This window comes from Euprymna scolopes, chromosome 37 (genome assembly GCF_053919585.1).
Source record: "Euprymna scolopes isolate OS-2025 chromosome 37, ASM5391958v1, whole genome shotgun sequence".
Classification (NCBI taxonomy): Eukaryota; Metazoa; Mollusca; class Cephalopoda; order Sepiida; family Sepiolidae; genus Euprymna; species Euprymna scolopes.
The window spans coordinates 34,819,572-34,963,750 of NC_136518.1; the positions used below are offsets into that span (position 1 = coordinate 34,819,572).

The 144,179-nt window shown below is 34.6% G+C and overlaps 4 protein-coding genes across 11 annotated transcripts in view; 1 reads left to right on the forward strand and 3 right to left on the reverse strand.

The window, feature by feature from the left end:
- Positions 1–881: 881 nt before the first annotated feature.
- Positions 882–4,475, reverse strand: LOC145261166 (uncharacterized). Its single transcript, XM_080119488.1, has one exon. It carries the CDS (start codon positions 4,473–4,475, stop codon positions 882–884), a length of 3,594 nt encoding a protein of 1,197 aa, XP_079975614.1.
- Positions 4,476–6,458: 1,983 nt separating this feature from the next.
- On the reverse strand, positions 6,459–8,375 carry LOC145261167 (uncharacterized). Its single transcript, XM_080119489.1, has one exon. The coding sequence runs from the start codon at positions 8,373–8,375 to the stop codon at positions 6,459–6,461; it is 1,917 nt and encodes a 638-aa protein (XP_079975615.1).
- Positions 8,376–28,801: 20,426 nt separating this feature from the next.
- LOC145261132 (transmembrane emp24 domain-containing protein 5-like) lies at positions 28,802–114,929 on the forward strand. Its single transcript, XM_080119398.1, has 4 exons — positions 28,802–29,788; positions 95,541–95,658; positions 98,493–98,638; positions 114,580–114,929. Exons 1-4 carry the CDS (start codon positions 29,531–29,533, stop codon positions 114,811–114,813), a joined length of 756 nt encoding a protein of 251 aa, XP_079975524.1. The 5' UTR covers positions 28,802–29,530; the 3' UTR covers positions 114,814–114,929.
- Positions 114,930–123,342: 8,413 nt separating this feature from the next.
- The window catches only part of LOC145261133 (microtubule-associated serine/threonine-protein kinase 3-like), a 571,734-nt gene continuing 550,897 nt past the window's right edge, over positions 123,343–144,179 (reverse strand). For all 8 annotated transcript variants that reach the window (XM_080119401.1, XM_080119402.1, XM_080119400.1 and 5 more), the window contains 2 exons: positions 142,023–142,951; positions 123,343–123,675 (listed from right to left, as the gene is read on the reverse strand). In XM_080119401.1, the coding sequence (XP_079975527.1) occupies positions 123,477–123,675; positions 142,023–142,951 (1,128 nt within the window). In that variant the 3' untranslated portion in view covers positions 123,343–123,476. The remainder of the gene's footprint in view (positions 123,676–142,022; positions 142,952–144,179) is intronic.

Below are 144,179 nucleotides of genomic sequence, written 5' to 3' on the forward strand. Positions count from 1 at the left end.
GTTTCCACACGCCGACATTTAATCGCATCTCGTGCGTCAAGTTTATAGATCAATTCTTCTTAGAATTGATTCTTTCTTTTCTTTTCGAGTCAACCAACTTGATTCGACTCTTACTGAAACTCATTATTCATTCCTATGAACAATGAAATAACTTTTACTATTTTTAAGACTTGAATGTCTGAGTAGGACCAGAGCTCGTAACTTGCGTGTTACCCTCGTGGAATCTCTGTCCAAAACTGACTTTCGCTTGTTGAATTTTCGCGGGAAAAGTATCTCTTAGTAGAACCAATTGTGGCGTGATTTTTTCAGCAGCAGCAGCAGCTCGTTAAAAAGACGTAAAGTTAAAGAAGGAAAGAAGGGAGGAAAGATAAAAGACAACGACGAAAAGAAGGAAGAAATTAAATTTCTGACACTCTCCCGAACAAAAAAAGAAAAAGAGAAAAGAAAAAAGGTGGACATATTCCAACTAATACCAGAGATAATCAGGATTTCTCTCTTTAACTGATCTCTGATGTCTAACAGGTCTAGACTGATCCTCACGAACTGATTCCACAATATTTTCACCTTCAGGCAAATCATCACCTTGATCTGCAGCAGGGGCTTGGAAAGAATGAGTTATAGAAAGTTCCAACGGGAATAAATGTTTTATTGAATGCTCTTGCAACGTATCACCTCTTTTAATCAAGGCAGATCTCACCAATCCGTCGGAACCTTGGGTCAGTTTCATCACTCTGCCCAAACTCCAGTGAGGTCTAGACTTAAAACCTTTTATCAACACTACATCATTCACATTTATCTTGTTATCAAAACTAGACTGGTACAAATCACTAGATAACTCTCTCAAACTCATCAAGTACTGTTCATACCACATAGACCTGAACTTATTCAAAATGGATTCTCGATATTTTCACATATCTAAACTTGATCGTATAACCCTTATCTGTCAGTTTGTTAACCATAGACTTGATATCTTTCAATCGGTTTCTCGTAAACTTACACTTGGTGTTGATGGTTTCCGACAATAACCACGACAACACTACTTGTGCGTCGACAGCCACTATGATTTCCTTGAACAAATTCGGGAACATCTTAACCAAAATAATTGCATGTTTAATGCCCAAAAATACAGCCAACAATTCCAACGTAGGAAGGGTTCTCTTGACAGAGGGAGCCACTTTAGCTTTTGCAAAAAATAAGTTAGCCCTTCCTCGTTGGTACATATATTCGACAATTCCGTAAGCACGGTTCGAAGCATCACAGAACATGATCAAGATTACCGGCAAATCAGTTTGAACCGAACATCTATCAAAACCAATGTTTTGAATGTCCTTAAGACTCTTTTGAAAACTATTCCAAAGAGATAATATATCATTAGGAATTGCTTGGTTCCAGCCTATACCTAACTTCCATACTTGGCTCAACATGATTTTTCCCTTTATAGTAATAGGCAACACAAGACCCAACGGATCAAAGATCGAAGAATTCACAGACAACATGTCTCTTTTAGTTGAGACTACTCTCTCAACACCTCCGCTACTTAATTTTATTTCATCCAACATCGGATCATACGTATAGCCCAAGACTTTCTCACACACCATTCCGTGAGAGGAACCATCGTTGTCCAACTGTATACGTTGCGAAACTATTTCGCAGTTACTGCTACAAGTTTTCAATTCGAAGCCACCCTTTTCCATGGTAGTTACTGCTTCCACATATAACTTCAGCAATTCAGACTGCGACTGGTGTGTTTTAATCAGATTATCGACATAGAAGTTATTCAACAGCATGTCACGGCAGGGTCCTGCGGCATGTTTTTCTACATGATATTTCACTATATAACACAAAATGAACGGGCTGGACACAAATCCAAAGATCAAAGTGCTGTACCTGAAACAGACCAGCTCGTCCTCTAACTTCAAAAAGAAGCAGAAACGATTCTTGTCAAATTCGTTCTTCAATTTGACCATCAAAAACGCTTTTCTAATGTCCGCTAATAGAACCAACGTATCGGTTCGGAATTTGAACAAAAGCTCCAGCATATCAGTGTCCAGGTTCACACCCGTATAGGCGCAATCATTGAGGGACGGCTTACCACCCGTTCTCAACAAACAATTGAACACAGGCCTTATTTTTGTTGTGCACTGTGATTCAGTTTTGTAGACAGGACGATGGGGTATCCAGGTGTACTTGGCAAATTCTGAAGGAGGCACATAAATTCTCTCAATTATGCCTTCGTTTTCCTGATCAAGAAATACTTTGCAATAATCAGAGTACAGATTTTTGTCAGACAATTTATTTACTACTTTGTCTAAGACAGCTAATGCCACATTATAACTAGACGGAACTTCGTTCAACTTATCTAGGTTCCAAGGTAAACTTACATAGTAGCTTCCGTCACGATATTCAATAGACGAACGAAAGTCGGCTATTTTTATTTTATCGTAGCTACTGCATACCTCATCTGTAACACCCAATGTTTCTAGATTGAACATATTCTCTATGGACCAATCCACTGCCGCTTCATCAAAACAACTCCAAGGATCCAAATGATTCGATTTAGGCTCCAAAACAAAGTATACATGAGTAACATTACACGACGAAAATTTCCCTACGACTCGATTGTAATTCAAGCCAGCCTGCTCCCGTACAGAACAACAGGATTTGAAGTCCGAAACGTCTCCAAACAAAATCATTCCCTGAGACGAACTAAATGCAAATCCGTCTTTAAATTGGGTTAGCTGCAAGAGGCCCAAAAACTTGATTACATCAATACCAATCAGACCATGGACTGGCAGCATGTCGTTTTTCATACACGAGAAATCAGCAGCCAATTTCACCTCGTCCTTTCTCAAGTCAGATATCACACCGCCTAATCCTTCAATTTTAAAGGACAGGTCTAAGTGTTCATCCAACAAGAATGAAACTTGCCTTGATTCATCCTGAAATTTCACACGGAGATCTATCTCCTGCAGGTCTCTTACTTTATTACCCAAAAAGGTCTTTATAAGAAATCTGTGACTTTTCATGGGTGAGGACATGGAAATCTTTCTTATAAGTCCTTTGCAGAGGTAAGATCTCTCACTGCCGGTATCTACCAAACAGTTAAAGGACACATCCTTGCCCCCCACATTAACCGAAATGTTAACTACAGGTAATAAGGACGAGCTACTGGTCATCCAACAAGCGTTAGAAGAAACAGTAGGCTTGACCGCCATGGGACACATAACGCTACGGTGCCCAGGTCTATTGCAAGACCAACACAGCTCAGACTCCCTTTTGAGTGACGTCATAGTGACGTCATTGCAAGGACAGTCTTTTTCCCCATGGAGATGGCTGATGCATCTAGAACAAATCACTAACTCGTTACACCTTCTCAACTTGTCCTTAAACGTTGGATAGGATTTACACATATGAGCCTTGTGATCATTACTTTTACAAAAACAACATCTATATTTGACTTTAGATGTCTTGACGTGGAAATTCTCCAATGTGGAGGGTCTTTTATCTGGTAAGGAAGGTTTAAACTTGTTATTAGACCTTTTTACAGAGAAGTCTGGTCTACGACTCCCAGGATCATATTTACAGAGCTCAAGAGTTCTAATAATATCAGTATAGTTATCCAAAATCTGCTTCAGAGAAGGGTAATTATTGTTCACTTTGTGCACTAATTCTGTTCTAAAGGTAACGGATAATTTACCGAATACGATATGACCCAACAATCGATTTCCTGGGGTACTGCATTCCAGAAAATCAATACTGAAGGAATTCTTCAATTCGTATGCCTGCGTCTTCACGTCAGTCAAGAATTTTTTCACGTCCAAATTACTGTACAAACGATCAGTATTCAACAAGGACGAGAAAATTGAGTCCACAACACAACTCTCATCTAGGAACTCGTTGGAAAGCAACTCTAATGCAATCTCGTAATTTTCGTCCGATACCGATAAGTGTTTAACAATCTGAAAGGCGTAACCCGTGAGATGGTTTTTCAACACGACAAATCTCAACGAGTCACTATCCAAACTGGATACACAGTTCAGGAACTCCTGGTGAAAATTTAAAAAGGCTAGCTTATCTGTCTCTAAGTCCCTATCATTGAATTTAGGACAGACGATAGAAGGGGTAATATTTACACCCTTGACTTTATCACTCTTCTTCAAACAGGTCTCTGATTCTTCAACTTTGGCAGGTCTCAATCCAGCCAATTTCTCCAGAGCTTGTAATCTAAACAAGGCACAATCCTTGGAGAAAGTTTCCACAATGTCTTCTTCGACATTATCATTTAAATAAATATCGACTAACTGTTCTTCCAACAATGCCGCGTTCGACAAGTATTCTTCAACCTGATTTTTACATAAAGAATATTTGTCCTCTCCCACTTCACGAGATGATTCTATCGCTTCTAGCACTACAAGTATTTTATTCTTATTAATTTTCAACTTCTTCAACAGAACATCCTTTGGCGTCGCAGCCATTTTATTTTCAACTAATTCTCACTTAACTTATCAATACTTGAGATAAAGAGAGAGAGAGAGAGCTACCACATAATCTATGACGTCACTCAAAATGGCGCCAAACGTTACCAATCAAGCCAACAAGACAAGATGGCGCGCACAGAAAGCCCGCCAAAAAAGAATGATGCAACAACCAAAAGAACTAAGACTATCCCAAAATGGGAAATAATATCTAGAAAAAAAGGACAGGCAGATACAGTCTGGTGAACATAATACGAAGAATAAGTTAACAGCTTGAGCAGAACCAACCCTAAATTATTTCCAATAAAGGGATAATCCTATATAACGTTTCTCAAGCTTTTGACAGAAGAAATGGTATCTCCCCAAATCTTGTCCGATAGAAGGAAAATAACCATTTCAGGTAAGAACACTGCCAATAACTAAAGCACATAGCAACATCCGTAATCTCGGCTTAGGTGCAATTATTTCTTAACAGGGTTCGTAATTTTTTGGCAGAATGCGGGAAATTTATTCACTGAGTCCCGTGAAGGTTATCCGACGTGGTTCATGTTAATAAGCCTAGAAAAATCAGGACATGAAAAAATAAAGACAAGGAAATACTTTTAAGAATAAAAAAATATTGACATTTTATTGAGGGAAAAAGAAAGCATAAGGGTTGGGGAAAGAAGGCAGCAAAGCTGCAAAGTTCAATTATTGAGAAAAAAGTTTATATATTCACCAATTCGACTGCCAAAAAATGTCCTTATGGCAAGCACTAAAGGCTTAATTAACACTGGAGAGAGAGTACAGAAATAAGAGAAAATTAGAATAAGAGAACTTACTGCGTAAAACAATGATTTCGTTTTTTTTAACCTTTCTTTTTTTTATCTTTATATATATGTGTGTGAGTCCTTTTTTTCACATATATATTTTCTTCACGCCACTCCAAATCGATCTGTCCTCACTTCAGTGACAGAATCCTTGAAAGTTCTTTTGAAAATAATCCTTGAATTTGAAAACTCAATGTTGTTTGGTAAAACCTTCGTTCGTCCTTCTTGTCAGATGAAATTCTCACTGGTTACAACATGGAAAGACAATTCGGTTTCCACACGCCGACATTTAATCGCATCTCGTGCGTCAAGTTTATAGATCAATTCTTCTTAGAATTGATTCTTTCTTTTCTTTTCGAGTCAACCAACTTGATTCGACTCTTACTGAAACTCATTATTCATTCCTATGAACAATGAAATAACTTTTACTATTTTTAAGACTTGAATGTCTGAGTAGGACCAGAGCTCGTAACTTGCGTGTTACCCTCGTGGAATCTCTGTCCAAAACTGACTTTCGCTTGTTGAATTTTCGCGGGAAAAGTATCTCTTAGTAGAACCAATTGTGGCGTGATTTTTTCAGCAGCAGCAGCAGCAGCAGCTCGTTAAAAAACAAAGTATACATGAGTAACATTCCTTAAAGAAGGAAAGAAGGGAGGAAAGATAAAAGACAACGACGAAAAGAAGGAAGAAATTAAATTTCTGACACTCTCCCGAACAAAAAAAGAAAAAGAGAAAAGAAAAAAGGTGGACATATTCCAACTAATACCAGAGATAATCAGGATTTCTCTCTTTAACTGATCTCTGATGTCTAACAGGTCTAGACTGATCCTCACGAACTGATTCCACAACATTTTCACCTTCAGGCAAATCATCACCTTGATCTGCAGCAGGGGCTTGGAAAGAATGAGTTATAGAAAGTTCCAACGGGAATAAATGTTTTATTGAATGCTCTTGCAACGTATCACCTCTTTTAATCAAGGCAGATCTCATCAATCCGTCGGAACCTTGGGTCAGTTTCATCACTCTGCCCAAACTCCAGTGAGGTCTAGACTTAAAACCTTTTATCAACACTACATCATTCACATTTATCTTGTTATCAAAACTAGACTGGTACAAATCACTAGATAACTCTCTCAAACTCATCAAGTACTGTTCATACCACATAGACCTGAACTTATTCAAAATGGATTCTCGATATTTTCACATATCTAAACTTGATCGTATAACCCTTATCTGTCAGTTCGTTAACCATAGACTTGATATCTTTCAATCGGTTTCTCGTAAACTTACACTTGGTGTTGATGGTTTCCGACAATAACCACGACAACACTACTTGTGCGTCGACAGCCACTATGATTTCCTTGAACAAATTCGGGAACATCTTAACCAAAATAATTGCATGTTTAATGCCCAAAAATACAGCCAACAATTCCAACGTAGGAAGGGTTCTCTTGACAGAGGGAGCCACTTTAGCTTTTGCAAAAAATAAGTTAGCCCTTCCTCGTTGGTACATATATTCGACAATTCCGTAAGCATGGTTCGAAGCATCACAGAACATGATCAAGATTACCGGCAAATCAGTTTGAACCGAACATCTATCAAAACCAATGTTTTGAATGTCCTTAAGACTCTTTTGAAAACTATTCCAAAGAGATAATATATCATTAGGAATTGCTTGGTTCCAGCCTATACCTAACTTCCATACTTGGCTCAACATGATTTTTCCCTTTATAGTAATAGGCAATACAAGACCCAACGGATCAAAGATCGAAGAATTCACAGACAACATGTCTCTTTTAGTTGAGACTACTCTCTCAACACCTCCGCTACTTAATTTCATTTCATCCAACATCGGATCATACGTATAGCCCAAGACTTTCTCACACACCATTCCGTGAGAGGAACCATCGTTGTCCAACTGTATACGTTGCGAAACTATTTCGCAGTTACTGCTACAAGTTTTCAATTCGAAGCCACCCTTTTCCATGGTAGTTACTGCTTCCACATATAACTTCAGCAATTCAGACTGCAACTGGTGTGTTTTAATCAGATTATCGACATAGAAGTTATTCAACAGCATGTCACGGCAGGGTCCTGCGGCATGTTTTTCTACATGATATTTCACTATATAACACAAAATGAACGGGCTGGACACAAATCCAAAGATCAAAGTGCTGTACCTGAAACAGACCAGCTCGTCCTCTAACTTCAAAAAGAAGCAGAAACGATTCTTGTCAAATTCGTTCTTCAATTTGACCATCAAAAACGCTTTTCTAATGTCCGCTAATAGAACCAACGTATCGGTTCGGAATTTGAACAAAAGCTCCAGCATATCAGTGTACAGGTTCACACCCGTATAGGCGCAATCATTGAGGGACAGCTTACCACCCGTTCTCAACAAACAATTGAACACAGGCCTTATTTTTGTTGTGCACTGTGATTCAGTTTTGTAGACAGGACGATGGGGTATCCAGGTGTACTTGGCAAATTCTGAAGGAGGCACATAAATTCTCTCAATTATGCCTTCGTTTTCCTGATCAAGAAATACTTTGCAATAATCAGAGTACAGATTTTTGTCAGACAATTTATTTACTACTTTGTCTAAGACAGCTAATGCCACATTATAACTAGACGGAACTTCGTTCAACTTATCTAGGTTCCAAGGTAAACTTACATAGTAGCTTCCGTCACGATATTCAATAGACGAACGAAAATCGGCTATTTTTATTTTATCGTAGCTACTGCATACCTCATCTGTAACACCCAATGTTTCTAGATTGAACATATTCTCTATGGACCTATCCACTGCCGCTTCATCAAAACAACTCCAAGGATCCAAATGATTCGATTTAGGCTCCAAAACAAAGTATACATGAGTAACATTACACGACGAAAATTTCCCTACGACTCGATTGTAATTCAAGCCAGCCTGCTCCCGCACAGAACAACAGGATTTGAAGTCCGAAACGTCTCCAAACAAAATCATTCCCTGAGACGAACTAAATGCAAATCCGTCTTTAAATTGGGTTAGCTGCAAGAGGCCCAAAAACTTGATTACATCAATACCAATCAGACCATGGACTGGCAGCATGTCGTTTTTCATACACGAGAAATCAGCAGCCAATTTCACCTCGTCCTTTCTCAAGTCAGATATCACACCGCCTAATCCTTCAATTTTAAAGGACAGGTCTAATGAGAGACGCTCAAGGGTACAAAAATAAGAATTGTCCCAGTCGTGAAGGATTTCTCCTCCACCGAAAGAGAACAAGAAATGGAAGTGCGGCATCCGAAGAACAGATGCTGCACTTTGATCCTGACCAAGAGGCCAAGAGTAGCGGTGAACCCGTGGAAAAAGAAAGGGAAAACAGGCAGCTGTAAACGACGAAAAGAAGAGAAAAAAAAGATAAGATCGTAGCTTATGGTGGAAGAACGTGATGACGTTAAATTGGCCATGACAACCCGTGGGTGGCGAGGATACCAATGAAATTCCGATCTACAGGGGCAAACAGTCGCCGAACAGCGGGGCGACACGTGACCCTATTGAACAGGCGCGTGGCCTTTGTGGAATCGGATTCAGCGGTTTTTATGTCCTCTCAAAAATAATTAAGTTAGGCATTTCTGTTTTTATGTCCTGTCAAATTCCATTAGGGAACAACCGAATGCCAACAGAGAAAGAAAGGCAGCTCCTTTTTTAGGTATATACCGCCTGGCGAAGATTTGACGGACAGTGATTCCTTAATTCTGATTGGCCAACGACCTGAAACGGGAAGAGACCCAGTCCACGCCCCCACAATATAAGCAGCGAGCCTTGAGAGATTGACAGTCAGAGAGTAAGAGAGTAAGAGAGTAAGAGAGAGAGCCTTGCTTCCTTGGGTCCGACGAACGTAGATTCCCCCATCGACTGTCCCTGTCAGGTAGATAATTGAGTTGTCTGTCGGAGAGAGAGAAGAGAAAACCTCGCAGTTAACAAGTGGCCAGTCCCTAACTAAACAGCTAACTGCGATTGTACCCTGATTGAATACAAAGAAGTTTAAACAAAAAGAAACGCTTATTGACTTGGTCTCTTCCATGGTTTTTGCATGACAAGTCTGTTTTAGGAAACCGGCCGTGACATCATCGCTGAGGAAACATCAAAACCGACAACCGGGGTCATTCCACCACTGGACGACGCGCGGGTGACGTAAGTGTCACACTAAGTGTTCATCCAACAAGAATGAAACTTGCCTTGATTCATCCTGAAATTTCACACGGAGATCTATCTCCTGCAGGTCTCTTACTTTATTACCCAAAAAGGTCTTTATAAGAAATCTGTGACTTTTCATGGGTGAGGACATGGAAATCTTTCTTATAAGTCCTTTGCAGAGGTAAGATCTCTCACTGCCGGTATCTACCAAACAGTTAAAGGACACATCCTTGCCCCCCACATTAACCGAAATGTTAACTACAGGTAATAAGGACGAGCTACTGGTCATCCAACAAGCGTTAGAAGAAACAGTAGGCTTGACCGCCATGGGACACATAACGCTACGGTGCCCAGGTCTATTGCAAGACCAACACAGCTCAGACTCCCTTTTGAGTGACGTCATAGTGACGTCATTGCAAGGACAGTCTTTTTCCCCATGGAGATGGCTGATGCATCTAGAACAAATCACTAACTCGTTACACCTTCTCAACTTGTCCTTAAACGTTGGATAGGATTTACACATATGAGCCTTGTGATCATTACTTTTACAAAAACAACATCTATATTTGACTTTAGATGTCTTGACGTGGAAATTCTCCAATGTGGAGGGTCTTTTATCTGGTAAGGAAGGTTTAAACTTGTTATTAGACCTTTTTACAGAGAAGTCTGATCTACGACTCCCAGGATCATATTTACAGAGCTCAAGAGTTCTAATAATATCAGTACAGTTATCCAAAATCTGCTTCAGAGAAGGGTAATTATTGTTCACTTTGTGCACTAATTCTGTTCTAAAGGTAACGGATAATTTACCGAATACGATATTACCCAACAATCGATTTCCTGGGGTACTGCATTCCAGAAAATCAATACTGAAGGAATTCTTCAATTCGTATGCCTGCGTCTTCACGTCAGTCAAGAATTTTTTCACGTCCAAATTACTGTACAAACGATCAGTATTCAACAAGGACGAGAAAATTGAGTCCACAACACAACTCTCATCTAGGAACTCGTTGGAAAGCAACTCTAATGCAATCTCGTAATTTTCGTCCGATACCGATAAGTGTTTAACAATCTGAAAGGCGTAACCCGTGAGATGGTTTTTCAACACAACCAATCTCAACGAGTCACTATCCAAACTGGATACACAGTTCAGGAACTCCTGGTGAAAATTTAAAAAGGCTAGCTTATCTGTCTCTAAGTCCCTATCATTGAATTTAGGACAGACGATAGAAGGGGTAATATTTACACCCTTGACTTTATCACTCTTCTTCAAACAGGTCTCCGATTCTTCAACTTTGGCAGGTCTCAATCCAGCCAATTTCTCCAGAGCTTGTAATCTAAACAAGGCACAATCCTTGGAGAAAGTTTCCACAATGTCTTCTTCGACATTATCATTTAAATAAATATCGACTAACTGTTCTTCCAACAATGCCGCGTTCGACAAGTATTCTTCAACCTGATTTTTACATAAAGAATATTTGTCCTCTCCCACTTCACGAGATGATTCTATCGCTTCTAGCACTACAAGTATTTTATTCTTATTAATTTTCAACTTCTTCAACAGAACATCCTTTGGCGTCGCAGCCATTTTATTTTCAACTAATTCTCACTTAACTTATCAATACTTGAGATAAAGAGAGAGAGAGAGCTACCACATAATCTATGACGTCACTCAAAATGGCGCCAAACGTTACCAATCAAGCCAACAAGACAAGATGGCGCGCACAGAAAGCCCGCCAAAAAAGAATGATGCAACAACCAAAAGAACTAAGACTATCCCAAAATGGGAAATAATATCTAGAAAAAAAGGACAGGCAGATACAGTCTGGTGAACATAATACGAAGAATAAGTTAACAGCTTGAGCAGAACCAACCCTAAATTATTTCCAATAAAGGGATAATCCTATATAACGTTTCTCAAGCTTTTGACAGAAGAAATGGTATCTCCCCAAATCTTGTCCGATAGAAGGAAAATAACCATTTCAGGTAAGAACACTGCCAATAACTAAAGCACATAGCAACATCCGTAATCTCGGCTTAGGTGCAATTATTTCTTAACAGGGTTCGTAATTTTTTGGCAGAATGCGGGAAATTTATTCACTGAGTCCCGTGAAGGTTATCCGACGTGGTTCATGTTAATAAGCCTAGAAAAATCAGGACATGAAAAAATAAAGACAAGGAAATACTTTTAAGAATAAAAAAATATTGACATTTTATTGAGGGAAAAAGAAAGCATAAGGGTTGGGGAAAGAAGGCAGCAAAGCTGCAAAGTTCAATTATTGAGAAAAAAGTTTATATATTCACCAATTCGACTGCCAAAAAATGTCCTTATGGCAAGCACTAAAGGCTTAATTAACACTAGAGAGAGAGTACAGAAATAAGAGAAAATTAGAATAAGAGAACTTACTGCGTAAAACAATGATTTCGTTTTTTTTAACCTTTCTTTTTTTTATCTTTATATATATGTGTGTGAGTCCTTTTTTTCACATATATATTTTCTTCACGCCACTCCAAATCGATCTGTCCTCACTTCAGTGACAGAATCCTTGAAAGTTCTTTTGAAAATAATCCTTGAATTTGAAAACTCAATGTTGTTTGGTAAAACCTTCGTTCGTCCTTCTTGTCAGATGAAATTCTCACTGGTTACAACATGGAAAGACAATTCGGTTTCCACACGCCGACATTTAATCGCATCTCGTGCGTCAAGTTTATAGATCAATTCTTCTTAGAATTGATTCTTTCTTTTCTTTTCGAGTCAACCAACTTGATTCGACTCTTACTGAAACTCATTATTCATTCCTATGAACAATGAAATAACTTTTACTATTTTTAAGACTTGAATGTCGGAGTAGGACCAGAGCTCGTAACTTGCGTGTTACCCTCGTGGAATCTCTGTCCAAAACTGACTTTCGCTTGTTGAATTTTCGCGGGAAAAGTATCTCTTAGTAGAACCAATTGTGGCGTGATTTTTTCAGCAGCAGCAGCAGCTCGTTAAAAAGACGTAAAGTTAAAGAAGGAAAGAAGGGAGGAAAGATAAAAGACAACGACGAAAAGAAGGAAGAAATTAAATTTCTGACAATTACGCTACTCTATGAATTTTTATTTTGGGAATAATAATTAGAATTCTAGAAATAAAATTTACATCTCAACTTTTTCTTATTGTTCCTAAAAATATTATTTTACTTTTTTTTTTTTTAACAGAACTTATTATTATGTATGTGCGTGTACATATATTTTTTCGGAGTCACCAATTTGTTAGTTTTAACTAAACAAAAAATATATGAATAAACACAATTGCTCAATTACGTTTACACATTTATTATACACTGGCGAACATTTGAACAACAATAAAACACAATACAATAGCGTCGGTTCGATAAGACTCACTGACTGATGGAAAAAGTTCTCAGAGCTCACCTTGTGGTGGAATGAAGGTTCTCCTCTTCTTGAAAGGGAAAACCCAACCAGCGTTAGAGCAGGGGCAGATTACTCCTCCCCGGTGTCCTCTAATTTTTAGTCCCCTACACCATGTTTAGTTTCAGATTGTTCGTTGTTCTAAACAAGTCTTGAGAGGTGACTGGTTTGCAGTAGACAGAACAGTTTCCGATGGTTCGTTGTTACACACAAGTCCTGCGAGGTGACTTGTTTGCAGTAGACAGTTCCACAGAGCAAAATATTTTTACCGTGTCGAGACGGAAAAAAAAAAAAACATGTGAAATTGGTACAGAAAAGGTTTAATATTTATGCAGCAATTCTGATTTCTGATTGGTTGGTAACAGAACGTGAATTAATTCGATTCATCAGTTCATAGCAGCATCGTTTATAAATAGAATCGTCCAACTGTGTAGCATCATACCCCATTATACGTCCAGTGTGATGGGATGTGTCTCCTAGCGGCTTCGGCTGCAGGGAGACAGGGTAGTACACGTCAAGGATTTGTCACTTGACACTCAGCCCAACAGGTGAGGGGCCGGGAACCGGCCCAGCACCTGTTGGACTGAGGTACGCCGCATGGGTAATACCTCGGAGGTCCACCCTCCCAGGCCTTGCCACCGAGCTTTCCGGTGGGGCAAGTTTATTGCTTGCTGCCTGAGGCGCCCCGACGGGGGAATGCCGACGGGGTTACTCAGGCAATTTTTAAAATTGCAGGAGTGCCCCTTCTTTAGGGGAGCCTGCGGGGTTCCCACTTTCCGGCCTTGTGCCACATTTTGCTGATGTGGGCAGCAATTAAATATATACCCCATTATACATCCAGTGTGATGGGATGTGTCTCCTAGCGGCTTCGGCTGCAGGGAGACAGGGTAGGATATTTTTCAGGTAGAGTGCTTCCTGGGTCGTGTGTGTGATCGCGATAAATTCTGCTTCACACTTATTAGAGAGAGATACAATCTGTTGCTTTTTAGATTTCCATGAAATAATAGGCCCATTTTCTGAGAGTCTGAAACAATATCCAGATATACTCTTGCGATCTTCATCGTTTCCCCAGTCTGAATCCGAAAAACCTTCTAATTTTAGGGGATTTTTTGATTTTCTAAATACTAACTTCTGTTCTTTAGTTCCTTTTAAATAATGCAGAACTTATTTAGCTCTGTTTAAATCCTTCATTGTCGGTCGTGATAATTTTTGTGACAGTTTTGTTACTGTTTAGCATATGTCGGGCCTGGTTGCAGTCATTAAATATATAAGACTACTTATAATTTCGTGGTATTCTTTGTCATTTATTATTTCAGATTCTGTGTGTATATTTTTATTAATATAATTTTCGACCGGTGTAGAGCGTTTCTTGAACTCTTCCTTTCCAAATTTTAATAGAATTTTGTCGATGTATCTCGATTGAGTCATCGTAACAAGTCCTTTGCTTTGAGTAAATTCTATCCCCAGATATTTTGCGAAGATCGGTCATTTTGAATCTTTTACTTAATTTGTTCTTAACATTGGTTAACATTATGTCACAATTTGATGCGATTAAAATATCATCGACCCACAAAACCAAAATCAGTAGTTTATCGTCTTTGTGTTGGGTATATAAACAGGGGTCTACAGCGCATTGTCTAAATTGTTGTTTAATAATATAATCATGAAATACTGTATTCCAACACTGAGCACTTTGCTTTAGACCATATAATGACTTGATTTCTCTTTGATAGGTTCATAAGAGTAGTAATTGATGGGCAAAAATCAGAAGCTCTCAGTATTAATGCTGGAGTCCCTCAGGGTTCCATCCTGGGCCCAACTCTTTTCCTGATCTACATTAATGATCTTCCAAATCACATCCTTACATCATTCGCAGACATTTTTGCTGACGACACTACCATCTATGGTAGCACATCTAAGACAGTAAACGATCAAGTTCTCTCCGATTCTCTCTCCTCTGATCTTGATCACGTTGTACAATGGGGAAAGGAGTGGCTGGTTACTTTTAATGCATCTAAAACCAAGCTTCTATCTTTACATCATCAACGTTCTGATCCCCATCTGGCATAAATTAAAATGAATGGCTTTCGTCTTGGGGAGGCCTCAAGTTTTGACAGGCTTCTGGGCTTGACCTTTACTCCTGATCTTAAATGGAATACGTACATCAAATCTGTTGCCAAGGCCGCTGGAAAAATGGTCGGATCCTTCTATCGATCCAGTAGATATCTCACTGCTGATGCAATTCTCTATTTATATAAGAGCCAGATACGTCCAAGTATGGAATACTGTTGCCACATATGGGCAGGAGCTGCTAGAAAAGACTTGTCCTGCCTTGATAGGTTCAAAATAGACTTCGTGGCCTGGTGGGAGATGTCCTTTTCTCTTCGCTGAAACCTCTATCTCACAGAAGAGATGTTGCGAGTTTGTCTCTGCTTTATTATTATTTTCATGGAAAGTGTTTGACTGAGCTTCAATCTATGGTCCCCCCTCGCCAAACTTTCACAAGAAACACTCGTCTAGCTGAAACCACTATCAATAATTCCCCCCACTCTTTATCTGTGCCTAAACCTAAACATAGATTCCATGATCAAAGCTTCTTTCTTAGAACTGCACGCCTGTGGAATTGTCTTCCGTTTTCCTGCTTTCCAGCTGTCTATAATATGGTTGTCTTCAAGTCCAACGTGAACAAGTTTCTGATGAGCCGTTCCACTTAAGTTAACAAACTTACCGAACTTCCATTACTATCGATTACTATATTGTCCTTTTGACTGCTGTACATTCTTTAACCCTTATCCTTGAGTGGCCTATCGGCCTTGATATGTAAAAAAAAAAGAAGAAGAAAATCTCTGATTTAAAAACCCATAAACTGGGAGACCAGTACCCGCATTAAGCTGGTCTGCAGTTTAATTTGTTGCTGGCTATCTTGCTCTTGCTTGTTGCTGGATCTCAACATTTTGAACCGAGAGAGAGACTTAGGTGTCGTAACATAATCTTTGTATAGATACTCCCCAAGGCATTTGGGCTCATGGACTTTAAGTGTCTGAGGGAGTGGCACTCGTCTGACAAGACGTTGCAATCATCATCGTATGTATGTATGTATGTATGTATGTATGTATATGAATATGTATGTTATATTAGGAATAAGCATATGGTGGCGAGAAGGAACCAGACAATATAGGTTTAAATTTTAAATGATTGATTTCTAATCGTTTATTTAAAACAAAAAACAAACTTAACGAAAGCAAAAAACGAACTAAAGTGTTCAAAGTTCGTAAGGATGTGAGAATCTTCAGGAAAGAAGTTTTTTGGCATAAAATTAATGTTTGTAACTTCTTAGGAGAGAAAAGCCGGGTGCTAATAGGAAACATAATGAAATAAGAAATGTAAATGTTAATTCTAGCTGTTGGTGCTTCCATGTGGAGAAGTTGATGAATGATGCGCGTGAAAGTGATATTTTTAACTTCGGAAAAAGAAATCCGACAGAGCCGATAATTACCCCATGTTGGTGGACTAACTGTGTCTCTGGGCTTGACTGACTGGTTTTGGCGCGTTTTCCCCCTTTTTATAGTGGGTAGACTGGCTCCAGCAAGGACTGCTAAGGAAAATATTTTCATATTCTCTTTCCTCGCAATGTGATTGGCTGAAAACACAACATCCCTGTGCTTTCAACTACGTCAGCGAAAACAAGACGAGTTCTAGCTTTCACGATCGCAAAAAATTGCGTAGGTGTATACAGCACTGAAACGTTCAATGATGTATTCGCTGCTCCTGTTAATTTTGTTGCTTTCTTGCAAAGAAAGCTTCACAAATCGAAATGTGATCTCACATGCAGTTCGTAACATGTATGTATGTATAAGAAATAATAGCAAAGTGTATGCCAAAATGTGCTACAAATTAAACATCGCCTGGTGGAATGTCAGAACTCTCTTGGATTTTGACAAATCAAAACGTCCAGAATGAAGAACGGCTCTAGTGACTAGAGAACTTGAGAGACTAAATATTGATATAGCTGATCTATCAGAGATTCGCCTTCCTGAGGAAGACCATTTGATTGAGGTAGGCTCAGGATATTCTATATTCTGGGTTGAAAAGCCAAAAGGCAAACGTCGTGATGATGGGATGGGGTTCACAATTAGATCAGCTCTAGTGGACAAGATTGAAAAACCCTCTGCTGTGACTGATCGAATCATGAAACTTAGAATTCCACTTTCATGCATTCGATTCCTCTCGATTTTTCCATCTATGCTCCAACCATGCAAGTGAATGAAGAAGTCATCCCGGCATTCTACAGAGCACTCCTCAGTGAGGCAACTTCATTGGCACCTAACAATGAAAATGTCATAATTCAAGTTGGCTTCAATGCTCGTGTTGGGAAGGACTGGGAGACATGGGATGCTCTGGGCGTCATGGGACTGGCAAAATTAACAGCGGTGGGTTGTGGTTGCTGAAATTTTATTCTGAGCAGTCATTGGTACTCTGCAATACTTTTTTCCATTAGAAAGTTAAGCACAAAACTATAAAAACTACAGATCCAAACAAGGTCATCTAATTGATTTTATTATCACTTGCAAACACGATCTTGCAGATATCTCCAATGTTTGAGCTATGCATAGTGCTGAGTGTGACTTGGATCATAGGTTGGTTTGAAGAAGGAGTTCGGGTTTCTAAATGCATTGATGCTGACAAGCTAAAAAATCTGGAGTTACTGACTTGTGTGAAGGAGAGATTCGACGGTATCGTTTTTGATGAATCGTGGGAAAATTACAAGAACAAGTATATTCAGTGTGTTCAGATGTGTTAGGATTCAAAAAAGGACAAAATAAAGATTGGTTTGATGAAAATTATCAGGAAATCAGTAACTTACTTCAAGAAAAACATCGTTTTTATAAGAAGGTTCTTCATCAAGGAATGAATACATCTGTTATAAACGACTACAAGAGACACAAGAATATTCTGCAAAGAGAACTGAGGCAGATGAAAAACATATGGTGGTCTAACATATCATCGGAAATACAGTCTGCCTCTGACACAAAAGATTCAAAAATAATGTTTGGACTTTTTCATTGGGTATTTGGCCTCTCCGTCCTCGTTAGTTCCTTTGAAGTTAAAAGACAATATGTCACTCATCAAGGATCCTTCCAAAATTTTGGAGCACTGGCAGGAACACCTCCGTGACCTTTTCTATAATCTATCTGTTGTTGATGAGGTTGTGATTGAGGTTGTTGATGAGGTTGCCATTGAATTTGAGACAAAGCACTCAATGGATAACATTCCAGCAATGGAGGCAGTGGATAAAGCTATGACACAAATCAAAACTGGAAAAGCACCAGTGCATATAGCATGGAGCTCATAAAAACTGGTAGTAAGCATGTGCAGAATTGGGGTGAAACCATTCCACAAGACTGGATCAATGGAATGCTGATGCCTCTATACAAGAATAAAAGAGAAAAATCGTTCTGTGACAATCACTGTGGAATTACTTTTCTTGAGTCTGTTGGTAAAGTTCTTGCACGAGTTTTATTAAACTGATTGCAGGAGTAAGTCTACCCATTGATGGTGTCTGAAAGTCAGTGCAGCTTTAGATCAGGAAGCAGCTCTGTGGATATGATATTTTCCACTCGCCAGATACAAAAGAAATGTATTAAGCAACGAATGCCTTTGTATCAGGTCTTTGTGGACCTGACAACAGTGTTCGACATAGTTAATAGAGATGCTTTGTGAAGGGTGCTTGATAAGCTTGGTTGTTCGCCGACATCTGCATATGTTATGGGAATTGTATCGGGATGTGAAAGCTAGAGTTACATTCAGCTCTCAGATGAAATATCTATTGACAATGGTGTAAAGCAAAGAGATAATCTTGCCCCGACTCTTTTTTCTATTTATTTTGTGGTTCTGTTGAGATATGCATTCTCAAGTTGTGATGTAGGTGTCCTATTGCACTTCAGGACATATGGAAAGGTTTTTAACCTTAGGAGATTGAATGCAAAATCAAAAGTGATCCAAGATCTGATCACGGAACTTTTTATGCAGATGATGCAGACTTTCTCTCTTGCACTGATTATGACATGCAGGTGATTATGGACGATTTTTCACGAGCCTGTGATGCATTTGGGCTCAAAATCAGCCTGAAGAAAACTAAGGTGATGTTCACGCTTCCCCTTGAAGAAGAGTACATTGAGCAATATCTTGGTTAATAGTACTAGGCTTAAAATGGTGGATGTCTTTGAAGCATATTATCCAGGGATGGCTCCCTGGATGGCGAGATATATGTCCATATTCAAAAGGCTTCTGTTGCATTTGGGAAATTGGAGAAGAGAGTGTGGAGTGATTGTGGACTCACCATTAAGACAAAGGTAGATGTGTATATGGCGTGTGTTGTCACAGTGTTTCTATATGCTGCAGAAACATGGACGACCCACCGGACACATTAACGTTCTAGAACATTTCCATCTTAAGTGTCTGAGAAGAATTTTGAATATTAAGTGGCAAATGCACATACCGGACACAGAGGTACTAGAAAAAGCCCGAGCTTTGAAATCATGGTTACCACTACACAGTTGCGCTGGACAGGGCACATTGTATGTATGGGTGATGATTGTCTCCTGAAGAGACTATTCTATAGAGAACTTGCGAGTGGTAAGTGTCCATAACATAAGCCCAGAAAGCACTACACTGATGACCTCAAAAGCATTCTAGAGATACAGATATTTATATCGACTCCTGGGAAAAAACTGCGGTTGATCATGGTGTTTGGCTGAAATTGGTAAAAAATGTCTATGGTTCCCTACAGGTTAAGAGGATGGAGTGTGCAAAGCTGAAAAATCCACTTCAGAGGGGAGATCTGGAATTTTTGCTAGGCAGCCATGCAAATTGCATCTGTGGAATATGTGGTCGCATTCTCCTTTCAAAGGCAGTGCATGTGAGCCACCTGAAGTCTCATAATAACCAACGTCATTCAATGTTCCACACCAACCTCATAGCACTGTGTGTGTAATATGCAGTAACGTATGTATACGCAGTAACGTATGTGTAATATGCAGTAACGTATGTATATGCAGAAAAGTATGTGTAATATGCAGTAATGTATGCAGCTCTATATCTGGACTGAGAAGGCACATGGTTGTGCTCAAAGACAATTTCCTCATTCGGACCCAATCGACTTCGTTAAGACATTGAACTTGGTGTGTCGTGTATGTCATCGTCACTGTAAGTCAGCTGAAGGTCTTAAAAGTCACCTGAGGACACATGAAAGAATACTTAATACAGTACATGAATCTTGAGAAGGCAATCATCTGTGAAGATCAGCATATGTATGTATGTAAGTTTTGTATTCACTGTTTAAGTATAAGCAGTGGCAGTTTTGTTTACGCATCAAATCTAATTTCGCTTTTTGTACAATTTGATTAAAAAATTTCTACTCATGCTTTTTTATAATTGTTCTTCCACTTCACCCATTTTGCTGCCACAAAATTATTCTGCAATGAATAAGTTTACTTTGTCTATGAGATTGATAACTTTAGTCATTCTGAGACAAGCAACATTGCCAATATTTCTTTCTTTTCTTTTTTTACTCACATTCACCCCCTTACAAGGCATATCGCCACTTGGACATAAGGAGCTACTATTTGGGACCATGTCTAGGGAAGATTAACAAGATGTTGGTTTATGTTACATTCAAACTTCTGCATGTCAGTTCAGTCAGAGAAGCAGGAACCAAGAAGGGAATTCCAAAGTCTGGCTGTTTGAGGGAACATCATAAAATCAATGTGGGTTAACGTTTCATGAACTAGAGCTCAAATCCGATTTTATGAAATTGGTTAAATCCAGTTTTCATTTGAAGATCACTAAAACTAAAACCAATTTGTTAAAACCGATTTTGCTGTTTGTAGTTTTCATATTCAGTGAAAAATTGTTCTGTTAAAGAAATATCATTAAAACTGCAATCAACATTTAGCTAGAGGAGTGCTGTCTACGTTATTCAAACAGATCGCAACACATCAATTTTCTATCTTGGTTAAACTGCTGTCATCAATGTAAGTTTGGCGGGTGTATGCAAATACCAAGACGTGTGTGAAGTGATGTCACCATAAGGAAAAAGAAAAAAACTATAGAAAGAATGTGTACACAGACTAATGAGAATGTTCAAGAGGGCAGAAGTTAGAGAAAAGGAGTACGGTCATGTTTTATTCGAGAAAATATCTGGAAATGAATGTTGCTGTTACAAAAAATAAAGTAGTTGAATTATTAGTTATGTTAAGTTGTGATGTACTCTGCTACAACGTGTTGGGTCCTAAGTGTCTACATGTTAACGCATGTGTAAACATGTATAACTTGTGTAAACGTGTGAACTATGTTACAATAAAACATTTTTTTAAAACAAGTAAAATATTTGTTTATTTTCCTAATATTACGTTGTGATTTGGTTTCAAGCGCACTTGACGTGTATTTTATTTTATTCAAATTAAAACAACGTTTCTATTGAACTCTCATTCTTAACATTATTAGCAATAAACTAACTCTTTCTCAAAAAGCAAAAGCAAAGCCTGAGAGGATGGACTTCCTAGAACTGCACAGAACCAGCATTACACTCCAATCAACAAGGACATTATAGGAATGATTTAATCGCTGTCGATTTTGGGCCCAAGGATAAAAATCCCTAGCCGGCTAGGCTAACAAACTGATACTTAAACCATGCATTGCTATGAACCTCTTGGAACAATACTTCTATGGTATCTAGAGGTCAAGTGAAGGACTGAAAGGTCTTATATTACGATTTAAGGCGCTTCTAATGAAGGAGATTGGCCTCTTAGGTATTGGGGCATTATGTGAAACTTTTCAACATTGATTGATGGTTAGAAGAAGAAGAAGAAGAAGAAGAAGAAGAAGAAGAATTACTTCTATTATTATTAATAATAATAATAATAATAATAATAATAATAATAAATTTCTCTTTGTTTGTCTGTTTCACTTTTTCTTAGAAACTACTGCATCGATCTGCCTGAAATTTTGTATGATGGTATAAGGTGCAGCGAAATAAGTATTATCCATTTGATGCACCGTTAGGTATTAATAGTGATTAATAGTTATTAGTCACCACATTTACTCTAGAAGTTTGGCATAAAGCACTGATTCAAAGTCGACGAGCTCTAACATTTTCCTGTTTTTAACAGATTAATAATAATACTTAAACTCGAATCTGAGAATTATTTATTTTGTGAAACAAAGTTCTGAACTAACATGTTAAAATTCATCTTGCTAAGTGAAACCTTGTAGCTAATTTGCATACTAAAACCAACACTGTAAACGTTTAATTAATTTTGTAATTTCTTGGAGGTTATGTGATTTGTGCCCTACAAAGTAGAGGTTTATTGATAAAAAACTGACCACAAATCTTTAGGTGGTTTTTGTGACAGCAACAAAGTTTCTATAATGGAAGAAAACGGATTTAATCTTTTTTTTTTTTTTTTTTTTCAAAAGAAAATGTCTTACAATTGACATTTGTCTTACAAATGTCTTACAATTGTCTTACAATTACAAATGTCTTACAATTGACATTTGACTCTAAAATTGTCAGCTGTTTTTGCTGCTATTATTAAATATTTATGATTTATTAATATGAAGGATATGAATAATTGTATTAAGTCGCCATCAAAATGATAAATGCATATGTCTCCAGAAAAAATTAAGTGTATTGTTTGTAGATGACAAAGTATAACATTTGATATATATTGGCAACGGCTATGAGATTACACTTGATTCTCCCATCGACAGGGAGTGTTTTATGGACAGGCCAATGTGTTTATATACGGAACTCGAAAAATACCCATCCGAGGAAAGGTATAAGCAATATTAATAGCATTAGATTTTCATTTTTTTCTTTTCTTTTTTTGGAAGCTGTAAAGTTTACAAAAGAAAAAAATGATAATAATGTGCTCATGTTATTTACCGTGTTATTTAAAGTATGTATCCCATAATTTATAATGATAAGTTGGATAAATTTAAAATTGTTTCATTTATAAAGGGATTATTGATGACATTTAAATATTCATTCAAATATCTTAGACTCCTTTATATTAAAAAATAAATAAATAAAAGATGTAACACTCAAGAACAACACCAACAAATAGCAATCAACTCAAAATACCTTGTTCATATGTATGAAAAAATGATTTTTATTTACGACAGTAATTATTCGATATAGAGATGGAGTATAGACTCTCTTTTTGGTCACGCAGACCATTATGAAGTTAAAAAGAATTGTGTTCATCAATGTGTAATTAAAGTCCATATTTTTTAGAGAATGTTCAAAAATATTTAGTAAATATTTAGTGAAGACAGTTCGAAATAAATCCTGAGAAATAAATCCAAGAGAAAAACTTGGAAGAAAATTGTTCATGATTACTTGGTAAGGCAGCAAATTTCTAGTAAGGTAATCATCCAGGTGTTAAATCCATGGTGAAACTTTTTTACATCTTACAATGGAGCTAAGAGCAAAGAAAGAAAGTCGCAAACTGATTTGTTTTTTTTTTTTAGTGAAACGGTATTTATAGTCGAGATTACATGTGTAAATACAACAATTAGTCCACATAGTATTTACACGAGCTTGAGATGGAGAATGCATTGAACACTACATTATTTGTTTTACGTTGGTGAAACAGTGTTCTTCTTAAAACTGATGCTTTGAAAATAATTTTAATTAAGCTATCTCCCTTTGACTGTTCAGAAATAATGGATTCGTCTATATGATAACAATTTACCACACATTTTACTTCAGTCGAAGTTCTCAGAAATAAAGGGACTCCCTTTCCTGGGGCCAAGACATCTCTATGAGACACGCATAAATATCCGAATATTCCATTAAAGTTCTCCTTTGCCTCTCAAACACTGATGTGAACCTGTGTGAGTGAACAATCATTTGCTTTGTGTCACTGCGTATATGTGCTCCTGTCTGTTAGTGTGTGAGTTTATGTTCAGTATGAGTATCTGGCCTTTGTCTGTGTATGAATATATGTGTTTGTTAGTAAGTGTGTGTATATAATGTAGGTGTTTGATACCCCCTTGACACCTTGAAGGATCGGAAGGGAGGGGATGATGTTGTGCTTGCTGTATGTCTTGTCTCTGCTTACTGAACTTTATCTTCTCTTTTTTTCATCTAGATTTTTATTGTTGCATTGCTGTTATTAAAAGAAATTGGTATTTGACAATGGCTCATTAACTTTATCATTTCCAACGAGTGGAAATTATTTTCATTGGTTGGAAGATGTTGCGCTAACACACTTATGTGAAATTCTGTTTATTAGTATATTTAGTATTATTCACACAGTAGGAGTTCTCACACAAGCTATCACCGGCAAACACTCACTGGCAATAACCTGCAGTGTTCCCTGGAGTCTGAGAGACAGCAAGTCTTCCCAGATTTCCTGTGCTCTCCACCACTTTCAAGAACCAACGTGGATAATTTCACATTATCACAACAGCTGCTTACCATTGATTTATTACTGGCAACGACCATTGGTATTCCCTGGGGTTTGAGTAGCAAAATGTCTTCTCAAAGTCCCAGTGTTCTCCACATTCTTCCAGTGAAGGTGCTACTTTTTATCTGTTTCATTACACTTCAAATTTCTTAGACCCACACACTGTCTGTCACCGTCACAAAGGAGCAAACAAATAAAACATAAATAGGAAAGAAATAAAACTCCAACTCAACATTTTTAAAATGTAAATGAAATGCATTTATTTGTGGTTCTTCGAACACAACGCACTTCTTTATATTTCCAAAGTCTTTTTCGCAAACATGTGCTTTTTAAAAGTTTCCGTCTTCACACAGCTCCAGCCAGGGCTTTCTTCACTCTTGACTCACACGCCCATCTTGTTAAACATACAACTTGCTTCTACTTGATCACGTGGAGTATTTTTCTCTTTTTTCTTGTGACGCAAGCTCATGCACATTCACTAATTTGCATATGTGCTTTAATGGCTGCTGCTGCTAATATTTTCACTAGTTAGCTATCCTTCAGCTCTTGCTGATATTTTCACATGTGCCCATACATACTCTGTTGCCGAGGTTTGGTTAGTGCTCTCCCTCCTCAGTACTCTGACTCTCCACGACACTTTGCTTGGCACCAGCCAATGCAGATGCCACCAAATTTTTAAAGGGAGGGGTTATAGTTAACTTACAATTTTTCAGTTTCAGTTTTCTGTGTTTCCTGTCATGTTCTTTTTGTTTTTTGTTTTATTTCTATTGCAGAATCCAAATTACTGGTTAATGGTTGCAGTTTGTGTGGATTGGTTTCTGCTTTCTAGGATGTTCCTTACAATTTCAGCTGTTTTCATCATTGCCGTGTGTTGTATCTTCTCGGCCTTTCCTCTAATTCCAATTTCTTCTTTTTCTTCTTTCTCTTATTGTTATTATTATTGTCATTAGGCGAAAAGGAAAGAGTAAGCTAAATGGACGGAAACAGAAAGAGAGTAGCTTATACAAATTAGTAACTTTTGCATTCATTTGCATCGCACTGTGGGAGCCCTTTCTAGTCTCACACAAAAACATGCGTACACATCTCAAGCCATATTTCTTGTCATATACATACGCGCACACAAACATACACGTGCATGTACACACACATACATATATTCACATTTGCGTACATACACTCACATTCATGTGCATACACACACATGCTAACGTACACACATGTACGCACACACATACGCACACATGGGCAACGTCACTTCCCCTTTAAAAGAAATCCACACATGCACAAAAGACCACCGGAAACAACTATAAAAGCAAGAGCAATAAGCTGCTTCTCCCTTTTTCGATGTAGCTCCCAAGCTGAGTGGTCAACGGACCATTCGCCTCTTTCGGGGGGCGCGCGCCTCACACCACCTGCTACTATGCGTGGGGCAAGAGCTAACAGACAGTACGTACACTTTACACGTTTTCTCTCTCCATGAACTGGATTGACTTTCTCACTCTTTTTTTCCTTTTGCTTTGGTCCATCAACCAGACAAGTTCGCGTCAACAGCTAGTGGCCTGTAGACATTTCCACGTGGACAAGTACCAACATGTGCGCGCAGCTTTACTGATGCAACCCTCTATCTTTTTCTTTGTCTACACGCTGGACTGGCATTTCTCGTTCCACTACATTACTCACTCCTCTTTCCACGCGCGGACATTAACACGAGTTGCACCTAAAACATTCATTTTTCAACATAAAATAAACGACATGTTTATTTTATCCAGCAATTGAGTTTTGTTTCCTTCTTTCCATTCGTTTCATTATTTTCTTTTGTAGCGAGTTAGGGTATTTATATCCTGGCCTGCAATAAACGATGGTGACCCGAACGTGAGATGAACACGCATTTTTTTCTATACCACCAGTCCCGCAACAAATGATTGTAACCCTGTTATTTTAAAATGAAATGGATGTGTTTGAGCGAAACACACACACACACATGCTCTCTCTCTCTCTCTACCACAATAGACTTTCCTTCTCACCAGTTAACAGCGAGAGATGCACACTAAACTAAACACGTGCTGTACCCTTTTCTTTCATTTGTTTCTTCACAAAATAAATCCTACTTCGTTTAATTCAATAAACGCATTGTTCGTTCCTTCCTCAAAGCAATCCATTTTCCTATTTTGCACCATCTCTACAAATTGGTGACACCTGAACGTGAGAGGAACACGCATTTCCTTCTATAACCACAAGTCCACAACAAACCGACGACCACAACGAGACGTGAAATGAATAAGCACTGTGACCCTACCTTTTTGAAAGAAATTGCTTTGAGCGAGACGTGCGTTTTATTTGATAAAGAAAAAAAACGAACATTTCAACAAAGAAAAACAACTGAACTACTACTGACAAGAACCTCAACGTACTACAATGACGAAACCCCTCGTCAGACTAGGCAGAAAAATAAACACGGAGCTGTCGACTTCATATCGAATTTTAAAAAAAATTTCGAGCTCGACAAACAGTTTACATGGTTTCCTGACATTATGCTGCAACAAATGCGAGGAGCAAAATCACATAGGCCTATACACATTCTCTCCCGCACAGCAGACACAACAACAAAGAAACAATTACAGGACATCCCCATCAACACATAGGAAGAAGTTGAATCAACAATACGAGTTGAGATGCACCACGCACACTGATAAACTCACAACTGGAAGTTTCGTTGACAGGCGGCAACCGGACACTACCGTTCAACATGAACGAATGTGCAACTAGCGCTCGTCCAAACAATGTACACACACTACCGCAGACTCACTTGCAAAGACACCGTCAACTTGACACACGACATCACCACAAAACAAAAATTTTCCTTCCAAATGAACAATTCACTTCACTGTCCAAGCAACTCGTTGCACATGTCAGCAGACAAAAAAAACCCAAACAAATAAATGTCAGCATAAAAAAAGAGTAAACGCCTTTTCCACATGTAAGTAAATACTTTTTTGTACGAACACACTCCGTTTTTGACGTTTTTTTTTTAAACAACCACATCAACAGCAAAAAAACAGGACGAACAGTCAATTGCCCAAAACATTACATAAAAAAAAATATATATATATATATATATACACTGCATATTTTTTTTTTTCCTGGGAAGGGGAGTATTGTGCGAGCCCTTTCTAGTCTCACACAAAAACATGCGTACACATCTCAAGCCATATTTCTTGTCACATACATACGCACACACAAACATACACGTGCATGTACACACACGTACATATATTGACGTTCGCGTCCATGCACTCACATTCACGTGCATACACACACATGCTAACGTACACACATGTACGCACACACGTACGCACACATGGGCAACGTCACTCCCCCTTTAAAAGAAATCCACACATGCGCAAAAGACCACCGGAAACAACTATAAAAGCAAGAGCAATAAGCTGCTTCTCCCTTTTTCGATGTAGCTCCCAAGCTGAGTGGTCAACGGACCATTCGCCTCTTTCGGGGGGCGCGCGCCTCACACCACCTGCTACTATGCGTGGGGCAAGAGTCAACAGACAGTACGTACACTTTATACGTTTTCTCTCTCCATGGACTGGATTGACTTTCTCACTCTTTTTTTCCTTTTGCTTTGGTCCATCAACCAGACAAGTTCGCGTCAACAGCTAGTGGCCTGTAGACATTTCCACGTGGACAAGTACCAACACGTGCGTGCACCTTTACTGATGTCAACCCTCTATCTTTTTCTTTGTCTACACGCTGGACTGCCATTTCTCGTTCCACTACATTACTCACTCCTCTTTCCACGCGCAGACATGAACACGAGTTGCACCTAAAACATTCATTTTTCAACATAAAATAAACGACATGTTTATTTTATCCAGCAATTGAGTTCGATAATTGCTCAAAAATTGAAAATAAAATAAAATAAAATAAAATGGTAGAAACCCATCTAATAAATGTCAGCAATCATGCGAAAGTGTAATGTTCTGCCTATATTTTAATTTTCGATTTTTGAGCGATCATCAAGGGTTTAAAAGTTGTAATAAGATCAACATTTTTTGTTCTAACAGACTTGACACTACTTTTATTTCAAAGTAAATAAACGCTTTAAAATAAGTTAAAACATGCAAAAAAAAAAAAAAGTCCAGGAAGATAGAATAGTAACTTATATTGCCTTTGGTAACATTTATTTGTTGTATATTCATTTTTTCACCATTTTTTTTTTGTTTTGTTTTTGTTTTGCTGGTTATTGTAAACATGTCCAACCGACCTTGTGTCTAATTTTTCTCTCATGGGAAGCGGATAAAATAGAGACAAACAAACTTTCTTAATATGAGGTTCAGCTTTTTTTTAAAAAATGTGATTAAGATTGCGATCAGTAAAGCTATTTTGTTCCAGTTTGATGTAAACTAAGATAGATAGATAGATAGATAGATAGATAGATAGATAGACAGAGAGAGAGAGAGAGAGAGAGAGAGAGAGAGGGAAATAGAGGATCTCTTTTCAGTGTAACTTTTACGCGATTTATTTAATTTCTATTTTTATTTTTCATTCTTATTTACGAGTGCTCGCCATAAAAAGACAGCCCGGTGGTTATTTCTTACTGTCTGCTGTAAAAAAAAAAAAAAAAAAAAAAAAAATGTGAGTTGATTTCGATTATTTTATGATTTGGATCACTGACCCTGAGGGAGGGGGTTGCTCATCCAGCAGTTGTTTTGCTGTCTCTTTACTTCCGTAGCGCAAAATAACTTACAACATGTTTTCTTTAAACAAATAATTCAGGTTAAAAAAATCAGTTTTGTTTAAAATAAAAGAAAACATCTATTCTCTTTCAATCAATGTTAAATTTGATTTTTTCATGTTTACCTTTTTTTTGACGTCGTCATTGTTTTGAAAATCCACGTGTTATTAAAAGCAGTTAACACAAACTACAGCTTAACAGCTGTTAAAAAATACAAACGGATAATCCGAACGGCGCTTAATCTCTTTAAGAAAAACTAGCCAAGCAAAACTATTTCTGTGGTATTAACATTCTTTATTTGGAGTTTAAATACATTACAAACTGCTGACTATTCGACCCTTGTTGTATTGAAGTGAACTGACGACGTATTTTGGATCGATCATCAGTAAGACCAGGCTGTGTCCATCAGCTTAAGGGAAATCGTAAAAATGGCCTCCTCCACCTCCTTCTCTGAGTCGGTCGCACAATTTGCGGCCACCCTGTTTTTTGTGATTACTTTTAGTTGTTTCGGCAATTGTTATTCTGTGAGCAATAGTTGGAATAATGATGACAAACGGGACAACTGGTACAACGTTCCCATTCACGGATCTTTCAACGTGGAGTTTAAATTTGAAATCGGACCTGGAAAAGTCGAATGTTTCTATCAACCGATGTTAAACGGAACACAGTTGTTTATTTCCTATGAGGTAAGTTGTTTTATTTTAAATTTGATTTTTTTTAAATCTAGATAAACAATAAAATATTTCAATAGTAATCATTAAAAAATGAATGGTGTTTTTACACACCAGCCTCCATCGCTGCTGACATCAGCGCAGCAAACCCAATAACGTGTTACTGTTACGATAACAGCTGAAACGCAACAGCGCAAAATATTATTGAGATTCCCTAAACTCGCAAAAACAAACAAACAAACAAACAAATCAATATATCAGCACCCGAAAATAGCCACCTGTCTTGCCTTGTTTTCATTTGAGAATTCCGTCTGCGGCAAAAATATGCGCGCTTGCGTGTACAACAATGGCCACCACATAAAATATTGCTTTGCTTAATATCCGGAAAACTACTTATTTGCGGAAAATTTAAACGCAATATTCGTTTTGGGCATACTCGAAAATCTACGTTGTCGTTATTTTAAAGAAAAATGTTAAGGTGGAAACCAATAAAATTGTACAAATATGGACAAATATAGCCACTGTGCACTGAGTGCTGGGTACTGCTGGGAACATGCGGAAAAGTATCTTCTCAGTATTGTAAAAACTAGTTGTCGGACCCAATTTTAAATGTGATATTCGTTTTCAACACACCCGAAACCACTAGAAAACAAGTTTTTAAAGGTAAATTTTGTGTTGGTCTACCAGACCACAATTACTATGGAATATTTAACATAGTCCGTCCCCCATCTCTATGTTAAGAATGGCTTTCAAAGTTTGTTGAGGGTGTTAAAATGTACAAGGGAAGGGCACTCATTTTTTGTGTGTGGGGGAGGTATATATGTTTGACGGCGTTAATTTTATAAAATACCAAAAAAAGATTAGCCAGGTGTGATTGTCTTTCTCAATCCAAATTTGAAACGTAAAACGTAAAAATTATATATTTAAGAAATCTATGAACAACGAAATTGAAATGAGAGACTAAAACAACACAGATTGTAATGAACTATTATGACTACCTTTAAGAAACCTGTTTTACCTAAACTCAAATTCTCCAGTATTTTTACCGGTGCAGCAGTTGCGTCATAATCTTAGTTTGATTGTGATATCGAGTTGTAATTCTTTTATCAACAATTAAACATACATTCGAAACAAGTTTCCAAATAATATTAATAATAGTAACTAGCGTAGAACACTTTATGGTTAAATTTTACCTTTAGCCCCATACCGGGCCACGGAAAAATAAAAATGAAACTTTATTACACGTCAACATCATGAAAATATTAAAAAAAAAAAAATGAAAACAGAAATAATTTACGTTTCTGAATTTTTGAGATGAGGATTCGTAGAATTTTGATTATTACGACTACTATTCTCATCGTGGGTGTTTTTTAACATCGACATCGTTGTGAAGAATCCAAATAATGCGAAAAATAAGTTAGACTTTTAGAATAGATGCTCATTAATGACCACCCAATTTTTAAACACATAGGACAAACGGGTAACCATTTTTTTTATCATTTCCAAAATGGTTGCCATTAAAAAAATGTATATTTAAAATTTTCTTTCTTATATTGTCACCCCTTTTTTTTACTTTTCTTTTTTATTCGCATTGTCACCTAGAACTCCGAGTTAATAAGGGAAATGTTTAGTTTTTAAGGGTCCTACTTTTTTTCTGCTGATCTTCTTCGTTTTTATCAGCATAAACTAAACAGATCAAAACAGATATTAGACTCCGTATATTAAGATGGAATAATAATAATAATAATAATAATAATAATAATAATAGAAAAGACGGCGGGAGAGGACTGGTTTGTATAGAAGACTGTGAAGTGTGAATGACACAAAAAAGAACTAGAAAAATACATAATGCAAAATACTGAAACACGGAAAGGATAATTATGGCATCAAGAGACACTGAAAAAAAATCAACAAAACAGAAAACTGAGAGACAAAGGATAAAACGAGGAAAGAAAAATGGGAAAAGAAACAACTACATGGAAGATTTATAAGGATGACGATAGGAATAACGAAAACACTTGGGCATGGATGCAGAAAAAGACACGTAAGGCGAGAAACGGAATCCTTAATAACTGCAGCATAAGATAAGAACCAACTACATCAAAACAAAGAGCGACAAAACACAAGAAAACAACAAATGCAGACTCTGTGGACAAAGAGACGAAACGATAGACCATATAGTAAGCGAATGCAGCAAACTGGCCCAAAAGGAATACAAGAACAGACACGACGAAGTGGAGAGGGCAGTACACTGGGAATTATGCAAACAACTGCATCTCGAACGCACAGACAAATGGTACAAGCATAAGCCAGTAACAGTACTTGAATATGAGAATCACAAAATTCTATGGGACATGAACATACAAACAGATAAACCCATCCAAGCAAGAAGATCGGATGTCTTAGTCCTGCCACATCGTAAACTTTGCTGTCCCAACTGACCACAGGATGAATATCAAAGAAAAGGAGAAACGAAGCAAATACACAGAGCTAGCCAGAGAGCTGAAAGGGATTTGGATGATGAAGAAAATTAAAATAATACTTATAATAGTAGGAGCACTAGGAACAATTTCGAAAAACTTTGAAAAAAGAATGGGAGAAATTGGAATCAGAGGAATGGCTGCAAAGATACAACGAATAACGATAATGAAAACAGCTGAAATATTAAGAAAAACCCTTAAATGCGAAGATTAATAAAAATGAGCCACATGTGCAGGCCAGACAAACTACTGCAGAGGCAAAACATGACGAAGCGTTACATGGAACCAAGAACATTAAGACTACATATCTACAAGTTCGCTATCCCCTCCCCTAACCTTTCAATTGCTCCATCACCGATCCCCAAGAATGATGCCAAATAGCTAAGAAGGGACAAGGAGGATGAAAGACCGAGGAGAGAGCACAGACCAGACCTCTACTGAACAAGTGCGACGAGAACTGAGACTTTGGGAAGGCTTATTGCCACTCAAATTCCAGTGGAGACCAATAACCGCTACCAGCAAGAAATCAATAGTAAGCGGCTGTTGCGATAATGCAAATTCATTTGCAAATGTTACTGAAAAAGGTGGAGAATACTGGAACCCTGCGGAGACTTGTCACTCAGTTTCTAGGGAATGCTACAGGTTGTTTTCAAGGAGAGATATTTGATGATCTGTGTGAAAGCTCCTTGTGAGCCAATAATAATAATAATTGCAGTATATGTGACATTTTTCCGTCATTGTATGTGTATCATCATCGTCGTCATTATCGTCAGTTTAAGGTCTGTTTTAGAGACTGGCATGCATCAGGTGGCTTTAAGAAATTGACTTCTAAAGTAACCTATCACCTTTTCCCCAAGTCAGTTTATTTATGCCCTTTTCCCAAGTCTTTATTTATCCCTTTTCCCAAGTCTTTATTTATCCCCTTTTCCCCAAGTCTTTATTTATGCCCTTCTCCCAAGTCTTTATTTATCCCCTTTTCCCCAAGTCTTTATTTATCCCCTTTTCCCCAAGTCTTTATTTATCCCCTTTTCCCCAAGTCAGTTTATTTATGCCCTTTTCCCAAGTCTTTATTTATCCCTTTTCCCAAGTCTTTATTTATCCCCTTTTCCCCAAGTCTTTATTTATGCCCTTCTCCCAAGTCTTTATTTATCCCCTTTTCCCCAAGTCTTTATTTATCCCCTTTTCCCCAAGTAAGTCGTTATTTATGCAATTTTCCCAAGTCTTAATTTATCCCCTTTTCCCAAGTCTTTATTTATCCCCTTCTCCCAAGTCTTTATTTATCCCCTTCTCCCAAGTCTTTATTTATGCCCTTTTCCCAAGTCTTTATTTATCCCCTTTTCCCCAAGTCTTTATTTATGCCCTTTGCTCAAGTCTTTATTTATGCCCTTTTCCCAAGTCAGTTTATTTATCCCATTTTCCCAAGTCTTTATTTATGCCTTTTCCCAAGTCTTTATTTATCCCTTTTCCCAAGTCTTTATTTATCTCCTTTCCCCCAGTCTTTATTTATCCCCTTTTCCCAAGTCTTTATTTATGCCCTTTTCCCAAGTTTTTATTTATGCCCTTTTCCCAAGTCTTTATTTATCCCCTTTTCCCAAGTCTTTATTTATCCCCTTTTGCCAAGTCTTTATTTATGCCCTTTTCCCAAGTCTTTATTTATGCCCTTTTCCCAAGTCTTTATTTATGCCCTTTTCCCAAGTCTTTATTTATGCCCTTTTCCCAAGGCTTTATTTATGCCCTTTTCCCAAGTCTTTATTTATCCTCTTTTCCCAAGTCTTTATTTATGCCCTTTTCCCAAGTCAGTTTATTTATCCCCTTTTCCCAAGTCTTTATTTATCCCTTTTCCCAAGTCTTTATTTATCCCTTTTCCCAAGTCTTTATTTATGCCCTTTTCCCAAATCTTTATTTATCCCCTTTTGCCAAGTCTTTATTTATCCCCTTTTGCCAAGTCTTTATTTATCCCCTTTTCCCAAGTCTTTATTGATCCCCTTTTCCCAAGTCTTTATTTATCCCCTTTTCCCAAGTCTTTATTTATCCCCTTTTCCCAAGTCTTTATTTATCCCCTTTTCCTAAGTCCTTATTTATGCCTTTTTCCCAAGTCTTTATTTATGCCTTTTTCCCAAGTCTTTATTTATGCCCTTTTCCCAAGTCTTTATTTATACCCTTTTCCCAAGTCTTTATTTATGCCCTTTTCCCAAGTCTTTATTTATCCCCTTTTCCCAAGTCTTTATTTATCCCCTTTTCCCAAGTCTTTATTTATACCCTGTTCCCGAGTCTTTATTTATCCCCTTTTCCCAAGTCTTTATTTATGCCCTTTTCCCAAGGCTTTATTTATGCCCTTTTCCCAATTCTTTATTTATCCCCTTTTCCCAAGTCTTTATTTATACCCTGTTCCCGAGTCTTTATTTATCCCCTTTTCCCAAGTCTTTATTTATACCCTTTTCCCAAGTCTTTATTTATACCCTTTTCCCAAGTCTTTATTTATCCCCTTTTCCCAAGTCTTTATTTATATCCTGTTCCCGAGTCTTTAATTATCCCCTTTTCCCAAGTCTTTATTTATGCCCTTTTCCCAAGGCTTTATTTATGCCCTTTTCCCAATTCTTTATTTATCCCCTTTTCCCAAGTCTTTATTTATGCCCTTTTCCCAAGTCTTTATTTATCCCCTTTTCCCAAGTCTTTATTTATCCCCTTTTCCCAACTCTATATTCATCCCCTTTTCCCAACTCTATATTCATCCCCTTTTCCCAAGTCTTTATTTATGCCCTTTTCCCAAGTCTTTATTTATACCCTTATCCCAAGTCTTTATTGATGCCCTTTTCCCAAGTCTTTATTGATGCCCTTTTCCCAAGTCCTTATTTATCCCCTTTTCCCAAGTCTTTATTTATGCCCTTTTCCCAAGTCTTTATTTATGCCCTTTTCCCAAGTCTTTATTTATGCCCTTTCCCCAAGTCTTTATTTATCCCCTTTTCCACAGTCTTTATTTATCCCCTTTTCCCAAGTCTTTATTTATCCCCTTTTCCCAAGTCTTTATTTATCCCCTTTTCCCAAGTCTTTATTTATGGCCTATTCCACAGTCTTTATTTATCCCCTTTTCCCCATGTGTTTATTTATCCCCTTTTCCCAAGTCTTTATTTATCACTATTTCCCAAGTCTTTATTTATCCCCTTTTCCCAAGTCTTTATTTATGCCCTTTTCCCAAGTCTTTATTTATCCCCCTTTTCCAAGTCTTTTTTTATCCCTTTTTCCCAAGTCTTTATTGATGCCCTTTTCCCAAGTCTTTATTTATCCCCTTTTGCCAAGTCTTTATTTATGCCCTTTTCCCAAGTTTTTATTTATGCCCTTTTCCCAAGTCTTTATTTATCCCCTTTTCCCAAGTCTTTATTTATCCCCTTTTGCCAAGTCTTTATTTATGCCCTTTTCCCAAGTCTTTATTTATGCCCTTTTCCCAAGGCTTTATTTATGCCCTTTTCCCAAGTCTTTATTTATCCTCTTTTCCCAAGTCTTTATTTATGCCCTTTTCCCAAGTCAGTTTATTTATCCCCTTTTCCCAAGTCTTTATTTATCCCTTTTCCCAAGTCTTTATTTATCCCTTTTCCCAAGTCTTTATTTATCCCCTTTTCCCAAGTCTTTATTTATGCCCTTTTCCCAAATCTTTATTTATCCCCTTTTGCCAAGTCTTTATTTATCCCCTTTTGCCAAGTCTTTATTTATCCCCTTTTCCCAAGTCTTTATTGATCCCCTTTTCCCAAGTCTTTATTTATCCCCTTTTCCCAAGTCTTTATTTATCCCCTTTTCCCAAGTCTTTATTTATCCCCTTTTCCTAAGTCCTTATTTATGCCTTTTTCCCAAGTCTTTATTTATCCCCTTTTCCCAAGTCTTTATTTATGCCCTTTTCCACAGTCTTTATTTATCCCCTTTTCCCCATGTGTTTATTTATCCCCTTTTCCCAAGTCTTTATTTATCACTATTTCCCAAGTCTTTATTTATCCCCTTTTCCCAAGTCTTTATTTATGCCCTTTTCCCAAGTCTTTATTTATCCCCCTTTTCCAAGTCTTTTTTTATCCCTTTTTCCCAAGTCTTTATTTATCCCCTTTTCCCAAGTCTTTATTTATCCCCTTTTGCCAAGTCTTTATTTATGCCCTTTTCCCAAGTTTTTATTTATGCCCTTTTCCCAAGTCTTTATTTATCCCCTTTTCCCAAGTCTTTATTTATCCCCTTTTGCCAAGTCTTTCTTTATGCCCTTTTCCCAAGTCTTTATTTATGCCCTTTTCCCAAGGCTTTATTTATGCCCTTTTCCCAAGTCTTTATTTATCCTCTTTTCCCAAGTCTTTATTTATGCCCTTTTCCCAAGTCAGTTTATTTATCCCCTTTTCCCAAGTCTTTATTTATCCCTTTTCCCAAGTCTTTATTTATCCCTTTTCCCAAGTCTTTATTTATCCCCTTTTCCCAAGTCTTTATTTATGCCCTTTTCCCAAATCTTTATTTATCCCCTTTTGCCAAGTCTTTATTTATCCCCTTTTGCCAAGTCTTTATTTATCCCCTTTTCCCAAGTCTTTATTGATCCCCTTTTCCCAAGTCTTTATTTATCCCCTTTTCCCAAGTCTTTATTTATCCCCTTTTCCCAAGTCTTTATTTATCCCCTTTTCCTAAGTCCTTATTTATGCCTTTTTCCCAAGTCTTTATTTATCCCCTTTTCCCAAGTCTTTATTTATGCCCTTTTCCCAAGTCTTTATTTATACCCTTTTCCCAAGTCTTTATTTATGCCCTTTTCCCAAGTCTTTATTTATCCCCTTTTCCCAAGTCTTTATTTATCCCCTTTTCCCAAGTCTTTATTTATACCCTGTTCCCGAGTCTTTATTTATCCCCTTTTCCCAAGTCTTTATTTATGCCCTTTTCCCAAGGCTTTATTTATGCCCTTTTCCCAATTCTTTATTTATCCCCTTTTCCCAAGTCTTTATTTATACCCTGTTCCCGAGTCTTTATTTATCCCCTTTTCCCAAGTCTTTATTTATACCCTTTTCCCAAGTCTTTATTTATCCCCTTTTCCCAAGTCTTTATTTATCCCCTTTTCCCAAGTCTTTATTTATATCCTGTTCCCGAGTCTTTAATTATCCCCTTTTCCCAAGTCTTTATTTATGCCCTTTTCCCAAGGCTTTATTTATGCCCTTTTCCCAATTCTTTATTTATCCCCTTTTCCCAAGTCTTTATTTATGCCCTTTTCCCAAGTCTTTATTTATCCCCTTTTCCCAAGTCTTTATTTATCCCCTTTTCCCAACTCTATATTCATCCCCTTTTCCCAACTCTATATTCATCCCCTTTTCCCAAGTCTTTATTTATGCCCTTTTCCCAAGTCTTTATTTATACCCTTTTCCCAAGTCTTTATTGATGCCCTTTTCCCAAGTCTTTATTGATGCCCTTTTCCCAAGTCCTTATTTATCCCCTTTTCCCAAGTCTTTATTTATGCCCTTTTCCCAAGTCTTTATTTATGCCCTTTCCCCAAGTCTTTATTTATCCCCTTTTCCACAGTCTTTATTTATCCCCTTTTCCCAAGTCTTTATTTATCCCCTTTTCCCAAGTCTTTATTTATCCCCTTTTCCCAAGTCTTTATTTATGGCCTATTCCACAGTCTTTATTTATCCCCTTTTCCCCACGTGTTTATTTATCCCCTTTTCCCAAGTCTTTATTTATCACTATTTCCCAAGTCTTTATTTATCCCCTTTTCCCAAGTCTTTATTTATGCCCTTTTCCCAAGTCTTTATTTATCCCCCTTTTCCAAGTCTTTTTTTATCCCTTTTTCCCAAGTCTTTATTTATCCCCATTTCCCAAGTCTTTATTTATACCCTTTTCCCAAGTCTTTGTTTATCCCATTTTTCCCAAGTCTGTATTTATCCCCTTTTCCCAAGTCTTTATTTATGCCCTTTTCTCAAGTCTTTAGATGCCCTTTTCCCAAGTCTTTATTTATCCCCTTTTCCCAAGTCTTTATGTATCCCCTTTTCCCCAATTCTTTATGTATCCCTTTTACCAAGTCTTTATTCATCCCCTTTTCCCAAGTCTTTATTTATGCCCTTTTCCCAAGTCTTTATTTATGCCATTTTCCCAAGTCTTTATTCATCCCCTTTTCCCAAGTCTTTATTCATCCCCTTTTCCCAAGTCTTTATTCATCCCCTTTTCCATAAGTCTTTATTCATCCCCTTTTCCCAAGTCTTTATTTATGCCCTTTTCCATAGTCTTTATTTATGCCATTTTCCCAAGTCTTAATTTATCCCCTTTTCCCAAGTCTTTATTGATGCCCTTTTCCCAAGTCTTTATTTATCCCCTTTTCCCAAGTCTTTATTTATCCCCTTTTCCCAAGTCTTTATTTATCCCCTTTTCCCAAGTCTTTATTTATGGCCTATTCCATAGTCTTTATTTATCCCCTTTTCCCCATGTGTTTATTTATCCCCTTTTCCCAAGTCTTTATTTATGCCCTTTTCCCAAGTCTTTATTTATCCCCTTTTCCCAAGTGTTTATTTATACCCTTTTCCCAAGTGTTTATTTATACCCTTTTCCCAAGTCTTTGTTTATCCCATTTTTCCCAAGTCTGTATTTATCCCCTTTTCCCAAGTCTTTATTTATCCCCTTTTCCCAAGTCTTTATGTATCCCCTTTTCCCCAATTCTTTATGTATCCCTTTTACCAAGTCTTTATTCATCCCCTTTTCCCAAGTCTTTATTTATGCCATTTTCCCAAGTCTTTATTCATCCCCTTTTCCCAAGTCTTTATTGATCCCCTTTTCCCAAGTCTTTATTCATCCCCTTTTCCATAAGTCTTTATTCATCCCCTTTTCCATAAGTCTTTATTTATCCCCTTTTCCCAAGTCTTTATTTATCCCCTTTTCCCAAGTCTTTATTTATGCCCTTTTCCCAAGTCTTTATTTATCCCCTTTTCCCAAGTCTTTATTTATCCCCTTTTCCCAAGTCTTTATTCATCCCCTTTTCCCAAGTCTTTATTCATCCCCTTTTCCCAAGTCTTTATTTATCCCCTTTTCCATAAGTCTTTATTTATCCCCTTTTTCCCAAGTCTTTATTTATCCCCTTTTCCCAAGTCTTTATTCATGCCCTTTTCCCAAGTCTTAATTTATCCCCTTTTCCCAAGTCTTTATTCATCCCCTTTTCCCAAGTCTTTATTTATGCCCTTTTCCCAATTCTTTATTTATCCCCTTTTCCCAAGTCTTTATTTATGCCCTTTTCCCAAGTCTTTATTTATCCCCTTTTCTCAAGTCTTTATTTATCCCCTTTTCCCAACTCTATATTCATCCCCTTTTCCCAACTCTATATTCATCCCCTTTTCCCAAGTCTTTATTTATGCCCTTTTCCCAAGTCTTTATTTATACCCTTTTCCCAAGTCTTTATTGATGCCCTTTTCCCAAGTCTTTATTGATGCCCTTTTCCCAAGTCCTTATTTATCCTCTTTTCCCAAGTCTTTATTTATGCCCTTTTCCCAAGTCTTTATTTATGCCCTTTCCCCAAGTCTTTATTTATCCCCTTTTCCACAGTCTTTATTTATCCCCTTTTCCCAAGTCTTTATTTATCCCCTTTTCCCAAGTCTTTATTTATCCCCTTTTCCCAAGTCTTTATTTATGGCCTATTCCACAGTCTTTATTTATCCCCTTTTCCCCATGTGTTTATTTATCCCCTTTTCCCAAGTCTTTATTTATCACTATTTCCCAAGTCTTTATTTATCCCCTTTTCCCAAGTCTTTATTTATGCCCTTTTCCCAAGTCTTTATTTATCCCCCTTTTCCAAGTCTTTTTTTATCCCTTTTTCCCAAGTCTTTATTTATCCCCTTTTCCCAAGTCTTTATTTATCCCCTTTTGCCAAGTCTTTATTTATGCCCTTTTCCCAAGTTTTTATTTATGCCCTTTTCCCAAGTCTTTATTTATCCCCTTTTCCCAAGTCTTTATTTATCCCCTTTTGCCAAGTCTTTATTTATGCCCTTTTCCCAAGTCTTTATTTATGCCCTTTTCCCAAGGCTTTATTTATGCCCTTTTCCCAAGTCTTTATTTATCCTCTTTTCCCAAGTCTTTATTTATGCCCTTTTCCCAAGTCAGTTTATTTATCCCCTTTTCCCAAGTCTTTATTTATCCCTTTTCCCAAGTCTTTATTTATCCCTTTTCCCAAGTCTTTATTTATCCCCTTTTCCCAAGTCTTTATTTATGCCCTTTTCCCAAATCTTTATTTATCCCCTTTTGCCAAGTCTTTATTTATCCCCTTTTGCCAAGTCTTTATTTATCCCCTTTTCCCAAGTCTTTATTGATCCCCTTTTCCCAAGTCTTTATTTATCCCCTTTTCCCAAGTATTTATTTATCCCCTTTTCCCAAGTCTTTATTTATCCCCTTTTCCTAAGTCCTTATTTATGCCTTTTTCCCAAGTCTTTATTTATCCCCTTTTCCCAAGTCTTTATTTATGCCCTTTTCCCAAGTCTTTATTTATACCCTTTTCCCAAGTCTTTATTTATGCCCTTTTCCCAAGTCTTTATTTATCCCCTTTTCCCAAGTCTTTATTTATCCCCTTTTCCCAAGTCTTTATTTATACCCTGTTCCCGAGTCTTTATTTATCCCCTTTTCCCAAGTCTTTATTTATGCCCTTTTCCCAAGGCTTTATTTATGCCCTTTTCCCAATTCTTTATTTATCCCCTTTTCCCAAGTCTTTATTTATACCCTGTTCCCGAGTCTTTATTTATCCCCTTTTCCCAAGTCTTTATTTATACCCTTTTCCCAAGTCTTTATTTATCCCCTTTTCCCAAGTCTTTATTTATCCCCTTTTCCCAAGTCTTTATTTATATCCTGTTCCCGAGTCTTTAATTATCCCCTTTTCCCAAGTCTTTATTTATGCCCTTTTCCCAAGGCTTTATTTATGCCCTTTTCCCAATTCTTTATTTATCCCCTTTTCCCAAGTCTTTATTTATGCCCTTTTCCCAAGTCTTTATTTATCCCCTTTTCCCAAGTCTTTATTTATCCCTTTTTCCCAACTCTATATTCATCCCCTTTTCCCAACTCTATATTCATCCCCTTTTCCCAAGTCTTTATTTATGCCCTTTTCCCAAGTCTTTATTTATCCCCTTTTCCCAAGTCTTTATTTATGCCCTTTTCCCAAGTCTTTATTTATGCCCTTTCCCCAAGTCTTTATTTATCCCCTTTTCCACAGTCTTTATTTATCCCCTTTTCCCAAGTCTTTATTTATCCCCTTTTCCCAAGTCTTTATTTATCCCCTTTTCCCAAGTCTTTATTTATGGCCTATTCCACAGTCTTTATTTATCCCCTTTTCCCCATGTGTTTATTTATCCCCTTTTCCCAAGTCTTTATTTATCACTATTTCCCAAGTCTTTATTTATCCCCCTTTTCCAAGTCTTTTTTTATCCCTTTTTCCCAAGTCTTTATTTATCCCCTTTTCCCAAGTCTTTATTTATACCCTTTTCCCAAGTCTTTGTTTATCCCATTTTTCCCAAGTCTGTATTTATCCCCTTTTCCCAAGTCTTTATTTATGCCCTTTTCTCAAGTCTTTAGATGCCCTTTTCCCAAGTCTTTATTTATCCCCTTTTCCCAAGTCTTTATGTATCCCCTTTTCCCCAATTCTTTATGTATCCCTTTTACCAAGTCTTTATTCATCCCCTTTTCCCAAGTCTTTATTTATGCCCTTTTCCCAAGTCTTTATTTATGCCATTTTCCCAAGTCTTTATTCATCCCCTTTTCCCAAGTCTTTATTCATCCCCTTTTCCCAAGTCTTTATTCATCCCCTTTTCCATAAGTCTTTATTCATCCCCTTTTCCCAAGTCTTTATTTATGCCCTTTTCCATAGTCTTTATTTATGCCATTTTCCCAAGTCTTAATTTATCCCCTTTTCCCAAGTCTTAATTTATCCCCTTTTCCCAAGTCTTTATTTATCCCCTTTTCCCAAGTCTTTATTTATCCCCTTTTCCCAAGTCTTTATTTATCCCCTTTTCCCAAGTCTTTATTTATCCCCTTTTCCCAAGTCTTTATTTATGGCCTATTCCATAGTCTTTATTTATCCCCTTTTCCCCATGTGTTTATTTATCCCCTTTTCCCAAGTCTTTATTTATCCCTATTTCCCAAGTCTTTATTTATCCCTATTTCCCAAGTCTTTATTTATCCCCTTTTCCCAAGTCTTTATTTATGCCCTGTTCCCAAGTCTTTATTTATCCCCCTTTTCCAAGTCTTTTTTTATCCCTTTTTCCCAAGTCTTTATTTATCCCCTTTTCCCAAGTGTTTATTTATACCCTTTTCCCAAGTCTTTGTTTATCCCATTTTTCCCAAGTCTGTATTTATCCCCTTTTCCCAAGTCTTTATTTATGCCCTTTTCCCAAGTCTTTAGATGCCCTTTTCCCAAGTCTTTATTTATCCCCTTTTCCCAAGTCTTTATGTATCCCCTTTTCCCCAATTCTTTATGTATCCCTTTTACCAAGTCTTTATTCATCCCCTTTTCCCAAGTCTTTATTTATGCCATTTTCCCAAGTCTTTATTCATCCCCTTTTCCCAAGTCTTTATTGATCCCCTTTTCCCAAGTCTTTATTCATCCCCTTTTCCATAAGTCTTTATTCATCCCCTTTTCCATAAGTCTTTATTTATCCCCTTTTCCCAAGTCTTTATTTATCCCCTTTTCCCAAGTCTTTATTTATGCCCTTTTCCCAAGTCTTTATTTATCCCCTTTTCCCAAGTCTTTATTCATCCCCTTTTCCCAAGTCTTTATTCATCCCCTTTTCCATAAGTCTTTATTTATCCCCTTTTTCCCAAGTCTTTATTTATCCCCTTTTCCCAAGTCTTTATTCATGCCCTTTTCCCAAGTCTTAATTTATCCCCTTTTCCCAAGTCTTTATTCATCCCCTTTTCCCAAGTCTTTATTTATGCCCTTTTCCCAATTCTTTATTTATCCCCTTTTCCCAAGTCTTTATTTATACCCTGTTCCCGAGTCTTTATTTATCCCCTTTTCCCAAGTCTTTATTTATACCCTTTTCCCAAGTCTTTATTTATCCCCTTTTCCCAAGTCTTTATTTATCCCTATTTCCCAAGTCTTTATTTATCCCCTTTTCCCAAGTCTTTATTTATGCCCTTTTCCCAAGTCTTTATTTATCTCCCTTTTCCAAGTCTTTTTTTATCCCTTTTTCCCAAGTCTTTATTTATCCCCTTTTCCCAAGTGTTTATTTATACCCTTTTCCCAAGTCTTTGTTTATCCCATTTTTCCCAAGTCTGTATTTATCCCCTTTTCCCAAGTTTTTATTTATGCCCTTTTCCCAAGTCTTTAGATGCCCTTTTCCCAAGTCTTTATTTATCCCCTTTTCCCAAGTCTTTATGTATCCCCTTTTCCCCAATTCTTTATGTATCCCTTTTACCAAGTCTTTATTCATCCCCTTTTCCCAAGTCTTTATTTATGCCATTTTCCCAAGTCTTTATTCATCCCCTTTTCCCAAGTCTTTATTGATCCCCTTTTCCCAAGTCTTTATTCATCCCCTTTTCCATAAGTCTTTATTCATCCCCTTTTCCATAAGTCTTTATTCATCCCCTTTTCCATAAGTCTTTATTTATGCCCTTTCCCCAAGTCTTTATTTATCCCCTTTTCCCAAGTCTTTATTTATGCCCTTTTCCCAAGTCTTTATTTATCCCCTTTTCCCAAGTCTTTATTCATCCCCTTTTCCCAAGTCTTTATTCATCCCCTTTTCCATAAGTCTTTATTTATCCCCTTTTTCCCAAGTCTTTATTTATCCCCTTTTCCCAAGTCTTTATTCATGCCCTTTTCCCAAGTCTTAATTTATCCCCTTTTCCCAAGTCTTTATTCATCCCCTTTTCCCAAGTCTTTATTTATCCCCTTTTCCCAATTCTTTATTTATCCCCTTTTCCCAAGTCTTTATTTATACCCTGTTCCCGAGTCTTTATTTATCCCCTTTTCCCAAGTCTTTATTTATCCCCTTTTCCCAAGTCTTTATTTATCCCCTTTTCCCAAGTCTTTATTTATCCCCTTTTCCCAAGTCTTTATTTATCCCCTTTTCCCAAGTCTTTATTTATACCCTGTTCCCGAGTCTTTATTTATCCCCTTTTCCCAAATCTTTATTTATGCCCTTTTCCCAAGGCTTTATTTATGCCCTTTTCCCAAGTCTTTATTTATGCCATTTTCCCAAGTCTTTATTTATGCCCTTTTCCCAAGTCTTTATTTATCCCCTTTTCCCAAGTCTTTATTTATCCCCTTTTCCCAAGTCTTTATTTATCCCCTTTTCCGAACTCTATATTCATCCCCTTTTCCCAACTCTATATTCATCCCCTTTTCCTAAGTCTTTATTTATGCCCTTTCCCAAGTCTTTATTTATACCCTTTTCCCAAGTATTTATTGATGCCCTTTTCCCAAGTCTTTATTGATGCCCTTTTCCCAAGTCCTTATTTATCCCCTTTTCCCAAGTCTTTATTTATGCCCTTTTCCCAAGTCTTTATTTATGCCCTTTCCCCAAGTCTTTATTTATCCCCTTTTCCCAAGTCTTTATTTATCCCCTTTTCCCAAGTCTTTATTTATCCCCTTTTCCCAAGTCTTTATTTATCCCCTTTTCCCAAGTCTTTATTTATCCCCTTTTCCCAAGTCTTTATTTATGGCCTATTCCACAGTCTTTATTTATCCCCTTTTCCCCATGTGTTTATTTATCCCCTTTTCCCAAGTCTTTATTTATCCCTAATTCCCAAGTCTTTATTTATCCCCTTTTCCCAAGTCTTTATTTATGCCCTTTTCCCAAGTCTTTATTTATCCCCCTTTTCCAAGTCTTTTTTATCCCTTTTTCCCAAGTCTTTATTTATACCCTTTTCCCAAGTCTTTATGTATACCCTTTTCCCAAGTCTTTGTTTATCCCATTTTTCCCAAGTCTGTATTTATCCCCTTTTCCCAAGTCTTTATTTATGCCCTTTTCCCAAGTCTTTATATGCCCTTTTCCCAAGTCTTTATATATCCCCTTTTCCCAAGTCTTTATGTATCCCCTTTTCCCCAATTCTTTATGTATCCCTTTTACCAAGTCTTTATTCATCCCCTTTTCCCAAGTCTTTATTTATGCCCTTTTCCCAAGTCTTTATTTATCCCCTTTTCCCAAGTCTTTATTCATCCCCTTTTCCCAAGTCTTTATTCATCCCCTTTTCCATAAGTCTTTATTTATCCCCTTTTTCCCAAGTCTTTATTCATGCCCTTTTCCCAAGTCTTAATTTATCCCCTTTTCCCAAGTCTTTATTCATCCCCTTTTCCCAAGTCTTTGTTTATGCCCTTTTCCCAATTCTTTATTTATCCCCTTTTCCCAAGTCTTTATTTATACCCTGTTCCCGAGTCTTTATTTATCCCCTTTTCCCAAGTCTTTATTTATACCCTTTTCCCAAGTCTTTATTTATCCCCTTTTCCCAAGTCTTTATTTATCCCCTTTTCCCAAGTCTTTATTTATCCCCTTTTCCCAAGTCTTTATTTATACCCTGTTCCCGAGTCTTTATTTATACCCTGTTCCCGAGTCTTTATTCATCCCCTTTTCCCAAGTCTTTATTTATGCCCTTTTCCCAAGGCTTTATTTATGCCCTTTTCCCAATTCTTTATTTATCCCCTTTTCCCAAGTCTTTATTTATGCCCTTTTCCCAAGTCTTTACTTATGCCCTTTCCCCAAGTCTTTATTTATCCCCTTTTCCCAAGTCTTTATTTATCCCCTTTTCCCAAGTCTTTATTTATCCCCTTTTCCCAAGTCTTTATTCATCCCCTTTTCCCAAGTCTTTATTTATCCCCTTTTCCCAAGTCTTTATTTATCCCCTTTTCCCAAGTCTTTATTTATCCCCTTTTTCCAAGTCTTTATTCATGGCCTATTCCACAGTCTTTGTTTATCCCCTTTTCCCCATGTGTTTATTTATCCCCTTTTCCCAAGTCTTTGTTTATCCCTATTTCCCAAGTCTTTATTTATCCCCTTTTCCCAAGTCTTTACTTATGCCCTTTTCCCAAGTCTTTATTTATCCCCCTTTTCCAAGTCTTTTTTATCCCTTTTTCCCAAGTCTTTATTTATACCCTTTTCCCAAGTCTTTATTTATACCCTTTTCCCAAGTCTTTGTTTATCCCATTTTTCCCAAGTCTGTATTTATCCCCTTTTCCCAAGTCTTTATTTATGCCCTTTTCCCAAGTCTTTATATGCCCTTTTCCCAAGTCTTTATATATCCCCTTTTCCCAAGTCTTTATGTATCCCCTTTTCCCCAATTCTTTATGTATCCCTTTTACCAAGTCTTTATTCATCCCCTTTTCCCAAGTCTTTATTTATGCCCTTTTCCCAAGTCTTTATTTATGCCATTTTCCCAAGTCTTTATTCATCCCCTTTTCCCAAGTCTTTATTTATCCCCTTTTCCCAAGTCATTATTCATCCCCTTTTCCATAAGTCTTTATTCATCCCCTTTTCCCAAGTCTTTATTTATGCCCTTTTCCATAGTCTCTATTTATGCCATTTTCCCAAGTCTTTATTTATCCCCTTTTCCCAAGTCTTTATTCATCCCCTTTTCCCAAGTCTTTATTCATCCCCTTTTCCATAAGTCTTTATTTATCCCCTTTTTCCCAAGTCTTTATTTATCCCCTTTTCCCAAGTCTTTATTCATGCCCTTTTCCCAAGTCTTAATTTATCCCCTTTTCCCAAGTCTTTATTTATACCCTGTTCCCGAGTCTTTATTTATCCCCTTTTCCCAAATCTTTATTTATGCCCTTTTCCCAAGGCTTTATTTATGCCCTTTTCCCAAGTCTTTATTTATGCCCTTTTCCCAAGTCTTTTTTTATGCCCTTTTCCCAAGTCTTTATTTATCCCCTTTTCCCAAGTCTTTATTTATCCCCTTTTCCCAAGTCTTTATTTATCCCCTTTTCCCAAGTCTTTATTTATCCCCTTTTCCCAACTCTATATTCATCCCCTTTTCCCAACTCTATATTCATCCCCTTTTCCTAAGTCTTTATTTATGCCCTTTCCCAAGTCTTTATTTATACCCTTTTCCCAAGTATTTATTGATGCCCTTTTCCCAAGTCTTTATTGATGCCCTTTTCCCAAGTCCTTATTTATCCCCTTTTCCCAAGTCTTTATTTATGCCCTTTTCCCAAGTCTTTATTTATGCCCTTTCCCCAAGTCTTTATTTATCCCCTTTTCCCAAGTCTTTATTTATCCCCTTTTCCCAAGTTTTTATTTATCCCCTTTTCCCAAGTCTTTAGTTATCCCCTTTTCCCAAGTCTTTATTTATCCCGTTGTCCCAAGTCTTTATTTATCCCCTTTTCCCAAGTCTTTATTTATGGCCTATTCCACAGTCTTTATTTATCCCCTTTTCCCCATGTGTTTATTTATCCCCTTTTCCCAAGTCTTTATTTATCCCTAATTCATAAGTCTTTATTTATCCCCTTTTCCCAAGTCTTTATTTATGCCCTTTTCCCAAGTCTTTATTTATCCCCCTTTTCCAAGTCTTTTTTATCTCTTTTTCCCAAGTCTTTATTTATACCCTTTTCCCAAGTCTTTATGTATACCCTTTTCCCAAGTCTTTGTTTATCCCATTTTTCCCAAGTCTGTATTTATCCCCTTTTCCCAAGTCTTTATTTATGCCCTTTTCCCAAGTCTTTATATGCCCTTTTCCCAAGTCTTTATATATCCCCTTTTCCCAAGTCTTTATGTATCCCCTTTTCCCCAATTCTTTATGTATCCCTTTTACCAAGTCTTTATTCATCCCCTTTTCCCAAGTCTCTATTTATGCCCTTTTCCCAAGTCTTTATTTATGCCCTTTTCCCAAGTCTTAATTTATCCCCTTTTCCCAAGTCTTTATTCATCCCCTTTTCCATAAGTCTTTATTTATCCCCTTTTTCCCAAGTCTTTATTCATGACCTTTTCCCAAGTCTTAATTTATCCCCTTTTCCCAAGTCTTTATTCATCCCCTTTTCCCAAGTCTTTGTTTATGCCCTTTTCCCAATTCTTTATTTATCCCCTTTTCCCAAGTCTTTATTTATAGCCTGTTCCCGAGTCTTTATTTATCCCCTTTTCCCAAGTCTTTATTTATACCCTTTTCCCAAGTCTTTATTTATCCCCTTTTCCCAAGTCTTTATTTATCCCCTTTTCCCAAGTCTTTATTTATCCCCTTTTCCCAAGTCTTTATTTATACCCTGTTCCCGAGTCTTTATTTATACCCTGTTCCCGAGTCTTTATTTATCCCCTTTTCCCAAGTCTTTATTTATGCCCTTTTCCCAAGGCTTTATTTATGCCCTTTTCCCAATTCTTTATTTATCCCCTTTTCCCAAGTCTTTATTTATGCCCTTTTCCCAAGTCTTTACTTATGCCCTTTCCCCAAGTCTTTATTTATCCCCTTTTCCCAAGTCTTTATTTATCCCCTTTTCCCAAGTCTTTATTTATCTCCTTTTCCCAAGTCTTTATTCATCCCCTTTTCCCAAGTCTTTATTTATCCCCTTTTCCCAAGTCTTTATTTATCCCCTTTTCCCAAGTCTTTATTCATGGCCTATTCCACAGTCTTTGTTTATCCCCTTTTCCCCATGTGTTTATTTATCCCCTTTTCCCAAGTCTTTATTTATCCCTATTTCCCAAGTCTTTATTTATCCCCTTTTCCCAAGTCTTTAATTATGCCCTTTTCCCAAGTCTTTATTTATCCCCCTTTTCCAAGTCTTTTTTATCCCTTTTTCCCAAGTCTTTATTGATACCCTTTTCCCAAGTCTTTATTTATACCCTTTTCCCAAGTCTTTGTTTATCCCATTTTTCCCAAGTCTGTATTTATCCCCTTTTCCCAAGTCTTTATTTATGCCCTTTTCCCAAGTCTTTATATGCCCTTTTCCCAAGTCTTTATATATCCCCTTTTCCCAAGTCTTTATGTATCCCCTTTTCCCCAATTCTTTATGTATCCCTTTTACCAAGTCTTTATTCATCCCCTTTTCCCAAGTCTTTATTTATGCCCTTTTCCCAAGTCTTTATTTATGACATTTTCCCAAGTCTTTATTCATCCCCTTTTCCCAAGTCTTTATTCATCCCCTTTTCCCAAGTCTTTATTTATCCCCTTTTCCATAAGTCTTTATTCATCCCCTTTTCCCAAGTCTTTATTTATGCCCTTTTCCATAGTCTTTATTTATGCCATTTGCCCAAGTCTTAATTTATCCCCTTTTCCCAAGTCTTTATTGATCCCCTTTTCCCAAGTCTTTATTCATCCCCTTTTCCATAAGTCTTTATTTATCCCCTTTTCCCAAGTCTTTATTTATCCCCTTTTCCCAAGTGTTTATTAATGCCCTTTTCCCAAGTCTTAATTTATCCCCTTTTCCCAAGTTTTTATTTATCCCCTTTTCCCAAGTCTTTATTCATCCCCTTTTCCATAAGTCTTTATTTATCCCCTTTTCCCAAGTCTTTATTTATCCCTTTTTCCCAAGTCTTTATTTATGCCCTTTTCCCAAGTCTTAATTTATCCCCTTTTCCCAAGTCTTTATTCATCCCCTTTTCCCAAGTCTTTATTTATGCCCTTTTCCCAATTCTTTATTTATCCCCTTTTCCCAAGTCTTTATTTATACCCTGTTCCCGAGTCTTTATTTATCCCCTTTTCCCAAGTCTTTATTTATACCCTTTTCCCAAGTCTTTATTTATCCCCTTTTCCCAAGTCTTTATTTATCCCCTTTTCCCAAGTCTTTATTTATACCCTTTTCCCGAGTCTTTATTTATCCCCTTTTCCCAAGTCTTTATGTATGCCCTTTTCCCAAGGCTTTATTTATGCCCTTTTCCCAATTCTTTATTTATCCCCTTTTCCCAAGTCTTTATTTATGCCCTTTTCCCAAGTCTTTATTTATCCCCTTTTCCCAAGTCTTTATTTATCCCCTTTTCCCAACTCTATATTCATCCCCTTTTCCCAACTCTATATTCATCCCCTTTTCCCAAGTCTTTATTTATGCCCTTTTCCCAAGTCTTTATTTATACCCTTTTCCCAAGTCTTTATTGATGCCCTTTTTCCCAAGTCTTTATTGATGCCCTTTTCCCAAGTCCTTATTTATCCCCTTTTCCCAAGTCTTTATGTATGCCCTTTTCCCAAGTCTTTATTTATGCCCTTTCCCCAAGTCTTTATTTATCCCCTTTTCCACAGTCTTTATTTATCCCCTTTTCCCAAGTCTTTATTTATCCCCTTTTCCCAAGTCTTTATTTATCCCCTTTTCCCAAGTCTTTATTTATGGCCTATTCCACAGTCTTTATTTATCCCCTTTTCCCCATGTGTTTTTTTATCCCCTTTTCCCAAGTCTTTATTTATCCCTATTTCCCAAGTCTTTATTTATCCCCTTTTCCCAAGTCTTTATTTATGCCCTTTTCCCAAGTCTTTATTTATCCCCCTTTTCCAAGTCTTTTTTTATCCCTTTTTCCCAAGTCTTTATTTATCCCCTTTTCCCAAGTATTTATTTATACCCTTTTCCCAAGTCTTTGTTTATCCCATTTTTCCCAAGTCTGTATTTATCCCCTTTTCCCAAGTCTTTATTTATGCCCTTTTCCCAAGTCTTTAGATGCCCTTTTCCCAAGTCTTTATTTATCCCCTTTTCCCAAGTCTTTATGTATCCCCTTTTCCCCAATTCTTTATGTATCCCTTTTACCAAGTCTTTATTCATCCCCTTTTCCCAAGTCTTTATTTATGCCCTTTTCCCAAGTCTTTATTTATGCCATTTTCCCAAGTCTTTATTCATCCCCTTTTCCCAAGTCTTTATTTATGCCCTTTTCCCAAGTCTGAATCCTTCCGCTTTTCCCAAGTCTTTATTCATCCCCTTTTCCATAAGTCTTTATTCATCCCCTTTTCCCAAGTCTTTATTTATGCCCTTTTCCATAGTCTTTATTTATGCCATTTTCCCAAGTCTTAATTTATCCCCTTTTCCCAAGTCTTTATTGATCCCCTTTTCCCAAGTCTTTATTCATCCCCTTTTCTATAAGTCTTTATTCATCCCCTTTTCCATAAGTCTTTATTTATCCCCTTTTCCCAAGTCTTTATTTATCCCCTTTTCCCAAGTCTTTATTTATGCCCTTTTCCCAAGTCTTAATTTATCCCCTTTTCCCAAGTCTTTATTTATCCCCTTTTCCCAAGTCTTTATTCATCCCCTTTTCCATAAGTCTTTATTTATCCCCTTTTTCCCAAGTCTTTATTTATCCCCTTTTCCCAAGTCTTTATTTATGCCCTTTTCCCAAGTCTTAATTTATCCCCTTTTCCCAAGTCTTTATTCATCCCCTTTTCCCAAGTCTTTATTTATGCCCTTTTCCCAATTCTTTATTTATCCCCTTTTCCCAAGTCTTTATTTATACCCTGTTCCCGAGTCTTTATTTATCCCCTTTTTCCAAAGTCTTTATTTATCCCCTTTTCCCAAGTCTTTATTTATCCCCTTTTCCCAAGTCTTTATTTATCCCCTTTTCCCAAGTCTTTATTTATCCCCTTTTCCCAAGTCTTTATTTATACCCTGTTCCCGAGTCTTTATTTATCCCCTTTTCCCAAGTTTTTATTTATGCCCTTTTCCCAAGTCTTTATTTATGCCCTTTTCCCAATTCTTTATTTATCCCCTTTTCCCAAGTCTTTATTTATGCCCTTTTCCCAAGTCTTTATTTATCCCCTTTTCCCAAGTCTTTATTTATCCCCTTTTCCCAACTCTATATTCATCCCCTTTTCCCAACTCTATATTCATCCCCTTTTCCCAAGTCTTTATTTATGCCCTTTTCCCAAGTCTTTATTTATACCCTTTTCCCAAGTCTTTATTGATGCCCTTTTCCCAAGTCTTTATTGTTGCCCTTTTCCCAAGTCTTTATTTATCCCCTTTTCCCAAGTCTTTATTTATGCCCTTTTCCCAAGTCTTTATTTATGCCCTTTCCCCAAGTCTTTATTTATCCCCTTTTCCCAAGTCTTTATTTATCCCCTTTTCCCAAGTCTTTATTTATCCCCTTTTCCCAAGTCTTTATTTATGGCCTATTCCACAGTCTTCAGTTATCCCCTTTTACCCATGTGTTTATTTATCCCCCTTTCCCAAGTCTTTATTTATCCCTATTTCCCAAGTCTTTATTTATCCCCTTTTCCCAAGTCTTTATTTATGCCCTTTTCCCAAGTCTTTATTTATCCCCCTTTTCCAAGTCTTTTTTATCCCTTTTTCCCAAGTCTTTATTTATACCCTTTTCCCAAGTCTTTATTTATACCCTTTTCCCAAGTCTTTGTTTATCCCATTTTTCCCAAGTCTGTATTTATCCCCTTTTCCCAAGTCTTTATTTATGCCCTTTTCCCAAGTCTTTATATGCCCTTTTCCCAAGTCTTTATATATCCCCTTTTCCCAAGTCTTTATGTATCCCCTTTTCCCCAATTCTTTATGTATCCCTTTTTCCAAGTCTTTATTCATCCCCTTTTCCCAAGTCTTTATTTATGCCCTTTTCCCAAGTCTTTATTTATGCCATTTTCCCAAGTCTTTATTCATCCCCTTTTCCCAAGTCTTTATTTATCCCCTATTCCCAAGTCTTTATTCATCCCCTTTTCCATAAGTCTTTATTCTTCCCTTTTTCCCAAGTCTTTATTTGTGCCCTTTTCCCAAGTCTTAATTTATCCCCTTTTCCCAAGTCTTAATTGATCCCCTTTTCCCAAGTCTTTATTTATCCCCTTTTCCCAAGTCTTTATTTATCCCCTTTTCCCAAGTGTTTATTTATGCCCTTTTCCCAAGTCTTAATTTATCCCCTTTTCCCAAGTCTTTATTTATCCCCTTTTCCCAAGTCTTTATTCATCCCCTTTTCCATAAGTCTTTATTCATCCCCTTTTCCATAAGTCTTTATTTATCCCCTTTTCCCAAGTCTTTATTCATCCCCTTTTCCCAAGTCTTTATTTATGCCCTTTTCCCAAGTCTTAATTTATCCCCTTTTCCCAAGTCTTTATTCATCCCCTTTTCCCAAGTCCTTATTTATGCCCTTTTCCCAATTCTTTATTTATCCCCTTTTCCCAATTCTTTATTTATCCCCTTTTCCCAAGTCTTTATTTATATCCTGTTCCCGAGTCTTTATTTATCCCCTTTTCCCAAGTCTTTATTCATCCCCTTTTCCCAAGTCTTTATTCATCCCCTTTTCCATAAGTCTTTATTTATCCCCTTTTTCCCAAGTCTTTATTCATGCCCTTTTCCCAAGTCTTAATTTATCCCCTTTTCCCAAGTCTTTATTCATCCCCTTTTCCCAAGTCTTTGTTTATGCCCTTTTCCCAATTCTTTATTTATCCCCTTTTCCCAAGTCTTTATTTATACCCTGTTCCCGAGTCTTTATTTATCCCCTTTTCCCAAGTCTTTATTTATACCCTTTTCCCAAGTCTTTATTTATCCCCTTTTCCCAAGTCTTTATTTATCCCCTTTTCCCAAGTCTTTATTTATCCCCTTTTCCCAAGTCTTTATTTATACCCTGTTCCCGAGTCTTTATTTATACCCTGTTCCCGAGTCTTTATTTATCCCCTTTTCCCAAGTCTTTATTTATGCCCTTTTCCCAAGGCTTTATTTATGCCCTTTTCCCAATTCTTTATTTATCCCCTTTTCCCAAGTCTTTATTTATGCCCTTTTCCCAAGTCTTTACTTATGCCCTTTCCCCAAGTCTTTATTTATCCCCTTTTCCCAAGTCTTTATTTATCCCCTTTTCCCAAGTCTTTATTTATCCCCTTTTCCCAAGTCTTTATTCATCCCCTTTTCCCAAGTCTTTATTTATCCCCTTTTCCCAAGTCTTTATTCATCCCCTTTTCCCAAGTCTTTATTTATCCCCTTTTCCCAAGTCTTTATTCATGGCCTATTCCACAGTCTTTGTTTATCCCCTTTTCCCCATGTGTTTATTTATCCCCTTTTCCCAAGTCTTTGTTTCCCCCTATTTCCCAAGTCTTTATTTATCCCCTTTTCCCAAGTCTTTAATTATGCCCTTTTCCCAAGTCTTTATTTATCCCCCTTTTCCAAGTCTTTTTTATCCCTTTTTCCCAAGTCTTTATTTATACCCTTTTCCCAAGTCTTTATTTATACCCTTTTCCCAAGTCTTTGTTTATCCCATTTTTCCCAAGTCTGTATTTATCCCCTTTTCCCAAGTCTTTATTTATGCCCTTTTCCCAAGTCTTTATATGCCCTTTTCCCAAGTCTTTATATATCCCCTTTTCCCAAGTCTTTATGTATCCCCTTTTCCCCAATTCTTTATGTATCTCTTTTACCAAGTCTTTATTCATCCCCTTTTCCCAAGTCTTTATTTATGCCCTTTTCCCAAGTCTTTATTTATGCCATTTTCCCAAGTCTTTATTCATCCCCTTTTCCCAAGTCTTTATTTATCCCCTTTTCCCAAGTCATTATTCATCCCCTTTTCCATAAGTCTTTATTCATCCCCTTTTCCCAAGTCTTTATTTATGCCCTTTTCCATAGTCTTTATTTATGCCATTTTCCCAAGTCTTTATTTATCCCCTTTTCCCAAGTCTTTATTCATCCCCTTTTCCCAAGTCTTTATTCATCCCCTTTTCCATAAGTCTTTATTTATCCCCTTTTTCCCAAGTCTTTATTTATCCCCTTTTCCCAAGTCTTTATTCATGCCCTTTTCCCAAGTCTTAATTTATCCCCTTTTCCCAAGTTTTTATTTATCCCCTTTTCCCAAGTCTTTATTTATGCCCTTTTCCCAATTCTTTATTTATCCCCTTTTCCCAAGTCTTTATTTATACCCTGTTCCCGAGTCTTTATTTATCCCCTTTTCCCAAGTCTTTATTTATCCCCTTTTCCCAAGTCTTTATTTATCCCCTTTTCCCAAGTCTTTATTTATCCCCTTTTCCCAAGTCTTTATTTATCCCCTTTTCCCAAGTCTTTATTTATACCCTGTTCCCGAGTCTTTATTTATCCCCTTTTCCCAAATCTTTATTTATGCCCTTTTCCCAAGGCTTTATTTATGCCCTTTTCCCAAGTCTTTATTTATGCCCTTTTCCCAAGTCTTTATTTATGCCCTTTTCCCAAGTCTTTATTTATCCCCTTTTCCCAAGTCTTTATTTATCCCCTTTTCCCAAGTCTTTATTTATCCCCTTTTCCCAACTCTATATTCATCCCCTTTTCCCAACTCTATATTCATCCCCTTTTCCTAAGTCTTTATTTATGCCCTTTCCCAAGTCTTTATTTATACCCTTTTCCCAAGTATTTATTGATGCCCTTTTCCCAAGTCTTTATTGATGCCCTTTTCCCAAGTCCTTATTTATCCCCTTTTCCCAAGTCCTTATTTATGCCCTTTTCCCAAGTCTTTATTTATGCCCTTTCCCCAAGTCTTTATTTATCCCCTTTTCCCAAGTCTTTATTTATCCCCTTTTCCCAAGTCTTTATTTATCCCCTTTTCCCGAGTCTTTATTTATCCCCTTTTCCCAAGTCTTTATTTATCCCCTTTTTCCAAGTCTTTATTTATCCCCTTTTCCCAAGTCTTTATTTATGGCCTATTCCACAGTCTTTATTTATCCCCTTTTCCCCATGTGTTTATTTATCCCCTTTTCCCAAGTCTTTATTTATCCCTAATTCCCAAGTCTTTATTTATCCCCTTTTCCCAAGTCTTTATTTATGCCCTTTTCCCAAGTCTTTATTTATCCCCCTTTTCCAAGTCTTTATTTATGCCCTTTTCCCAAGTCTTAATTTATCCCCTTTTCCCAAGTCTTTATTTATCCCCTTTTCCCAAGTCTTTATTCATCCCCTTTTCCATAAGTCTTTATTTATCCCCTTTTTCCCAAGTCTTTATTTATCCCCTTTTCCCAAGTCTTTATTTATGCCCTTTTCCCAAGTCTTAATTTATCCCCTTTTCCCAAGTCTTTATTCATCCCCTTTTCCCAAGTCTTTATTTATGCCCTTTTCCCAATTCTTTATTTATCCCCTTTTCCCAAGTCTTTATTTATACCCTGTTCCCGAGTCTTTATTTATCCCCTTTTTCCAAAGTCTTTATTTATCCCCTTTTCCCAAGTCTTTATTTATCCCCTTTTCCCAAGTCTTTATTTATCCCCTTTTCCCAAGTCTTTATTTATCCCCTTTTCTCAAGTCTTTATTTATACCCTGTTCCCGAGTCTTTATTTATCCCCTTTTCCCAAGTTTTTATTTATGCCCTTTTCCCAAGTCTTTATTTATGCCCTTTTCCCAATTCTTTATTTATCCCCTTTTCCCAAGTCTTTATTTATGCCCTTTTCCCAAGTCTTTATTTATCCCCTTTTCCCAAGTCTTTATTTATCCCCTTTTCCCAACTCTATATTCATCCCCTTTTCCCAACTCTATATTCATCCCCTTTTCCCAAGTCTTTATTTATGCCCTTTTCCCAAGTCTTTATTTATACCCTTTTCCCAAGTCTTTATTGATGCCCTTTTCCCAAGTCTTTATTGTTGCCCTTTTCCCAAGTCTTTATTTATCCCCTTTTCCCAAGTCTTTATTTATGCCCTTTTCCCAAGTCTTTATTTATGCCCTTTCCCCAAGTCTTTATTTATCCCCTTTTCCCAAGTCTTTATTTATCCCCTTTTCCCAAGTCTTTATTTATCCCCTTTTCCCAAGTCTTTATTTATGGCCTATTCCACAGTCTTCAGTTATCCCCTTTTACCCATGTGTTTATTTATCCCCCTTTCCCAAGTCTTTATTTATCCCTATTTCCCAAGTCTTTATTTATCCCCTTTTCCCAAGTCTTTATTTATGCCCTTTTCCCAAGTCTTTATTTATCCCCCTTTTCCAAGTCTTTTTTATCCCTTTTTCCCAAGTCTTTATTTATACCCTTTTCCCAAGTCTTTATTTATACCCTTTTCCCAAGTCTTTGTTTATCCCATTTTTCCCAAGTCTGTATTTATCCCCTTTTCCCAAGTCTTTATTTATGCCCTTTTCCCAAGTCTTTATATGCCCTTTTCCCAAGTCTTTATATATCCCCTTTTCCCAAGTCTTTATGTATCCCCTTTTCCCCAATTCTTTATGTATCCCTTTTTCCAAGTCTTTATTCATCCCCTTTTCCCAAGTCTTTATTTATGCCCTTTTCCCAAGTCTTTATTTATGCCATTTTCCCAAGTCTTTATTCATCCCCTTTTCCCAAGTCTTTATTTATCCCCTATTCCCAAGTCTTTATTCATCCCCTTTTCCATAAGTCTTTATTCATCCCCTTTTCCCAAGTCTTTATTTATGCCCTTTTCCCAAGTCTTAATTTATCCCCTTTTCCCAAGTCTTAATTGATCCCCTTTTCCCAAGTCTTTATTTATCCCCTTTTCCCAAGTCTTTATTTATCCCCTTTTCCCAAGTGTTTATTTATGCCCTTTTCCCAAGTCTTAATTTATCCCCTTTTCCCAAGTCTTTATTTATCCCCTTTTCCCAAGTCTTTATTCATCCCCTTTTCCATAAGTCTTTATTCATCCCCTTTTCCATAAGTCTTTATTTATCCCCTTTTCCCAAGTCTTTATTCATCCCCTTTTCCCAAGTCTTTATTTATGCCCTTTTCCCAAGTCTTAATTTATCCCCTTTTCCCAAGTCTTTATTCATCCCCTTTTCCCAAGTCCTTATTTATGCCCTTTTCCCAATTCTTTATTTATCCCCTTTTCCCAATTCTTTATTTATCCCCTTTTCCCAAGTCTTTATTTATATCCTGTTCCCGAGTCTTTATTTATCCCCTTTTCCCAAGTCTTTATTCATCCCCTTTTCCCAAGTCTTTATTCATCCCCTTTTCCATAAGTCTTTATTTATCCCCTTTTTCCCAAGTCTTTATTCATGCCCTTTTCCCAAGTCTTAATTTATCCCCTTTTCCCAAGTCTTTATTCATCCCCTTTTCCCAAGTCTTTGTTTATGCCCTTTTCCCAATTCTTTATTTATCCCCTTTTCCCAAGTCTTTATTTATACCCTGTTCCCGAGTCTTTATTTATCCCCTTTTCCCAAGTCTTTATTTATACCCTTTTCCCAAGTCTTTATTTATCCCCTTTTCCCAAGTCTTTATTTATCCCCTTTTCCCAAGTCTTTATTTATCCCCTTTTCCCAAGTCTTTATTTATACCCTGTTCCCGAGTCTTTATTTATACCCTGTGCCCGAGTCTTTATTTATCCCCTTTTCCCAAGTCTTTATTTATGCCCTTTTCCCAAGGCTTTATTTATGCCCTTTTCCCAATTCTTTATTTATCCCCTTTTCCCAAGTCTTTATTTATGCCCTTTTCCCAAGTCTTTACTTATGCCCTTTCCCCAAGTCTTTATTTATCCCCTTTTCCCAAGTCTTTATTTATCCCCTTTTCCCAAGTCTTTATTTATCCCCTTTTCCCAAGTCTTTATTCATCCCCTTTTCCCAAGTCTTTATTTATCCCCTTTTCCCAAGTCTTTATTTATCCCCTTTTCCCAAGTCTTTATTTATCCCCTTTTCCCAAGTCTTTATTCATGGCCTATTCCACAGTCTTTGTTTATCCCCTTTTCCCCATGTGTTTATTTATCCCCTTTTCCCAAGTCTTTGTTTATCCCTATTTCCCAAGTCTTTATTTATCCCCTTTTCCCAAGTCTTTAATTATGCCCTTTTCCCAAGTCTTTATTTATCCCCCTTTTCCAAGTCTTTTTTATCCCTTTTTCCCAAGTCTTTATTTATACCCTTTTCCCAAGTCTTTATTTATACCCTTTTCCCAAGTCTTTGTTTATCCCATTTTTCCCAAGTCTGTATTTATCCCCTTTTCCCAAGTCTTTATTTATGCCCTTTTCCCAAGTCTTTATATGCCCTTTTCCCAAGTCTTTATATATCCCCTTTTCCCAAGTCTTTATGTATCCCCTTTTCCCCAATTCTTTATGTATCCCTTTTACCAAGTCTTTATTCATCCCCTTTTCCCAAGTCTTTATTTATGCCCTTTTCCCAAGTCTTTATTTATGCCATTTTCCCAAGTCTTTATTCATCCCCTTTTCCCAAGTCTTTATTTATCCCCTTTTCCCAAGTCATTATTCATCCCCTTTTCCATAAGTCTTTATTCATCCCCTTTTCCCAAGTCTTTATTTATGCCCTTTTCCATAGTCTTTATTTATGCCATTTTCCCAAGTCTTTATTTATCCCCTTTTCCCAAGTCTTTATTCATCCCCTTTTCCCAAGTCTTTATTCATCCCCTTTTCCATAAGTCTTTATTTATCCCCTTTTTCCCAAGTCTTTATTTATCCCCTTTTCCCAAGTCTTTATTCATGCCCTTTTCCCAAGTCTTAATTTATCCCCTTTTCCCAAGTTTTTATTTATCCCCTTTTCCCAAGTCTTTATTTATGCCCTTTTCCCAATTCTTTATTTATCCCCTTTTCCCAAGTCTTTATTTATCCCCTGTTCCCGAGTCTTTATTTATCCCCTTTTCCCAAGTCTTTATTTATCCCCTTTTCCCAAGTCTTTATTTATCCCCTTTTCCCAAGTCTTTATTTATCCCCTTTTCCCAAGTCTTTATTTATCCCCTTTTCCCAAGTCTTTATTTATACCCTGTTCCCGAGTCTTTATTTATCCCCTTTTCCCAAATCTTTATTTATGCCCTTTTCCCAAGGCTTTATTTATGCCCTTTTCCCAAGTCTTTATTTATGCCCTTTTCCCAAGTCTTTATTTATGCCCTTTTCCCAAGTCTTTATTTATCCCCTTTTCCCAAGTCTTTATTTATCCCCTTTTCCCAAGTCTTTATTTATCCCCTTTTCCCAACTCTATATTCATCCCCTTTTCCCAACTCTATATTCATCCCCTTTTCCTAAGTCTTTATTTATGCCCTTTCCCAAGTCTTTATTTATACCCTTTTCCCAAGTATTTATTGATGCCCTTTTCCCAAGTCTTTATTGATGCCCTTTTCCCAAGTCCTTATTTATCCCCTTTTCCCAAGTCTTTATTTATGCCCTTTTCCCAAGTCTTTATTTATGCCCTTTCCCCAAGTCTTTATTTATCCCCTTTTCCCAAGTCTTTATTTATCCCCTTTCCCAAGTCTTTATTTATCCCCTTTTCCCGAGTCTTTATTTATCCCCTTTTCCCAAGTCTTTATTTATCCCCTTTTTCCAAGTCTTTATTTATCCCCTTTTCCCAAGTCTTTATTTATGGCCTATTCCACAGTCTTTATTTATCCCCTTTTCCCCATGTGTTTATTTATCCCCTTTTCCCAAGTCTTTATTTATCCCTAATTCCCAAGTCTTTATTTATCCCCTTTTCCCAAGTCTTTATTTATGCCCTTTTCCCCAGTCTTTATTTATCCTCCTTTTCCAAGTCTTTTTTATCCCTTTTTCCCAAGTCTTTATTTATACCCTTTTCCCAAGTCTTTATGTATACCCTTTTCCCAAGTCTTTGTTTATCCCATTTTTCCCAAGTCTGTATTTATCCCCTTTTCCCAAGTCTTTATTTATGCCCTTTTCCCAAGTCTTTATATGCCCTTTTCCCAAGTCTTTATATATCCCCTTTTCCCAAGTCTTTATGTATCCCCTTTTCCCCAATTCTTTATGTATCCCTTTTACCAAGTCTTTATTCATCCCCTTTTCCCAAGTCTTTATTTATGCCCTTTTCCCAAGTCTTTATTTATGCCCTTTTCCCAAGTCTTAATTTATCCCCTTTTCCCAAGTCTTTATTCATCCCCTTTTCCATAAGTCTATATTTATCCCCTTTTTCCCAAGTCTTTATTCATGCCCTTTTCCCAAGTCTTAATTTATCCCCTTTTCCCAAGTCTTTATTCATCCCCTTTTCCCAAGTCTTTGTTTATGCCCTTTTCCCAATTCTTTATTTATCCCCTTTTCCCAAGTCTTTATTTATACCCTGTTCCCGAGTCTTTATTTATCCCCTTTTCCCAAGTCTTTATTTATACCCTTTTCCCAAGTCTTTATTCATCCCCTTTTCCCAAGTCTTTATTTATCCCCTTTTCCCAAGTCTTTATTTATCCCCTTTTCCCAAGTCTTTATTTATACCCTGTTCCCGAGTCTTTATTTATACCCTGTTCCCGAGTCTTTATTTATCCCCTTTTCCCAAGTCTTTATTTATGCCCTTTTCCCAAGGCTTTATTTATGCCCTTTTCCCAATTCTTTATTTATCCCCTTTTCCCAAGTCTTTATTTATGCCCTTTTCCCAAGTCTTTACTTATGCCCTTTCTCCAAGTCTTTATTTATCCCCTTTTCCCAAGTCTTTATTTATCCCCTTTTCCCAAGTCTTTATTTATCCCCTTTTCCCAAGTCTTTATTCATCCCCTTTTCCCAAGTCTTTATTTATCCCCTTTTCCCAAGTCTTTATTTATCCCCTTTTCCCAAGTCTTTATTTATCCCCTTTTCCCAAGTCTTTATTCATGGCCTATTCCACAGTCTTTGTTTATCCCCTTTTCCCCATGTGTTTATTTATCCCCTTTTCCCAAGTCTTTATTTATCCCTATTTCCCAAGTCTTTATTTATCCCCTTTTCCCAAGTCTTTAATTATGCCCTTTTCACAAGTCTTTATTTATCCCCCTTTTCCAAGTCTTTTTTATCCCTTTTTCCCAAGTCTTTATTGATACCCTTTTCCCAAGTCTTTATTTATACCCTTTTCCCAAGTCTTTGTTTATCCCATTTTTCCCAAGTCTGTATTTATCCCCTTTTCCCAAGTCTTTATTTATGCCCTTTTCCCAAGTCTTTATATGCCCTTTTCCCAAGTCTTTATATATCCCCTTTTCCCAAGTCTTTATGTATCCCCTTTTCCCCAATTCTTTATGTATCCCTTTTACCAAGTCTTTATTCATCCCCTTTTCCCAAGTCTTTATTTATGCCCTTTTCCCAAGTCTTTATTTATGACATTTTCCCAAGTCTTTATTCATCCCCTTTTCCCAAGTCTTTATTCATCCCCTTTTCCCAAGTCTTTATTTATCCCCTTTTCCATAGTCTTTATTTATGCCATTTTCCCAAGTCTTAATTTATCCCCTTTTCCCAAGTCTTTATTGATCCCCTTTTCCCAAGTCTTTATTCATCCCCTTTTCCATAAGTCTTTATTTATCCCCTTTTCCCAAGTCTTTATTTATCCCCTTTTCCCAAGTGTTTATTTATGCCCTTTTCCCAAGTCTTAATTTATCCCCTTTTCCCAAGTTTTTATTTATCCCCTTTTCCCAAGTCTTTATTCATCCCCTTTTCCATAAGTCTTTATTTATCCCCTTTTCCCAAGTCTTTATTTATCCCCTTTTCCCAAGTCTTTATTTATGCCCTTTTCCCAAGTCTTAATTTATCCCCTTTTCCCAAGTCTTTATTCATCCCCTTTTCCCAAGTCTTTATTTATGCCCTTTTCCCAATTCTTTATTTATCCCCTTTTCCCAAGTCTTTATTTATACCCTGTTCCCGAGTCTTTATTTATCCCCTTTTCCCAAGTTTTTATTTATACCCTTTTCCCAAGTCTTTATTTATCCCCTTTTCCCAAGTCTTTATTTATCCCCTTTTCCCAAGTCTTTATTTATACCCTTTTCCCGAGTCTTTATTTATCCCCTTTTCCCAAGTCTTTATGTATGCCCTTTTCCCAAGGCTTTATTTATGCCCTTTTCCCAATTCTTTATTTATCCCCTTTTCCCAAGTCTTTATTTATGCCCTTTTCCCAAGTCTTTATTTATCCCCTTTTCCCAAGTCTTTATTTATCCCCTTTTCCCAACTCTATATTCATCCCCTTTTCCCAACTCTATATTCATCCCCTTTTCCCAAGTCTTTATTTATGCCCTTTTCCCAAGTCTTTATTTATACCCTTTTCCCAAGTCTTTATTGATGCCCTTTTCCCAAGTCTTTATTGATGCCCTTTTCCCAAGTCCTTATTTATCCCCTTTTCCCAAGTCTTTATGTATGCCCTTTTCCCAAGTCTTTATTTATGCCCTTTCCCCAAGTCTTTATTTATCCCCTTTTCCACAGTCTTTATTTATCCCCTTTTCCCAAGTCTTTATTTATCCCCTTTTCCCAAGTCTTTATTTATCCCCTTTTCCCAAGTCTTTATTTATGGCCTATTCCACAGTCTTTATTTATCCCCTTTTCCCCATGTGTTTATTTATCCCCTTTTCCCAAGTCTTTATTTATCCCTATTTCCCAAGTCTTTATTTATCCCCTTTTCCCAAGTCTTTATTTATGCCCTTTTCCCAAGTCTTTATTTATCCCCCTTTTCCAAGCCTTTTTTTATCCCTTTTTCCCAAGTCTTTATTTATCCCCTTTTCCCAAGTCTTTATTTATACCCTTTTCCCAAGTCTTTGTTTATCCCATTTTTCCCAAGTCTGTATTTATCCCCTTTTCCCAAGTCTTTATTTATGCCCTTTTCCCAAGTCTTTAGATGCCCTTTTCCCAAGTCTTTATTTATCCCCTTTTCCCAAGTCTTTATGTATCCCCTTTTCCCCAATTCTTTATGTATCCCTTTTACCAAGTCTTTATTCATCCCCTTTTCCCAAGTCTTTATTTATGCCCTTTTCCCAAGTCTTTATTTATGCCATTTTCCCAAGTCTTTATTCATCCCCTTTTCCCAAGTCTTTATTTATCCCCTTTTCCCAAGTCTGTATTCATCCCCTTTTCCCAAGTCTTTATTCATCCCCTTTTCCATAAGTCTTTATTCATCCCCTTTTCCCAAGTCTTTATTTATGCCCTTTTCCATAGTCTTTATTTATGCCATTTTCCCAAGTCTTAATTTATCCCCTTTTCCCAAGTCTTTATTGATCCCCTTTTCCCAAGTCTTTAATCATCCCCTTTTCTATAAGTCTTTATTCATCCCCTTTTCCATAAGTCTTTATTTATCCCCTTTTCCCAAGTCTTTATTTATCCCCTTTTCCCAAGTCTTTATTTATGCCCTTTTCCCAAGTCTTAATTTATCCCCTTTTCCCAAGTCTTTATTTATCCCCTTTTCCCAAGTCTTTATTCATCCCCTTTTCCATAAGTCTTTATTTATCCCCTTTTTCCCAAGTCTTTATTTATCCCCTTTTCCCAAGTCTTTATTTATGCCCTTTTCCCAAGTCTTAATTTATCCCCTTTTCCCAAGTCTTTATTCATCCCCTTTTCCCAAGTCTTTATTTATGCCCTTTTCCCAATTCTTTATTTATCCCCTTTTCCCAAGTCTTTATTTATACCCTGTTCCCGAGTCTTTATTTATCCCCTTTTTCCAAAGTCTTTATTTATCCCCTTTTCCCAAGTCTTTATTTATCCCCTTTTCCCAAGTCTTTATTTATCCCCTTTTCCCAAGTCTTTATTTATCCCCTTTTCCCAAGTCTTTATTTATACCCTGTTCCCGAGTCTTTATTTATCCCCTTTTCCCAAGTTTTTATTTATGCCCTTTTCCCAAGTCTTTATTTATGCCCTTTTCCCAATTCTTTATTTATCCCCTTTTCCCAAGTCTTTATTTATGCCCTTTTCCCAAGTCTTTATTTATCCCCTTTTCCCAAGTCTTTATTTATCCCCTTTTCCCAACTCTATATTCATCCCCTTTTCCCAACTCTATATTCATCCCCTTTTCCCAAGTCTTTATTTATGCCCTTTTCCCAAGTCTTTATTTATACCCTTTTCCCAAGTCTTTATTGATGCCCTTTTCCCAAGTCTTTATTGATGCCCTTTTCCCAAGTCTTTATTTATCCCCTTTTCCCAAGTCTTTATTTATGCCCTTTTCCCAAGTCTTTATTTATGCCCTTTCCCCAAGTCTTTATTTATCCCCTTTTCCCAAGTCTTTATTTATCCCCTTTTCCCAAGTCTTTATTTATCCCCTTTTCCCAAGTCTTTATTTATGGCCTATTCCACAGTCTTCAGTTATCCCCTTTTACCCATGTGTTTATTTATCCCCCTTTCCCAAGTCTTTATTTATCCCTATTTCCCAAGTCTTTATTTATCCCCTTTTCCCAAGTCTTTATTTATGCCCTTTTCCCAAGTCTTTATTTATCCCCCTTTTCCAAGTCTTTTTTATCCCTTTTTCCCAAGTCTTTATTTATACCCTTTTCCCAAGTCTTTATTTATACCCTTTTCCCAAGTCTTTGTTTATCCCATTTTTCCCAAGTCTGTATTTATCCCCTTTTCCCAAGTCTTTATTTATGCCCTTTTCCCAAGTCTTTATATGCCCTTTTCCCAAGTCTTTATATATCCCCTTTTCCCAAGTCTTTATGTATCCCCTTTTCCCCAATTCTTTATGTATCCCTTTTTCCAAGTCTTTATTCATCCCCTTTTCCCAAGTCTTTATTTATGCCCTTTTCCCAAGTCTTTATTTATGCCATTTTCCCAAGTCTTTATTCATCCCCTTTTCCCAAGTCTTTATTTATCCCCTATTCCCAAGTCTTTATTCATCCCCTTTTCCATAAGTCTTTATTCATCCCCTTTTCCCAAGTCTTTATTTATGCCCTTTTCCCAAGTCTTAATTTATCCCCTTTTCCCAAGTCTTAATTGATCCCCTTTTCCCAAGTCTTTATTTATCCCCTTTTCCCAAGTCTTTATTTATCCCCTTTTCCCAAGTGTTTATTTATGCCCTTTTCCCAAGTCTTAATTTATCCCCTTTTCCCAAGTCTTTATTTATCCCCTTTTCCCAAGTCTTTATTCATCCCCTTTTCCATAAGTCTTTATTCATCCCCTTTTCCATAAGTCTTTATTTATCCCCTTTTCCCAAGTCTTTATTCATCCCCTTTTCCCAAGTCTTTATTTATGCCCTTTTCCCAAGTCTTAATTTATCCCCTTTTCCCAAGTCTTTATTCATCCCCTTTTCCCAAGTCCTTATTTATGCCCTTTTCCCAATTCTTTATTTATCCCCTTTTCCCAATTCTTTATTTATCCCCTTTTCCCAAGTCTTTATTTATATCCTGTTCCCGAGTCTTTATTTATCCCCTTTTCCCAAGTCTTTATTCATACCCTTTTCCCAAGTCTTTATTTATCCCCTTTTCCCAAGTCTTTATTTATCCCCTTTTCCCAAGTCTTTATTTATACCCTGTTCCCGAGTCTTTATTTATCCCCTTTTCCCAAGTCTTTATTTATCCCCTTTTCCCAACTCTATATTCATCCCCTTTTCCCAACTCTATATTCATCCCCTTTTCCCAAGTCTTTATTTATGCCCTTTTCCCAAGTCTTTATTTATCCCCTTTTCCCAAGTCTGTATTTATGCCCTTTTCCCAAGTCTTTATTCATCCCCTTTTCCCAAGTCTTTATTTATGCCCTTTTCCCAAGTCTTTATTTATCCCCTTTTTCCAAGTCTTTATTTATGCCCTTTTCCCAAGTCTTTATTCATCCCCTTTTCCCAAGTCTTTATTCATGCCCTTTTCCCAAGTCTTTATTTATCCCCTTTTCCCAAGTCTTTATTCATCCCCTTTTCCCAAGTCTTTATTTATCCCTTTTCCCAAGTCTTTATTTATCCCCTTTTCCCAAGTCTTTATTTATCCCCTTTTCCCAAGTCTTTATTTATCCCCTTTTCCCCAATTCTTTATTCATGCATTTTTCCCAAGTCTTTATTTATCACCTTTTCCGCAAGTCTTTATTCATCCCCTTTTCCCAAGTCTTTATTCACCCCTTTTCCCCAAGTCTTTATTTATCCCCTTTTCCCAAGTGTTTATTTATCCCTTTTTCCCAAGTCTTTATTCATGTCCTTTTCCCCAAGTCTTTATTTATCCCCTTTTCCCCAAGTTTTTGTTTATCCCCTTTCCCCCAAGTGTTTATTTATCCCCTTTTTCCAAGTCTTTATTCATCCCCTGTTCCCAAGTCTTTATTTATCCCCTTTTCCCAAGTCTTTGTTTATGCCCTTTTCCCAAGTCTTTATTTATCCCCTGTTCCCAAGTCTTTATTTATCCCCTTTTTCCCAAGTCTTTATTCATGTCCTTTTCCCAAGTCTTTATTTATACCCTTTTCCCCAAGTCTTTATTCATGTCCTTTTCCCAAGTCTTTATTTATCACCTTTACCCAAGTCTTTATTTATCACCTTTTCCCAAGTTTTATTCATCCCCTTTTCCCAAGTCTTTATTTATCCCCTATTCCCCAAGTCTTTATTCATGTCCTTTTCCCAAGTCTTTATTTATCACCTTTTCCGAAGTCTTTATTTATCACCTTTTCCCAAGTCTTTATTTATCCCCTTTTCCCCAATTCTTTGTTCATGCCCTTTTCCCAAGTCTTTATTTATGCCCTTTTCCCAAGTCTTTATTTATGCCCTTTTCCAAAGTCTTTATTTATCCCCTTTTCCCAAGTCTTTATTATCCCTTTTTCTCCAAGTCTTTATTTATGCCCTTTTCCCAAGTCTTTATTTATGCCCTTTTCCAAAGTCTTTATTTATCCCCTTTTCCCAAGTCTTTATTTATGTCCTTTCCGCAAGTCTTTATTTATGTCCTTTTCCCCAAGTTTTTGTTTATCCACTTTTCCCAAGTCTTTGTTTATCCCCTTTTCCCCAATTCTTTGTTCATGCCCTTTTCCCAAGTCTTTATTTATGCCCTTTTCCCAAGTCTTTATTTATGCCCTTTTCCCAAGTCTTTATTTATCCCCTTTTCCCAAGTCTTTATTTATCCCCTTTTCCCAAGTCTTTATTATCCCTTTTTCTCCAAGCGTTTATTTATGCCCTTTTCCCAAGTCTTTATTTATGCCCTTTTCCAAAGTCTTTATTCATGTCCTTTTCCCAAGTCTTTATTTATGCCCTTTTCCAAAGTCTTTATTTATCCCCTTTTCCCAAGTCTTTATTTATGTCCTTTCCGCAAGTCTTTATTTATGTCCTTTTCCCCAAGTTTTTGTTTATCCACTTTTCCCAAGTCTTTGTTCATCCCCTTTTCCCCAATTCTTTATTTATGCCCTTTTCCCAAGTCTTTATTCATGCCCTTTTCCCAAGTCTTTATTTATCCTATTTTCCCAAGTCTTTATTCATCCCCTTTTCCCAAGTCTTTATTTATCCCCTTTTCCCAAGTCTTTATTTATCCCCTTTTCCCAAGTCTTTATTTAATGCGGTATCACATTCAAGTGTGCAGGTCATTTTATTTAATGTGGTATCACATTCAAGTGTGCAGGTCATTTTATTTAATGTGGTATCACATTCAAGTGTGCAGGTCATTTTATTTAATGTGATATCACATTTAAGTGTGCAGGTCATTTTATTTAATGTGGTATCACATTCAAGTGTGCAGGCCATTTTATTTAATGTGGTATCACATTCAAGTGTGCAGGCCATTTTATATAATGTGGTATCACATTCAAGTGTGCAGGCCATTTTATTTAATGTGATATCACATTTAAGTGTGCAGGCCATTTTATTTAATGCGGTATCACATTCAAGTGTGCAGGCCATTTTATTTAATGTGGTATCACATTCAAGTGTGCAGGCCATTTTATTTAATGTGGTATCACATTCAAGTGTGCAGGTCATTTTATTTAATGTGGTATCACATTCAAGTGTGCAGGCCATTTTATTTAATGTGGTATCACATTCAAGTGTGCAGGCCATTTTATTTAATGTGGTATCACATTCAAGTGTGCAGGTCATTTTATTTAATGTGGTATCACATTCAAGTGTGCAGGCCATTTTATTTAATGTGGTATCATATTCAAGTGTGCAGGCCATTTTATATAATGTGGTATCACATTCAAGTGTGCAGGCCATTTTATTTAATGTGATATCACATTTAAGTGTGCAGGCCATTTTATTTAATGCGGTATCACATTCAAGTGTGCAGGCCATTTTATTTTATGTGGTATCACATTCAAGTGTGCAGGCCATTTTATTTAATGTGGTATCACATTCAAGTGTGCAGGCCATTTTATTTAATGGGGTATCACATTCAAGTGTGCAGGCCATTTTATTTAATGCGGTATCACATTCAAGTGTGCAGGCCATTTTATTTAATGTGGTATCACATTCAAGTGTGCAGGCCATTTTATTTAATGCGGTATCACATTCAAGTGTGCAGGTCATTTTATTTAATGCGGTATCACATTCAAGTGTGCAGGTCATTTTATTTAATGCGATATCACATTAAAGTGTGCAGGCCATTTTATTTAATGTGGTATCACATTCAAGTGTGCAGGTCATTTTATTTAATGTGGTATCACATTCAAGTGTGCAGGTCATTTTATTTAATGAGGTATCACATTCAAGTGTGCAGGTCATTTTATTTAATGCGGTATCACATTCAAGTGTGCAGGCCATTTTATTTAATATGGTATCACATTCAAGTGTGCAGGCCATTTTATTTAATGTGGTATCACATTCAAGTGTGCAGGCCATTTTATTTAATGTGGTATCACATTCAAGTGTGCAGGTCATTTTATTTTATGTGGTATCACATTCAAGTATGCAGGCCATTTTATTTAATGCGGTATCACATTCAAGTGTGCAGGTCATTTTATTTAATGCGTTATCACATTCAAGTGTGCAGGCCATTTTATTTAATGCGGTATCACATTCAAGTGCACAGGCCATTTTATTTAATGCGGTATCACATTCAAATGTGCAGGCCATTTTATTTAATGCGGTATCACATTCAAGTGTGCAGGCCATTTTATTTAATGCGGTATCACATTCAAGTGTGCAGGCCATTTTATTTAATGCGGTATCACATTCAAGTGTGCAGGCCATTTTATTTAATGCGGTATCACATTCAAGTGTGCAGGCCATTTTATTTAATGCGGTATCACATTCAAGTGTGCAGGCCATTTTATTTAATGTGGTATCACATTCAAGTGTGCAGGCCATTTTATTTAATGTGGTATCACATTCAAGTGTGCAGGTCATTTTATTTAATGCGGTATCACATTCAAGTGTGCAGGCCATTTTATTTAATGTGGTATCACATTCAAGTGTGCAGGCCATTTTATTTAATGTGGTATCACATTCAAGTGTGCAGGCCATTTTATTTAATGCGGTATCACATTCAAGTGTGCAGGTCATTTTATTTAATGCGGTATCACATTCAAGTGTGCAGGCCATTTTATGTAATGCGGTATCACATTCAAGTGTGCAGGCCATTTTATTTAATGTGGTATCACATTCAAGTGTGCAGGCCATTTTATTTAATGCGGTATCACATTCAAGTGTGCAGGCCATTTTATTTAATGCGGTATCACATTCAAGTGTGCAGGCCATTTTATTTAATGCGGTATCACATTCAAGTGTGCAGGCCATTTTATTTAATGTGGTATAACATTCAAGTGTGCAGGTCATTTTATTTAATGTGGTATCACATTCAAGTGTGCAGGCCATTTTATTTAATGTGGTATCACATTCAAGTGTGCAGGCCATTTTATTTAATGTGGTATCACATTCAAGTGTGCAGGTCATTTTATTTAATGCGGTATCACATTCAAGTGTGCAGGCCATTTTATTTAATGCGGTATCACATTCAAGTGTGCAGGCCATTTTATTTAATGCGGTATCACATTCAAGTGTGCAGGCCATTTTATTTAATGCGGTATCACATTAAAGTGCGCAGGCCATTTTATTTAATGCGGTATCACATTCAAATGTGCAGGCCATTTTATTTAATGCGGTATCACATTCAAGTGTGCAGGCCATTTTATTTAATGCGGTATCACATTCAAGTGTGCAGGCCATTTTATTTAATGCGGTATCACATTCAAGTGTGCAGGCCATTTTATTTAATGCGGTATCACATTCAAGTGTGCAGGCCATTTTATTTAATGCGGTATCACATTCAAGTGTGCAGGCCATTTTATTTAATGTGGTATCACATTCAAGTGTGCAGGCCATTTTATTTAATGTGGTATCACATTCAAGTGTGCAGGCCATTTTATGTAATGTGGTATCACATTCAAGTGTGCAAGCCATTTTATTTGTTTGGTTACCATTTAAAAATACTTAGAATAATATGTTTTGTTACCATTTTAAAAATAATGTTTTGTTACCATTTAAAAATACTTAGAATTATATGTTTTGCTACTATTTTAAAAATAATGTTTTGTTACCATTTAAAAATACTTAGAATAATAATTTTTGTGACCATTTTAAAAATAGTGTTTTGTTACCATTTAAAAATAATGTTTTGTTACCATTTTAAAAATAAAGTTTTGTTACCATTTAAAAATAATGTTTTGTTACCATTTAAAAATTCTTAAAATAATGTTTCCTTACCATTGAAAATACTTAAAATAAAATATAATAGTAATTTTGGAGATGAAGATTTGCATTATTCAGCCTCCTGTTCTCATCTTTATGTTATTCTTGTAACGTTTCGGCCGATATAACCTTCGACTTTCTTCAGGTGTACCTTGTTGAATTTAAGGAATGTACAGAATTTCAAACGCTTTTTTAAATCCACATGGGTAGCTTATTCTCGTTCCATCAGCTATGACATAAAATTCAATGCAAACTCTTATAAAACGGACACATGAGAAAAACGAATGCATCCTTTCGTTTAGATAAACAAATAAACCCTAGTACTTGGTTTCTGAATGAAAAATTTTAATTCAAACCATTAATCAAAAAAAAAAAAAAAGTGGTGCTTTTATATTATACAAACGAAAAATTATTGATTTTCAAATAAAACTTACGTAATTGACATGTTGCAAATAGGAACATATACAAAAATATAAATATAAATTTTGTATATAAATTTTGTGTGACATTTTGAATTACGTTCGTCATGTGACATAACAGAACTTAATTATCTCCCTTGCCAACTTATCTCTTTCTTTTTTAGTAAGCGTAATATAGTGATTTCTCTTCCTTTCACAAATTTCTTTTATCATTAGCAGTAATTTTTCTACCCTATCGTTTTTCGTAATTTTTGGATATGCTACTACTTGATACATAACAATTACGTAGGCACCATTTGTTTCACTTGAAATTCAATATTTTTTCATTTGTATAATATAGAAGAGCCAAAAACTTCATAAAAAGCAGTTTCTTTCATATGGGAGAGGTGCTATGCAAATATATGTTAATATATGTTATTTAAAAAGCTGGCTTGTTTTTACACTTGTTACACTTTAAAAATTGAAAGTAATTTTGAGGCCTTTAAACTGTTAGATAGAAAATAGTTTTTGAGATTCAAAGCAAAAGTAAAAAAAAAGAATTAATTTTCTCATGCAGTCCTTTCATATTAGTACTCATATTAGTACTCAGAGATATTTTTAAAAGTTATTTTCCTGTTATGTACATTATTTCCTGTGAATAATTAAGATGGGTGACCACACATTATTTTTACTCACAACCAATATTAACGGTCATTTAAAATGCTTATAGATCTAACCTCTGACTTTCTTCAAGTGTATCTTGTCCGTAAAGATCCATGGCGTAACAGATAAAGTATTGAGTAAAAATTCAGTTCTAAGTGGCACTCTTTTGGAGGTTGAAGGTTCAATCCTCAGTGTGGACAATACTAACAAAACAATTGTGAATTACTTAAGATGTCTATCTCGTCATTGCTGATGGCATGTGAGCATACTACTCATGTGGAGTAAATAAAGGCTTCTATTCAAAATTTCGTACAGATTCGGGAGTTCAACTGAAAGATTCTAGAATTCGACAAATTACACCTGAAAAAGATTGGAGGTTACATTGACCGAAACGATATGGGAATAACATTCAAGATGAGAACAGTCGTCCGAATAACCCAAATAATGTTTCTTATTGATTTTATTTCTGCCATGTTTGTTTCCTGAGAATAATGACAGATGAAAATCAGAAAAAAAGAATGGACTCATTATTGTAAAATAGAACTGAAAGATAAAAATTATTCAGATAACAACAGATGGTATTTCCCATGACTTCCAGTTTTTTCTTTAGCAATAAATAGCTTTTTTTTTTTTCATTAACTAGCTTTTTTTTCATTAAGTAGATGCTTTTTTATTAACTAGATGCTTTTTTTCATTAACTAGCTTTTTTTTCATTAACTATCTGTTTTTTTCATTAACTAGCTTTTTTTTTCATAAAATAGCTGTTTATTTTCATTAACTAGCTGTTTTTTTTCATTAAGTAGATGTTTTTTTATTAACTAGATGTTTTTTTATTAACTAGATGTTTTTTTTTCATTAACTAACTGTTTTTTTCATTAACTAGCTGTTCTTTTTTTCATTAACTAGCTATTTTTTTTCATTAACTAGTTGTTTTTTTTTTCATTAACTAGTTCTACCTACTGACGTTTCCCTGGAGTCTTTAATTTCAGTACTTTTTTCTTTTTTACTATACGTGTTTTACTTTTTCTTCTTGTCAAATTATTAGTATGTTTTTAATAGCATATCCATTGTATTTGATCCGACCCCTCATAAAAAAGAAAGATTCTACTCGTTTGACGATTACATGTAAACAGCATGAAAACATATCCACAAAAATAAAAATGAATTGAAAAAGAATTAAATATTTAAAATTTTAACCATCTAAATTTAACATAAAATGAGCACCCACCTCCTGGTTAGCTAACAGTCAATAAAAACATGAAAACGATTTTTTTTTCGATAAAGAGAAAAAGCAGAATTTTTGAGGAGGTAAAATAGACAGATGTTATATATATATATGTGTGTGTGTGTGTGTGTGTGTGTGTGTGTGTGTGTGTGTGTGTGTGTGTGTATTAAAACAAGGATCATGCTGCAATGAATGAGAGAATAATGCATTTAGGGAATTGCTATTTTTTATATCTCTTTTTATGTTTACTAAGCCTTTTCTCTAATCTCCGTTTGGTTTCACCAACTTATATCTGATGACAATTATGACAGGCGACAAAGTTAGATAAGAGTTTGTTTTTGAAATACCTTTCACACCTTTATGTGAATTCGTAAATACATGAATATGATTTGTTCGTTAACATTGTTTTTCTCTCATTCTCAACATTCTGGTGGTCTATTTGCAACCATTCATAACACAAATTCTTATCATTCGGCACTTCATAATTGCCATTCTAATTGCCAGTGTCGATTTTAATTTACATTTTCAAAGATGCAATCATTGTCTATATCCTATCCAAGATGTGAGGAGAGGGGAGATGTGACACAAGGTTCGAAAATGGGATATGGAAAGCTCGCGCCTTTGTTGAAGGGCACTCTGACCTATAAAAAATGCCTGGGTAGTCAGGATCCACGCTGCATGCTATATATCAACAACCTACAATTAATAGAAATGTTTAAAGGTCGTAGCCAGAGAAGAACACAAAAAAATTCGGTATGAGCATTAAAATTTTTTTTCTTGTTATTTTTGTTAAATATTATTAATTTGTATTATATTAATTAATATTATTGAATGAGTAATCATTTTGAGTCAAAGTTCCAGTTACGTTTTTAGATAAACATGACATTAGGTCAAATTCGATGACTATTTGGTTTGGATTTATCATATTCACATAATGTTGGCTCATTTCAAGTATGTTTTGCTCAATTTTACATGCCTAATACTAATTTGATTTTAAATGGGAATGATTCCTGATTTATTAATAAATAACAAAAAATCATACACAATTTTTTCTCTCGTTCTTCTCTGACTCCGACCCTTAAAAATTATCCCCATCTCGTGTAACAAAATCTTCCCTACTTTAGTACTAGAGAGAGAGAGAGAGCGCGCGCGCGCGCGCGAGAGAGAGAGAGAGAGAGAGAGAGAGAAGGGGTAAACCAAAAAACATCTGACGTCATGAATGAGCTAGAAACAGATTTGTGTTAACTAGGCATTAATACGAAACGTGTTAAGAAGTTTCTCTTGGCCTATGGTCGATGTCCAAAGTGACAGCCGACAGGACTTGATGAACAATCGTTTTGAAGTTTTATTTACTATGTTTTACTGTGAAACAAAAATAAATATGACAATCTTGCCAATGAAACAGTAACATATATATTTTAATTAATAACATTTTCAGACATATTTACGTTTCAAGAAATATATTTCTCTAAAGTGTCTGCACATAATTTTTTAATGCAATCAAGTACATCCTATTTTTCATGATCACTAAAGAAAGCGCGTATTCGACTTTTATGTCATTTTTTAAATTCTGTTTGTAAAATTATTTCCAAATTTAAATACGAAACTAATTTCGTTATTTTCTTTGAATTTATACTTTTTTTTTTTTTTATAAATATTTGTTCTCATTTGTTTCTTTTGTAAAATGAAAATAAAAAGAAAAAAAAGTTTTTACATAAAAATAAAAAGAAAAAAACGGGAATAAAAGTGAATCATGAAACTGCATAACTCTGCCTGGCAGCGTAAGTTTAATCTGAGCCTTACTTAATATTGTATGAAACATTCCCAAAGTTCTGCCATGGAAACGTTGGTAACTCCAAGTCTATTTAACACCAGGCTGGAATTTTAATGGTTCTCAAAAAGCAGCAAATCCGTGCTTCAAATGTGGAAAAAATTGGATGTTGAAATTCCATCAAACCAAGTAACGTTTAGAAAACATGAAATAGTCTTTTGTTCACACTGTAAAACCTAAAGTTGCTGAGCAGAAGTTTGGTTCACAGGAGTTTTAGCACATGACAAACAGGGTTCCTCCATCCCAACGGTAATCAACGGTCCTGAAGTGATTATGTCAGCATCCGACAAAGAAGTTTGCATTAAACTTCACCCTGAGTGATCAACACCGCCTACTCCTGAATTTTCTCCTAGGACTGAAAATACTCTAAGCGACATCCATATATTTGTCCGAGATATTTTTTTTTTTACAAAGAAGTCTCTTACCAAGGCCCAGAGACCACTTGAGGATAAGAGTTAAAGAGTGTACAGTAGTCAATGGAGCAATATCATAGTAATCGTTAGTAGTGTAAATTTGGTAAATTGGATTACTTAAAGGGAACGGCTCATCAAGAACTTGTTTACATTGGACTTGAAGACGACCATATTTTAGTCAGCTGGAAAACAGGTAAACGGAAGAGAGTTCCACATGTGTGTAGTTCTAAAAAAGAAGCTTTGTCCATGGAATCTACGTTTTGGTTTTGGCACAGATAAAGAATGGGGAAAATTATTGATAGTGGTTGCAAATAGACGAGTGTTTCTCCTGAATGTTTGGCGAGGGGTACCATAGATTGGAGCTCAGATAAGCACTTGCCGTGAAAATAACGACAAAGCAGAGGCAGGCTCACAATGTCTCTTCTGTGAGAAAAAAGTTGCAGGGAAGAAGTCTATTTTGAACTCTGTCAAGGCAAGATAAGGTCTTTCATTACCAGACTTATCAAGAACCTTGATTCCAGCAAAGCAACTGGCTTGGACAACATACCAATCATAGTTATCCAAAAAACTGCAACCAGAATTAGCTACTATATTAACCATGTTGCTTAAATGCTGCTTTAAGGAAAGATTCTTCCCAACTTCCTGACAAACTTCAACAGTTTGTCCAGTATTTAAAAATATGGGAGAGCGTTCCTCTGCTTCTAGGTACAGACCAATCAGTCTCATGTACATCATGAATAAGTTACTTAAGTCTGTGATAAATACAAAAGTTATCTACCACCTTAACAAAAATAACCTAATCAGTGACATGAAATATGGTTTCTGTTTTGAGAGGTCAACAGCTGATGTGCTGACGGTAATATCTCACAGGATCAATGAATCTATTGATGGTGGGTTCATTTCTAGAGCAATAGCTCTTGACATATCTAAGGCATTTGATAGAGTTTTGCATAAAGGTCTACTTCTCAAAATATAAACGCTATTGCTGGAAATATCCTCTCAACTATCAAATCCTTTCTCTCCGATAAGTTTATTAAAGTAGTTGTTGATGGACAGAAATCCAAATCTATTTATCTTTAATCCATCTCAAACAAAACTTATATCGTTTCAACATCAACGCTCAAATTCTCACTTACCCTCAATTGAAATGAACGGCTCTCGTTTTCAGGAAGCACACTTCTTTGACAAACTTCTGTGATTAACCTCACTCGTGACCTGACCTCACTCCTGACCTGAAATCACCTGACCTGACCTCACTTCTGACCTGAAATGGAAGTCCTGGAAAAATGGTAGGATCTTTTTACCGTTCCAGAAAGTATCTCATTCAGGATTCTATACTCTATCTGTACAAGAGTTAAATACAATCCAGGGATGAAGTACTGCTGCCACATCTGGGGAAAAGCTCCTGAGAGTACCCTTTCCTGCCTTTATAGAGCCCAAAACCGTCTTTGGAATTTAGTGGGTGAAGAACTTTTTCCCTCCCTACTGCTCCATTTTCACAGAAGAGATTTTGTGAATCTATCTCTGCTCTATCTTTTTTTATGGCAGGTGCTCGACTGAGCTTCAACCCATGGCCCCTTCCTATAACATGTTTGTAACAAATACCTGTTTAACTAGAACAACTGTCAATTTCCCTTACTCTCTATCTGTCCCTAAAACTAAACATAAATTCTATGAGCAGAGTTTCTTCCCTAGCACTATCTGTCTGTGGAACAAGATTTCGTGGGTCTGCTTCTCTGCTAATTATAACTTGGTCATTTTCAAGTTCAATGTAAATAAGTTTTTGTTGACCCATCCTCTCAAATAACTAAGCCCTACACAAGTTCCATCATCACTGATCATCAATTGAGTTGTCTCACCAACTACCTAACATTTATTAACCTTTATTCTTGAGTGGCCTTCTGGCCTTGATATGAGGTGACCTTGAAGTTAAAAAAAAAGTGTAATGGAAATATGAAGACAGACAAATCGTGCTGATATAGAAATTCAACAGGAGAGATGTGATAATCAAAGCAATGGAACACCCCTTTTTATTTTCACTGATTTTTTTTATACAATGTAATTTATACTGCATTCAATAACACTTAAATAAACCCAAAAAATGAACGCGCTGTACAAATAGGCAAACGATAAACAAGGCTATCATAAAGCATTGTAGCTGATGCAGTGCTTAATAATTAAATGTAGAAAACAAGTATAAAACAGTGAGATTCTGGTCAGTGTTGATATTTTCGAAATGTACTTCCGTATTTAGTGTTAGGAGTATTTAAAGATAACATTTGTGTATTTTGTATTTTAAAATCATTAAATAAAGATAACATTTAAAGATAACATTTGTATATTTTGTATTTGAAAATCATTAAATAAAGATAACATTTAAAGATAACATTTGTATATTTTGTATTTGAAAATCATTAAATAAAAACACTGGTGTTGTTAGCATTGTACTCACTAGATTTTTCATGCAGGCCATCATCAAAGATTTCTCTCTGTGGGGTTCTTTGGAGTCTAAGTGACGACAAGTCTCTCCAGATTTCCAATACTCTTCAGTTCTTCATAATAATGAATTTGCATTATCGCAACAGCCGTTTACCATTGATTTCTCTCTGGCAATGGACTGGAATTTGGGTGTCGATAAGTCTCCCTAAGGTTCCAGTCCTGTTTGCACTTATCTAGTATAAGTCTGGTTAATACTTTGTTTCTTCGACCCATTACAACTATTTAATGTGTAGCCAGTTGATGCCGACACTATAATTTTCTTTTTTAATATTTTTTTAAGGTGGAGGGTAACTTTCAATTATACTGTTTCAGTAACAGTCCACAAAAAAATCTATATTCAAATTATGAAGCCTCATCTCAAAGGATTCAAAAAAATAAAATAATATACAACAAGTCACAACATCTATAGATTATCATTTGACCATATGTTAAAGATGGTTCTGCACAAAAGAAATGATACACATATACTAGCATATACTAACATATAACTAACATATACTAACATATAACTAACATATACTAACATATAACTAATATATAACTAACATATAACTAACATATAACTAACATAACTAACATATAACTAACATATAACTAATATATAACTAACATATAACTAACATATAATAACATATAACTAACATATAACTAACATATACTAACATATACTAACATATAACTAACATATAACTAACGTATAACTAACATATAACTAACATATAACTAACATATACTAGCATATAACTAACATATAACTAACATATAACTAATATATAACTAACATATAACTAATATATAACTAACATATAACTAACATATACTAACATATAACTAATATATAACTAACATATAACTAACATATAACTAACATATACTAACATATAACTAACATATACTAACATATAACTAATATATAACTAACATATAACTAACATATAACTAACATATACTAACATATAACTAACATATACTAATATATAACTAACATATACTAATATATAACTAACATATAACTAACATATACTAACATATAACTAACATATAACTAATATATAACTAACATATAACTAACATATAACTAATTTTCTCTTTTGTTATTCTTTCTTAATTTTCCAACCTCACAAATATTTGAAAATTTGCTCACAAATCACACGCACACACCTGCACTACAAAGGGTCAATTTTGCACCTTTTTTAATGCATACGTGAGGAAGGTAGATTTATGAGAAAAACTTCAAATATTTATGCAGTTAGAAAGTAATTAAAACATAATTCACTGAATATTTATATTTATTTATTTTTTTAAATCAATTTGTGGGTTATTGCAGAGTTTTTAGGAAGTTGAAAATATCAGTTTCGTAAAAATAATCACAAGAGATGGGATTGTCTGACAAACAACAAATAATCGATTTTTATAAACAGATGCACCAGTTAGGTAATGAAATTGACTTGCAAAAAAGAATTATTTGCCTTGTAATAAAATGTCTATTAATGTTAAAAGGAACAGTGAATAGGTTGCCTATACTTTATATATAAGCTTCAATATCGTTTATAGCTAATATGATGAAATTTTAGTTAATACATCATATAGAAATTAGTGATTTGGTGCAAGTTTGTTTCAAATGTATAAATTTCGAATTTTCTTTATTGGGGTCTTTATTGCATATTTAGTGTTTTAACTTTTCTGTAACACATGTTTGTGTTAATCCCATTAAACTGCAGGTGTTTCACCTTGCTTCTGTGTAATTCTGACACTCATCATCATATTACATAAATATCTCATGCCAAGATAGACAACTTGTCAACGCGGGTCCTTTATTTATTCAGACCTTTTCTTTATTGGGTAACTAGATGTGATTCATCAAGTTTTCATTGTCTTCCGAAACATGTTATTCTCATTACTGTCCACCACTAAGATTAAAAAAAAAAAAAAAGGTATGCGGGTCGTTCCAAAAGTAAAGTCTCCTATTTTTTGTTTTAACTCAAAATGTTGGAGAACTGCAAAGACGGGATTGGTATCATTAAAACGAGCGACCTTTTGTGCTCCAGAATTTATTTTTCTACATAGTCACCACCATTCTCAATGCACTTTTGTCCAGAATTCAATGATGCATCTCTGCTTCTGATGAATGTCCCTAACAGGTGTTGCTTTCTTAGAGTCTCACACCATCAGTATCTGCAACAGAGAGATGAAAATTTTAGGTTATGAATGCGTATTCAGTTATCATAGCAATACAATTTGCAATCCACTCTGATCAACTTGGGCAGAATAAAAAATAGGAGACATTACTTTTGGAATGCCACTAGTATTATTTCAAAGTTCTCCTAGAGTAATTATTGTGCCAAGATTTGAGAGTCTAGTTTGGCATGATAGCTATGAGGTAGAAATATGAATGCATACATTTTCCAGGGGTATTAATAGTAATAACTTTATAATTTCATAGAAACTTGAACACTGCAACCCATGTCCACAAACTACACCAGTAACCATTACATCACTTCCCCATAAGTTCAAATATGGCAGACGTGAAAATGTAAACTTCAGCATTCTGTTCGTCAGTTAAGCTATTTAAATTTGGATTATGAGATACAAGTGTCTGAAGCTTGGACAATCTTTTGTGATAAATTTGTTTAAAGTGAACATAACCCACTCTTTCCATCAGATAAGTGATATATCTGGTCATAAAGGTCATTTAAGTATCTTTCTCCCATATTAGTTGCCCTACTAAAGCTTGAATTTAGTTTACCCTGTTGTTCTATTTCTTAACATGGCACTGCAATGTAAAACGAATGTGGTCCACTTACAAACATACTTTGCATACTGAGTTTCAGACATCTTGCCTGGGAAGACAAAGATGTCTTGGAGATGTTAATCAGACGTTGGCTCCCCATGCTATGAGTCTCAGAATTTGAATTGGCAATTGATGTGGCAATCATCGAATTTAATGAGAACTTGGCTGATCAACTTAGCAGAGTAACACAGTGATGACTTGCTGAAAGAGATGGAATTCATAGAACCAGTGTGTGTGTTGCATTTGTAGAAGAACTGGATTTGGTTCACAAGTCATTCATCCAGTCGTCAATTTAGCATGAAGCATGTTTTACTGCGTAAGATCACAAAGTAGCTGTTAGAGTGGTGGCCAGTGATTACAAGAAGTATCAGTTCATAGATTCAGCCCCTGTGCTTTGAAAGATGGGCAGGCTAGCTGTCGACAAGAATTGAACCAGAATCAGAATGAAAATGAATCAAGTTGGAGGCAGGTACTACCTAATGTTAATATTTTTCATTTGGAGGCCATTACTATGCTAGGACATTGCCAATATCATCTGGCAGTTGGAGACTGAAAGAAGGTGTCTGGTAGAACTGCAAATTGACGATGGTACAGCGTTTTGTGAAGAAAAATTCACAGAGTTCGTAGAAGGATGGGCATTTGGATGAGCTTTCAATGTTCTGTTGAGCAATGGAATAGTGGAAAAAATGTCTTAGCAGTTTATTGGTTTAACATAATTCCAAAGGATATCACAACAGTACCATCCAACTTTTCACACATGTACAAAATCCTATAAAGGACAAAAACCTACAGCCAACATTCAATCTTCACTGATGCCATATTAAGGATCTCTATATTTTGTGTGACCGTATTTCTTTATTCTTTATCGGATGACAAATGGTGTATGAGGACTCATTAGCAACCTTGATTGGGATAAGCACACTGATGCATCCAATAACAATACAGCAGAGGGTGGCGTGACTGATGAAGATACAATTGAGGAGATTACGTAACCTGCCCCCCTGAAATAGAGTAGCAGACAAAAGACCTGTTCAAAATTGCCATCTATGTGATCTATGCTCAATTTAGGTTACCTCTAAAAATAAAACTAGGGTAGACAAATACTTTGTCACTTTAATGAATGAAATTAATTTTTTTTTATAATGTTTAATATTACTATTACTAAGTATATTTAGCTTAATTTAATATTTTCATTTTTTTTTCATTTCACTTTCAAATTGGATCCGTCTTTATGAATTACTATTTTTTTTATCTGCATATCTTTAAACTTATACAGAAAATAAAATAAAATTTTAGCTGTAAGTGTGGGGGAGGGGCAATTCTTTTTAGATCCTTCAATGAAAACATGAGTTAATTCTCATATTGCTTATAATTTTTCATAAATGAAAATGTTTCTATATTCTGAGTGAAAAATACATAATTTTTTAATAAATTGTAAATTAAAGTTCAGATGTAAATAACAGGATACAGTAATTGTAAAATCAAATGGACACTTCCCAGCATAAAGTATTCCAAGAGTTGATATGCAAATATTGCTTAATTCAAGCAAGAATTTTCTGAATGGTGAAAAAATGTCTAACTAGCAACCAATCAGAACTTAGAAAATGGATTTATTCATCTGAGCATAATGGTACATTCCAGTCTTTTAGTGTTCTTTTTAGTTTATTAGTTTTTTTACTGGTCAGACAGTTGAGTGCTGACGACTAAATTTAATAACAATTGAAAAATCTCTGCTCAGAATCAATATGTCAGCTTAAATACTATTCAGGTCCAATTTTTTGCCAGATCAAGAAGATGACTGTTGTGTATAATTTGCTCATGTTGAGTGTGATGGGCATGCCCAGAAACACTCAAGACTTCGACACAATCTCAAATGCAATGACTCAACACGACAAGTTACCAAAGCAACTTTGGGAGTTATAGCTTTTGGATGAACTCATTTTCGCCGTAGGAATGCCTGACTTAAACATTAGCCATACAATTCTTGAGCGCTTCAATGCATGCTCGTCACATTCCTCCTTGATCTCAAGATCATGCAAATGACAATGTTGGGCAGGTCGATTTTTCCTGTTACTTTGCCTTAATGATACAGGCTCAGAAACTTCCTCAGTGGTGGTACTGTCTGTCACATCATTGATCTCTTCCTGCTCTGGATCTTTGGGTGCATCATTTTCTGAGGAGCTTTCTTCTTGTGGTTGTTCATACACCAATGGGGCTTCATCATCTGATGAGGCAATTTCGTGACAGATTAAGCAATCATGTCGACACGCTAGATGCACATCATTTATGTGATGTGCATCTCCGTCAAGTGTTGGCTATTGATTTTTATCACTGTACCTGTACTGAACTGCATTGTACATCTTCCGCATGGATTCTTCACCCAAACAGCATCTCCCTCCTTGTACAGATTAGCAACTGCATTGTTGGGCACCACCGCTTCATCAATACCCTTGACACAGACCCCATAGGTGTACAGTACATTCGTAGGTGTAGTCATGGCTGCCTTGTTGTCTTTAGGCATAATGTTGTGCCAGTAAACTGCCTCCAAGATCGTGCACCTTGCTCTTGCCATAATGCACTTTATTGTGCAATAGGACCTCTTGATTATTCCGCTTCCCAAGGGTACGTGGGCACATCGAAATCAAATGTGCATGCCCCACATCTGTGTAAACTCAGCAAATATCTTTCTGTAAAATGCTGCATCATTATTGGTGAGCAATTCAGTTAGCGGCCACCTTTCACAGAACATAATCTCCAATTACCTAATGACACTAGCAGAATCTTGTCAGTGCAACTGCTTCCAGATGGCAAAATGGTTGGGGACACACTCTATCAACGTCAGGTGTATTTGAGTGCTGAAATGGGTTATATCCATAGCAACATTGCTCTAATTTTCAGGGGTGTCAAGACTACTTGGCTTCTAATGCACTGAGACTGGATCTATGGATTGGCATTCTGTGCAATCCCCAACCACAGTCCGCACTTTCGCTTGTTATTAATGGATTGACTAACTTTACAAAATACAACATCCTCTTCACACTGGGATGTTCGCTAGGTCAATGGATTGCATGTACCTGAGAAACATTACGTTTTTCGGCTACAGCACACACAGGTTCTCTGGCTTCTGTCTTTTTATGGATTTCATTCAACCATCACTGTGGTACCCGAATAAGTTGGTCAGCTTTGTTATCATGAGACTTAACAAGCCCCACATTGGTGTTCAGTGCATATTCTGAGGCCAAATTTTGGAGTGTAGAGAGGCGAAACTTAATTAACGTTTTAGAGGCTGCTTTGGTGTCAATTATACATTGATATACACATGAAGAGTCCGTTCATAAATGAATAGTTTTGGCTTTCTACTGCAATGCAAGGTTGATACCTCACAGCACAGCATCAAGCTCAGCTAAATTTATATACTTGTCCTCATGTATCGCTTGGAGCCAGCTTATTATGTCTTCTGCCATGGAGCCATTGCTTTTCACAACCATGCCTGTGGCAATGGAATTAGCGTCCATCCACACTGTAACATCCCCACAGATACACCAGTCACCTTTCACTGGATCGTCCTGGGCTAGTTTCAAACAAATGACTTCAATCATCTATGGCAGAAGAGGATCTCACACTTCATCATCCCATCCAGTTATCACAGTGTTTGCTTTTCGTTTTACAAATGCCGTGGCAACACGTAACCAGCCATACACTGGGAAATGGTCAGTCAATTTCCCGCACACTGAAAATACAATTTGACAAGTAAGTCTATCAGGGACTACTGGAAGGCCACTTCTATGCCACCATAACAGTTTTCCCTGTTCCTCCTGGACATGTAATCCAAACATGCGTCTTGCTTGCCAGACCAAACTTCTCGAAATGTTCCCTGACATGGGTTGCAGAACTCTCATTCACAAAAATGTTGTCAATAGAAGAAAAGGTAGCAAAGATCTCATTCTAGGTGAGGATGGCATTAACAATGGACCACAATATTAAAGTGGCAACATTCAACCCAAATCCGAGGCAGACAATATCATTTTCCCTTAATCTCCACTGTTTGGAACAGCCCAAAAGATTTGTCAACATTTGATTCTTGCAAATAAGCTCAGCGTAGATCTAGCACTGCAACATTTGATTCTTGCTGTCGTCATTCCTTCAAATTTTGCAAGCAAACATTCACATTGGCCATATACACATCCACATACTCATTTAACTCCCAACAGATTGAACTTTCAGATTGCTCTCCTGTACAACAACCATGAGGGTGATTACACCTTTTGGGGGGCCAAATTCATCCTCTGGATATGGCAGCAGCCAGCTGTTATCACTCCACATCTTCAGTTCACGATCTTATTCCTCACAAATTTTTGTTCGGATTGGGTATTCTGCAAGTCTATTTTTCAATGTAATTGAAGGTTAGTCACCAGACCATTTCCACGATGCAATCCACTTTCGAGTGTTTTGTTCATACTCTGTAGAGAAATCAGGTTCGGTAATGAAAATGGCAGTAAAATTGGTTTTGCTGAAATGTGGAAAAGTTACCTCACTGGCACTAAACACAGCTACTCTTTCCAGTCGTTTAATTGCATCAAGCCGAAGCAATAAATCGAACCCAAGTAAGTATCTATCCACAACTAAGACTTTCAATGTTAACTTGCACCACTCCTATTCCACGGCAGCTAAGTGTGCTTCTGTATGCTGTGAGCACAGAGGTCACTTTCCTCATCTATTCCTTACAACATGACTTGCAGACTAGTGACTGTGTGCATCCAGCATCCACTAGAGCTGTACATAGTATTCCACTGATGTGAACAGTTACAACCGGCAATGTTCCATATATAACAATTTGGTGGATAAGATTGGTGCTAAATTCTCATCCCCTTGCTTGCTTCCCAGACAAAATTAAGCAATGTACCCACGCTGCTGGCATCAATAGCACCTGATATTTCCTTGGGGCTTGACAACAGAATCTCTGACTGTCTCACTATCCAGTAGACAATCGCTTGTCCTATGATTAGGTCCATTACAATTATAACAGCACTGGGACGTATCCGTCTCCTTAGCTGTGCTTTGTGCCGACCATGCAGCTACTGCAGCCTGCTCTGGAACTCCCCTGTAGTTCTTTAAAATGACACAAGTGCACACCAACACATGTGACAGATCGAAGTTATCCATCTGGGAGGAGGCCCATAATAGTTCTTCCGCAGGTTCAAGCAATCTAGCAATAAATACACATTATAGACACTGATCTAATATGCTGCCAAATAGGACTGCAAACCTGCGTAGTTCTGCCAAAAATACATCAACCATTTCACCTGATGCCGTTGAGTTTATTCAATTTCATGCAACAGTCTGCCAAATCTCTTGCTAGTTCTTCATCTTTGGTTGGTTGGTTGGTTGGTTGGTTGGTGGGGGTGTGGGGAGGAGTCTTGAATTTTTGCTACATTCTGCTACATCTTAAACCATGTATATGTTCTCTCATATCCAAGAACAAAACTTCCCCAAGAACAACTGACAACAAAATCTCGTTCAAAATCTCACATGAGAACATAATGACATAAATTTTGCCAAATCATGTTTCCACAAAATGAGATCCCATTGCAAGTGGCTGTCCCCGTTGACCTCTCTGACATAATACCATGGCCTTTTTCTGTTATACCAGCTGTTTGCAACTGTCGATAAGTTTTGAAGTCGATGACTTCTCAGACTAAAAATGAGACCCGTTTCTAAAATCGATATCTGTGTATTAGCTAAAACTGCTAGTCTTCTAATGTAAGGTCACATTATATAACAATATTTTAAAAATAAAATGAAAGTAAAAAAAACCCAAAAATACTCCCCGACAACACCAGGCAACTAGTAAAAAGTACAAGATGGTATTTTGTTCAATGTACAAAATTTTCAGCCAAAACAAGACTTCTTCTCTATTTTCTTTCTTGTCATTTTTTTTGTTTAAATGTCTTTATAAGATGTTCTTGTCTGTTCATCATCGGTTATGATTCACTTTGATAATGCATGTTCACCACAAAATACACAGATTAAATGGACGTATCTTATTTTATATACGTCCGCACATCTCTTTCAAAGACTTGGTGTTTCAGTCTGCCATCCTTCAATTTGGAATAACATTTCTGAGGTCATCATCATCATCATCATCATCATCATCATTAATTTGATGTCTGTTTTAGATGCTGGAATGTGTAGAACCAGTTGTCATATAGTAAATTTAAAATAGTATTTTCTTTTGCCTCATCATCATCATCATAATAATAATAATAATAATAATAATAATATTTGGTTTAATGTCCGTTTTACATACTGGCATGCGTTGGATGGCTTTAAGAAATTGACTCCCAAATCTCTGGCCAGATCCCTCAGATCCATTTTTATCACTTCCTTGATGAACTATCTCAACTATTCTACATCTACTAACTCGAAATCTCTCAACATAGCCATACCGTCGAAGTCCAATCATCTGCACACATCTTCCTTATCTGTTCATAGGTAATCTTCCTTTGACCTCATGAGAACTACAGGTGTCATATCAAGTAAGATTACTCATTCATCCTATCATTCTCATATCATTTCTCTCAAAGCAACGCACTTCCCCAACCCTCACTTTTTCAGATTTCACTTCCATACACTCTGTTCATCCACATGCTTGATAAAGTCTTCCCTTGAGGTGTGGCAGTAGAGGGGTGGGTATTGGTCACACTTGAAAAAGCATTTTAATTCTTAATCGCCACATCTTAAGAATGGATCCGTCCTTGTTTCTTTTTTTCTCCTTTTTATTTTTCTGCTCTATTTTCAACTGTGTTCCTTCATTTTTCCTTAATAAGAAAAACTTTTTCTATAAAGAATTTTAAATTTTCTGCATATTTTCAACAACAACAACAACAACACAAACACCACCCTCTTCCTACTACAGTCCTCAAATAAAAAAGAAAGTAATTTCTAAACTACGACATACAAACACAGCTGGTCACATTGACATAATATCCAATTAAGTGCGCATTTTCGATTTTTGTAAGATAGCATTTTTGCTAGAAATCCCACCAAAATCCATAGTTCTATCGCTTTTGTAGTAGCAAGCTAGAAAATCCCACCAAAATCCATCATTCTATCGTTTTTAATTAAAAACGATAAAAATACTAAAACCGAATTTCATTCTGTTGCGTAAGCTAAAAGATCTGATGATTAAACCCCAATTTAGGTTCGTTGTGGAACATTGTGGAGTCACTCTGATCCAAAGTGACAGTATTTGTTAGTTAGATCTATGAGATGTGCAAATATCTTGTACATTTATACGTTAACGTTAGTTCATATTCAGCTATTTCTTATCCAGCTGATGATAGCTGCAAATGATTATGACTAAGGTTTGAGTGCTACATGTTTGGGTTTCAGTTTCGATTCTTGCTGATGGCACCAAAGTCATATGTTGTTTTTTTTAAAGTTTTGAAATCAGTACTATACATTGGGTACAATATAAAATATAATAATCGACTCTATAATAATAAATCTGAAATCTGCATAAATTAAAATATCATATTTAAGTGCATTTTATGATCAACTAATGCCAGGTGCCTCCTGCTAGTTTAAAATATTTAGAATTTGTAGTGTAAAACCTTTTAATAAAATGATTAGATTTATTATTAAATAAACTGAAAAGGTTTATATGCTGCAGAACAAAATTTCTTTTCATCCGGATGAGTCGATCAATGATTTTAAATAGAGAGTAACAAGTGATAACGATCATTCTATCGAAGGAACTAAGGTATAAGGGGATATTGTGAATTAGGGGTCAAATTTAGGTGGGGGGGATCTTAAGTTGGGGAGTTGTGCAGCGAGATAATTGTTCACATTTCATTTCAATTTCTATATGTTGGCATAGTCGAAGACGTAGGAAGTTTGAAAGGAATTCCAAAGGCATTTCAAGGAAGGAAGCTGTTAAAGTAAAAGGCTTTTTGGTATCTTGGGATTTGTACAGTGAAGGTGTGAGATTTTGCTAATAGTCAAGTTATTTGGGTGCATTTATATCGAGGGGGTTACAAATGCAACAAGTTTGTCGCAACACATTCCACTGAAGTACTTGTAAAACAAGCATAAGGATGCAACATTGCAGGGATAGGACAGGGGATGGAGCTTAGTTGACAGTGTGGGATTTATTAGATTAGAAGTTTGTTTTTTTTGTACACCCTGTCCAAGAGGAAGAGACTAGTGGTTGGTGCACCAGCCAAGATGTGGCAACAATATAAGGACAAATGATGGCTTTGTAGAGATATAGGATATTAAGAGATGAGAGAAGTTTTCTAGTCCGGTAGAGGGAGCCCACATTCTTTGCAGTGGACTCAGCATTATTTCTTATGTATTTGTTCCAATTCATATTATCTATAATAACCAAGGAATTATAATGTTGGACTTCCAGGTATGGTGTTATTAGCGATGACAGTCAGTGATTGGAAGGTTTCTTAAACCTGTTAAAGGAATGGAACTTTGTCTTTGTGACATTGAGTGTAACATAATTATATAAATTTATTTACATACCCAAAGACAACTTCATGTGATTCCCATACATCTAATACATCACCTGATACATCGGTGTGTTGTAAACCAGAGAAAGCATAATGCCATTGCCCAGGTACCCAACATCATCCAAAACTGTTGATTCAATGTCAGCAAAACCCACTTGAACATTGTCACAAGGCAGAAGGAAATCATTATTTTTGAAAGACCAATATGCTTGTATACTGGGGGAGGGGTAGAATCAAACACTGATATAAAATACTTTAATATTTAATATGAAAATATCACTTAATTCAAGAAAGACATTAAACTGATCTACCTTCTACTAAAAACGCAAAACACACTATTTATAAATATATTATGAATTATTTTTATATGACAGTATATGTAGGTGTACATTGCATTACTGCATCAACCCATATTGCGATGCTGTACATTTTGTCATTACCTTACACTGATGACTTGCATTAGATGGATTCAGTCAGGGATGCATGGACAGTGGCTGCTAAATGCAAGTCTCAAGCAGAATTATAGATACTCATTCATCATGATAAAGCGGTATAAGGACTTAAGGATCGTCATGTGAGAAAAAGCTGACTTGGATAAATAAGTGAAGCCAAATAATGCAATTAAGAAGGTAGCACATTTCCTGATGTTGGGTTCCATAATAATAATGCTTCAGCTGAATGTTTTATAATGTCAGAATCTCATCTCTCATCCCAGATGAGTTCAGGTGAAACAGTGTTGCAATTTTCGATGCGAATGAAACAACCGCAGCATCTTCTTGGAAAAGGTAGCACATGAATGTAGCAATTAGCTTGAGTAAAGCAAAGTCTATATATATATATATTATTCCTTAATTGGAATTCATTTTTGAGATGAGCATTAATTTATTTTTATTTCGGACTATTATTCTCATCTTTATTAGTTGTTGTTTTTTTTATCTTTTATTGGTTTTTGTTTATTCACAATGCAGTTAGAAGATTCAAAGTTCCTATCCATCGCGGTTACCACCTGACGAAGGCCAGAGGAATAGTTGGCCGAAACGTTGTGAATAAACAAAAACCAATAAAAGATCAAAAAACAACAACTAATAAAGATGAGAATAATAGTCCAAAATAAAAATAAATTAATATAAAGCAAAGTCTTTAAAGCATTTGTTGAACTCTGACGGACAATTGTCAATTTGTTTTATCTAGCTTGTACTCACATGATGACTCTTATGTCTCCAGCTCTGCCGCAAAATTCTGGAAGTTTGTCAGTGCCAACGTTTTTTTTTTTCAATAACATGCAATCTACCCACAATATCTCTGCCATCGACCAGTCGATCACGATCAACGTAATGGGTATCCCTGCTATAGATTATGCACTCATGAACGAGCAGCCAATCAGAACTCAGAGTTACATAAACCGGCTTTTTGTGTTTTTTGAGTTTGTAGCTCAACTGGTTACTGAGTTGAGCACTGATTACTAAATTTAATAGTGTCTACCAAAAAATTTAATAGTGTCTACCAAAAAATTTAATAGTGTCTACCAAAAAATCTGCACATACCAAATGATTACACATTGCTCTTTATTATAGGATAATGGATTGTAACAATTAGTTTAAACGAAATATTAATATATTCATGTTCGTTAAGTTAATGCTAAATTATGTGCATAATAAACAATGATTAATTGACTCGGCTTTTCTCATATAATGCTTGACATTTTCCTTGTGATTATCAATTTTCCTTTTGAGACTATAAGAGATTACATAAGCTGCCGAGGAGATTCATATTGCGGCCACTGAATAAAGATTGTATTCTCTTAAAAAGCACTTTCTAAAGAAATATTATATTCCAATTTCCATATTATGTTTCGTAATTTTTGTGTTGATGATTGAAAATTTGTATATTTTGTGAATACTATTTTGTTTGTTATACGGTCCCACACCCACATACTTACTTGGGCCAAGTCCAGGATCTCTCTTAATTTCATTAGGTTCTCTTTCAGGACATCTGCCTATATGTCATAGTTTGCAAGGGTCTCACCCAGTACATTAGCACCGGAATTGGCTCACTTTCCCAGAAAAGCCAATACAACATATTCTAAAATTAATTTTCCTAGCTCTACAATTTCTTCTCCCACTCTTTGTCTTGACTGAAACAACTCCATTGCTGCATCAATTATGCCCTGTTTAGTAAATTATTCTTTGACTAATGCTGATTTCAGACTGACCCAAAACAGTTGGGGTCTTTCTGGTATTTTCTCACTATAAATTGGGAGACCAGTCATTTTACGGTCTCATAGGCAAGCAGGATCCTGTATCTCATATACCACCTGTTTTTTTTGTCTCAACTGCAGCCAGTCGTTCAATTCCCCGGATTTCTCTCGAACCCAGGAAGAATATACTTCCCAACAGTGTACAAAAAACTTTCAATCCCCCCAGAGCACACGCCTTCACCTATTTGCTTTGCAATTTTTCTTTTTATTTATACAACCAAGTCAGTCTCACTCATATTCTCTTTTTACATGTGTTTTTAACACACCTGTCACCAGCCACTACTCACACAACTAATCAAGTGTGACAAGGACTGCTATTGACAAATCAACAATTTAAAAAGATTCACCAAGAAAAAAGGTCACTTAGCCAATTTCTCCACATGTGGTTGAATCCTAAAACTCAGCAGCCAATTATGACGTGGTAATCCATGGGGTCAAATTCTGGATCAACAGCATCAAATATGACATTGACTCGGATGTTACAAGAGCTAGTCTGGGCCAAGTATGAAAACTCCTTGGTCACAAACACCAATATAACCTTGTCAAGAGGTCGCTCCCAGTCAGCCACAAAGTCTATGGTATCCTGAGTCAAACACATCAATATGACGTGGCACAGAGTCTTTTAGATATATATACCTGAACTTGGGTATATGTTTCAACCTTAATGACCTCTTGTGGTCACAGGTCACTGAGTCTAATAAGACCGTAAGTTCCTCCACTCAGATAATTCACCAAAATGATCACGTGTCTACATTGTGTTGATGTTGCAGCTCTGCCGTCTAAAGGATCGCTTGTCCATGTTGCTGGTTGCTGGACTCTACTGTTAAAATGATTACTGTAGAAGAACCTTCATCAAACAAACATTCCAAAAGAAAGAAAGTCAACAAAGTCTATCTGTTCCAAGATATATGCCTTGTATAAATAATTAACGATGAATTTGAAATAATTTGTACAAAGTTTATTCACAAAAAAAACAAGTTTGTTCGTTCACAAAAGAAACAACTATGTTTCTTTTCTTCTTTCCCTCACTTAATCGGCCACAGCACAACCAACTTGTAGCAGTAATTGTTGGAACTCTTAGCAAGAGAGGAAGTTTTCTCCCAATGAGTTGATGTTGAAATACTTTAATTTAATTCTCTTTCATGGAAACAGCCAATCTTATATGAAAAACACCCGTCTAGCTGAATCCACTGTCAAAAACTTTCCCCACTCTTTATCTATGCCTAAATCAAAACGTAGATTCCATGAACAAAGCTTCTTTCTTAGAACTGCACGCCTGTGGAACTCTGTTCCGTCTGCCTGCTTCCCACCTGACTACAACCTGGATGTCTTCAAGTCCAACGTAAACAAATTCCTGATGAACCACCCCCTTAAGTAGACACTTTATTAAATCTCCACACTAGCGTACTGTACTTGCAATAACCCTTATCTCTGAGTGGCTTCCGGGCCTTGATAAGTGGTAACTACCTTGTAAAAAAAAGAAAAAAAGAAAGTATTTTCTCTTTACATAAGCCATGGGAATTTTTGTCTTTTTCCTGCTTTATAGAACTTAATCATGGGTTTTGGTCTATTAGTTTTATTTTTCTATCATGGCTGAATATCTGATCAGCTCTTCACTCGACTTATCTGCTTCTTACTCTGTTATTCTCTTTATTCTTCTCTTGAGAGTTCTATACTGCCAAAAATCACTTGTGCAGCCCTTTTTATATTGAGGTAAGTGGTTGAGTTGTAAGATGCAACCCCCTTGGATAACCAATCAAAGCTAGCCATAAAATTTCTCTACTAGATGGTCAATGTTAATTTCTCATTGCCTTAGGTCCCAGTAATCATCTTGAATTCCCACAGGCAACAACGACATTAGGATCACCATAGGCCAGTCCCTTTTAGCCAATTCGAATGACATGTCAACAATACAATTTTCAATTGACAACCAAACAAAACAATTATATTATCTCATAGATTCCATGGAAACTCAACCAACCATAATTTATTCAATGTATTAAAAAATCTTTAAAGAATGGAGAAAAAGTTACTTAAGATAAGTTCTTGGTGTTCAATTCATGGCTAAATAGGGTTAAATTGCGCTAATTTTTGCTTTAGCTGTAACAGCTGGGTGGCCATATAACCATCTATTTGTATAAAAAATAAATAATATTTAATAGAAATTATATACCTTTAAAGTTTTGATGATATCGATTCTAAGCAAAGTAGTCAGTTTTGTTTAGCCAATCAGTAACATAAACAAAAATGGCTACTTTGTTCATAATCGGTATTTACATGAACTTTAAAGGCTTATAACTTATTAAATATCAACCATTTTTTAACGCAAATAGGTCACAAATAAGTAGGTAAATTAAAACAAATATTTTTAACGAATTTCCAAACTGTAAAACTAATGATTGCTAAAAGTTGAAAGACAATGGCGCAAGGGATCATTCATTGACGTTTAGACAAATGACATAAAAATCTATGGCAGTATTTTGAAGAGTAACGGCAACTGATGATTTTTCTTGTTCGATCTGGAGTATGTGATGCAATGGGTGAAAAAATAATATTCCAATTTCCAAGATTATTTCTATTATATTCTGCGATAATAGTTCAACAAGTAATTTAGCATTATCAGCAAATAATTCCATTATGGTTTTTCATTATTAGCTAAATTATCAATAAATATTTTGTATATTTGCAACAAAAAACAACTTTTTCATTTAATTTCCATTCTTGTACAATATTTTTATATCTATAAATGATTATAGATTTATCAATTAAATAAAGAAAATCTTACTTTAGTTTATGAAGTAAAGTGAAATTTCGTCTAATTTCATTGATCAGAATAGCTTCATGAACCTACATAAAAAGTAAAAAACTGTTTAGTCATTCATTTTCACTATAAATTTGCCAGTATCATGGACAGAAAATTAAATTCCATTTCTAATTACATTAACTGATTTCATTATTTAGTCCAGATTGATATTTCAAAGGCTTTGGTCTTATTAATATATATTTGATGGAGTTCTTACTTGCTCAATAGTATATACTATAACTGCCACCCATTACACCAGGGTAATTTATTAAGTAAAGTAATTTTTGCTTCACTCGTTGCTAACACTACAAGTACAAATTATTGCTGCGTCTTCAAGGAAATTTATGCATATAGAGACATTTTTATGAAAGTAGTTTTTTTTCTTTAGATTTAATTTTAGTTTTAATAAAATTACAGTTACCATAAAATAATCCAAAAAATAATCCAGATTTAAACATTCACATCTTATGAAGTATCATGAATGTATGAATATTTGTAATAGTTTATAACTGAAATTGAAACCAAAATGAAGAATCATTCATTGTCCCCCTCCCCTTATATTGTTTGTATTACAGTAGGGAATGGGGCAGGCCAATTTTAAAATTGCATAGTTTTTGGTTTCGATTTTATTATAAATATTGATACGATGCGTCATAATATGCCAACTTTTCTTTATACAAACACTAAGCATAACACATCGCCTAGACTTAACTTATACCTTTGTAGACATTTTCTATCTCAATGAGAGGTTCACTCCACCTGGTATTAATACCAACAAAATGAGGAAATGGAAAAAAGAAACAGTCATGCTCTGGAGAAGATGTTTTTATGTATCACAATATATAACAATGAATAAATAATAAGTGATTTTTCATTGTAAAATTGCATCATTTTTTAGTTTCAACTATCCTAATTTATTTTATGTTTTTATCTTTTTATAGGTTTTGACGGGAGGAGACAGAAATATTGACTTCTTTTTACGCGATGAAAGATTAGAAATCCTGGTCCACAAATCTTGGAAAACAGAAGGGATATTCGATCAAATTATTCAAACTCGTGGTACTAATTTTTATCTTTTTTGTTTTATTTATCACAATAATAATGAAATTTTGATCCCCATAAAATAAAATAGTTCATCCAATAAATTATTTTGAAAATCGTAATTATATAAATTTTTCTTCTCTAAAGATTCGAAATTAATTTTTATAATTGAAAGCTTTTATTAGTTTGCTTACTTTTTTTTTTTTTACTTATTTCTAATTTTAATACATTCCAGTTTCCATATTATGTTTTCGAAATTCTTAGAGGAGTTTCATAATTTGTATTATTCAAATTACTGTTCTCATCCGGAATATTATTTTTACAATGTTTCGATCAATACAATCTCTGAACATTTTATGTGCATCTGGTCAGACTAATAAACTGTACAACATTTTGAATGGAACTCTTTATTTAATCCATGAGGTAGCTTGCTTGCATTTTATGACTGGACAAAAGTCTTAAGTAATTATTTAAGACTTCTATCCAATCAAGCTACTCTTACAAATGCTCTGAAGAGACTGGGTGGCTGTTACATATGGATGCTCAGGATGGCCCTCAATACATCATAGAGGAGCCACGCAGCAAATCAACAGCTTTATGGTGACCTACCACTAGTATCACTGAAAATACAGCAGAGAAAGATGAGAGTAGCTGCCCACTGCATGAGACACAACGAAGAGGAAGCCAGCCGTGGTAGAAGAAGAATGACCTACATTGATAACCTAGGACCCAGGATTGGAAAGTGTTCGGGACCTGCAAACTGTCATGCGAGACCAAGAGAACTGGAGAAGTCATGTAAATTCGGTGGTGAAGCGTCCTGAAAGACGATGGAGATGATGAGATGATAATACTCCCATGGATTGAGTTCGAAAAGATGCACTTGAAGAAGGCCGTAGGTTACATTGATTGAAACGTTGTGGGAATAAGATTCCAGATAAGAATAGTAGTTTGAATAATAAAAATTTCAATTCCCATGTCTGTAGCATTTTATTTTGAATTTTCCATTAAATTTTGGTACCAAGAAAATTTTTTAAATAAATTAATATTTTTAATATCTTTGCTTTTCAAGTAGCTTTTGTGTTATTTTATTTTAAATAAGCAGGAAAACCCAACGTTGCTCAGGATTGAATGAGAATCACTACAATGCCCTTTTTTTACTATGCTCATAGCATCATATTACTTTCTTTTGTTTTTACTGCCCTTCTTGATGTTTTTCCCCTTCCCCCCAAAAGCTAAAATGTTGGAAAACTCTGAAATTTCTTATACATATAGTTTAAATTTCATTAAAATTGGATATACATATTCAAAATTTTTAGAGGATTCTATCTCCATAGATATTTGGTACATAGAGGGTAATATAGAGATCACTTCCATTTTTTTTCCCAGAGAATTTTATAAATGATTTAAATTTCATAAAAATAGGGTGTATTTAAAGTTTTAAAGAAGTACTTAGACATTCGGGAATACTTCCATTTTTTGCCTTAGTAAATTTTTCGTAAGAACATACCTTTAGATTTAATTTAAATTCTTTAACTTTTCTTTCAATAAGAATTCCACAAATATAACACGCACACAGTCATTAGGTTTTAGATATAGATATTTTACATTTGATACTATTGCGTACGTCACTGTTTTTCCTGCCTCTATATGTAACTGTAGCAGCACAAAACATTGTTTTGACTTTGAAATATTTCTTTGACCTTATTTTAGGTTTTCTTGGGATCTAAATATCAAAATAGTGTTTTTTGCTCAGAGAAGAAATCAAAATGAGAATAGTAGTCTGAATAATCGATTCCCATATCTGGAGCATTTCATTTTGAAAAATTAGTTTTCCATAAATTTTGGCACAAAGAAAATTCTTTAAATAAACTAATATTTATAACGGATATTGCAAATATTTTTAATATATTATAACATATATAGATCCTGTCAGATTTTCAAAATCAGATTTATATCTGTCCTGGGCCATATTTTTCTTTTCTTATAATCTAAATGACATATTAACATTTGATACACCCTAGCCTACTTTTTAGGGGAGTATTTACATTATGTTATTTCCATAAATATAATTTATTTTGATTCAATTTTCTTTTTCTATAATAACTTTGGCCAGGTAAGAATAATATTAAAATGGAGACATCTTTCCTTGATCATAAAAAAAAAACATTTCAGCATTGTTCTCTTCATACTTTAACTACCTGATAAACAATGTGCTTAAAATAAACGTTAAACTATTTCTTCTTTACCCTCATAACATAATTTTTCTTTCCATTTTGCAAACTAATTTCTATCAGACACTATAACAAGTAAATTATTTTGAAGAATGTATTTTTAAGGATACAAGGGGCCCGTGTGATTTCATGAAAAACGATTTCATTTCATTTCCTTCCACTAAAAAGTGTCTGGTTAAACAAATAATAAATTACTTTATTTTATGACAGTTTGATTATAAAGAAGCACCAAGAAAATTTTCAATCAAATTAAAAAAAAAAAAAAAAAATGAAATTTATTTGCTATTTGAGCAAGGTGTATGTTATTTAATTGGAATTGAAAAAAGTTTTTCCCTTCCTTTCATTCAAAAACAAACCATTCACATAAAATAGATTCATGGTTTATTTTATGGTATTCAACGATTAATAATCATTTTTAAAAAAATTTAACACAAGGAAATCAGAAATGCATGCAAATATGTTTTTGGATGAATAAAATTTTAAAAATTACTTACCTTAAAAAATATCTGTCTGCATTTTTTTATTTAAAACGTTTTAATTTTATTTAAAAATTAAAGTAATTAAAAAAATGATGTTAAGAATTTATTTTTATATTTGTTATTTTTTTTTCTCCTCTGCAAGGTATCTACGAGCTGTGTTTCGACAATTCCTACAGCCGGTTTGCATCAAAATTAGTTTTTTTCTATATGTCAGCATTTGTACCGGAACATTGGGATGAATATTTGAAAGAACTTGCAGACATTCACAAAACTGTGGCAAATTTCTCAGTAAGAATTTTATTTATTTCAACCTTTTCATGCACAAATTTTTTACAGAAATTCTACATACCTCATCTAACTTGTTCTTGAACCATGTGTCTTAAGTTGAGCTGACTTTTAAAAAAAGTGAATGACTAATAATGGAGGCAACTGTCCCTGAAGTTTACACAAACAAAAATTAATCGTTAAAATGAAAATCCATAATAATTTTTGACAACTTTTTTATTTTTTGTTGAAGAACAATAGTATGCATGAGGTTAAATTTTTGTTGTTGTTGTTTTTTTTTATTTTGTTTTTACTACATTTTTAATATTACACACACGTGTGTGTGTGTGTGTGTGTGTGTGTGTGTGTGTGTGTGTGTGTAAGGGTTTATGAATGTGTGTGGTGAAATAAATGTATGCTTTTTATGAGGCATTTAGTCAACACAATGACTTAAATTTAAGTATGATACTGTAATTGAGCGCTGACATGCGTGTAGCAGCAGCTGTATGACAGCCAACATATGCAAATGACTGAGCCGTGTGTGAGGTGATATTACAGTGAGGCAGAAAGAAAGAAAAAGATTATAAAAAAAGAAAAACGTGGCCCAGGACAAACAGAAATAGACGTGTTACACACGTGGCCCAAGAGCAACAGGAAAAGACATGTCCTAAACATGGCCGGACAAAGACAGAGAGTACCACGAGTTCAACATGGCAGAGTCTTGTTAAGCACATTGACGTACGAGAAGACTTTTGAACAAGACACAAGGTGTTATTCTGGAAAGTACCTGTAAATAAATGTTTGTTGTTTCAACTGAAATAAAGCGAGTCAAATTCCTTCTTTGTCTTTATTTCCTTATGACTGTCTTCATATAACGTGTGAGTCTCAAGTGTCACAGTACTTGTAAACTTTGGGTACACAAGGAATGCAGTGATATTATAGGAAGTTTTAGAGATGATAATGAGTTTCGGATTAATACGATATAATGATGTGTGCAAGAAGTGTACAAAAACTGTAGACAGATGAGAATTCAGATGTGGAGAAACTATATTTGGATGATGATGCTATTGAGGTTTGTTACCATGGTGATATGATTGGAGCATAGGGTGGACCAGGTGCGAGTGTGATTGCAAGAGTTAGGGGTGGATGTGCAAAATAAATATGAATAATGATTTCAAGTTTGGAGAGAAAGTTGCAAGCGCCATAGGTAAAAGTAAGTTTAATGATTTAAAAACTAGTTAATAAATTACCTTGAATTGCATTATGATTATTTTTTATAAAAATATTGGCAGGAATACCTGGCGTTGCTTGGGGCCATAAAAAAAAACCAGAAGAAATGAAGTTGCATTTGGATACACCTGTTATAATTAGGATATTGAGCACAGTTTGATCACTATATGCCACTTCCAATGCGGGCAATGCAGAGTGAATTTTATCATAAATTTTGCATTCAAATTTGTAACTTATGGCCTCTTTGTTATTTATGAGAGGGATTAGGGGGTGGGAAAGGATGCCATAGAGGCCACAACCAAGAATACATGAAATGAATAACGTTGGAAGTGTGTAGATTCTGACTCCATATAATTAAAGACAGACGAATGTTGAAGGTTGAGAACCGACTTTATTTACTACCAACAATTTGTATTGGGAGGGGCAAAGTGTTTGTAGAATGGAATGTGATTTAACAAAGGAGATGAATGTTCGTAAAATGTTTGTAGGTATGTAGGAATTGACAAGGAATGAATGTTCGTAAAATGTTTGTAGGTATGTATGAATTGACAAGGAATGAATGTTTGTAAAATGTAACTTATCTTTTGGGCGATGGAAAGGGTTAGGGTAAGACGGTCATCCTGCTGTCGATGATGCGTGTCCTTGCTTATAACTGGAAGGCTAGTGACTTCTTTCATCAGCGCTAGCAGCCCGGTGTCTTCACCTTCTTTCTCCTCCTCTCTTCTTTGGTTTGTGTGAATTAGGCATTGTTTAGAATTGAAGGCGTTTGGCCCATAACATGAGAGCGTAGTCGGCTTCAGTTCACTGGTGCCTTATTTCTTTTTCTTCTTCATCTCTTTAGGTCGGGTGGGAGAATCTGTCCGTGCGTTCACTGACGCAGCTGGGCGAATCTCCTCTTTCCCACTTCTTGGTTCCCTCAAACACCCTCATTTTATAGTGGCAAACCGGCTCCCAGCGACTGCGATATTTGAGGTGTTTATTTTAGGCGTGGAGCTCTGCCATTGGTCGATAATTATTTTGTGGTTATCTTATTTTTTTTCTTCCCAAGCGGAAGCGATGCGTGGAGCGATGTGCAAAAGACGATTTTTCATTTTATCTCTCATGGTGGATGCGTTAACATCCGGTTTCGCTGCTAATTCTCATCATGTTCCCACAAACTGTTTAAATGCCACAAATAATCCACGATTTTTTTCATATGTTGATCTGCTTCTTAGTAGTTGGTAGTCAACCAAAAGTATAATGAAAAAAAATATCGATCGTGATGTGTGTGGAGGGCGACCGTAATAAGCATTTTTACATATTTTTTTCAGGTAGGGTGGCAGTAGGGTAAACCCAAATGATGGAAAATACTTGTGTTTTGCTGAATAAAAGTGATGATAACAAATTCATAAATTAAAAACAGTAAAGAAACATTAAAAAAAAACTCCAAATTAGTTTTTTTTTTTTTTTGTTTTCTGTTTCAAATATAAATGGGGGGAAGGGAGTTAAAGACTTTACCATTTCGCATGCACATTCATCAAAAAGAAAATTGTATTCAAAATGGCTGCCACATTTAATCATTGTGCCACCATTTTCTTTTTACTGATCCAATTTTTGGGTGGTGACGGTGGTGAAATTAATGACTACCTGCAAAACAATATCGACCATGATGGATGTAGTTGGGGGGAATTTTTTTTTCCAGATATTTTTCTGGGGAAAGGAGGGGTAGGGTAAACTCAATGGAAAATAATAAAAAAAAAAATGTGAGGATAACAAATGCATAGATTTAAAACAGAAAAAACAAAACAAAAAAAACACAAAATATTCAAAATCACAGAAATTGTTTCACTTTTTTGTTTTCTATTTCAAATATAAATGGGTGGGGAGCAAACACTTAAAACATTCGCTACTTCTGCAGTTTATGGACAGTGCAAAAAGAATAACTTTATTATTTAGAAACCCATTTTTAATGTGGGAAGGGGGGGCTTTCCTATCTATTCTATACTTTCACATAATTTCATAAACAAAAGATACAGTAAAAACTGAATTTAACTTGAACATCTGCATGGTTCATAAAATGCAGAAGTACTAAACAGATAAAAAAAATATGAACATGTAATCCTTTTAAAAAAGAAGAATCTGCATTTTTAAGGGATAGCAGATGAGCCGCATCTCTATCTATGCCTAAATCTAAGCGCAAATTCCAGTAACAAAACTTCTTTCCTAGAACTGCCTGTCTGTGGAACTCTATCTTGCTGGCCTGCTTTTCAGTTGACTACAACATGGTTGTATTCAATGTAAACAAGTTTTTGTTGAGATGTCCCTTTGAATTATCAAATTTCTACCCAATTTTCCCCATTAACGATCACTGTGGTGTTGTCTCACTGTACACCAATCTTCAAGTGGCTTTCAGACCTTGATAAGTTAAAACGCCCTTGTAAAAAAAAAAAGCAAAATAAAAAGCAACAACAAAGAAACAAACTCGATAATAAATTATTATGAATTGAGTTCTGATTTATATTTTTTGTTTTGTTTTATAAATAAATTATATTCTATTTTTTTTTTATTATTTTCTATTTTTATATTTGTTTTACAATTTTATTGCCATTTTGCTTCATTCATTTCCTTTTTCTATCTGAATGACATAATTGATTCATTTAATGTTAGAGGAAAATACCTAATGAGCATATTAGACACTATCATTAAAAGAACAATAAGTTTGTTTATGCTGTTTGTTAGCCACTCAGTCAAGACTTTTAATCACTATCCATTTTTTTTTTTTTTTTGCCGGAGAGAGAGGAAGCTTACGAAAATAGAATTCCATGGGAACAACTAAAAAGATGTAACTAGAAACCTCATTATATAGGGAACAGGGAAGTATATATGTGTGGAGTATTTTTATTGATGAAGACTGGAAAGTTTTTGTTCTGGAAAAAGAAAACAATTTTTCTCATGTTTAATGAAACAATTTGATTTTGCTAGTTTCAGGTTGGGGTTAGGGTCAGGGGAAGCTCTTAAAGGTGATATGATATAAAAGCTCTTTAAGGTGATATGATATAAAAGCTTTTTAAGGTGATATGATATAAAAGCTTTTTAAGGTGATATGATATAAAAGCTTTTTAAGGTGATATCATATAAAAGCTTTTTAAGGTGATATGATATAAAAGCTTTTTAAGGTGATATGATATAAAAGCTTTTTAAGGTGATATGATATAAAAGCTTTTTAAGGTGATATGATATAAAAGCTCTTTAAGGTGATATGATATAAAAGCTTTTTAAGGTGATATGATATAACAGCTTTTTAAGGTGATATGATATAAAAGCTTTTTAAGGTGATATGATATAAAAGCTTTTTAAGGTGATATGATATAAAAGCTTTTTAAGGTGATATCATATAAAACCTTTTAAGTTGATATGATATAAAAGCTTTTTAATGTGATATCATATAAAAGCTTTTTAAGGTGATATGATATAACAGCTTTTTAAGGTGATATGATATAAAAGCTTTTTAAGGTGATATCATATAAAAGCTCTTTAAGGTGATATGATATAAAAGCTTTTTAAGGTGATATGATATAACAGCTTTTTAAGGTGATATGATATAACAGCTTTTTAAGGTGATATGATATAAAAGCTTTTTAAGGTGATATCATATAAAAGCTTTTTAAGGTGATATCATATAAAAGCTTTTTAAGGTGATATCATATAAAAGCTTTTTAAGGTGATATCATATAAAAGCTTTTTAAGGTGATATCATATAAAAGCTTTTTAAGGTGATATGATATAACAGCTTTTTAAGGTGATATGATATAAAAGCTTTTTAAGGTGATATCATATAAAAGCTTTTTAAGGTGATATCATATAAAAGCTTTTTAAGGTGATATCATATAAAAGCTTTTTAATGTGATATCATATAAAAGCTTTTTAAGGTGATATGATATAAAAGCTTTTTAAGGTGATATGATATAACAGCTTTTTAAGGTGATATGATATAACAGCTTTTTAAGGTGATATGATATAAAAGCTTTTTAAGGTGATATCATATAAAAGCTTTTTAAGGTGATATCATATAAAACCTTTTAAGTTGATATGATATAAAAGCTTTTTAATGTGATATCATATAAAAGCTTTTTAAGGTGATATGATATAACAGCTTTTTAAGGTGATATGATATAAAAGCTTTTTAAGGTGATATGATATAAAAGCTTTTTAAGGTGATATCATATAAAAGCTTTTTAAGGTGATATCATATAAAAGCTTTTTAAGGTGATATCATATAAAAGCTTTTTAAGGTGATATCATATAAAAGCTTTTTAAGGTAATATGATATAAAAGCTCTTTAAGGTGATATCATATAAAAGCTTTTTAAGGTGATATGATATAAAAGCTTTTTAAGGTGATATCATATACAAGCTTTTTAAGGTGATATGATATAAAAGCTTTTTAAGGTGATATCATATAAAAGCTTTTTAAGGTGATATCATATAAAAGCTTTTTAAGGTAATATGATATAAAAGCTCTTTAAGGTGATATCATATAAAAGCTTTTTAAGGTGATATGATATAAAAGCTTTTTAAGGTGATATCATATACAAGCTTTTTAAGGTGATATGATATAATAGCTTTTTAATGTGATATCATATAAAAGCTTTTTAATGTGATATGATATAAAAGCTTTTTAAGGTAATATGATATAAAAGCTTTTTAATGTGATATCATATAAAAGCTTTTTAAGGTAATATGATATAAAAGCTCTTTAAGGTGATATCATATAAAAGCTTTTTAAGGTGATATGATATAAAAGCTTTTTAATGTGATATCATATAAAAGCTTTTTAATGTGATATGATATAAAAGCTTTTTAAGGTAATATGATATAAAAGCTTTTTAATGTGATATCATATAAAAGCTTTTTAAGGTAATATGATATAAAAGCTCTTTAAGGTGATATCATATAAAAGCTTTTTAAGGTGATATGATATAACAGCTTTTTAAGGTGATATGATATAACAGCTTTTTAAGGTGATATGATATAAAAGCTTTTTAAGGTGATATCATATAAAAGCTTTTTAAGGTGATATCATATAAAACGTTTTAAGTTGATATGATATAAAAGCTTTTTAATGTGATATCATATAAAAGCTTTTTAAGGTGATATGATATAAAAGCTTTTTAAGGTAATATGATATAAAAGCTTTTTAATGTGATATCATATAAAAGCTTTTTAAGGTAATATGATATAAAAGCTCTTTAAGGTGATATGATATAAAAGCTTTTTAAGGTGATATGATATAAAAGCTTTTTAATGTGATATCATATAAAAGCTTTTTAAGGTAATATGATATAAAAGCTCTTTAAGGTGATATGATATAAAAGCTCTTTAAGGTAATATGATATAAAAGCTCTTTAAGGTAATATGATATAAAAGCTTTTTAAGGTGATATGATGTAACAGCTTTTTAAGGTGATATGATATAAAAGCTTTTTAAGGTGATATGATATAAAAGCTTTTTAAGGTAATATCATATAAAAGCTTTTTAATGTGATATCATATAAAAGCTTTTTAAGGTGATATGATATAAAAGCTTTTTAAGGTGATATGATATAAAAGCTTTTTAAGGTGATATCATATAAAAGCTTTTTAAGGTGATATCATATAAAAGCTTTTTAAGGTGATATCATATAAAAGCTTTTTAAGGTAATATGATATAAAAGCTCTTTAAGGTGATATGATATAAAAGCTTTTTAAGGTGATATGATATAAAAGCTTTTTAAGGTGATATCATATACAAGCTTTTTAATGTGATATCATATAAAAGCTTTTTAAGGTGATATCATATAAAAGCTTTTTAAGGTAATATGATATAAAAGCTCTTTAAGGTAATATGATATAAAAGCTTTTTAAGGTGATATGATGTAACAGCTTTTTAAGGTGATATGATATAAAAGCTTTTTAAGGTGATATGATATAAAAGCTTTTTAAGGTAATATCATATAAAAGCTTTTTAAGGTGATATCATATAAAAGCTTTTTAAGGTGATATGATATAAAAGCTTTTTAAGGTGATATGATATAAAAGCTTTTTAAGGTGATATCATATAAAAGCTTTTTAAGGTGATATCATATAAAAGCTTTTTAAGGTGATATCATATAAAAGCTTTTTAAGGTAATATGATATAAAAGCTCTTTAAGGTGATATCATATAAAAGCTTTTTAAGGTGATATGATATAAAAGCTTTTTAAGGTGATATCATATACAAGCTTTTTAAGGTGATATGATATAATAGCTTTTTAATGTGATATCATATAAAAGCTTTTTAATGTGATATGATATAAAAGCTTTTTAAGGTAATATGATATAAAAGCTTTTTAATGTGATATCATATAAAAGCTTTTTAAGGTAATATGATATAAAAGCTCTTTAAGGTGATATCATATAAAAGCTTTTTAAGGTGATATGATATAAAAGCTTTTTAATGTGATATCATATAAAAGCTTTTTAATGTGATATGATATAAAAGCTTTTTAAGGTAATATGATATAAAAGCTTTTTAATGTGATATCATATAAAAGCTTTTTAAGGTAATATGATATAAAAGCTCTTTAAGGTGATATCATATAAAAGCTTTTTAAGGTGATATGATATAAAAGCTTTTTAATGTGATATCATATAAAAGCTTTTTAAGGTAATATGATATAAAAGCTCTTTAAGGTGATATGATATAAAAGCTCTTTAAGGTAATATGATATAAAAGCTCTTTAAGGTAATATGATATAAAAGCTTTTTAAGGTGATATGATGTAACAGCTTTTTAAGGTGATATGATGTAAAAGCTTTTTAAGGTGATATGATATAAAAGCTTTTTAAGGTGATATCATATAAAAGCTTTTTAATGTGATATCATATAAAAGCTTTTTAAGGTGATATGATATAAAAGCTTTTTAAGGTAATATGATATAAAAGCTCTTTAAGGTGATATGATATAAAAGCTTTTTAAGGTGATATGATATAAAAGCTCTTTAAGGTAATATGATATAAAAGCTTTTTAAGGTGATATGATGTAACAGCTTTTTAAGGTGATATGATGTAAAAGCTTTTTAAGGTGATATGATATAAAAGCTTTTTAAGGTGATATCATATAAAAGCTTTTTAATGTGATATCATATAAAAGCTTTTTAAGGTGATATGATATAAAAGCTTTTTAAGGTGATATGATGTAAAAGCTTTTTAAGGTGATATGATATAAAAGCATTTTAAGGTTATATCATATAAAAGCTTTTTAAGGTGATATGATATAAAAGCTTTTTAATGTGATATGATATAAAAGCTTTTTAAGGTGATATGATATAAAAGCTTTTTAAGGTAATATGATATAAAAGCTCTTTAAGGTGATATGATATAAAAGCTTTTTAAGGTAATATTATATAAAAGCTTTTCAATGTGATATCATATAAAAGCTTTTTAATGTGATATATAAAAGCTTTTTAAGGTAATATGATATAAAAGCTTTTTAAGGTAATATTATATAAAAGCTTTTTAAGATGCTATGATATAAAAGCTTTTTAAGGTGATATCATATAAAAGCTTTTAAGGTGATATGATATAAAAGCTTTTTAAGGTGATATGATATAAAAGCTTTTTAAGGTGATATGATATAAAAGCTTTTTAAGGTAATATGATATAAAAGCTTTTTAAGGTGATATGATATAAAAGCTTTTTAAGGTGATATCATATAAAAGCTTTTTAAGGTGATATGATATAAAAGCTTTTTAAGGTGATATGATATAAAAGCTTTTTAAGGTGATATGATATAAAAGCTTTTTAAGGTAATATGATATAAAAGCTTTTTAAGGTAATATGATATAAAAGCTTTTTAAGGTGATATGATTTAAAAGCTTTTTAAGGTGATATGATTTAAAAGCTTTTTAAGGTGATATGATATAAAAGCTTTTTAAGGTGATATGATATAAAAGCTTTTTAAGGTGATATGATATAAAAGCTTTTTAAGGTGATATCATATAAAAGCTTTTTAAGGTGATATCATATAAAAGCTTTTTAAGGTGATATGATATAAAAGCTTTTTAAGGTGATATGATATAAAAGGTACCCTACGGAATTGCTGATGAGGGTAGTGCATCACCAACAATCTGGAAAATGTATTTCTGGAGATATACATTCATATGAAAAAGAAAATTAAGTAAAATAACAAAATTCATTAATAAAGTAAAATATGTTATAATTGTAGCAACTACTATTAAAATGAAATTCTTCTTTTTTTTATGCAGTTACATGTAAACAGGATATAAAATTTGGTGGTAAAAGTAAATAAAATAACAATTTTTTTTAATAAATTTTTTAAAATTCTTTTTAATTTTGAATATAGCATCTAAATGTAATGTAATGGGCATTTTCCTAATATACTAGCGAGGGGCACCCGGCGTTGCCCAGGTGTTTGGAGGTGTGTGTGTGTGGGTGGGGGTAAAAAAAAAAAAGTAAGTATGAGGATTGACCCCAAACCCGAACCCTTCAGGCAAAGTTGTAAATTAAAGTGTGAAAAAAAAAAGTGCGATGTTAACCATTGCCCCACCGCGACATGCTAACGGAAACATGCTTGAATTTATTTAATTACTTGAATTTGGCAGGTGCCCGTTTTAATGAGTTAATGAGGTCAAGTTTGACTGCAGGATAGTATTTCATTTACTGCTGAACGCTTTTTTTCCCCCCAAGATGTTATAGGAAAAAACCCACATGTGGCGAGCGACAAATGTTGAATATTTATCTTCCCGAAATCGAGCAAATTAAATAGACAGGCGAGCTTCATTGTTAACTGTGAGATATTACGATTTATATGTGATATAAAAAGTTTAAAAAAGTTGTGAACCGACCGACCGCTTCTCTGAAAGAAGCCTTTTGTAGACATACAGAAAAAGCGAACACACATACAAACATACATTTTCGCTTTTATATTTATAGACTAGCGAGGAGTACCCGGCGTTGCCCGGGTGTTTGGAGGTGTGTGCAGAAACTCCGGGGGTGGGGGTGGGGGTAAAAAAAAAAGAAAAAAGTAAGTATGAGGATCGAACCTGAACCCTTGAGGCAAAGTTGTAAATTAAAGTGTGAAAAAAAAAAATGTGCAACGTTAACCATTGCCCCACTGCGACATGCTAATGGAACCACGTTTGAATTTATTTAATTACTTGGATTTAGCAGGTGCCCGTTTTAATGAGTTAATGAGGTCAAGTTTGACTGTGGTATAGTACCTTCATTTACTGCTGAACGCTTTTTCCCCCCCAAGATGTTATAGGAAAAAGAATAACCCACATGCGGCGAGCGACAAATGTTGAATATTTATCTTCCCGAAATCAAGAAAATTAAATAGACAGGCGAGCTTCGTTGTTAACTGTGAGATATTACGATTTATATGTGATATAAAAAGTTTTAAAAAGTTGTGAACCAACCAACCGCTTCTCTGAAAAAAACCTTTTGTAGACATACAGAAAAAGCGAACACACATACATACATACATACATACATTTTCGCTTTTATATATATAGATATATAAAAGCGAAAATGTATGTATGTGTGTTCACCTTTTTTGTATGTCTACAAAAGGCTTTTTCAGAGAAGTGGTCGCTCGCTTCACAACTTTTTAAAACTTTTTATATCACATATAAATTGTAATATCTCACAGTTAACAACGAAGCTTGCCTGTCTATTAAATTTGCTTGATTTCGGGAAGATAAATATTCAACATTTGTCGCTCACCGCATGTGGGTTAGTCTTTTTCCTATAACATCTTGGGGGATAAAAAGCATTCAGCAGTAAATGAAGGTACTATCCTGCAGTCAAACTTGACCTCATTAACTCATTAAAATGGGCACTTGCTAAATCCAAGTAATTAAATAAATTCAAGCATGTTTCCGTTAGCATGTCGCGGTGGAGCAATGGTTAACGTCGCATGTTTTTTTTTTCACACTTTAATTTACAATTTTGCCTCAAGGGTTCGGGTTTGATCCTCATACTTACTTTTTTTTTTACTCCCCCCCCCCGAGTTTCCACACACACCTCCAAACACCCGGGCAACGCCGGGTACCCCTTGCTAGTTTATAGACAAAAGGCAAAATGCGTTTGTGTATGTCCACGAAAGGCTTTGTGCATCGAGCTTCTTGCGTCGGTTAGATCCCGGGAGAAGTTTTCTTATACTTCCTAGATCGTAATATCTCTGATTCGCAAACAGACATTGTCTCTATCTTTTTTTTTTTTGATCGAGTTTTAAAAAATTCCCTCGTTTTGAGTTTTTGTCTTTTTCGTATAAATAAAGCGAAACTAATCAAACGCAACTGCCCGGCGCTTGGCCTTCTGGCCGGGTGGTATCTGTTCTGTAATTGGTCCTTGGTCAATGTAGGGGAATCCTTTTTTTTGGGGGGGGGCTGGTTTTCCTCAACATTAAAAACGACCTTGTGTCTAATTTGCTTTTGTGGCAAAAGTTAATTACCAATTCGTTGAATTCACTGTCCTCTATTTTTTCACATTCTTTTCCTCCTTCGCAGTATGGGTTCGAGCCTGCCTGCCTACTACCACTTTTTTTTTTTGATCAACACACACTTACAAACACCCGGGCAATGCTGGGCACCTTCGCTAGTATTCTTATACAGTGTGACGTTCCTAGTACCAGGCGTCACCAGATCATCTTGCCATCAGGCTCTACACCATTGTCTAAATCTGCTGTATCACATAAGCAGGCAGAGCTTTCAGGAAACCTTGAATCAAATAATCAAAATCGGCCAATCAATTTAACCATTTTTGGGTAATGTATTGGCATGTATAAGCAAGAGACGTACTTGCAAAAAAGAGGAAAGAGGAACTACTCACTTCTGAAAACAGTAGCAAAGATGAAAGAACTCCCCACAGTTTGCATCACCAATGGGAAAGCAAGACACAAAATTGTCTTGTGCTGAAAAACCGACAATATCTAATGGACAGGAAATAACAGTTTGAACTAAACGCGAAAAGCAAATTGTGAAATGAATCAATTATCTAGATGAGAATTTTATGTATATATGAACTTTCCTACCTTCAAGGTGGGTGGTACAAGACCTCAAGTTTGGAGTGCTACCTCATGGAAGCAACAAAGATAAATGGATATTGTATCTCGAACAAAGATAAAATTATGAATTTGGTGCAGTTCGAGTTGGCAGTATACATCACCCCATAAGGGAACCCTGCAACATGAGGTTTCTGTGTATTTGCGAGCCATGAATTTTACTAAACTAAGAAAGGCATAAGGCCTCAAGTCTTGTGAGTCAAGGGTATTCTTTATTAAAGAAAAGAAGGAGTAACAAGAAAAGATTTAAAAAATAAAAAGGAATAAAAGAAAGAAAAAGACAGCATCATGAATGGCATGAGGCCATTGTAAGTGATTTAATGTTCCTTGTATGGATTTAACCCAATGGAAAGGTCGGTGGTTCATTTTTATTATTTCTATTGCTGGCACCACTGGGCAAGTTAGTAAGAAAGTTAGAAAGACTGGTGGCGATCGAGTGAAGGTGTACAAGCAAGTTTGATAAACTGGAAGTCATACACAGTCCAGGTGTGATGATCGTGCTCATGCTGAAGAACGAGAGTGTTGCAAGCTGCTCCAATGACCAAGCAGCTCTATTCAGACATGAACTATCTATTCAAATCTGTGCAAAAAGGTCGTCTCACTGACCAGGGACAACTCAAAGAAAAAGCATGCAGGTTCTACTTGCCTGGAAACCCTTTTGCTGAGTGAAGAGAAGTAGGGAGTTGCATGAAGTGCTGCACTCATCATTTTATGATTTGTGTCAAATGTAAAATCAAACTGAAACCTCTGTCTCTAAGAAAAAAGCCCCCCCCCCCCAAGAAATTGAACTTAAAGAAATTGAGAAACCAACATGAAAAGGACAGGCTTATAACTGCAATTAGTGAAAATCTTCTAATGGTATCAACTGGTACTAACAGTGAACAGTGGAAAACCTTGAAAAATGCAGTCTATGTTGTTGCATCAGACGTCCTCAGCAAACCTACTAGGAAGCACACAGGTTGGTTTGATGAAACCAGCGAAAAAATTATGAAAATTATTTGTGAAAAGAATTTGCTGTTTCACAAGAAACTAACTAATGAAGAAACAAACACAAGAGCATAAAATCTGAACTTCCAAAGAAACTGCAATCCATGAAAAATTACTGGTGGACCAAGAAATGACTGAATTAAATCCAGAATCTGGCAGACTAAAATGATTCGAAAGCATTCTTTGCAGTTTTGAAGGAAGTATATGGTCCTCACAGTGTCTGCTTCGGCTCAGTGAAGAATAGTGATGGAAGTTTATTTTACATGAAGAAACAAAAGATTATGAAAAGATGAAGAGAACACTTCAACCTTCTGCTAAAGCCAGAGACCAGCATTGAAGAGAGTGCCAGAAACATCTCACAACTACCTGTCAGGCATCAGATGGACGAGCCATCAACCACAGAAGAACTGAACATGACCATCAGAAGAATCAAGTACAGAAAAGCTGTGGAAACACAATGGACCGACGTTTAGAAATAAATTATTGCAAGTATTCTGCAACATATAGTCAACGACAGCAGAAGTCCCCCAGAATTTTGAGGATGCCACTATTGTGACGATATACAAAAGAAAAGGAGACTGTGCAGAATGTTGAAATTATAGAGGAATTTCACTTCTATTGGTAGCAGGAAAGATATTGGCAACATTCTACAATTCTGACTACAACCTCTGGCTGAAGACATTTTTCCTGAGAACCAGTGCGGATTCAGATCCACTCAAGATATGATATTCACACTACGGCAATTACAAGAAAAATTGGCTGAACAACATCAACCTCTTATAGTTACTTTTGTAGACTTCAGCAAGGCTTTTGACATGGTTCACAGAGAAACGTTTAGGAAAATATTGAGTGACTACGGTTGCTCACCAACCTTCATCAGAGTGCAATGGCAGCTTCCATGATGGCAGGACTGCCAACATCTGCAGTGGCAATGGATGTTCTGAACCACTCAGTGTCAGACACTGTAAAACAAGGACACATCCTTATGCCGAATTTATTCACTATTTTTTTTGCTGAAGTTTTGGCTCAGGTGTGGAATGGTGTACTTGCTAGAACTTGATGATCTTTATGCGTGAACCAATAAGTGATGGAGACCTTTTTAACGTCAGGTGCCTGAAAGCATGGAATAAGACACAGGAACAACTGATACAAAAGTTTCTCTTTGCAGACAATTCAGCACTTGCGACTTTCATTCGTAATGCAAAATCTACTTTGTTACATCAAAACGATTTGGAATAATGGTCAACATCAAGAAAACAGACGTCCTAACCCATGACATAAAGTTGAATCTTTGCAAAGTTTTCCTAGATGGGACCCCATTGACCGAAGTAGACAAGTTCACCAACTAAGGCAGTACCATATCCAACAATGAAACTATAGATATGGAAATATCAAAAAGAATTCAATCTGTAGCTTCAACATTTGGAAGAGAAAAGGCCGACACCGTTAGAAAAAAATATATACTGTTGTGGATGGACAAGGGATTACACAAACTGAAGCCAATACCTCCATTTGCTGAGGCAGCCTACATATGTGTCAGGTGTAGTAAGCCTTTTAAGATGGCGATTGGGTTGGCCTCATATTTCCGCCACAGGTGTTAAGTATATTCTATTCCATTCCATCGCTGAAATACGAAGGATCGCTGCTGCCGATGAAAAACATTAGTTTTTCTTTTCCTCAATTGAAAACTTAACTATGTTATAGTTTTTTTTTTGTTTTTTTCTCAGTTTATCCAGATTTCAAGACAAGAATTCATCTCATCTGGTGGAGTATCCCACTAAATGCTGTTACTTAATCAACATCATTAGAAGTGCACCATACCACACCTGAGGGGGATATTATTTGGGCTTTAAATACCATATTATTTGAAATATTTAGCCTCCATTATCAAGACTCCTACAGCTAAATGTGTAGGAGATCTCGGAGTAGTAGGGGACCCCAGAGGTAGTGTATTATGGCCCACCAATGTGTGGACATGCCCTGGCACACTACCAACCCCTACCCCACTGTCTTGTGGGTGCTCTTAGTTGGGCGAAGACTAGGGGAACCAACCCCAAAATCAAACACCACTGCCTTGTGGGCTTTATCACAGCAAAAGGCTAAGAGATGGGAACTGACTTCAAATCCTACTGCTGCCTTGCTGTTTTCCTTAAAAGGCTATGGAACCTCATCTAGAAAGAAAAGGCATAGTAGCGGACACAATAGGGCGACTGTTTATCTCATTAAGATTACTTTCGGCCAGAAACTATGGGTTCGCTCCCCTGGAATGAGCATTGGCGGTTCAGAGGGTGGCTATCTGATGTGCAACAGATACTGCACCTAAACTGCGCAAGTAAGTTTGGAACCAAAGCGGAAAGTCCTGTGGTGACCGAAGGATAAAGCACTTAGGCCCCAACTAGTCATCAAGATTGACGGACTGCATGAGGATGATATTTGGAATATTTAGTCAGCATTGTAAGGTAAAGTATTCTCATGTCAGGTTGTTTTAATAAACACTTGTACAGCGGAACTAAAGAAACTTGACGATGGCGTCTAGCAGGCATTCTAATTTTCTCCACATGTGTATGTTTGTTGAAGGAAAAAAAAGTTGTATTTATGCATTTAATAAAATCCATCTTTTCTAAATGTACTTTTCATCTCTCGCTCCTTTTCTCCTTCTCTCCACCAGGTGTCACTGCAAACCTTACAGCAAAATATCAAGAATGCCGTCATCCACCAATCTTCCAGCCGGATGTATGTCATGCTGGATTACTACACAATCATGGGAAACAACAAATACGTGCAGTACTGGTCGATATTGCAGTGCATCGTCATCATATCTGCAAGTTGTCTTCAAGTGTTTTTCCTGCGACGACTTTTCCATTCTAAAAATGTGACACCAACAATGAAACCACGAGCATAAAAAAAAACCCTAAAAAAAAAAAAAACAATGCAAATCAAATTTCATTTTTATCATTTTTGACCGTCTATAAACAAAAAAGATTTTTAAACAAAAATAAAATTGTATATATTTTAAAATGTGCTTTGCTTTTTGAATTAAAACCAAATTTTTATTATAGAAATTACTCCTGGCAAGGATTGAAATCACTTGATGTAAAGAGTTAACAAGAACGCAAGATGATCACCATAAAGACTTGAAAATATCAAGGTCATATGAAGGAGGAAAACAGTCAGCAGAAGAATAGTTTTATGAGGCCGCACTTCTTGAAAAGAAACCACATAATTATTACGAATCCTCATTCCACAATAACACTGTAGCAGTTCCATGATTAAGATCTATTTTCTTCTGTATTTTCATTTAATCTCTGATTGGTATGTAATTTGGTTGGCATGTCCAAACTCATGTAGCAATACACAGGCATGTCCAAACTCATGTAGCAATACACAGGCATGTCCAAACTCATGTAGCAATACACAGGCGATTATGTATTGAGCATTACTACACATGCACAATTTTTCCCCTATTTCTGACAAGACAGTTTTGCACCAATATTGATAATTCCAGAGGAAATGTCAACCTAGCAAGATGTCAGATCCTCTCGTCATGGTTTTGATAGGTGGTGAGACCAGACATCAAAGACTTGGGATTAAAATCCTGTACTAAATTCTTTATCTCTAAAACAATCCAATTGAAACAAACTGTATTGTGTTCCTGTGTTAATGAATCTATTAAAGTTAATACTAATTTTAGAGAAGATTTCTTTTTTCTAATTCATCTCAAGCAAGGCCAGTCTGATGAATAGAGATGTTTGTCCAACAAACATTTTAGATCAGCCGACTGTAGAACAACATTTTAGATCAGCCGACTGTAGAACAACATTTTAGATCAGCCGACTGTAGAACAACATTTTGATTTATTTGTTTATCTTCACCATCAACACATATTCCATATATTAACGGCTGACAAGTTGGTAATTCAAATCACTTGAATGCCGATTCAAGCTACCTGAAATTTCGAAAGGTCTGATGGAGAGTTGGACAACAAGGTGTTTGTTCACATTACATTCAAATTTTTGCATGTTGGTTTTAGGGTTAGGGAAACGGGGTGCAGGGAGAGAATATAAAGGCAAACAGTTTGAAGAAAGAAGCTATTAAGATAAAAAAATCCTCTCACATTTAGGAACATCTGCAGTAAAAGGGGGTGAATTTTACTGTCAGGTCGTTCGGGGGCATTTATATGCCAAGTGACAAGTGCAATAAGTTCATAAGAGCACATTTTGTGGAAGTATTTATAAAACAAACATAGGAAATATAACACTACAATGATGTGACAGGGGCTGGAGGTTGACAAACAGTGCAGGAGCTATTAAGTTTTTGATGTTACAATTCAGATGTAGCAACAATACTTGATACATGTGCTAGTGGTGGCTTTGTAGAGACATAGGATGCTGGCAGGTATGAAAAATGCATTTGCAACCATAACCAACATTCATCCAAATAGCAGAAGACTGCTTCAACATCAAGTGACGCAGCATATTGGAGAGATAAATTGTTGATAAAAATCAGTCTTTTTATCTCTATTGATATTTTTAACCAAATTGTCGAATACTTATGTATATTATAAGAAAAAATGTTTCACCTGTCAGTCCATCACTTATCGACTCAAAAACTTAAAGATCCTGTGTCGTAAGTAGAGATAAATATTAATACTACTACTATAACTACTACCACTACTATTGTGATCTATGTCTATCCACGTAAACGAAAATAAATAAAACGCTTATTGCCTAAAAAACTACTATTTGCTATAAAATACTGCTGACATTGCGGAGGTGTCATAGTGAAAGTGGGGGTTCTATTACGACTGAAGTAGTATACCTAAGATGGACGCTTATATGCACATTTTAGGGCTGAGTTTATACTTGGGAGGGGGGGGATGTACCCTTTCCATGATTCTAGGAGTCCTTTGGAAAATATCGCTTGGGAAGTAGTAACTTTAAAAGAGACAAGGGTACTTGTACAGTTTAGTCAAGACATTAAAAAATGAAAATATCGGAAAAAGGTTATATTTCACATATTCGTTATGAAACAAAGTTCTCCGAAAAAAAATTTCACTTAATTTCATCAAGTAGTTTTTTTTTTTTTTTTTACTGTGAAAAAACAATTTGTTATGATACCGAGCAAAAGGTTCGATTTTTAGGAAGAAAAGTTAGAATTAAAGATGGGAAGGGAGTGTTGGCACTTTCAATTGAGTTATCTCCCCGTGGCGTGTTGTTCAGCTTCATCAAATTTCACAATGGCTGACTTCAACGCGCTCTCATAAGAACGTGTTTTTCCGCTGCAAAAAAAAAAAAAAAAAAAAAAAAAAAACTTGATCAAATTAAATGAAATTTTTTTTCGGAGATCTTCAGTCAAAAACAGATACGTACAATATAACCTCTTTTCGATATTTTCATTTTTTAATGTCTTGACTACTTCGGTACAAGTGCCGAGACAAGATTCTTGCTGTGAAAAGTAATATCTAGTTCAGCGGAGATCACTTCAACTAAGATGTCTTTTCAGTTATTAAATCATTTCTCTCAGGGTCATAATAGTAGTGGTGGATGGGTAGATATCAGAAGCTCATCATATTAATGCTGGAGTCCCTCAGGGATCCATCCTTGGTCCAATTCTCTTCCTGATCTACATTAATGATCTTCCAAACCACATCCTTAGATCATTCGTAGACATTTATGCTGACGACACTACCATCTATAGCAACACATCAAAAGTCGTAAACGACCAAGTTCTCTCTGATTTTCTCTCCTTCGATCTTGAGCATCTAGTACAATAGGGAAAAAAGTGGCTGGTTACTTTTAATGCATCTAAAACCAAGCTTTTATCTTTACATCATCAACGCTCTGATTCCCATTTGACATCAATTGAAATGAATGGATCTCGTCTTGGGGAGGCTCCATGTTTTGACAACTTCTGGGCTTGACCTTTATTCCTGATCTGAAATGAAACACATACATCAAATCCGTTGCCAAGGTAGCTGGGAAAGTGGTGAGATCCTTCTATCGATCCAGTAGATATCTCACTGCTGATGCAATTCTCTACCTGTAAAAGAGCCAGGTGCGTCCAAGGATGGAGTACTGTTGCCACATCTGGGCAGGAGCTGCTAGAAAGGACTTATCTTGCCTTGACAGAGTTTAAAATAGACTTTGTAGCCTTGTAGGGGATACCCTTTTCTCTTCTCTGCAAGCTCTTTCTCACAGAAGAGATATTGCAAGCCTGTCTCTGCTTTATCGTTATTTTCATGGCAAGTGCTCGTCTGAACTCCAATCTATGGCCCCCCCCACCCCTCGCCAAACTTTCACAAGAAACGCTCGTCTAGTTGAAACCACTATCAATAATTTCCCCCAGTCTTTATCTATGCCTAAACCTAGATTCCATGGACCAAGCTTTTTTTTTTACAACTACAAACATGTGGAACTCTCTTCTGTTTGACTGATTTCCAGCTAAACTACAATTTGGTTGTCTTCAAGTCCAACATAAACAAGTTCTTGATGAGCCGGTCTTGTTAAGTACTCCAATTTACCAAATTTACACGACTAACGATTACTATGATATTGTCCCATTGACTCTTTAACCCTTATCCTCACGTGGCTTCTGGACGTTGATAAGTGATGACTCCTATGTTTTAAAAAAAAAAAAAAAAAAAAAAAAGATGTAGTTTTAATATCTTTTTCTCTTTCATTTACATACATTTTTATCTATCACTTTGTGAGAAATCTTGAGATTTTTATTTGAGATAATGGAAGAATATATATACATATATATTATTTTTAAAACATAATTATCCACTGAATTAAATTATTTACGAAAGTGCATTTTTATCTAAATGCGAGTTGGGAATTCATTCAAAACATATCGCTAAAACCAAAAACATCTAAGTAAATTGCGATATATCCAGACAGTCGGTGAGATGGTCCAGGGGTAAGGGTTTAGGCTCATTACCGTTGGGTCCCGATTTCAAATCTCGCTAGATACAGCCACTCTGATGAGTCATAGACGACGAAACATGTGTCAGTGGATAATTACATTTTAAAAATAATATATATACCGCTCCCCATGTGGGGGTACCAAATTGGTTAAAAAGCGAAAATTATTCCCAACTTGCATATAGGTAAAAATGCACTTTTGTAAATAATTGAATTCATTCAAAACATATCGCTAAAACCAAAAACAAATATATATATATATATATATATATCGTTTTGATTTAGAGAAGAGCACAAAGAATTGAATATTCACTAGACAAGTTAAGTTTTGGCTGCTTGACTGGACAATGAAGCAAAGAGTAGATATAATAGACAACCAGACTTGCACACCTGTTAAAACCTAATTTTTGTTGTATCGCTAATCAAATGAGGAAGATTAATTTTTTCCCTAATATTTTTCGAGTAACAAAATATGAAACCACTGCACTGTGTCAAGATTTGTTGACTCAATAAGTTATTAATTGTTAATAGCACAATGCCGTGAATTCATTTTGATAAAAGCCTTTTTCTTCCAGCTAGTCAGGTACAACATCATGTCGACACACGGGAATCAAACAGCTATCGATTCTGGACAGAATGCAAATCATTAAACTAATAAGTTTATATTGAAAAAGAAAAGGAAAAAACTTGTTCATATATTAGGAAAACGATTACGGATCTCATCGATAACTTTATGATCACGACACCACAGTTGACCACATGTCGTGCGGTAACAGCCTGACACACTACTACTACTACTACTACTACTACATGTAGTAGTAGTAGTATTTCTGAACACTTACAGGCTGTAAAATGTGGCAAACGAGAACTGCAACACATGCATCACACATTGTAGAACTTAGGAATGCTAATTTTAATGCCCCCCCCCCACATAAATTAAAAGTCGTCTGTTAGACGGGATTTTGATTAATATCATAAATATATAATTACATTATTTTTAAATAAACATGTAGACACGTTCAGAAAATTGCAACAAACTTGCAGGGGGAAAAAAAAATCTTATTTTATAAAAGAATTTGAAACAAATGACGAGCTGCCATTTTTTTTTTTTGTCTTAAGTCATCAATTGATGGTGAAGTATTCACAAAATCACAGCATGATGATGATGATGAACATCATCATCATCATGCTCACTCTCATTGTGGCCAGAAGCTCCAACTTCAAGAACCCAGGTTTTCAGAAGAATTTTAAGCAGAGTAGAAAGTGAATCTTCGGTTTACTTTCGCCAGCCTCATAACTCTTGCTCCCATTCTAGGAACAATGTTTCTGACAAAGGGAGAAGAATTGCTATTTTCTGGATCAGAATACAGTAGAACCCTGGGATATGGTTTTTTGAGGGTTTTATTATATTTTCCTCTCTTATGAACTTGCTATCATCGATTGTGTGACAGAGTGACTTAGTGCTAATTGGAGTTGTGTCCACAGATGAGAAAAGAATTGTAGGGGGGGGGGGACTGATTTTTGGTGGCTACTCTGATAAGTTCATCCTCCAGTTGATCAAATTTGAAGGTTGCTAGTATTATATTTACATAAAACACTTCCTATCAGCAAATAAATTCTTAATTACCTCCACGGTCATGTTAAAGAGTGTGTGATATTGTTTAGGGCAATTTTAGTTTCTCCAACAATTTTCCCACATGTTAGAATTATCCAATAATATTGTTTTTTGTTTTGAAATAATTTTACAGTTCAAGTTTGTTTTTGTGGTATGATCATTAAAGTCATTGGATACTATCAAAATCTACAATGGCATTGACAACGCATCAACATTTATTTCATATTCAGTCAATGGAATGTGTTTTTCTCTTCTGAATCACACGTGACTAAGAAATTCAGTGTCTTCATTTAACATGGCCGATATGGAAAATTTGCAGACTTGGGCTCAATCTCCATTTTTGCAGTTTGAGTCCTGCACCAAAGATGACGAGAATTCCCCCAAAAGAAACAAATTTACTTCAACCTCGTATACTTTTGTGTAGCTGCCAGATTTGTATTTTTTCCTGAAGAGATTATTGGGGTGGTAACCATACTCTCGTGATTCTAACAAGTGTTTTTAGTTTAAGATATTTTGGCATTTTGTATGTTTTCGGAATAGTTAGAAAATTGATGGGGAAAGAAGATATTGCTAATAAAAGCTTCCTGCATAAATCAGCTTTATTTCCTTCAACACTTACAGTTTGCATATTTTAGTAAAGTTTTCCAACACAAAAGATTCACTGTTCGCATTGGTTGTTGTATCATGGTGAATAGCTGTACACTATATTCAGGGCTTAATGTAGACCAATTCCAGTGTTCTTATAGTTGATGTATAGTCGTTTGTCATTAAATATTTTGGCTAACATACTATTTATGTATTACATGAAAGCGTTTTCAGTTTCTTCAGTGTTGTTAACCATACACAGGTATTTCATTAAAGTAAGCTTCCAATGTTTGTATTTCTTTCTGTGGGCTAAGTGTTGAATCATTTCAAACAAATAACTGTCCATTTCATTTTTTTTATTTAAATTGTTGTGAGGCAGAAAATAATGTTTACATTCAAAGAATTTGAATGCAATTCAATCTGTTTATGATTGATGTTAATTTGTTTTTACATTAATTAATTACTTCATTGCACAATCTTCACCGTTAGCAACAGAAGCTGTATATTCGGATCACTTTCAAGGCCTACAACAAAGTCTTTTTACTGAGTAATTCTTCCTTCAATACACTGCATTTAGGACCTCTTTTGACAATATGACCGAACCAATTTCTTCTTTTTTTATTAACTGTGATGACATCGTTTTGAAATGCAGATGAGTTTTGCCAACAATGGTTCTCAAATTAATTTTTAAAAATGTATAGTCATGGTGATACCTAAGATGTCTCCATAAGCCTTCATTTAAAGAAAATTTGTTGAAATACTATCTACAATTGTCAGTTTTCCTCATCTTGATTTCTGAATTACCTGATGCTGAGTGCATGTAACATTATCGCTGCTAAAGAAAAAAAAACCTTTTCAGAGATTTTATATACTGGTATGAAAGGGAGGGGGACACAAAGCTTTAAAATATGCTTAAATATATTTTAATTTGTTCAGATATCGTATATATTATTACAGAGTAGTGATTTGGTTGCCATCAGCTAGAATCGAAACCGAAAGCAAAACTGTAGCATTCAAAGCTGGTGATGTTACCACTGTACTAACATGATACGCATATGAACTGATTAAAAATTTAAAAACTAAGATGAATGTACAAAATGTATAATATTTTTCAATTTTGACCAGTTTTTGACCCTTAAAAACAATTTCAACCAGCTAAAGACCCATAAAAGAACGGTCCATAAAAGAACGGTCTATAAAAAATCCAATCGTTTGAAGCGTCTATCGCCACTCTGTGACTTTTAGTTTTGGAAGAGATAGAGTTTGAAAATATGGAGACAGACATATAGCTTTTATATATAAGATTATATATATTATATCATTATTATTAGATTATAAAACCTGTGTATTGTTTTATTGCAGGTCAATATTTTTTTAATTTTGAAATTGCTATGAAATGCAGAGAAATGAAATTTTTTTTACACTGGAAGAGCATAACAAGGTGCCTTATTTCCCTGATTTTTGTGAAATTTGAACAAATATTTCGAAAGTTATGCTAATTTTTCTATTTTCTGGTAATTGCAAGTGGCTAAAAATGTATATTGTAATAAAAACAATATTATAATTTCATATTCCTATTTATGTAACAATATTAACCAAAAAAACAAGAACGAATTTCACATTATTTTGTTTAAGGAAATACTTATTTATCAACATAACTATTATGCTGCAAAATCACTTTGAATAGCCTCTTGTCAACTGATAATGTCAACCGGCAGATTTGAGAGGATGCGATGCTATAGGAAACTTCCAAAATGTTCCTTCACAGTTCATCTTTTGACGAAAACTGAACACCTCCTTCATAAATGTTTATCTTTATTATTAACCAGAGTTGCTCGATTGGGTTTATATCTGGAGAAAAAGGTGGCCATGTAATCAAATGTTCTCTACTAATGCCTCATGGCTTAACGTTGGCTGTCGTAGTCTTGGCTGAGTGGTATGACACATTGTTGTGCATAAAAATCAATTTGTTGTGACGCACCGATCAAGCCATGATGACAAATGCTCATTTAAAAATAAAATATAAGATTGGCGTGTCAGTTTGACACCTTCTGGCACTCAAAATGGTTCAATTAGTTCATCGTAGATTCCAACTAAAAGCATAACACCTTCATCTCCCTGTTGATGATGGAATTGATGAGGGGTAGGGAATCCAAGAGAACTCCAAACTTTGACCCATCCATCTGGTCCATCAAGGGTTCCTCTGGCCTCATTGGTGAAAAGAACATTTTCAAAGCTGGTTTGCATGTATTTCTGAACCCAAGCCAAATGTTTTTCTTTATGAGTTTGGTTTAAAACAGGTCTTGCTATGGACTTAATGCTTCTTGCAATTTTGTTTAAGACATCGCAGCGTGTCTTTCTGGTTAAGAAGCTATTTCAGCTTTGTCAAATATAGAAGCACTGTTGCTGCCCGGCTGTGTAATAAGTTGATGGCGAATTTTTCTAACAGCAAAAGCTGACTTTTGTGTTTTTGTCCTTCCTTGGTTTGAGGTTTTGATTTTCAACAAATGAAGACAATGTTCTTTGATCTCTTCCAAGCTCCTTGGCTCGATCTACGAGAAATAAACCTTCTGCAAGCCTTGCAACAACACGTTCCTTTTCACTAGCTGTAAATCGACCCTTTCGAGGCATTTTGAGAGACCTGCAATAAAGTGATACACATTTAAAATTACCAGAAAATAAAAAAAAATTAACCTAATTATTAAAATTCCACAAAAATCAGGGAAATAAGGCACCTTGTTATGCTCTTCCAGTGTTATACCAAATTTCACTTCTCTGCATTTCATAGCAATTTCAAAATTAAAAAAATATTGACTTGCAATAAAGTGATACACAGGGTTTATATATTATTATAAGATTATATATATCATATCAAAATATTCAAAGATCTACAAAATTGAAATCTGAAAGACAACACTTTGCATCACATCAAAATCAGAAAATCTTTGTATAACTTTCATTAATCAAAAAAAGTTCCTTGACATTTGAAAACAACAACAAAAATCACCGTTTGGATACCAAGAGAAAGAAACTGAATATTTTTTTCATTTACAGAAATAGTGGCATCCACTAAAGTTGTATTTTCACCCGAATTTGACTCATGCTTTCACTAAACAGACATTCAAGTCAAACACTTAAGTGTATTTTCGTTAATCATCTCGTTTTCATTATGATATTCTGCACGTTTTCTGCATTGTTGTATTGATTACTCTTCCAATATCAGAAAATCTTTTCTTCTATTCTTTTTTTTTAATTGTTATTTTACATATTCTTCTGCCTGCAAATAAATCTGAACTGTTATATATTCCTAACTTGACATTTATCGATCGTTCTCTTAATCCCAAATAAATAAATCTTGAAAAATAAATCCTGCCATTTTTTTCATTTTTCTGAATTTGGTCATCCACATTAATTTTACTCGTAGATACATCTCATGTTTGTAACACAAGTGAGTACTGTTAGAATAAAATAAACTCCGTTCATTTTAGTAATCACTCCCCTGGGAAGAGGTTTGTTTCATTTCTCATTCATCTGAGAATGATGATGAGCAAAGAATAAATAAAAATGTTATACGAGAAAGTCAACACAAATTTTGGAAAACAATTTATTACCATTTTTAGTTAACAATTAGGCAAAAATTACTCTTTTTTTCCTGTTTTTTTTTTTTTTTTTTTAATTTCATTTTAGGTAAGATAAAATCTTTTGTCTTTTTTATACAATCAACTTGAAGACAAGTTGTTTTGACTGCATATTTTTGTTGGGATGGTTTGCCAGTGGGCTAACTGCATAAACTGGCCAAGCAAACTTTTCAACAACTTCTTTACAAATAATAGACAAGCCATGAAACATTTATTTTACAATCATTCAAGTTTATGTCTTCCTCGCTCTAATCAAGTGGTTCTTAACCAGAAAGGAAGGAGGGACAGAAGGAAAAAGAAATCTATTTCCAAAAAGGGAGACAGAATCATACGAACTCCAAAAAACAATAAAAAATACAAAGCATAAATTTCTACAATTCCTTTTAAATTCATGTAACAAATGTTTGCATAATATTAACATAAAAACAAGTTCTATAACATTTCACATTAAAAAAAAATCCTATTAATTTCCGTTAAATTTTATATTTTTTATAAATATAAAATTTAATGGAATTATACAAATAAGGAAATTATCGCCCTTCTATATTTATTCTATAAAACTGCTTTCTCATTATTCAACTTGCTCCTTCACACATTGAAAATCTGGTAGCTAAGAAAGAATTGTGCTATTAAATATTATCATACACTATAACATTTAACGAGATAGTTGTAGTTCTGCTTTTACAGCTCAGATGTTTGATCTTTCAACAACTCAGCATGTACAGTCAATATAAACACAATTTCAGTTTTTTTAGGAGTGCCGATCCATAAGGATGGAGGGGGCTTGCAATATGGGTTGCCATCTTGTCTGAAGTTAAGAGTAGCAGATAAAACCTGAGTGCACCTTGAATTAAAAAAAAAAAAATGCTACCTTTTTATACAGACTAATTGGCTGCTGCTGATAAATCCTTATTGATACTGGATTGGTCAGCAGAATGACAATTTGTGCAAAAAATGAAATTTTGTTCACTTCTGCCACAATGTACCAAAGAGTTGAAAGATCAAACAGTCGATTTTTTTTTTTTTTTACAGTGTCGAGCTATAAATGAGGGGCATGATATACTGAATATTGATAACACAGTAAATACATTTTCAATTCTTTGTGGTAATGAAAAATAGGTGATTTTTTTTTTGTTTTTAAGTTAACATTTAATAATATTCCTTTAATGTTTACTAAAAGAATTGTTTCAAAATTTCTTTTGCCATCAACAAACATGCATTGAAAATTTGCTAGAAGCAATATCAAGTTTCTAATTCAATGTCATCATGGGAGAGAGCAATGGCACAACGACTATTGGTATCGACTATGAACTTGGCATTCAGTGTTCAACTTCTGCCCAAATTATTGCACCACTTTCACTGGTTGACGTTGAAAACTTTTACGTGGTCCCTCCTGTGAGGGCTTGATTCTAAAAATAATTAAATAAATATATTAAAACCTGAACAAAGCAAGTTAAAAAAGAATCATAACTTGCAGATATATACATATATATACAAAGTGTCTAAAAAGAAAATGTACTCACATTTAAATGTCATCGACGTTGTATAGACAATAATGCTCATCAATGTGAACATTTGCGAACATGATTCTCCAATTACTTTTGTCTTCTGTATTCGAAACTATTCCGTTTCACTCTATGTTAATAAAGATTTTTATCGTCAGACTGTGAGTACATCAGTATGTTTTTGAGACACCTATATCTTATCATATATGCTAACATTTAATAATATATTTGATCTTGTTACTATATTAAAGAGTTTTGTCTGGTCTATGAACTTGTAAAAATGTTATATTTTTAATTCACACCGATTTTGTCATTATTTTGGTTTTATATGTAGAAAAGATGGGGACTATAGAACTAAAATCACATTTCTGGAATGGGGGGGGAGGAATAAAGGTTAAGAACCACTTCTCTAATCAATTTTAAAGAAGCATATTGCTGTGGTATGCAAAACACACTGTGAAAGACCAATTTACTGGAAGTTCCAGCTATTGAAAGTAATTTGTGGCACAAGACAAATGAAATAGGAGTCTTTAAAAGAAAAAAGAAATTTGGATTTCTTATGGATGTTTTAAAAGTTCATTTTAGTTTTTAACCGTTTGAATATTGAGCAGACTGAACACCATTTTGATAGACAATGAGGGATTTGTTCCTCACAAGATTAGTTAAATGTGGAGTCGAAAGCTCAGAAGAGTTACAAAAAAAAAAAAAAAGAAAAAAGAAAGATTTTAGCTTTCTCATCACTCTCGCATGCATGAAAGAACCGAAGGCATCAGAGATAAACCTAGATCTGTCTTTCTCTCTCTGGGAGATAATTATTGTCCAAGCAGCACTCTCCACACATGGGGGAAAAGTAGACATCAGGGATTAACCCTGACTCCTCCTCTCTCTTTTGTACAATAGGATAGAGACAGCTCCCACTTTGGATAAGGAATCTCCAAGAGGTGATTTAGGTTTGTTTTCTTTGTCTATTCTACGCATATTAACCCATTTCAGATTATTCAATTCCAAAACATGGAAGCGTTTGTAAACGAATTGCTTTATACGAATTGCTATTTTACTCATAGCTGGAGAAGAAAGTGCATTTCCTAATGGTATTACAATTAAGTTTAAACTTGGTGTAGCTGATTTCATAGTTCATATCAACATTGATAATACCACTGTGCGCCCTACAAGGTGGTCTGAATATCAACGAGAGGTTAAACACTCCTCGAAACCACAAGTGCGCATCAATTGGTAATTAATCTAGAAATCAAATTTAGATGCATTGCCATTTTTTAATTTAAATATTTATTGAAAATTGAAACTTTTATGCATGTTATAAATCGAATATGCAGTTTTTACAACATTTATAAATTCTGGGAAATTTTGTTTATGTAGCCTCATCAGAATATGTTCAACTAGCTGTCTTTACCCGGCATCGTCTGGTAGTATTCTGCAATTTGTTTGGTCTTTCCATCCCCTCCAAAATATCTTTTGTTCCTAACAAAGGAAAGTAACTCAAGAATACAAAATTACACCCATTCTTATTTTAAGATGTCGTCTATATGAAAATAATTTTGACTCGGTCATAGTATTTTCTAAAGAATTAAATTCAAGTTACATTTTATTTTTCTTAAAAACACACTGCAACGATCCACTAAAAGAACTGAGGGACCAGAATCAAATATTTGTAGGAAAAAAAGTGATAGGAATCAAAAAGAGACTGACTTTATTATATAGAATCGATAACTAGAGATAGAATAGAAAAAGATAAAAGAAACAAAGTCAAAATAATTTTATTAACGTATAGTCCAGTGAAGAAAAGAAATGTTTAAGTAAATGTACAAAAAGACACAATTGATACATGAGAAAGAAAGAAGGGAAAAATACTAATTTACGGAAATAGTATTGGAAAGGTAAGTCTTAGCAATCAAAAATAAAGACTAAAATTTCTCAGAAGCTAATGGTGCAAGGGAGACAATTTAGCACGAAAAGAACTCCAGATTGTTGATTTTTGGATTTTTTAGAAAAACAGGATATCATTTCGTTTTGTTTTATAACCTTATAAGATTCAAACAAAATAAAATATTCTTTATTGGAGATATTAAATAAAACAAGAAAATGAATTCTTGTGGTAGCGTGGTAGTTAATGGGGATTCTGCATGACAAATTTCTTGCATCATTTTTACTAATATGCTTGAAAAATATATGTATCCATCTGTTCAGTAGTAAGATAGACTAAACTCTTAAGCCTTGCTGGAGCAACTATTGAAATTTGAAATTAGTCTAAAAAACAAAGAAAACAATAAAAAACGCCAGTTGTTCTTTGCTTATCTCAGAAAATTAAATTGTATTCATTTTTTTGCTATGCAACTCTTTTGATATAGTCAACAGAATTTATAGTTTTATTATTATTATATATCGTTTTATAGATTTCAAGAACCAATATCAATTATAGGGTTCATTAGAAAAGATTACCATGCATTAATATCAAGATTTTAGTATAGAAAACTAAAAAATTAAGACAGGAAAGACATAAGTAAAAAGTAAAGCGGTCAACCATAACAAATGGCTCCGTTTTCATTAGCTACTATACAGAGATATAGGGGAGGATGCCACTTCTTTTTCAAGATGGCTCCACTTACCCTTGATCCTCACCTTATAATGCTAAGTATCAAGAGGGCATCAAGTATCAAGTATCATTGATTTTTGAGTCTTCAGTATGACTCAACCGGGGGTTGAAACTTCGTCTCCTGGTCCATCAGTGAACACTCTTACTATTATGTCAAATGAGCTAGTTCAAGGAAAATTAAAGACAGGGAAAAGCTGACAACACACTTATCCTAATTGACTTACTGGGAAGGTTGCAGCTATTAATAGATAATTTCCAGATTTGGGAAGTGCAAATATGCATGGATTTTAATTTTTAATATATGCTTAGAATAACACAATTATTATTGATAGAATAGATTGACTATTACTGTTTATCTTTCCTGTTCTCGGTTAGTGAGAAAAACTTCTAGACTGAGGCAATTTAAATTTTTGTCACAATCCAGAATATTCTTTTTTGGGAAAGCTAGATTTTCCTCTTATTGAAAACTTACCTCTAACTCTGACCTTGTGGGGAGACAAATAGAAACCATTATTGATCAATAAAACTAGTGTATATTATCCATATTCTTGTGTTTAATGAAAATAATGAGACTTGAGTTTAACTGCATAAAACAATCATGATTAAATTAGTCCCAGGATGATTCTTATCTTTAAAATCTTTAGAATATTATATATATATAAATTTCCGTGTCTTTCATTGAGCACTATCAACAACCTCTGTTAGAATTCAATGATTCTAACTAATCTTTTGAATATTTTCAACCTGGAATATATACATATATATATATATATGTGTGTGTGTGATTCACATACAGTACTGTTTCATTGTATCACAACTCATCAGTGCAGCTAGACTAGCACCTTTCCCTAGCCATGGATTGATAGTCAGTAGTTCTACTCATACAAAAGTACATTACCATCAATACGGCTCACTTATTGAAATCAATAATGCAAGTCATTTGAAATATAATAAAGCAAAAACTCAAACACTGCTATTTGTATAGCTAATTTGCATAACAATGAAAAAATCTATAATAAATATTTAGTGTTATTTATTTGTAATTTTATAATCTTATTTACAAACATGTGCAATAGTGTTGTCAATATAAACAATAATTAAATTGATTTAATAATGATAAAAAGGGATAAATTACTAAAACATTAAAAATTTAAAAAGATAATTTAATTGAAAACTTAATTTTCAATGATATAAAATCTAAGTCACAAATAAGATTTAGAGTTAGATTAATAACCACTATATTGTGGGTATATTTTTGCATATTTAATATGAAATCATGTGGGATGAATTTGAAAAGTTAGATCTAAATAACAATTAAGCTGACAAATCAAACTTTCATTCTAATTAGCCAATTTTCATTTGTCATTGTTGTACAATGTTATTTTAAAAAATACAGAGACATTCTTAAACATCAAAACAGACAAATAAGAAAAGGGGAATAACTTCCATTCTTTTAGTAAAATGTAGCATTCGTTATTTGCTTTTACAGATAGTGAACCTGACAAAAAAGCATAATTATATAACCATATAAATATTTACAAACAGAAACCAATCAAAATTATCTATTGAGCACCAAATTTTCAAATTATTTTTTTTAATCAATCAGCTCAGTTTTCTCCATATATTTAATGTAAAATGTTCTTTTCAATTAATTTTTAGCAAAAAAAAAAAAAAAAAATTATTTCTAAAAGTTGAGCCATAAAACTTTCTCTTTGTATTGTGAATAGCATTTGCAAGATTCTATTTAAAATTTAATAAACAAAAGGTAAAAACACAAAAGTATGGGATATAAATTTCAACATTTTGTAAGACACCCAATCTATTTTAAAATAATATATTTCTTCATTATCTTTCTTAAAATGTAAATATTTTCTTACAAGAAATTAAAAGAAAAAACAAAAATGCCAGGGACAATGATAAAATAAAAAAAAATAAAAAAATGAAAGCAAATTAAAAACTCCCTGTCAATGCCAAGTAGGTACAGCTGGTCGAACTTAACAAAATTATACATTCAATGAAATCTTAACATTTGGAAAGGATTTGGAAAATAAAAATATTTCTTTTATTTATAGCATATTTCTCTTCTGATGAAGTTTGTTGAAAAAAAGATCTTAGAAGACTATCAATTAACGTGATTTTATTATCTACCCAGGATTGGCCAAACTTCAAATGTCCAAACAAAGGAAAGTAACTCTGTATTGACAAATACGAAGTTACCCTTTCCTTCAACATGTTTTTAAAGATTGCATCCGTATGGAAGTAATTCCAATCCGGTCAAAGTATATATTCCAATAGAATTGAATGTTATTGTTCTTAATAACATGCTACAATCATTCAACAAAAGACCTAATGAACCAGAATAAATATTTGTAGGAAGAAAGTTATCGATGACAAAAATCGAGAAAGAGACTTTAAATAAATTTGTCTATTCATTAATTTATTGTATGTTTACTATTTATACAGAATAGCTTGCATTTTTTCAGTCAATCAAAAGATATTTAGGGTTTGAATATTTAAATAAGAATTTTTAGGTGGGCAAAATAATTTTCTTTCTTAAAAGATATGAATATAGACATTGTTAGAATTCTATGAAGAGAATCATAGAAGTAATAATTTCATTATTTTACAGCTGAATGGTGTAGTGTAGAAACATTGTGCTTAGGTATGTTTCCAAAATACATCCAAGTGAGCAGTGAGAAAAAGTACAATGAAAAAAAGGTTAAAGACCTTCTGAACTAGTCTTTCGTTTTATGCAGTTTTTATGGATATCAGAGAGGGGATGGGTGGGTGCAAAATAAATCATGTCAAATCAAAAAAACAAAACAAAAAAAAAAACCGTCATGATTCCCATGAATCATTTTTCTTTTTTAAATATAATACTCAAAATCTTCAGAAATCATGATTTTACATTTTCTTTTTTAAGAAATGAAAGGTCAAACTTACTTTTACTTACAAAAAAAAATACATCATAGTTTTAGATCCAAGTATTTTGTATATAAGCTTGTGCATGCAACAATTTGAAAACTTTGTTGCAAAAGTCAAAGGTTCACATCTCATTTTTTTTAAAAATCTAAATTTAAAATGCTTGATTCAAGTTTTCTCATAAGAATTGATATTGAATTCGAAAAAAAAAAAAAAAAAAAAAAAAAACCCAAAAATTGAGATGTCTGAGTGTTGTTGATTTGACACAAGATAACTTACAAATTAAAATGATTTTGAGATCTATCAGGAAATTGAATCCTAGAGAAATATACACAAATTATACAAAACAATCACTAATATATCTTCTACGTATACCACATTTGTTGTTTTGTCTTTTTCTAAAGAAGAAACACAACAAAGATAATTGTTCCAAGTGAAAAATGTATCAAGTAACTCAAATATGAGCTTTCTCAAAACTAAATATTAGAAAAAAAATTTTTTTTCTAGTTCATAATTTACAAAATTGAAAAAATAAAAAAATTTGAAAGAAGAAAAAAGGAAAAAAAAAAAAAAACTGCATCATAAAATATCACAGGTTTTTGTTTTTATTTACATTTACAATTTTTGCCACTTTTGTCGGGCAAAAAAGAAAAAAGAAAATCCATGAAAATAGTAATACAAAAAGCTAAACAATTTGATAACTTTTTAAAGTTCACAATGTGAGTTAAAAAAAAATTACGTTTTAAAAACAAATGAAATATTTAAAACGTCATTTTGTAAAGTGCTCAAGGCTATGAATAAGAAAATATATATAACAGAGCTGATACAATTCTTAAAGTCAACTCACCTACAAGTCCCATCATTACACTGGCTTTAATAAGACTAAGAATCAATTGTGACATATTTCTTCTATTGTTGTTTGCTTATTTTCATTGTCATGAAATAATATTGGGAGCTGTGGATAAGTTAACTAAGAATTAAAAAAAAAAAAAAAAAAATAGCAAAACCAGACAGCAATATTACTTGATAGTTAAATAATGAAAATAATTTTAAAAATTGTTTACTTATCGAAAGTTGAAAGGTCATTATTTGGTCACTTCTATTTAATCGCTAAGTTAAAAATTTGGAGCTGAGATATTATTACCGACATCATCCCTTGTTAGATTAGCATCCTTATTTTATTTTTCATTATCACAACCTTCAGATTCTATATCCCCAGAATTTCTTCAGGAGTCCAGTGAAATTGGTGATACTGGGAGTAGGGGATATTCAACCTCCAGATGCAAAGTATTTTTTGTAAAAATTTCTCTATTGACTATTTTAAAAGTTTGGGCATAGTATTAGTTATACTGTAAAGAGGTTACATTTATGTTTTTTATTTTTTATATAATTTTTATTAATATATTAGTTTTGATTTTGAATTTTTTGTTATTTCAAATTCAAACAAATGACTTTTCCAGCTTGAAATAGATCAAAGAGATAATTGGCCAAAAATGGACAAATTCAAATCCAATCGTTTCAAATGCAAGAACAAAATTCAAGATCAAAAGTGCACATAAAATATCAAAAACGTAAATATGACACCAATTTCGACAACTGAACAAAAAGCTCAAGGGTGAAACATCTTGTTCTCAAATAAACAATGGATGCTAATCGGACAATGAACAATGTGAAATGGCCAACAGATATCTGCCGTTGAACCAGAGTCACGAAATTGTTCAAACGTTCAATAATGTTGGCAGAGGAAGGAAACATGCAGTGAAATTATATTCGTAGAAAGATTGTGTAGTCTATTTTAATTAAAATTTTGGTTTTCTCACAATTATTTACACAGTATGAAAGAATAGTAAAGAATACAACTTTCGAGAAATCAATAAAAATAAAAAAAAAACATTTGATCACCATGCTTACATAAAATTCACTATAAATTAAAAAAATATTTTCTACATTGCAATTAAATGAACAAACCAGTATATATTTCATTTTTTGACGTTTTAGGAACAAAATAATTATTAAAGTTAAAATGACCTTAATATATGCAGATATCATGAGTCAAAGAAAAATATTTTATAATCATAAATTCTAAAAATAAAAATAAAATATTGTATATTTCTGAACAGCTATTTTTTTTCACCCGAGAACTTAAAAAAAAAAAAAAACGACAAAAAAAACGTCAGAATAATTCTGAATTTTTTTTTTCAAATTATTCTGATGTTAATTTTAGAAAAGTTGTCAGATAAAAAATAGCTAATTTGAAATATACATTATTTTATTTATTTTTTATTCAAACATATTTTTATTTAATTTATGATGTACCTGCATCTTAATGCAATTTCACACTTATTATTTGAAAACAATTTTGTTTACCATTATTTGGCAGTGTTCATTATTTTCTTTTGTTCCTAAATGTAAAAAATGAAATCTAAAAAACTATTTTATATTTGTTTATTTATAAATTACAAAGAACAAATGTGAACTTCCAATATGAATATATATATATAAAAAAATGTTAGTCTTTAATCTCTACATCATTTAAGTTGTGTGCATGTGCAAAAACATCTAAGAAACACTTTTTGGCAACTGCATAGTTTTCTTTAAAAAAAAAAAAAAATAAATAAAATAAATAAATAAAAATTAAAAAACAAACAAAAAACTGCTGGTATCTTTTGTGCATATCTAATATATTAATAGCAGTTCAATGTGAAAAACCAAGTGATCAAATATTATTCAAAGCTGTAAGGTCTGTATACACAAAAAGGCTTTTCTCCTATCATTTTTCTTTGCATATATTTCCTTGTATCTAATCAACTCAATCTGAGTAATTTGTAAGAAATTTTTAAGAAACTCATAACACTTAATGAAGCCAGAATAACATCATTGAGGACACATCTAGCAGGAAATTTATATTACAAATAAATGTATATTACAAATAAGTTTATATATATGTGTGTGTGTGTGTGTAAAGTGTATATTGTTGATATAAAACATCTACAGATAAGTAATTTGCTTAAAAAATTATGGTAAGCAAAACGGAATATATTTTTGTTATTATTAGTTAATAGCAAACAGCAAAAAAATAAAATTTCAAAATGGGAGATGCTTCTTTAAGTAAAATGAAGTTTGAGAAAATTACCGACATTAAATTCCACAGCAAATCCCACTTTTCAATTTTATTTTTTTAAGATTTTTTGCTATTTGTTATATCAAGTAAAAAAAAAAAAAATGTGGCAGAAACATGTAGAATCAAATCTTGAAGAAATACTAAAAAATTATTGATTAAAAATGCTCTGAAATTACTGACATTGAATAAAGAAATTATTTAAAATATTACTTTATACAATAATTAAAAATAAGTTATATATATATATATATTATATATATTTGAGTGTGTGTGTGTCTATGTGATTGCTGTCAACAAGACCTTAAGTGTAACTACTGAACATTATGTATTTCTCTAAATTTATCTAAATATTACAGGACAAATTACTTCTTTGCACAAGTTCTATAATATTCATAACATTATGACAGTAGCTAAATGCTTATTCGCATTACACATTTAAAACTTGGATTATTCCTTTAAAAAACAAATGATTGTTTTGTTTTGTTTTTTTGTCAGAAAGTGATACGCAAATTATACACAACTGTTAATGCCAAAGACAATTTGGAAACAAGACTTCTCAGAAAATACCAACACATAAAAGATTATTAAAAATGTCTGACACTTAAACATAATTGGGGGAAAATGTATCAGTACGCTAAGCCTGATAGCACAAGAAGTGAGATGACAGAACCATACAAAATTCTTAGTCTTATGGAGTTGCCCTCGCTCTTTCTTATATTATTTACCTCATTGCTAAGAGCTTAGACAGGTCAGGTGTTGTTTTGAGAAGCCATAGCACTAGGATGAGTGCATGCTGACCTACAAAAAAATGCCTGAGCAGCACTGTCAGCATTCCCTGATAGAGGTACCTAAGGCGATTAGAAATAAACTAAACCCTTAAAAACTTGGGAAGGTGGACCTCCAAGGATGTAACAGAACTCTACCTCAACCAATAATACTGAAGCTAACCCTGTCCGACTGATACCACCCCCATCTGTCCCACATTTCCATAAAGATCTTCTCTGCTCACTTTGCCTCCATTTCAGCTCATTAGATTAGTGTCTGAATGGATATGAATGAAGATGTTTCCATGGGAATGTTAGATTTTGATATTTCAGCCTTGTTATAATTGTAGTATTTGTGTGTAGATAGTACAATCTTCACAACACACACACATATATATATATATATATATATATATATATATATATATATATATATATATATATATATATAGGAAAAGATAAGATATGTGAAAATATATCTGAAGAGAAAATCTGAAGAAAAAAAAAAAAACCCAAAGTTTTGTCAAAAAAAAAAAAAAAAAAAAGATTAAATCCAACAAGTACAGAAATGTTTACAACTTCTCCCTTGACACTTGAACGTATTTTTTTCAAGAAAAAAATTTTGATATACATTAAAGAATAACAATTAAGATTCAAAATATATCAGAGATGCAAATGAAGTCAAATTCACAAACATTTCCAAAGAAAACTGTTTGCAAAAGATAGAAATGAGATTCATAATCAAAAGGAGGAAGTAAAATATTTTAAAACTAATTAATATCCGCGCAAATATATCTCAAAAACGATCTTCTTCCTGATTTTATGTAATGATCTACTATACTACTGCTGTGGTTGTTTCTAAAAATTATTTTTATCTGTAGCATTCCATTATAATGCATTAAATAGAAAGAGAAATGCTGTATCTATATTTTCCGAACACTAACTGCAAAATTACATTAAAATGACTGAGAGGAAAAGAAATTATATTTGAGCTCCATTCCAAGAGGAAACTTCCTTCTGCACAATAATATTTTATCAAGTCATAGTGTGTTTTTTTTTAAAAAGATATTTTATTGGTGTATGGAAAAAAAAAGAAAGAGAAATTCAGTATGTTACATTGTATCAATGTTAACAGTAAAATTTCTATCATAACATAAGAAAAAGATGCTTATTGCAGATGAAGAATAGCATCTAATGTTTGGATGCTTGGAAAGTAATTTGCGATGGATTTTCCTTTATTTAACAAATTGAATTTAGATCATATTTAGTTTAGTCTCGGTGCAGTTGAAAATAAATTAATAAAAAAATTATATATTTATTTATTCTTGATTTATATGTAGATACTGCTGTAAATGACTGTATAAAACTATATATTATGCAGCTTTTCATGCAAATAGAAATAAATATTGGTGAACCAAGAATCATCATTTTTTATGTAAACTTTGTCAGAGATCATGTCACAAGTTTAATAATAATAAAATAGATCAGGGCAGATAGAAAGGCTGAGAAGGGAAAGCATCAACAAAATTTCTACTAGAATACTAGAATGGTGCACTGAGTATTGATGCCTTGAAGAGGCTTATTACAATTCAAATTTCAGTGGCCATTGTTGTCGAGAAATTAATGGTAAACAGCTATTGTGATAACGCAAAATGATTGAAAACTTATCAAAAGAAGTAGAGAGTGGTGAAAATCTGGGGAGATTTGTTGTCACTCAGGTTTCAAAGACATTATTTGAGCAATAGCTGACTGTGACTCATGAGAATCTATTTTTAGTAATTGTAAGTAAATAATAATAGCATTTATAAAGTAAGGTTTCTAAAGCTCAAACAAGAGCAAGAATAACTACATGATAATAACTACCAAAAAGCGAGTCCATCTGATGCCTTAAATCAGATCAAAACTACTTGACAATAATTTATGAAAACTTTTGATTCTCGAGAATGTTTTTAGGGATATTTGATTTCGAAAATCCCCTAAATAGTTTTTTGGGGAAGGGGTTACAATCAATGATTCAAAAGTCAATAATCAGTGAAAACTAAGTTCCAAAAATCTATAAGAATTGCCATACAATAGAGAATTTTAGGCATATTTGATTTTTAAAACAGACTCTAGCGATAATTTTTTATAGAAATGAGTTAAAGTTTCTATTAAAAAATCATGTTTTATTCTCAAGGAGTGTTTTTAGATATAATTTTTTGTTTTTAATTGACCCTCCAACTCCTCCCATATACTGATATACACTTACTTAGGAGGAACAGAGGACTGATTATTTTATTTTGGATTAAAATTTAGTATCTAGGGTTGATCCACATAACATCTGGAAGTAGCTGAACCGATATTGAATGATGTGACACAAGATGATGACCAATCAAAATACATTCCCTGTCAGCAATGTTTAATAGGCAGAAGAAATTTTCAACAAAAACTAATTTCTTTCTGATTATCTCAATGGTTTAGTGTAAAATATTTCCATTAATACTTTCATCATCAAAAACTATTGAAAGATCATTTTCTCAAGATACAATTTCAATAATAATTCACAGCTTTTCACTATTTAAGTCACATAATTTATTCATAGAAAAAAAAAAATTAAAGGCTCTGAAGAAGCATGTGATCTAATATCAAATTTGAATTACTGGCATAAAATTGCATTCTTTAGAGTTTTAAATCAATTAGTAATCTTTTGAAAATGGAAATTCCCCAATTGGTTGATAATACTTCCCCCTAACCCCAAATTGATAAAATATTTTAAAGCATCAAAAATGACATAGGGTCAATTAGAAATTGTCAACACACAAGAATATCAACATCTTTGTATTGAAAGCTATTTTCTATTAAACATTATAATAAAAAGGTTGTATTATATACAAATGAGTAACCCTTGCTCTGCTTAACGAATGCAACATATTTTACTCTTTTAGATTAATATTTGATTATTATGATTCACCAATTTGTTGCTTGTATTTGCCAGCAAAGTAAAATGGAGGTTTATCAAATTTTTAGTATTTTTTTTTTTTTTTTTTTACCATACGTATAAGATGCAGTTATACTATATTCATCGACGACAAAGATATTTTTAATTTCAATAAATAAAAGTTCAAAGATTTCATGAAGGGGTGGAGGCGGGTGTCGACAATCAGTAAAAGTTATGGCTTCTAATTTTAACAACATTCCTATTTCTATGTAAAATTCTGATCGGAACAAATCAGATGACAAGAAAATAATGAAAAATTTCATAATTATAATTTCAAAGTGAAAATTTCATGCAAAGTACAGCATTCTACACTACAGGCAATTTATGGCACAGCTGAGGAGCACAACTGAAGGCCGACTCACCAATGTTTGATTTTCAAAGATTTTTAAAGGAAATTAAGTTAACTATATTTGAAAATACATCGAATAACACTGTGACCGATTGGTGAGGATAAGATGTATTGAAAGATAAACAAATGAAAATATGTAAATCATATTTTTTTTTTACTAGACAGCTTATTGGTCTTTTGTTTAAAAAAAAAAATCAGCTTTTCAACACCTTATCTTATTCTCAGTTATGGATCAAAATGTATTTTCAAATATAGTTGACTAAATTTGCTTTTTTGAAAATCAAACATTTGTCAATTGGTCTACAGTCATGCTTCTCAGCTGCAACATGAAGTGACTTTTTAATGTATAAAACATCATTTTTTTTTTACTGTTTTTGTATTTCTTTTATTGCAGTTTAATTTTATATATATATATATTTTTTTTTTCATATAAAAGTAGAATTATTTTACAACTTTATTTCATTTTCAAAACTACAGATGTTTGTACGTGGAGAAAAACTAAATGAATCTACTACTTACAGGATGAAAAGTATTTTTTTCTTTTTTGTTTAAAACTGACAACATTGAGGGATAGGAGAATATGTATTAGCGTGAAAACAGTGGTAGTAGTTATTCAATTTACTCCCATCCTTTACTTGCTTTTCTATTCTTTTCAGTATCAAAAATTAAAATCAAGCCATTAAAAAAATAATTCTGTTTTTAAATGTAATGGCCACCGGCAATCACATTAATAAAAAAAATGATTCTATCTTCTTTATTCACTCAAATGGCCAATGTTTTTGGTCAATAAAAAGAGCTTCACCATGGCCAATTATGTTAAGTGGTGCAAGTTAAATTTATATAAAAAAAAAAATACATATTCAAAACTGTGCCTCACATCACTCAACACAGGTCTCAGTGAGTGCAATAAAGGCTATAAGAGTCAATAAAAAAGATTTTAAAGTTTTAATAATTTTTATAAAATATTGAATGTTTCATCCAATATGTAATATTATTTCATGGCATACAATAACTCTATCAGCCATAGGTAACTTAGGTTTCATAGATAATGGGAAAAAAATTCCACCCACTGTTAGCAATAGTTAAGAGAATTGTTGTATAGTACAATATGAAATAAAAAATATATTATGCTCTTACAAACGTAATTGAGCATGCTAATTTAATTTCTTCTATAATTCAATATTATATGTGCGTGTGTGTGTGTTTAGGCAGGCAACTTTTCTTTCAACCATATCTTATTAAATAAAACGGTTTTGCAGGTCAACTATTTTATTTATGGAAACGTTTCTCAAAGATATTTTCTGTGCATGTATGATATATACATACACTTTTACATTTAACGGATATCTATAACTAGTAACTAATCAAGATGAACATCAGAGAAAAATGCAGAATTTAAACTACATCCACTAAAAAGGGCAATTCAACAACAGAAGATACTCTTAACCAACTGAGCACAGAGTTATATTAAATAATGCCTAAAACTTATGTCGCCATTAATGCATTCACAAATTCATATCTGCCACTTTTTAGTTTAATTTCTTTTATAATACTCGAAAACTAAATTCTTTGTTTTAGATCTTTCATGTCTGCTGATGAAGTTTCTTGAGACTATGGTTGAAATAATTGGAACTTTCCATTTAATCAATTACGATCATCTAATTCGTTTCAATCATGATATAAATTTATCAGATTTGAAAGATAAAAAGATAAACTTGCAAAGCTAGGACTTTTATTTATTTATTTTATTTTATTAGAAATAAATAAACCTTAGAATATTTTGAATATAATGGTTTCACAAGAAAGAGACGCTCAGGAAGGAAACCAATTTGGTAAAATTCACTTATTCGATCAGCAGTCAGTAAATTCTGAAAATATTTTAAGTTCTGTACATTTGTTTTTTAAATAAATATTACACTCTTCCTGCAATACTTTTTTTACACACTCTATATAACTATTAGAATATATATATAAAAAACAGTATTTTTTTGCCTGGTTTCCTCTCCTAGTCTGAAACCTTAGATACTATGTTGACCTGAACTTCTGTAATATGTGTGGCATGTGCATGTGTAGTTAGGCAGAATTTGTTCTTTTAAATATCATCTGTGTCTATTAGATCTGTTTTTAATTTTCCTAAAATCCATCTTTCAAAAGTCAGATGGTAAATACAAAATAACCAAAAGTCATATTGTGGTCTCGACTTTCAGAAATTGTTGACTTGCAAAAGTTTGTTAGAATTTTGGATAGAATAAATGACTAACAAATCTAGTAACATAAATATATGCATATTTTTGTTCAACAAATTGTGTGTGTGTGTGTGTGTGTGTGTGTTCATGTGTGAAATGAAAAGAGCTTTCAGATATATTACTGAAAAAAAAAAATAAATAAAAATAAAAAAAATGCTACCAGCTAAATTCTAAAATTATAATCCAATCAAATATTTCAGACAATTAAAGGATGCTATTAAATTTCTGGAAAGTACTAAATGCTATTTTACCCTCTACTTCATTAAAACTTGGAGGTGAGGATTGTTTAAAAAGATGATGTAGTTAAGGTGCAAAATAACTTTTATCCCAAAACTGCATGACCTCTACATGTTTGTGCAGATATCTAACCTTAATCAACTCACTAGAACGGACAATAGCAGGTGAAACAAGAGACTTTGGAAAAGAAAAGAGAAATTGCTGACAGAATGAAAAGGAAAGAAGTTTTAAAGAGACAAAATATTTAAAGTGATAAAATGAAAAAGAGGAACACAGTCAACAAAAACATTTCTTAGACATAATAAAAATAGATTCTAGATGAATGTCTAATATAAAAGAAATAGAATTTAATGATTTACTTGTAAAAAAAAATCAAACTGTATTTCTTTTTTCTTGATCTGCCCATTTCAATCATATTTTAAATTCAATCAATATATATATATATATATATATATTGCTATCATCTGGATTTTCAATTCTAGCAAACCATTTAAAGCTATATTTCCCGTGTTTTATAATTTAGTATGCTTGCAGATAGGAAGATAGCAAGGATTAAAATTTAATCGAGTCAAAAGCAGTAGAAAGTTGCTAATTTCTCACAAGGATTCACAAACTGACTTTTTCTCCTGCCATGAGCTTTTCCTGAGATGGGTTTTCTCTGCAGCACTCGGGTGGAGTCTTTCAGGCGACAAAGCACGCCTTAAGAGTGGTGACCCCGGTTCACAGCTCTTCGGCCGAGTGAATGACCTACGTGATGTTGCCGCATGAGGTATCGGAGAGCCAGAAGCCGATAACTGGGCAGGATAGGTTTGCTGTACAGTATTAGAACTGCCAGCTTGATGTCCTTGGGTAAATGCCAATGGACTTGGACTCCGAGTTGGTGATGTCGCCATAGGGGATGGGGATGGTGTTCTTGCTAAGGGGGACAAAGGTATGTTATGCACAGATTTGCGTCGATGAGGCGATTTCATGCTTTGTGCTCGTTTTGGGTGCTTGAGTCCATGTAAGGAGCTAGGTCGGCCATAGTGGGAACTAGCTGCCGGAGAGCTTGGTCCACTTGAACTTGGAGAGCTACTGGTTGACGAACTGCCTGCGGCTGACTCTGGTGTCGACCATGGCATGTTGATAGGTAGGGAGCGTGCAGACCGAGGCAAGTTGGGCGAACTTTCAGCCGATGACAGGGATTTGCTTAATGGGCTGAAGGTTCGGCTGGCACTGAGAGGTGAGCCAGGATGCATGTGTTCAGTCTTTTTGCTCAATTTGCGAAACAATGAGCGGCCTTTCTTTTTCTCACCACTCTTCTCTCGTTTTTTGTGGTAGACACGACGAGTCATCTTTCCTGGATTTGTTCGGTGTTTACGGGTGCCAGTCTTGATGGTCGTATTCTCCAGTGGCACAGACCGGATTTGCAGCACATTTCCACCACTAAGAATGAGCTGAACAACCTGGGTGTGCAGTAAACTTTGGACAGATTCTTCGTTTATGTGGGTAATTAGGCATCCAGGACGTAAACCAGCTTCAAATGCAGGCCCACTTGTTTCAACAGCCTAGTAATTGAAGAGCAAAAAAAAAAAAAAAGAAAAAAACATTTATATTTTTTAAAAAATATTATAAACATTACTTGAAGGTTGAGGACATGTAGGATAGGAGAATGACACAGTAGATGCATAATGTGAATTTTAAAAAAAGGCTTAGATCTGATGACTTCCGAAGAAGATTAAATCTGGACAATACAGGGAGATGTATGTAAAAACAGACGACTTTGATGGTATGGTCACACTGAAAGAATGGATGAGAATTCTTCGGTTAGTAGATGTAGAACAGTTGAGGTAGCAGGTTCAGTTTACAGAAGAAGGCTAAGGAAAACATGAAAGAAAGTGATAAGAATGGATAAGAGGGATAAATAAAAACCTGGTCAGAGATAGGTTAGTTTGGAAATCAATTTCTAAAAATCGTTCAACACATACCAGCATGTAAAGTGGACGTTAAACTGATGATGATGATAACTATTTGTAGAACTAGACTAAAAAAGCTAAACTCCAGGTGGATTTCTCATTGATATGGGTTGTTATATAACTCCAAAAAAGCATTAAACAATTATTTAAAAATGTAAACCTCTGATTTTAAATGTCCAAATTATGGCTGCTATTGATGCATCAAACATTCAGGTAGGTTGAGCAATGATAATCAACTTGCATGTAAGAAACATAAGATAATGAAGATTGATGAAAATTTGGATGTAGAGAATTTTTTTAAAATTACATTTTCACCCCAAACAAAGCAGAGTGCCACAGATGTAGGGGACTATTACTACTAGCAATTCTAGGGAAGAAACTATTAAGAGTAGAAGGCTTTCTTACACCTGGGGATCTCTACTGTGTAGGAGTGGTTCTTTGACAGGGGTATTTATGTCGAGGGGATACAAGGGCTTGTAGTTCCTTGGAGCATTCACCATTAAAATACTCGTAAAACAGACAAAGGGATGCAACATTTTGTTGGTGGGACAGCGGTTGAAGCTTAGATGACAGTTCAGGACCTATTAGGTTGGCTACTCTCTTGAACCCTGTCCAGGAGTGAGAGACTAATAGCACATGCACCAGCCCAAACGTTCGCAGGAAACATGAGTTGGAATAGATACATTGAGATTATTGCTAAGGTGCTGCCAAGAAGGTGGGCTCTCTCTATCGTGCTAGAAAGTTACTTACACCTGAAAGTATCCTGTATCTCTACAAAGCCACCATTCGCCCATGTATGGAGTACTGCTGTCACATCTGG

Excerpts from the sequence above, each read along its gene's own strand:
- LOC145261166 (XM_080119488.1), bottom strand. The coding sequence starts at position 4,475 with ATGGCTGCGACGCCAAAGGATGTTCTGTTGAAGAAGTTGAAAATTAAT.
- LOC145261167 (XM_080119489.1), bottom strand. The coding sequence starts at position 8,375 with ATGCTGCCAGTCCATGGTCTGATTGGTATTGATGTAATCAAGTTTTTG.
- LOC145261132 (XM_080119398.1), top strand. The coding sequence starts at position 29,531 with ATGGCCTCCTCCACCTCCTTCTCTGAGTCGGTCGCACAATTTGCGGCC. Across the intron at positions 95,659-98,492 it reads TCAAATTATTCAAACTCGTG|GTATCTACGAGCTGTGTTTC; the intron begins GTACTAATTTTT and ends CTCCTCTGCAAG. Across the intron at positions 98,639-114,579 it reads AAACTGTGGCAAATTTCTCA|GTGTCACTGCAAACCTTACA; the intron begins GTAAGAATTTTA and ends TCTCTCCACCAG.